Source organism: Cibotium barometz, chromosome 25 (assembly GCF_041138505.1).
Source record: "Cibotium barometz isolate CiBa-2024 chromosome 25, ASM4113850v1, whole genome shotgun sequence".
In the NCBI taxonomy this organism is placed as follows: domain Eukaryota; kingdom Viridiplantae; phylum Streptophyta; class Polypodiopsida; order Cyatheales; family Cibotiaceae; genus Cibotium; species Cibotium barometz.
The window spans coordinates 50,546,074-50,690,252 of NC_141070.1; the positions used below are offsets into that span (position 1 = coordinate 50,546,074).

A 144,179-nucleotide genomic window follows, 5' to 3' on the forward strand; every position below is an offset into this window, starting at 1 on the left:
GCTTGAACTTCCACCAATTTCTCCACATGTACTATCCTTTTCAACAGCTCTTTTATCGATAATTAGATACTAAACATAGGAATTGATTCAATGTAATGTTGAGCGTTATCTTCTATAAGTCCTCCCATAGATCATATTCGGATGATTCATCAGCTGTCTGTCCCTTGCTTCGAAATTAACTTAGCGAAATATCTACCTTTGTCTTGGCCAAGTACTGCTCCTAGATGTGCCACTATCTTTAACTAAGCTAACCTTTTGGTTTACTTCTTCCTTCTCAACTTCAACAGTATGCTTTGTTGTGTTAAATAGTTCCTCTATGACTTTGCTAGCTCAGTGGCCTAATTTTGGTGCTTCCGACACTTTCTAGGCATGCACTCTATAGCTATGCTGCTTGATCCCGATGCATCCAACACTTTTTGGCTCTAGACTATACCTATGCTACTTGAGCCGATGCATCCAATACTTCATGGCTTTACAATGCACCTTGGATCCTTTACAATGCACCTTGGATCCTTTCTTGTTCTTTCTTCAAACTAATTTCCATCTGTGATCGAATGGCCTCTAGACTATCTATACCACCGTCCTTGGCACATGAGCTCTCTAAGCAGTCCTCAGGACCTTTCCCTATGCTTCTACACCATCTTGCTACTCCTCCCAATTTTAGGGTTTTTCCTTTGTCCTTGGTCTATCCCAATTCTCTAAATCAATGCTATTGGGCTTGGCACCCCACCATGATAGCCTACATGCAGGCTCAGATGCCTCCAGATATGGTTTTTTACACGAGGTTGATCTCGCTAGAGGTTGGGCCAAAGATGATCCCTCCACTTGTGTTTTCTAGAGTTCCTACTAATGACACTACCACACCAAACACTTCATGTTACGATACTAATTACTTTGCACTAATAGCATTAGAAAGGAATACCTATCGTACCATGACCTTATCCATAAGGACAAGCCTACAATATATGTGGTTGTAATTAGTGCTATATGTTGGACTGGAACTACATCACTTGGGTTTGCTTTGCCTGATCATGCAAATGATACACTCCATTACATCAGCACAAGCGTTAAAACATGAGTGATGGTCTAACATATAGCACAATAGGGAGTAAGCTTACATTCCTCCTTGTGTGACCTTGATTTAAACACTTCATGCACTAGACATTTAATCGTAGTCCAGATCGAGCTCCCCCTGCACTTGCACCGTGAAACTTAGCCCATGCTGCCACTAGTTGTTCTTTGACCATCTTAGGCTTTTGGCTTTTCTTCTTCCAATTCTTGTGCCTAGATTCTAAATCTGACTTCGCATATGAGTCATCATCCAAAGTGTCATCATCTTGCTCATCCTTTAAGAAATCTACTTCTCGATTTTTCTTCCTCTTCTTTGAATTCAACCTTTCCCCTAAACTGTGTTCCGATCTTTGAGTAGGTTCCACCCACCAGCCCATCAAATCTGTTGATGTGGTGAGATCAACAAATCCTACAATAGGCTAAACTGTGTTCCGATCTTTGAGTAGGTTCCACCCACCAACCCATCAAATCTGTTGATGGTGAGATCAATAGATGCTACAATAGGCTTCAACTTCTTCCATAGAACTTGGACAAACCATTCTCCCATAATCACCTTAGTTGGTCGATCCCGTTGGGTCCGCTCGACTCTAGAGAATGCAAAATTTAGATGCGTAATCTTATATCGGCAAGGTCTTCTACTTAAAGTGACGTGGTTTCTCCAACACATGTGAGGATGTCTTATCTATATGCAAAAATGCATCGTGCAATTCCTCATATGTTAGAAATGCATTGGGGCCATATTGTCCATGCCAATTAGTTTCTTGCGTATCAAAAGTGCCACTGAATGTATTACGCTTTTTGAGTAGCTATAACTATAAGCAACATGCCATTGGCCAACCAAGTGGTCTCAAAATTTGTCAATGGAACTGTCCCAAGAGTAGTTGGAGTTGGAGCCTTTGGATCGACACTAATTGAGCAAGCAGTATTTCAGAAAGTAACTAGTTCTGCTGGGCCGCACTGGTGGGGGGGATAGGTACTGGGTGAGTCAATCGAGTTGTAATCTTCCATGTGGTGCTAGGCTGTTTGTTAACTATATCTTCCATAACCCCCCAACGTCTTTAGGCTCATCCTCCACTGTTGACTAATTATTTGGAGCAACCCTCGTGAATACACACAATCAACACTACGGTGATAGTAATGAAGTAGTCACATGAGATTGAATTAAGTGCAAAATTATAATGTATTAAGGAATATGTAAGTAGCACAATAAATGTGTGATAATAGCTTTGCGTTTCCTCACCAAATGTCACTGTATTATGGACATAATTCTTTGTTGATTCTTCACTTTGGATGCACACTACTAATACAAAGATAGTGACTTGTTTGTTAATCACAATGACATTTAGAGATAATGATGACAACAATGTTGCCCAAACTTGCTTTTTTTTCCATAGGGGATCCCTTGGACACTATGCAAAAAATAGTGGGTGGCAACATGTTGGATGGGGGTAAAACTTTACAAGTGAAGGGGTAGAAGCCCATGGACCCACTCACAAAGTCTCACCCCCATCGGACGCCGGATGGGCATGATGTTCCACACCCAAACCTGCTCTTTTTTGCATAGGGGACCCCTTGGGCACAATGCAAAAAGAGCGGATGGTAACACACCGTCCCGCCCATCTGGCATCCAATGGGGGTGAAACTTTGTGAGTGGAGGGGTAGCCGCTCCATGGACCCACTCACAAAGTTTCACCCCTATTGGATGGCAGACGAGCGTGATGTCCCACCCAAACCCGCTCTTTTTTACATAGGGGACCCCTTGGGCACTTTGCAAAAAATAGTGGGTGGCAACAAAGTGTCCTGCCTACCATTGTGCATGTCCGATTTGTGAGTGGGAGGGGATAGCAATCCCATGGACCTACGTGCAAAGTTTCACCCCCATCGAATGCTGAACGGGCGTCATGTCCTACCCAAACCAGCTCTTTTTTTGCATAGGTGACCCATCAAGCGTCTGATGGGGGTGAAACTTTGTGAGTGGAGGGGTTGAAGCCCATGAAACCACTCACAAAGTTCCCCCCCATTGGATAGACGGGTGCAATGACCAACCCAAACTCACTCTTTTTTGCATAGGGGACCCCTTGGGCACTATGCAAAAAATAGTGGGTGGCAACACATCATCCTACCCATCTGGTGTTTGATGGGGGTGAAAATTTGGGAGTAGAGAGGTAGTAATCCCATGGACCCACTTGCAAAATTTCACCCCCATCGAACACCGGACGGGTGTGATGTTCAACCCAAACCCCATTAGGAAAAATATGGACTCAAAAAGGGGCCGTGTAAGAGAGCCCATGTGGTGGGGACGTGTAAGCAAAAGGCGAATACTTTTGAATATAATATTTTCTTGTGGAGCCTTGGATCCCTCTGAAAGGCCCAATTTTTTATTCAAATGCCTGACATGTGGTGTATTAGTTTATTCTAAAGGCTGACATGGTGTAATAATTTATTCCAATGGCGGGAATCCTAGTTCTTTTGAGCGGGAAGCTCTTTGGGTTTATCTCTTTTCCACCCTTTCTTTCCATTTTTGAGCCAAAATAGCTTGCCTGTTTCTCATTTCCCCTTCCATTTCAATGAGTGTCTCTCCGCCTCCACCTTTGAATCTGTTGCACATTCAATGAAACATTGATTTAGTACACGTCGAGCTTTGATGAGATCTTTGGGCGGCATTTTTGAAAGAAGATGGAAGGGGTCTTGATCTTCAAGCTCTGGCCTCTAGGCGAGAGACCATTCGTGCGCTCCGGCAGATGAACATGGAATCTCTCGCCATCCTCGGACCACGATTCAATTTGGGAATACAAGTTTGAGGTGTAGAATGCTTATTCCCCATGCTGGACGAAGAAGTCCAGATTTTGAATGATCCTCACAAGGAGATGAACGACAAAATCTTGCGGTGTGTTTTGAGGTATGTGATAAAGCTCACCTTCTCCAACCCCTTTTTTTGTAACTTGCACTTTGTAACTTACACGATTCATGACAATGCGAGAAAGATAGTGTTTAATTTTACGTAAGGTTCAACTCGCGTTGTGATGAATCCAGAGATTTTTGGGCCTGTTCTTCAAGCAATGGTATTCTGATGCTGATTCCAATTGTTGTGCAGCTATCTTATTTCAATTTTGCCTCGCACGCCCTTGAAGGCACCGGTGCCACCCAGCATGGCGATCTCATTGGTGGCCTGATTGATGAGGCCCTGCAGGCTGATGGTGCCGTTGAGGGAGCCGTCGTCGTAGGAGAGTACCTCCACCTCCACCTCGTGGCTGGTGGACGTGTACTCAAGGCTTGAATAAGATCTTCACCTTCGTGAAGGTAGGCGAGGTCGTGTTTGTCGCGTTGGTTTCCACCAGTCGCGGCGGCATCAACGGCGGAGGGCAATATGAGCGCGCTGATGAGAAGAAGAAAGAAGGCGGTGCACCAGCTAGAACTCATCGAAAGCACGTGGGACCTGATTGATGAGGCCCTGTAGAGTGATGGTGCCGTTGAGGGAGCCGTCGTAGGAGAGTACCTCCACCTCCACCTCATGGCTGGTGGAGGTGTAGCTGGCCTGGACGGTATAGCCCCGGATGACGCCCAGCTGTGTGGAGGAAGGGTTGGCACCCTCCGTTACGTTGAGGGCGAACGCCTCAGTCTCACCGAAGCTGTAGGTGGCGTTGGTGTCAAGGGCGTGGATGAGGTAGCCAGTGTCATCCCCACCAACCTCCACCTGGACGTAGTACTCCAACGAGGCCTCATCGGACGAGTTCGAGTTGCTGACATCTACCCCTGGTTCCGGGATGCTCAAGTGGAACTCGTTGGAGTTGAGGCTTCTAAGACTAGCACTGAAGTTGTTGGCCAATGCAGTGTCATTGTAAGGAGGAAGGGACACCGCCTGAGTCTTCTTTTTTGCATACTTTGAAGAGTGAGTATTTTTTTTGGAAGATGGCGTATCTATGACATGTGATGTTTTATTCCTCCCGCCATATATCGAAATAAACTAAGATATCCCTACTCATGCAGTTCCCACTGGAGCCTAGTACTCGTTGGACGTGCAAACAGCAAGGGTGTACCTCACAAATTCAGTGGCGCGCGTCCATGCCAACGTCAAGCTGTAAGTACAACAAAAGTAATCTCAGACTTAGTTTGTGGATCTATGTAACGAATTCGTTAGATTGAGTGTGGTGAAAATACTTTTATATTGCTGAAGGTCTGACAAACAAAGCTAATAAACATTATTTTATAATATGAGGGGTAGATAGCAGGCGTGACAGAAGAATTTAAAATTATCATAGGACTGACACGCAGGTTTTGTTAATATTTTTTGAAGATTTGGAGTATCTCCACGTTTTGGGTGGGTTTGTACAGAGGACCCACCACCAATGAAGCCCATTAGGAGGATTTCCTGCCACCACTGAACCCATGTGGTTATTATTATATAGAAGTCTGAAACAGCCCCCTTTTGAGTCCAAATTTTTCCTAATGTTTCTTTTTCATAGGGGACCCCTCGGGTACAATGCAAAAAATACCAAGTGGCAACACACCATCCCGCCCATCCGCCGGTGTCCGATAGGGAGGATGAAACTTTATGAACGGAGGGGTATTAGCCCCATGGAACTAGCTGCAAAGTTTTAGTCCAATCAGATGCCGAACGGGCGTGATGTCCCACCCAAACTCGCTCTTTTTTACATAGGGGATCCCTTGGGCACTACGCAAAAAAGAGTGGGTGGCACACACCATCCCGCCCATATGGCATCCAAAGGGGGTGAAACTTAGTGAGTGAAGGGGTAGCAGCCTCACAGACTCACTCACAAAGTTTCACCTGGATCGGATGCCGAACGGGCATGATGTTCTACCCAAACTCGCTCTTTTAGCAAAAAAGAGGGTGGCAATGCACTGTCCCGTCCATCTTGCATCCGATGGGGGTGAAATTTTGTGAGTGGAGGGGTAGCAGCCCCATGGACCCACTCGCAAAGTTCTACCATGATCGGACGCAAGATTGGTGTGATGTCCCACCCACTTGCAAAGTTTCACCCCCAAAGAGAAAGATACAAAATATATGGGGACAAATGAAAAAGCAAACTCATAATATATATGGGTAGAATATACAAACTGTAAGGAAGATACGAAATGAAGGGCTGTAGATAAAATAAAAGAGAGGGATGAGAGGGATGAGACTCAAATATGAATCTGTAGACTCTATAGCTCTGAGGGTCTCCAAGATGCTCACATGCTCCTGCTAAGCTAAGGGCCACCATGGGAGCATTAGTTTCACAGTAACAAGAACTAGATGAGAGTATATAATCACCTCCTTGCTCCACTCATACTGCACAAACTTGATGCTACCCTTGCGCATACTAGAGTGACCACAACTATCATGCTATGGACATCAAATGAGAATCCATAATCATCAGTCACATCACACTCAAGGGTGCACTTGGGCCTAGTGCACCATATAATGTAATAGTCTATCTTCTCCTCATTTCCCTCCTTGTGAAATGACTACAAAAAAATCACCCACACTACCAAAATATATGTCAAACAATCATGATCTGCTCCCTCAGGTAGTGTGCGGGATCAAAAGTTGTGGGGGGTAATGCTCCTCACTCTAGCCTCAATATTTGCTCCAACCAAGGATCAGCCCAATATCCCATCTTGCATAGTGAGTAGTCATTATCGATGCATGGCCCACAAAAGCATGAAAGGCACCATCGTGTAAAGATGGTGGGGTCATCATAGGATGTGCTCCTGATGGACTGTAGCCTAAGTGTGACATCCACTATCGCACAGTCTAGACAAGCATCATCAAGAACACTATTGTCAACACACCAAAGGAACCTCCTAGCAATCCTGGCACCTCGTTGAGGAAAGGAAGAGGTAGCACCAGTGGTCAAATGCGCATTGCACCAATCCACTACCTGCTATGTAACTCAAAAGCTCTCACTGTTATGGCAGAGCTGGTGACGTTTGAGGGCGCGTTTGACACACACACCTGCACCATCGTGCTCCCCCTTTCCATGCCCTATCTCAAAGAAGCTCCAAATCACCTGGTAGCCTGTCATGTGATGCCAAGAGGATAGCCAATAAAACTGATGAGAACTCTTGAACTTTGCCCCACATCCATCTAACCATATCCACCGCCCTGTCCATGTGACCCCATGCTCTCTCAAAAATTCATCAAATGATGATGGAAGCAATGCTGTACAAAGTGGGCATTGTGAGAGCAATCATCACTAGTGTAAAAGTGATACTCTCTAATGAGATGACTTGCTCCTCTAGGGTGCTCGTTATGCCATCACTACTGCCAAAACTGCATATGCTGATAACTAATATGCACCATGATGACCACCTAGCCAAGCACACAAGAATGGGAAATGGTAGATTCAGAGACAACAACAATATAAAATATCTATAAGAACTTAAATTGAAAATGAGGTAATGTCTCAAAAAATACATACTCATGAAAGTAGTACTTTGATTGAATCTCTTGCTGTAGTGCGAATGTTTAATTATTTGGGAAGTCAACCACCACACAGAGACAACTACACTAATAGGAAACTGCAGGTTGGCATGCAACTGACGGTCCTGCCACTTGGCACCATGAGCATGATGTATGTAGACATAGACAAAAGATGTAAATATGCTCATGAACCTACCACGTGCCGAATGGTGCTCCACTAGCTGTAATCTCCTCGACTTCCCATGTGTCATATACTCATATTGTCGCCATGTCACCACCTCGACCACCTAGGAATCCTTCTCGCACGAGTGAAGCATGGCTAAGCTACCGCACGAGGTACATGTCCCCACCATGACACAAGTCATCCGATGGTAGACAACATCCTCTGCCCATGGGCATAATAGCGAGTGAATAAAGTCTCTTGGGCTATAAGGCACCAACCCTCGATGTCCACACAAACCACGAAAGACATCACAGAAAATTTGAAATCCAATGTGGTACCTACAAAGACATGCGTCATCAGGATGCCTCAAGTAGCGAACAAACTAAGGCTTGCAAGCATCGAATAAAAGCTGGCTAATGGTGATCTAAGTGTGTGTGAAGACCTGAACTCAAAGTACAACTCTGTGTGTGTCGTCTCAAGAAAGAAATCCCCATGCACTATGTACTCCCCACGACGATGAATCCTATGTCACAATGCCTTCTTGTACTCTATTGATGTACGACAATGCTCCTCCCAAAACATCTCTATCATCGCCCTCATCTCAGGATCCAATAAACGATCGCATCTAGGTGCATGACCACTACTAGCCCATAGATCACCCTCAATCCCATTGACCAAGATATGTCTCCTCACAAACCCTACATGAAGTGCTCGACGATGAATCTAAAGTATGCAAGAAGTTGTGCGATGCGTACCTGGTAGGACACTACTGGAAACAAATGCTGTAAGGGCTCATCTTCTTACAGCCAATCCATCTGAACGCATCCCTTGAGTGTGTTGTAGGACTGTCTTAGGCTCACTAGCACACCAACACCATCCGTTCTTGAATGTGGATTGAAAATTCAAAAGCGACAGTACGTTATGCCATGCGTGAGTGCCGTAGCAACGCATATCTGGCACACTAGATTGTGATGCCACATTTAGGTCGACAAAGTGAGGAGTGCCAGTGGGAAGAGCGTGTGCACCACTTTGAGAAGGAGTGGCATCAAGCTCATGGGTCATAATAGATGGAAGAGTGCCAAGCTCGTAGGTGTCGCCAAGACAGGCAAGGCAAACTCGTGGGGTGCACCCAAGGGTGGAGAGGCATCGGATAGAGGAGTGGCAAGCTCATGGGAGGTGCCCAAGAAAGGATTGGCAAGCTCGGATAGTGCACCCAAAGATGGAGAGGCGCCTAATGGAGGAGTGGCTAGCTTATGGTGGACGAAACCCAAGAGACAAGTGCCAAACTTGAAGGGCATGCCAAAAGGTGGAGAGACACCAAAGATAACAGTGTCCACCGCATGGGGAGAGGCACCAGATAGAGGAGTGGCAAGCTCATGGGAGGTGCTCGAGAAAGGATGGGCAAGCTCGGATGGTGCACCCAAAGATGGAGAGGCACCCCCGATGGAGGAGTGGCTAGCTTATGGTGGACGACACCCAAAGAGAGAGAAGTGCCAAACTTGAAGGGCATGCCAAAAGGTGGAGAGGCACCGAAGATAAGAGTGTCCACCCTATGGGCACAACGCCAGGAGGAGTGGCAAAGGGCTCAAAATAGTATGGAGAAAGAATTGTGGGAGAATGAGGAGGAGGATGTGGAGTAGGGTCATGGGAGAAGAGATGGAGGATGGGTGAGGGGAGGAGATGACGCCTCATTAATCAAACCCATCGTGTGTTGCAATGCTCGAGACCTTGCTTTACACACACGATCTCTTCTTCTTTGATCTTCCATGTGAACCCTTGCTTGCTCCTCATCACATGAATAAGGTGGATCGGGGGATCCCATTGCCTATTACTTTTTCTACTCCTACTACGGCTTTGTGAACCCATGCTAAGAGGTAGAAAAAAAGAGATTAAGCATAAAAGTGAAGATAATTAAGATTAAAGTAATACTAGAACAAGATTAACATATGCTTGGAATGGAGCTATTTCCAAAGTTGGTAAAGCTCTAAGAATGAGGATGACTCAAAAAATTGGGCTATATATACCAAGCTAGTTAGCCTTTCATTGGTTAAATTAGATTATGGTGGATAAAATCTAGATTTCTGTCAATTTATCTAATCTTTTTAAAGACAATGATAAATTTTTATAAATATTTAAAGATAATTATAATTTATAGAAATGATAAATTAATTAATTATTTTTAATAATAAATATTTTATTTATTTATTTAATAAATAATATTATAATTTATTTAGACCTATTTATACTACATATTTTAAGTTTTCTAAAAAAATAAAATATGTATTTTTTTATTTTAATAGTAAGTATTTGTTTTTTATATCATAATATTTACTTGATAAAAAATAAAAAATTATTTATTTTTAATAATATCTTTTATTTAAATTTTTATTACATAAGTTTATCTTTACATAAGTTCAAATTTTTTTTACATAAGTTTATTTTTTTCTTTTTTTTCTTGAGGAGAGCCTTAAAACTATATTATATAAATTTAATTTAATTTTTTTATTAAAAAAAGAAAAGTAATAATGAATATTTTTTAAAAATAAAAAAAATAATGATGAGGTCACTTTGCCACGTGGCAAGTTTTTGTTGACATGGAACCTCCACATGAACATTCCTTATGCTCAAAGGTGAGATGATGTGTCATCCCATGTAGACAAAGAAAGGCAACTAAGTTTAATGTGCTGAGGTGGCAAGATGACATGGACATTCTTGTGATTATGTGGAAATGATATGCATGCATGTGATGTGGCATGCCATGTAGGCTTTAGGGAGTCAACCTTGTTGACTAAGTTGAGGTGCAAGGCATGATGAGATGGCAAGATGCTTTTGTAAACTCACTCCCATATGATGTGGCATGTACATGTAGGACTAAGACTATGCAACCATAGCTCAATTGCTTGACAAATGGTATACTCTCTAGGTTTGGTGAAACGCCAAGGTTAATAAGCATCCTTTATTTCAGACTTTGGGTAGACAAATACGAAAGAAAAATGAACTTTCCTTACTCAAATTCACTCCCTTTTTTTTTGTTAAATTCATCATGATAACTACTTTGATCCACAAGAAATTGGAGTACAATGAGGATTGAATTAAATTTATATGATTAAATTATTAAACTTTTACAGGCCCTCTAATAGATTGTGATTTTTCTATAGAAGATCGAAAGAAATTCAATCGTTAAAATTACAATTTAACAATATGGACACATTATAGACACATTTGTCTAGCTTCTCACCGTTGGATCTTCAATGATGAGCTTCACATTTGCCAAGATCTTGAATAGAAAATCACATGATGCTTTACAATATAAAGCAGATAAAAAACAATTACAAAAAATAGTTAAACACCTAAAAAAATTAAGTTGTGCTCTATGCAATGTGTTCGTTTCATATACGAATTGGGATAATCATTAGACTTTAGAAGTACCAAGCATTTTGTGTGTGATATATACTACAATAAAGAAAGTTGGAAAGTGAAGATACCGAAACTTTCATGCAATGAAACAATCCCTAAAATAAATTAGATTTCTGATCATTGGGTGCCATCTCCCACTATATGTATAATACCCACTATATGTATAATGTGTCCCAAACCCCATGCCATTAAATTTTAAACATAATCACGAGAGATTGGACCTTTAAGTTGTGGAGATGCTTGTTTTCAAGATACCTTTAGAGCGCCCAACTGTCTAAAGTGGTGTCCCTTATCTTGCAACCACCCCACCCAAGAAACGGAGCATCCAACCACCCAAAGAAATCTCCCACAATAATCGTATCCGAGCGAAGAAATCTGACTATCTACCATGATCAACTCTCAACCGCCCGCAGTGATGTAGAAGCCCCAAGCCCAATTTGCAACTCCACTGTTGCCTCGATGCCGCTTAGTGTATCACCCCCCACACACACATGGAAACAATCCCTTGGCTGTTGCCCGCTCACTTGCCTACCATGTGAAAGGCCACTTTATGTCTAAAGCACATAGTCTTCAGCTTTCACAAAGAAACACAATTGCATCCTCAACTCCACACGGGCCACCGAGAGAAAACATAGCAATCCGAATAGTTGCCGTCGAGTCAACCTGTGCAGGGTGTGTCGCCACCCACAACCCTTCTCTACGATAAGGCTCATGCTTTCCTGGCCACCTTTAAATCCTTGCCAGCATAGGCGCCCTGTAGCCATGCTTCATGTTTCTCCTTGTGCAATAGCTCAAGGGTTGGGCCACACACACGTACGCATCCAAATCGCCACGTGTGAAAACTAGAGATAGACGGAAGCTTTATACAAGAAGTGTTCTGGTGCAAACGGACTTGGCACCTTGAGATTGTTGTAAAGGACTACTAAGGGTGGGTTCACAAAGGACGGCGGAAGAGGAGAGCAAAAACTCCTTCTGCCGAGCTTACGGTTCACACGAGGCGGAGGTAGACCAGCAAGGCAGAAAAGATCTACGGCTCACAGCTGACAATCGCCTATGTGGCACCTCTCTCTCGCGTCTTCCGAGTGGAAGCTTTTCATTTCCGAGGGAGGGGGGGGGGGGGCTTGCCCATGGTTCAGTGGGGCCGGCAGTGGAGAACCTTTTTGCTAGCCAATACATTTCAGCCACTAAGGATGAGCGCCCCTTTCTCTCTCTCTTCCATCGTCCGGTCTGAACCCAGCCTAAAGTCTAAAGGTTTATTCAACTAAACTAGAATGCTTGGGCAGCCTTATCCTCTTGATTGCTTGCACCTCTGCATTGTCAAGGTACTTTGAAAGAACGTGTGTTCTTCCATTCATGTATAAACATCTTGAAGCGCTTGAATGAAGATGGACACTACAATCCATACCATTTCTGCAGCACATCCTTTTCGTATGTGTGTCTTTCTCAAGTTTATATGAATAGCTTATAGAGCTCGAACGAGCATGACTATCAAGCCTATGAGGAAGCAATGGACATCGACAGAGATCTTAAAGTACATCACAAGGTAGATAATTCCTACTTCATTACCACATTTGAATCTGAGTTACATGTCATTCATGAAGTCATAGGATTTTCGTGCTCGTTTGTGTGAGTGAAGTAAAAAAACAAAACCATACATAAAGTATGGTGGGGAGTTGGCACAATCTTCCGCGAAATTTTATAAACATAGGACAACGTGTCCTTCCCCTGTTTCCCAAATAGCACTTTCGATATCAAAAGTGGACCAAAACACCTTCAGTGTTGAAGGCCGGCCATTAGTCCTACGGATTGATTCATGATACAAAACTCATTTTCAATTGTGGTAATGAATTTGTAATTTTCTAATTTGAGAGGTAATTTTGAATCCCCATCGAACATAAGAACAGGCTTCAAGCTCATCTCTACGGATGTCAGTCTAGCATTGCCACATTAGTGCGAATTTTGAGCCTGCACCGCTGCTGTAGAGCCCAAATTCGCACTGTTCTGGCATAGCTTCCCCAGCCCTCCAGGAGCAACTCTGATGCATTTTTACACATGATTAAAGGTATTTTTATTTTGTGAATTACTGTTTTTATAATTAATGTACTCAATTTCATTATAAATGCATTAGAAATGATCCTGAGTGGCTGCCAAAACAGTGCAAATTTTGAGCCTGCACCGCCGCTGCAGAGCCTAAATTCGCACTGTACCCCGAAACGTTTCTAGAGTGTATGCATACTTCCGTGAGTAACTTACTGCAATACGGGTTCAAATCAACTTGTTTTTTATGTCACAAAATATGCATTGCTTGAGTGATAGAAGTTCGATCGAAAGATGCCAAGAACCACGCTTGAACTGGTGACACGAGGATTTTTAGTCCCCCGGACACTTGCTTGTAAGGGAGGCAGGGCGCGCTCCTCTACTTCGATTTGAAAGGGATAACCAAAGGAGCGCGCTTCCTCGCTAGGCGGGGGAAGTGCATCCCCGGGGCCCTCTCTCTCCTGGTGCGGAGTGACGTCTGCCCCTGGAAGTTAGCCTGGTTTTTTATTCTTTCCAGATACTAGAACACTTCTCCCTCCTTTCGTTTACAGAGAGCGGATAACCTATCAAATATGCTCTACACTACATGAAGTATGCTACCCAAGCACGCACACAAAACACGATAAAAGAATTTTAAAAAAAATCTTATTTTGCAAGCTTCAGAGCATGGAGTGCACCCAGTTTTGATGATGAAGATGTGTGTGTGTGTGTGTGTGTGTGTGTGTGTGTGTGTGTGTGAGAGAGAGAGAGAGAGAGAGAGAGAACGAGCATGAACATCAAGCCTATGATTATATTTGATGCGAGGAATCGATGGACATCAACAGAGATCTCAGAGTACATCGCAAGGTAGATAATTCCAAATTCATTACCACATTTAAATCTGAGTTACACGTCATTCATCAAGTCATAGGATTTTTGTGCTCGTTTGTGTGAGTGAAGTTAAAAAAAACCCATACATAAAGTATGGTGGGGAGTTGGCACAGTCCTCCCCGAAATTTTATAAACATAGGAGAACGTGCCCTTCTCATGTTTCCCAAATAGCACTTTCGATATCAAAAGTGGACCAAAATACCTTCAGTGTTGAAGGTGGCCATTAGTCCTACGTATTGATTCATGATACAAAACTCATTTTCAATTGTGGTAATGAATTTGTAATTTTCTAATTTGAGAGGTAATTTTGAATCCCCATCGAACATAGGAATAGGCTTCAAGCTCATCGATTGTGGATGCCAAGTATACTTTTAAATTCATTTTCATTCGAGCATTTCAAATATGCTCTACAGTACACGAAGTATGCTACCCAAGCACTCACACAAAACAAGGTAAAAGAATTTTAAAAAAACAATCTTGTTTTGCAAGCTTCAAAGCATGGAGCGCACCTGGTTTTGATGAAGATGATGATGATGTGTGTGTGTGTGTGTGTGTGTGCGCGCGCGCGTGTGTGTGTGTGTGTGTGTGTGTGTGTGAGAGAGAGAGAGAGAGAGAGAGAGAGAGAGAGAGAGAGAGAGAACCTGCTTGCGTATATGCACCAAGATGGCTTGTGAGAGGCAAATCAATCACAGAATCCGCTTCATCAATGATGATCGTAATGGGGGTAAGCAAGTCCTCCTTCAAGAAGAGGGAGATGATCTGCACATCACTGGCCTGCGAGGTGAAGGTGGAGTGAGGTGAAGGTGGTCACACAAGCAGGCCCAAATCCTCTACTGATCCTAGCTTTCATCAGCATCATTCACACCAAAAGCTAAGTACACAGAGTGCTGCTATGACTCCTTCCATAGCCTATTTATGGTAGCCATAACATAGGTGCTCTTTGTGCTTTGCCGTGAACCGTAGAGGGTGCAATTTTTTACTGCCGTTAGATCCTTCAATAGAGCACCTACAATGAGAGGAGCGTATTAGTTAAGGTTGGGATCCATTGAGAGGTCAGCCGCTCGCGAAACGTCGTGCTCCTCTTTGCGGTGGCTACATCATCATCAACAACCAGACTTTGTACCTATGCCCTGCAACAACAAGAGTGGAAGGTCACGAGACTAGGACAGGAAGCTCCTCCTCCTGCGTGATAATCTCCATCACCAGTGTTTCCGCCTCCACAGATGATACACCAGGGTTTCTGCCTCCACAAATGATGTGATACCAATTTTAGCTTTATTCAGCTTGTTGTGAAAGGTCGCAAGACTAGGATAGGAAGCTCCTCCGTGATAATCTCCATCACCAGTGTGTCCGCCTCCACACACGATACATGATGGCTCCTCCTCCACAGACGATACACCAGTGTTTTCGCCTCCACAAACGATACACCAACGTTTCTACCTCCACAGATGATACACCAATGTTTTCGCCTCCACAGACGTTGTGATACCAATTTTAGCTTTATTCAGCTTGTTGCCTGCCCTGCCACACTTTTTTTACTGCGAGCGTTATAATCTTAGCTTTATTAAGGTTGGCTTTTATTGTTGTGGGCTTTGAGGAGGTTGTTTTTAGTGTGCCACGTGGGTTGCTCTCGATGCTTGCTTTCTTACAAGCATCTTAGGCTACCCAAGGTTAAAAAAACCTAACGTGAAAATAATAAAGTAAGTTTTATTTGTAAACCTAAGACTAAGGTCTAGCTTTAACACACCCGTGTGTTGAATGACTTTATTTTAATCCAATGTATTTGCAATTTTGCAGCAGGGCTTTATCTTTTCTAGGAAGGTCTCGCCAAAAGTTGCCCTTGGTAAAGATGGGCAATTTTTTCACTTTGCCTTTCACTATTAACCAGTCACCTATTTTTATGCCTAAAAATCCCAAGCATTCAAGAGAAGATTAAACACGTGGATATTCAATATCATTTCATATACAGGACCTTGTGGCAGATGGACAAATGCATCTTGGAGAAAAAAAAACTCCGCCTCACTCTAGCTCTAATACTATGTCAAACTAGACCACAATGTGCCTAGATTACTCTGGTGAGTGAATTATACAAGACCCTATTCCTAGAGACGAAATTGCTCCAATCCTTCACACACATGCAAGCACTTGTGTCCATGTGCCCACAAACCAACCCAACGTGAAGCAAACAACCATTTTTGAACTATTTCCTGAGGGAGCTCACAACATGGAGTTGTCTATCACATCAAGCACAGTACATCCAACATAGTTCTCCTTTGCAAGTTGTGAGACGACATCATTAAAGAAATGCTTCAAATTTTGGCCTTTGTTGCATATACATAATATTATCATGTAGTCACCTTTATCCAAGGAACCACACATGGAGCCACATATAATTACTTTGATGCAAAGGTATCTAGATAAATTTTGTAGAGATCAATGGAGCTTAGAGATTTGACTAGCATGATTTTGGTCCTTCACAAATTTATTGGTAGCCCTCTATGCATGAAGATCCAAGATAGTCATTACCTTTTAGGTCTCATCTCTCAAGTACAAAAATATCATCACAATACAAAAGGAGGATAATTTCAGGTCCAATACATGATCCAAATATGATTTCCTCTTAGTAGCTTCTAGTAACATCAATAAAGTCAAAAAAATAAGCAGGAGAGAAAGGGTATCCCTAAATCATCTTAATGTCATGACTTGTATGTGTGCATATGAAAAGGCCTAAAGAGACTTAGGAGTTCATTTGATGTGGTAATCAAAGGTTGTCCAAAGGTTATTTGGTTGGTGGAAATGTTAAAAGGTGAATAGGTAGGGGCGATTGAGAGAATTTAGTTGATTCGAAGAAATCTTGGGAGGTGGAGTATTTTTTGGTGATTTGATGGAGGTATTCAGGGAGATGATTGTGGATGTGTGGATGCTCTTTATGGAGCTATAAAATTGATGTAATGTCATACTCATTTAGTCTACTGGGTTGATTTGGAGTCTTCAAATTGATCACTGCACTCCCCCTACCTTCATTGCAATAGTGAAACTTTGTAAAACATCCTTCATCCTAGTCTGTCTAGATTGCCATCAAATCTCCTTACCCCTTGCAGCACACACAAGTGGGTGGATTTTGCATTGCTTAATTATTTTGTGCACCCTCACTGGTGCTAATTATCTTTCTTAATCAAGTATGGAGTAGATCACTCATTACGAACCCCCCCTAGCTCTTGTAATTTCTTAATTTACTGGTAGCCCTCTTTGCATACAAATCCAAGATCCAACTGCAACAATAACCACCACCTAGATATTGAAGAGGGTCATGTGGGATATGTAGGGATACCTCTGGAGAGGGACAAGTTCTTGGAAAAACTAGCTAAGAGACTCTAACTTAGGTTGTTATTATTGTGGGAAACAAGGTCACATAAAAAGGACTGCTGGAAGTAGCAAGGGTGCTTGAAGATAAGTCCATCACAACTTGTTTATGTTATTTTTACTAGCCTTAAAAGCATATATTTATCTGGTACATTATTTTTTAAAAATACTTCATCATAGTTAAATGCATGCTAACCAACAATTTTCAGAATTCCAATCTTTCCATTTCTTCAAAATTCATTAAGCACCCTTACACCACCTTTAAAAGAATTCAGGATGGAATCAAAGTGTCGTCTCTACTGCAATTTTGTCCTAGCGTGTCTAAATTTGGCATTCCCTCTAGTGTTAGAAATAAACTTTTTTCTGACCAGTGAAAAATCACCCGGTTTTTATTGAAAAAATGTGTAGGATAACCTATTTCAAAAATTTGAATCTTTAAATTCAAGGCTAACCAAAATTGCAACCGGTGTTCCTGAATTTGAGGCATAAAAATTACACAAAGGGACAATTTTTTTTTTTTTCCTGACTGACTACCTTCATACTCTAGAACAATACTTCCTTGGACTCCATGCCCTGCCAGTCTCCAAGTCTAGTTCACAAGTAAAGATGGACAACTTTTTGGCATTATCCCATCATGAATAATCTGGAAAAAAACACTGGATGCCTTATAAGAAGCGTTTGCATTAAAATTAAAAAAATTCCCTCTTACTTCAAAATCAGTTCAATGAGTAAGAGCCAAGGCTAAAAAATATATATAAGCACGTCCAACTGTCTTACACCATGTATTCTGAAGGCGATAACAAACACAGTTGTAAACATTACACACCTGTTTCGCCCAGTGTGTATATCATCATCTAGGCAATGCCTGTCCGCTTCTCAATAGCAGGAAACTGATCACAGATATGTTGCTCATACAGGATAATGCCTTTTAAACTTGTGTAATGAAGAAGAGTGAGCCTGCTGCACAGAACAGGCCATGTATGAGGGCACGTTGTGATGAGCTAACTGGGGTACTTTGTGCTGAGGTGACATTCATGTGTCACAGAGTGCTGTCACATGTGGTGCATAGAACAGAACAATGTTTTTGTTCTGAAATCCGTCCCTTCAACCTTTCATATCATCACACAGACAACACTAACACCCAAGTCTTTGGCAAATTAGCCTCCTCCATGTTGTGGAATGGAGAAGCATCACATCACAGTGCTCTCTTTTTAAATATTTACATTAGCAACCCTATCCAACAGCATGACTAAATTTTGCAATCTTTCTTTAAGTGAAAATACTGGAGTTTGTGTCAAGCTTCAACAAGCGAACAATTATTGTGTAGCCAGTATGGGGGATTCAGGTACTTGAATAGCAGAAGCCTCCACCAGCCCATGCTCATTAGGATCTTCAAGATTAAAAGAAGTGGTCCGGTTGATTACATCCCTGCTCTGTCGTTGTGATGACAAACAACCGCAGTCTTTGCATCTGCCCTCTGTTAAAGACTGAGATTGCAGAACAGATAAACTGTCCGTAAAAGTATTATTATTTTGCTGATCACAACTGCAAGGTATGAAAGAAGTTCCGTTTTTTGATTCTGTAGTGGTATCCACCCTTTCCAGCTCTGCTGCTTTGTCATGTGAACCACTTGAGAAAAAACCATGGTTTGTCCCTTCATTGTGCTGCTCAAGCTTTTCCTTCTCCCTGGGGGAGTCTGTTCTCACAAATATAGTTGCCCCTTCACTTTCGGATGAAGCTCGGACCATTATCCTAGTCAAAAAAGACACAAGTCAAGAATAGCATATGATAAGGTAGCCAACGATGACAAGCTTTAGGACTCGAAACACAAGGAAAATGACATCAACAGTACATTTCCAATACATGACATCAACTGCATACATATGGTCCCACTAGCATGGTATTAGCTTAACCAGATGGATGCCCTTGACATCTTAAGAAATATAGAACTCTCACAGATGAGTCATAGAACTAAAGATTGAACAGGAGCTCCCTCCTTGACCTCCCTGCACCTCTCCTACCCCCTGAAGTCATAGAGCTGTACACTGAATTGCAAAAGCTGGCATCCAAGTGCCCTATCTTCAGCCCACAAGCCACCTTCCACTGTGCTGCCTGGGTTTTCCAAGCCCATGTTATGAGCCTAATCTATAGAGGGACAAAAAAGCTGACTATGAATGCAATTAATGGAAAACCCAATTTGACACGAAGTAGCAAACTAGTTGGCCAGCTTCATTGGCCTACTTTTTCAATGAATAGCACACCTCTCTTCCTATTCAAAATTTCTCCTACGAATCCTTTGGAGCAGCCAGCCAAGGAAGAGAAGATGGAAGTTGTGAAGAGTAGTAGATTCAGCTCAAACAACAGCCATTAACGCAAACCATTCCAAGGCTTCTAGGGCCTACATGAGAATATCTTGCTCTCTCCATGGTTAGCTCAGTATGCAGCTTAATTTTCAGAAAATCTAGCAATATTCCAGCTTTCTTCAGTTCAATAATATGCAGCAGATTAGGTTAAGAGAATAAGCCTTCCAATGTCTTTCACTATCCTCTCTGTCTTCTAGTCTTCACTTCCTTGAGCAAGTCTGTCATTGGTGTTGTAAGGTTAGAAACCCGATCCATATGCGAGCTATATGCTTGGCACAAGCCTACGAAGAAATGTATGTCTTGGGCTGTCTTTGGAACGTCCCAATTGAGAATTGCCTTTATCTTTTCAGGATCAAGACGAATGCCATTGGAACCGATCACATAGCCCAAGTACTGGACTTCTTGAACTCCAAATATGCTCTTCTTAGCATTAATGTAGAGTTCATTGTCTCGCAAAAGCTGCAAGACCTTCTGGGTATCTTTCACGTGCTGCTTTGCAGTGGCAGAAAAAATAAGAATGTCATCCAAAAAATTGAAAAGACATATACCGATGGGTACAACGAAGACTCGTGACATCATCTTGTTGAATGTCGCCAGTGCATTGGTCAAACCAAAAGGCATGACCACAAACTCATAATGCCCTCGTTCTGTTCGAAAGGCAGTCTTTGGGATATCGGCCTCAAAAATTCTGACTTGATGATAGCCACTTTTAAGGTCGATCTTGGTGAAGTACTGAGCACCGTTGAGCCTTTCAAGGATGTACTCTATCCTTGGCATGGGGAACTTATTCTTGATTGTCAACTTGTTCAAGGCTCGGTAATCCACACAAAGACGTGCGGTCTTATCTTTCTTCTGCACAAACAGGATCGGTGCAGCAAATGGAGAGGATGAAGGCCTTGATGAAATCGGACCTCAACAACTGTACTAGTTACGTCTCCAACAACTCAGCTTCCAACGCCTTGGAAAGACGATACAGAAACTTACTAGGTGGCTCAGGTCCAAGTACCAATTCGATACGATGGTCTTCAGGACGAGAGGGTGGGGGTCTTGGTGGAAGATCATCCCCCAACATGATGTCCTGAAATTACTGGAGGAGGCTGGTCATCTGGGGTTCTAATGGAATCGCGGTGGATGTCGCTATCTGTCGTGGGCAAACATAGATCATCGCACACTCAGCTCCCTTTCTAATAGCTCTACTGGCTTGAAGGTGGGAAATAAGTGGAATACCTTAAATGCTCAGATCTGCGCGAATGATAGTAGGCTCAAGCAAACCTTCAACGATCGTGAAGATGTCCGCCTCCAATCAGGAATGGGCGCATAGTGGTGGAACCACTGAATTCCAAGGATCATGTCGCACCCGAGAAGGGGCGAGACAATGAAGTCCCTCTAAAACTAGGCCTTCTGAACTGTGAAGACAAACTGTTAAGCTTTCTTGGAAATATGAGTATGTAGGCCGGGAGTGAACCCGTCCACGTCCAAATGATACGGCACAAGGGCACACTTCATCTTGGTCGCCAACTGCGGAGAGATGGCATCTTCGGAACTGCCCATGTCAAAGAGGACAACAAACTGTTGCTCCTTTGCTATGCCATAAGCTCTGATAAGACCTTTCTGACGCTCCTCAACTCCGCCCTCCTGCTTATCATCGAATACCACTGTCGGTACCGCTTTCAAAGCAAGGGTGGAGGGGGTGGTGACAGCCACTATAGAGGCCAGTGGTTTGCTTTTTTCCGCTTGCCATTTGGTACAATCCTTCTTGGCATGTCCCGTGGGCCGTGTGGTGGCATAAAAAACAACTGTTCTCTTTTAAGTACCGTTCCTTCTCATCTAACTGTAAGAATCCTCCAGTAAGGCCTCTTTTCTTCGGGGCTCTTCTTAGGTCCATCTTGTCGCTCCTTCCCACTAAAAGAGCTATTCTGGCCCTTCTTCTTTTGATCCTTGTTGTTGGGAGCCCCTTACCTGCTTGCTGGTTAGATGCCACGTTCTGTTGGGTGGTCTGCGTCGTCTGCTCTTGCTGAGGTTTGGGGGTGATTGGAGCGGTCTTGGGCTTGCCTCCATTGTGCATCATCTCATGATTCTGCGCAAGAGTAAAAGCCATGTCATATGTCTGAGGTTCAAAATTTCGAACGGGGAGCCGAATGTTTGTATCCAATCCCCAATTGAACTGCTTGAGCTTCTCCTCCTCGTTCTGGGTGAGTTTGTAGAACTCATCTTCTAGATTTGTCATGTATTGCGGAGGTAGAAACCTGGTCTTCAAATCGGACACAAACGTGTCCCAATCACAGTCCGGTAAGCCAATGTAAGGATCTATGTGCAAACGGGACCAATGTTGCCACCAAGTGACTGCATCACCTGTGGTGTGGAGCCATCAAATGTCTTGGGTTTCTGTGATTTTGGAAAGAGGAAAGTGGATAACAAACTGGGTAACAAACTGAGTCACAACCGAATGGTCGCACTTACCATCATACTTGGTGAGGTTCGGTGAGGCACGGATAACTGTTGTCGAGGCTATGGCTGGGGTTGTGGAGGATTGAGAAGGGTGGAAAGAAGTTACCAGAGTCTGGAGTGTCTGTTGGAATTGGTCCCTCAAGTCGTCTTGGGCCTTCGCTAGTGGTTCGCCTTCGCTTCAAGCTCCCCTCTTTGGCCTTGCGTTTGGCATTCTTTGCCAGCCGTTCGGCCAATCTTGCTTCACAGTCTCGCTCTTCCTTTTTAGCCATCCATCGACACCATTGTTCCATTTAGGAACTTTGTTCTTTAGGTGTCTCCTCTACTAGACCAAGGTTGCCTGTAATTCTGCCATTTTTTTTTCCATCTGCACTCTTTCGAGTTGAATCTGGAGTTGCCTTATTTGTTCCTTTAGCTTTTGGTTGTCTTCGTCTTCTTTTTGCAGAAGCATTTCTTCAAATGGTTCTTCTTTAGTGATGTCTTCGGAGCTTGATGCCACTATGGATGGATGAGTGGTATTTCCCGATCACAGTTTTACCATCCACAGGATGCCCTCACCCTAGGTTGCCTAGTTGAATCATGTCCCAAGATCTGATACCAATGTAGCATGCGCCGAGCTAGAACCGTGAAACAACGAAGCCTTTCTTTAAACCTGAGTGTAGTGAGTCTTTAGCAATCCTTTAAAACAACATACATAAATTTGAAAGAGATGTAGTAGAGACGACACCAGATGGGGTCCCGAATTACCCACTGAAAGCAGCCCCCACCCCCCCCCCCACCCCTACAAGAAAGAGTATTTGCTTTATTTCTTCTTCTGGAGAACTGTATACAAGCTGAACTCTGTCCACAAGACTGAGTGGAACAAACTGGCTGACTGACTGCCAAACACGCGACCAAACGCTGGGCAGAATTGTGCATAAGCTTTAGGCAACTTTGAAGCGATCTTCAAGAGAATACACCAGCCCGAGACTGAGGGTAGGTGTATTGAATACTCCTGAAGAGACTGAGCTTCTTTGCCTTGGGCTAAGAGCACAAGTATGGCTATAGGTATGCACAAGCAAGAGCCTAGGCATACATGCTTTACTTCTGATGATAATCTCTCATTTATCACTGATGATTTATGGACTGAACTGGTCTTGCCCTTTTATATGGCCACATGATGCAAGTCGGATGCCCCTACAGCCTGTCAACCAACATAAAATGCCACGACTAGCAACAAATGCTTGGTCGGCTGCAGTAACTCAACAACTAGCATGAAATGCCTAGTCGACTGAGATAATAGGTCGGGCTGCTGCATCTTCTAGCCGACTGCCACCTGAGATGGCCGACAGCAGTCGACACTTTGCCGACTGCTGTCCAGGCCCACAATGACCTGGCCGACTGCACAATAGCCTCCACAAGACTGTCAGCTGACCTAAGTGTGTGGCTAGGGGGTTGGCTACCCCCTTGCAAGGCTAGCCCACCTTGGGGGCTGCCTTGGGACTGGCCCCTTCTACATGCGATGCACCTAAATGCCTATAATGCATGCTATTACTATGGCTGACCTCTAGATGCATCTAAATGATGAACACTTGCTGAATTCTCCACAGTGGGTTAATACATGATTCTTGCACTGTGATGACACTGTGTACCACAGTGCATGGGTGCACGTGACACTCCAGGACTATGGATAGAAGCCCAACAGCCCTAGCAACCACAGCTGTTGTTGGGTGTGGGTGGTTTTTCTATTTCTTTTTTTCTTTTTTGGGGGGGGTGGGTTGGTTGTGCTCTAGAACCTGGCCCAGGGAGCTGCCTATCACCAAAAGGGGGCATGATATTCCTTTGGGGGTCCGGGAAAGAAAACGGAGACCGAGAAACCTGTGACATTGATGAATGGGTCAAAGTCCAAGGAAAGCCGTGTCTCCACAGGGCGAGGTACACTTGGGAGCTCTGCACCGTTACTGGGCTCATCGCCAGGGCCTTCACAGCCAAGGAAGACGAGTTCTCGAGCCAAATGTAACCACTGCCGAAGAAGAGGATGTCCACAATATGCCCTTGCTTGTTGACGAGCACGGATTGCAAAACTTCCCGGATCTGTGCTTGGGCTGGTCTGCTGCCAACGAACTTGCAGAACATGGTGGTGGCCTTGAGGGAGGCTACTAAAGAAGTGAGGCATTGGAGGTATGCTTGGGAAAGTGACAGCAGATTCATGAGGGTATATGCAACCTTAGCCCTCCTTGTGAGACAGTGCTTTTAGACACACTTCCAAGAACCTAACACGACAAGATGGCTCTTTGACACTTTGGTAGCACAGGCGGTGATGTATAGGATCCCCTTTTGTGGGCCAGACCTTGGTGAGGAGGATTTGAGGAGGATTGTAAGGCCCCGTGCCATGATGTTCTCCTGCATGATCCGGACCAAACCATCAATACCACACCCTATCATAGTTTGCGGCCATCCCTCTGATGGTGGATGCACTTTTCCAGATAGTGATTTACATTACACCTCCGCCGCACCTTGGACACCCATAGATTACAGAGGCTTGCTTGGGAGTCCTCTCGACAGCTAGCAGATCAGGGACATGACCAGGTTTGGTATGCCAAAGTCTCCCGCTGTTTCCTTACACAGAGTCTTCATATGGACCACCTTCCGCCTTTCCAGTATAAGCTAGATGTTCCCTCCCTCCGTCTCACACATCCAGATATCAACCGCATCATCCAATTGGATCTCACCCACCTATGTACCCACACCACATGGCTCGGGCCCTCAAGCATAGACATATGTCACATGCCATGAGGATCATGATTGGACAAGTCCGGGACTCATTGTGGAGACGGGGAGAGCAGAGGGCACTACCTAGGAGGACAGGATCTGTAGACTCTACTCTAGGTCGAGTTGGAGGAGTATAATATCTGTAGGAATCCAGTATACTATGAGCGGACTTTACTTTATGGAGCTCACAATACCCAGGGACTCACTTCTGAGAGAGAGCACTGCCCAGCTGCCTCCTTGACCTCGGTGGATAAGAAAGTGGAGGCTTTTTGGGTTTCACTTGCACCTTTGCTTGCAAGCATGTGAGCACATTTAATGGAATCGTGGACAAGTGTCCATGCTGAACACTTTAGATATAGAGTGTCGGATATTGTGAGGTAGCTTGCAACAAGGCATCTCTCCTCAGGTAGTCTTTGAACATGTGATCAATGACACACTTGCACAAATCACGAGGCTTTGCGTTGGCTTCAGACGATGCCAAGCATGAATTGGAGTGACCATCAAAACCGCTAGAACCAGATTTGTGCTCTTGTAAGCAAGACATCCTCCGTCCAAACTGGCATCAAAGCTCCTTACCCTGGGTAGACACCATCAATTTGTAATCAAGTTTTGCAAGCAATAGTATTGTTTACTCTCCATTTCTTTCTGCAATTCAGTGCTTTGTATTGTGTTGATCCACTTCCACTATTGTGTATTCTTACACGATAAGAATCGAAAACATGCACTCACTAATTAAAATAGAAGTTAGAGGACAGATGCATTCCCAATACTGACAGCTACTGAGCAGTCAATAATATTGACCGGTTCATGTGCTGATCCTCTACTCATAAAATGTTGCAAACCATTAACTGTGGTGATTAAGAACCTGAGTGCACTATATTCCACACACACATACACACAGCATGTGTGCATCCCCAGCTCCCATTTTCTTTTAGAATCCATATATGATGAATAGATTGATAGTTTGGAAGGTTTTGGCCAGCTAGTATCTCAACAAGACAACAGGTGAACTATGCCTAGAAAATCACCAGACAGTCGGAATATTTTAGAGCCATGCATTATGCCATTAAAAGTAAGAAGAGGAGGATCTTCAACAGGTAGGATCTCAAGTCAATTTCAGCAACCACAATGCAAAGCATGCACCCTCAATTCTACACATTTGATATTTAGGGGAAAAGCCCATACCTTTTTGAATTTCTTTCCACCATATCCATGTTTTCTCTCGGAGTGTCACCAATAGAATGTGCACATTCAGAAGGACGCTTCCTACTGTCACGTTTGACATCGGGCTTGAGACTTTGAAAGGCCTGACTGTAAATTCTGTTCATCCGATCTTCTTCTGAAGGCTGGTAAAGACCTTGACCTGTTGATGTCTGGTCCACAACACCATTGGGAAGGTTTTCTGCTAAATGACCACAGCTACTGCCTTCTCTGCAATCAACCTGCCCTTGCTCATGGATTAACTCTAGTTTTGAGCGCCCTGCTGATGTCCCCATTTCTGCTTTCCCCGTAGGAAAACCTTTCTCACTGTCACTGTGAAGATGGTGTTTGTTTTCATGAGGATCCAATTTCCCCCCCATGTCTGCAGGCATTTTTCTGCTACTAGAATCCTGTTCTGCTCCCTCAAAATAATTATAATGAATAAACTCTTGCTTCTTGATGTCATCTCCAACAGTAGCCTGGGGTACCCCATCACAGCCATTGCCAGCTGAAGAAACCTTTGGCAGCCTTTCCTCAGAAGCAGATGACGACTGGTTGCGAACGTCTAGCTTAATATCAAGAGCACCAGCCAATGCCAGAGTTCCGGAAGGGATGCCCTGACTTGATCTTGCAGATAGATCTGAAGGCCATTCTTGGTAATCAAGCATCTTATTTGATACCGATACACCAATGTAACTTGTATTGGATGGAGGATGCATGTTGTCCCCTTGTGTAGCTACACATTTGGATGCAAAACTCTGAGAATCCGGAGACATCACATCTTTATCCTCACCGACGTTGTTCACACTTCTCTGTTGGCCTTCTGAGGATCCATCAGTAGTAACTTTTTCTGTTGGGCAAGAAGCATTAGTCATGTTGTCAAGACGACCCCTGTTCTGATTTGCTGCATCCATTGCCATGCTGACAGAGGCAGGCTTTCTGCTTAAATGGCATAGAAATTGCCTGATCGAACTGCACATAAAGCAAACAATCAATCATGTTGCATAATCTCCACATAAATGCAATAAAATGATCATGCCAACATAGAAGAACAGGAAGTGAGAGCCAGAAAAACAGACAAAAAGTCATGCTCTATTTTGCAAAAATAATAATGTGAAAGGAACCTGAGGTCACGCACGCTTTTATTATTGCCTATATGAGTAATTCTCCTTGAAAGCTCCCTCTCAACTTCAACCCTGGATTAGTCACAGAATCTTAAAGTTCGTGACTACTTTCTTAAGAGGTTAGCATATCATAAACGTAGCAAAATATGAACCACTTTGATGATAGCTTTATGTATCTTGTTGTCTTTTGAACACAGTTAAGATCCCAGACACATACAAAAGAAGCTTGTTGATTGCAAGTCTTTCTATTCCCTCCATGTGCAACTCCTGTGTTCACAGCAAGTTGAGAAATGGTGTGAACACTTCATGCAATCGATGACAGCTTCATATCATTGACTTCATAATGCATGTCATAGAACATATCAAAGTTTGGTAACCACAAATAAAATCCAGATCCCCATTGCCAAACACCACTGAATTGAAAGGGCAGCTTGGAAATTGCAGCCATGGGTGCATCTATGTTCGCTTTCTGGTAGATAATGAGCCTATTATTGTAGACAATCATAGATATCCACATGCACCAAAATGTGCGGATAATGCCCTAGTAATAAGCTGCTTGGACATTTAATTCAAGTGAATTGCATAAAGTATGCAGGACAACAGCTACTGGCATTTTTGGTCTCGGATAACAGCTCGCTGAAGCTTCCACTCCCCCCCCCCCCTCTCGCGCTGCAGCCTGCACGCACTCCCCCCTCCCCGCCCTCGCAACTTCCCCCCGCCTGCCCTGTTTTTTGCCGCCCTCGCGTTTGCCCCCCCCCCCCCCCCCCCCCCCCCCCCCCCCCCCCGCCTGGTCTTCTTGCGCCCCCCGCCCCAGCTCTGTAGCGCCCACCCTCTGCTCCTCTCCTTCGCGCCCCCCTGATTCTCCCCTTCTTCAGCGACCCACCCCCTCCGCCAGCCTCCGCCCTCTCTCCCCCCCACCCCCTTTCGCGTTGCCTCCACCCCCCCCCTGCTTTTTTGCCGCCGCCTTACGCCCCTCCCCTTCTTTCTGTTTTTTCTGCCCCCTCTGTTTTTCTCTGCCTTCCGCCTTTCCCCCTCCGCCTTTTGTGCAGCTAGGTTCTTGCAGGACTTTCCGCATTCGCTTCGCCTTCGACCCCTGGTACGCGATGAGAGGCGGAGAGTCGTGTCTCGGGCCGGTGCCCCGTTGTTGCCGGTGAGTTCCCGTTCGGGATGCGACGTGATCAAGGTAAACGGCGGCATCGCCCGTCGTGCGTAAGTGTGCGGCTTGTACCAATACAGAAGGTCATGAACTCGGTGTGCCAAGACGAGAAACGGGCGATGGCCGACTCAACGGGGTGATCTCCCGGCGGGGCGGCTCGTCGCCCTCGACGGGGCCGTGCTCGGGGTGAGACGTTGGGACCGCTTCGGCCGTCGCCTCCGCCCCTCGCCTCGGCTCGGTCTCGGAATGTTCTTGAGACACTAATGGAGGCTCCTCCCGCCCCACCTCAGAGGGACTCTTCCGCAGCCCCCTCGCCCGCCCCTGAGGATACCCCCATCAGGCTTTCTCTTTCGCCAGAAGAGGAAGCGAGCCTCGCCGCAGAGGTGGAACGCCTCCAGGCACATTCCACCATCTGCCGTATAGTCGGCACTCGCCCCAGCAGAGGGGAGATCCGGGATCTTCCCCAGGCCCGCCTTCTTGCAGATGTGGGCAAGATCCTAGACGTTCAGTTACTGGGCCGTGGACACTACCAGATTGAGTTCGAGACAGCCCAGAGGGTGGCCCAGGTCCTAGCCATGAGTCCCCTTGACATCAGGGGCGCTCGGGCATTCTTCAGACCTTGGCAGCATGGCTTTGACCCAGCAGCGGCCGAGCAGGGAGAGCGCCTATTCCATGTTACAGTTTGCTTCCCTGGACTCCGCCGCGAGTACCTTCCGCTCCTTTCTAGGCTAGGAGCATTGGTGGGCTCGGCAGTGGTGGCTAGAGCAGCTGGGCTACCTTCGGTCAGAGTTTTGGTTCCTGACATCTCCTCCCTTCCGAAGGTCATTCAGCTACCTAGGATAGAGGGGATGGATTGATCAGAGAGTGGAGTTTTCGGGGCTCCCGAACTAGTGTTTTATATGCAGGCAAGTCGGCCACATGGCCAAGGCCTGCCCTCGCAGGAGACCCCGACCTTCACCGCAGCAGCAGGCCCCCGATGGCCCGCCCACAGATGCGGCTCGGCAGGCAGCCTCGGGGACACTTGCTCAGCCCACAGAGACCTCGGAGTGGCAGCCTGGACAGGGGTGCCGTAGAGGGAGACAGCCACAGCAGCACGCCCAGAGACCGATGCAGCAGCAACCACAGTCTCAGCATCACTGGGTTCCCGTGAGGAACAGCTTTGCTCCCCTCCAGGAGGAGACCCTAGCGCCAACTGAGGACCAGGAGATGCCAGCACCCCCTCCTTCGCCCCCACCCCCCCTCCACCCCCGTCCCCCCCCTCCCGCCTACCTTCGCCTCCTCTCGTTCCCGCTCCGGTTTTGGCAGCGGCTCCTTCTCCACCCCCTTCTCCCCCCCCTCCTCCCCCTCCGCTCGCCTCAGCTTCCCAGGAGGCCCTGGCGGTTCCCTGGCGCTCACCTCCAGTCCAGCGGGCACTGAGCACCGACCTTGCTCGAGCACCGTAGAGGAGACTTACCATGCTGATTCGGGCTTCACGGATATCCTCTATCCGCAGTCGGCTGAGTCGTCTCGACACTAGACAGCGCTCGGAGGCTTTTGACTACTCCTTCACACGGCTTTTTGGAGCGGAGGGCCCCCATGAGCCAGCACCCATCCGAGTTCATGTAGTGATACCTCCGGCCCGAGGGGAGGAGGCACTTGATTCAGCGGTGGCCTTCTCCTTCCCTCTCTGCGGCCCTAGTGACCGGGAGTGGACTCTGGATCTCGCTCTTAGCATTTTGAAGACTCAGGTAGTTGAGTTTTCTCACCATGTGAGCGATCTGGAGGTGACAGACGTGATAGGCCGACTCTGGGAGTTGGCTCATTTTTTCTTTGATACCAGGAGTGTGGATGCCTCCAGGATTCGACATTTGGTGGTTCGCATAGTGGCAGACTTAGCACGCGACCCTGGTTATGTATGCCTACACGAGGTTGCTCTCTCTGAGCGGGAGGCAGTCGCCATGAGACACAGCCACACTGGCGCCTAATCCGAGATTCTTGCAGCACACCGGGTGGACAGATTCGTAGCCGCTCGGATGGGGACTATTCTCCATCCAAGCCGCTTGCGAAGGCCCGCCGTACGGTTGAGACAGCCTCCACCTCAGCAGGTCATCCATGAGGATCATCTCATGGAATGTACAGGGCCTTGGCGGCGCACACTATGTACGTTATCGTGGCTGCTTGAGGTAGGAGCTTCAGAGATGCCTGGTTGGGGGCAGTATTGATATTCTGATGATGCAGGAGCACCATTTGGGTGAGAGCAGGATCCGGAGATACGGTTCAGTGATGCCTGGTAGATGGGACACATTTTGGTCTGCAGGGTTTGGCCCCTTGGGTGGGCAGGGAGCACTATGTATGGTCATTGCGGATGTATGGCGGCAGGCCATTGTGGATCGTGGGGTCATTGTGCCTGGTAGAGCACAGTATGTCATTCTGAGGATGCATGATGAGCTCTTTGGCGTGCTCAATGTCTATGCGCCCAACCATGCTAGTGCCAGAGCAAAGTTCTGGACCCTTGTTACGGATGCATTGCCAGACGCCGCACATTGGTGTGTCGGGGGAGACTTCAACATGCTTGAGGACCCGCCCGATAGGGAGGGAGGCAGTCATGTTACAGTGCACGGCACGGAGCTTGCAGCTTGGGAGCGATTTTGCATGACACTGCGGATCACACTGATGCATGGCAGCATAAGGCTTTCTCCCGCTCTCAGGACAGTCTTAGTTTTTCTCGGTCGGATCGCCGGCGGCAGGAAGGGACTAATCTATCACGGATTGATCGCTTCTATGTGGGCGACAGGTTCAGGGAGCATGGGGGCTCCGTTGGCATTCTCGCTGGCACCTCTTTCTCAGACCATGCGCCAGTTATTTTGACACTTGAGGAGAGGACACGGGAGACCAGCTTGCAGTTGAGGATCCCAGAGAGGGTACTTACAGATCCTAGTCTTTCTGAGGACATTGAGAGGATATGGCATGATAGCCAGAGCTCTGACTAGGATACAAAGCAAGCTAGTGTGGGAGCGTCGGTTGAGACGTAGCCTTGCTTCGCTCCAGCGCCTTCAGGAGCAACAGCCTACATGTGAGTGGGTGGCGTCCCAGCTGAGCCAGGCACGCCATGAGGTTAGAGAGGCAGAGGAGCAAAGACATGAGTTCTACTATCGTCACCACACCTCTCAGTGGACGCAGCTTGGTGATAGAGTGACTGGGGAGTTTTTTGAGATTACTGGACCCCGCCACGAGCAGGAGTACGCCAGCTCAGGAGGCAGGACAACCGGTAGCCACTGAGCCCCGGGAGATCAGAGCCATTGCCACTGAGTTCTATAGAGACTTGCTTTCAGCGAAGCCAGCCCCACGGAGGCTCGGGATGCTTGCAGACAGACTGTGTGGGCCCATGTGCAGAGGAGGGTCACAGATCGTATGCGCATAGTTCTGGGTGAGCCTCTTTCAGAGGTTGAGCTTGCTCAGGCTTTGAGGGTCCTTCCGCACCATAGTTGCCCTGGGGAGGACGAATTGACGCCTGCCTTTTTTATGCGCTATTGGGACCTTTTGGGGCCAGGCCTCCGCAAGGGCTTTCAGTATGTTTTGGACACTGGGGTGATGCCCGCTTCTTTTGAGCATTCGGAAGAAGCTTTTGTATAGGAGTACAGCTCGGCTATCCTTGGCTCGGAGGGTGGTGGTGGCAAATCAGGTGCTTTTAGCGACCATGTGGTACATCACGTCTTGCTGGATCTTCTCGAGCTCTTGCATCAGCCAGGTACAGAGACTGATCAGGAACTTTCTTTGGTCTGGGCGGGATGGTCAGCCAGCCTGGGCTAAGGTTGCTTGGGAAGTTATTACTCTTCCGCTGGCCCAGGGGGGCTTGGGCATTATAGATCCAGTTGATCAGAGTAGAGCCTTATTGGGGAAGCTTATTGTTCGGGGGCTGCTTCCAGGCGGCGCTGAGCCTTGGAAAGAGCTTCTTTTTCAGCGACTACAAGTAGGGGGCACTTGGGCACCAGAGATACGATGGATCTTCATAGAGATGAGGAGGACAGGCCTCAGTAGAGGATGGCAGGACAGATTTGCCTTGAGCATCCTGCGAGCTTGGGAGTTGCTGAGATCGGGGCTCTCTCAGAGACCTCCTTCTTGTGATGAGGAGCGGGCCAGACAGCCGCTCATTTGGAGCCCAGCGGTACGCACAGAGCAGGGTCATATGCTGGGTTCTCGGCCTCGTCTAGCCTAGGGACCATTGGCGGCAGGCCCAGCACGTAGTTTTGGAGACTGGCAGGCCTTCTGCAGTCTCCCAGAGGAGATCCAGGTGGAGAGGCTGAGTCACTTCAGAGGGGGACTGATTATGAGGGATGACATTCAGGAGGCACGCACAGAGGAGTGGTTCACGCCTCTCGAGCCAGTGGCCCCACAGTGGATGGGAGCCTTTACACAGTTGGAGATCCTGATTGCTGTCAAAGCTTGCACTGAGGATGGTAGATGCCTCTACTATGAGATCCAAGATGAGAGCAGACTTCAGAGAGTGGAGGGGGAGTCGCCTTTGGTTGCAGAGTGCATCTTTCAGTGGATACGGGTAGTGGCCGCCGCTTCCCGGAAGTGGCATATTGATCCAGACCCTGCAGATGTGGACTCTGATTGGCGCATATGGGCATATGCTGCGCGCACCTTGGCCCGGCTCCAGTGGGACCCTGGCGAGTACGAGTGGCATAATCCTTATGCATCCCCCGAGGCCACAGAGATCACCTTTTTCCAGTACACTGTTCGGTTGGGGAGACATTTTTTGACTGCGAGGATGATGGTCTCTCTAGCTGCATCGGAGCATTGGCGGCTACAGGGACTCTCACAGGAGTTCCTAGAGGATTTTTGGACCAGGCTCTGGCCTAGTCGACAAGCACGCAGGATCTCGACTTTCCAATGGCTGGTCGCCCACCACAGGGGCTCTGCAATTGGCACCTGGCTTGTCTACAGTGGTCTTTCAACGGCCTGCGTCCAATGCGGCCACCCTTTGGAGACACAGAGACACTGCCTATGGAACTGTCCTCAGGCGCAGCAGATTTGGCTGCGGATGCTGCGCATTCTGGCCCCCCTCTCTCCAGAGGGCATGTATACGTGGGGTGCCGCTGCTTGGTCGACTTCGTGAGGGCTTGCTCTTGGATATGAGACGGAGCAGGACAGCCAGGCCATCAAATTCATTAGGGGCCAGCCTCGCCTTGTTCCTTCACCGGATTTCTCGTCCGCCGACTGGACACAGGAGAGGGATCTACGATGGGAGCTCCTCAGCAGCCTCACCATCTGGTTCACCTGGAGAGCCCGGTGTTTCAGGGCCTTTGAGAGGAGACTGGAGCCACCAGCAGAGACTGTTCGGGGGATTTGGTAGGAGTTGATCCACACCCTGCGAGGACAGTATGACCGCATCCGGGGCGACTCGGATGAGGCGATCTTGCGGCGCCAGCCTTTCACACCACTTGGCGCCCCTTCTATACCCTACACACGGGTTCCCCCCACTGGCACTACAGGCCACCTGTTTGGCTTTCCCCCCCTCCTATTGTATGATATAGCCCCTCAGTTCTTTGTACTGATATTTGTACTTGTTTGCACCTAGGGAGAGTCTCCCTAGCTACCTTGATTGGATCTCTACTCTGTTTTCTTATGAGCAGGAGAGGGTCTTTTGTAGCCCTACGAGGGTTTTTTATATAACTAATGAAAGGATCTTTTCTCGGAAAAAAAAAAAAAGTATGCAGGACAACAAATGACTTGACACCTCTATGACCTAGACCTAGCGACCTGTCCCTAGACAAGGGCTCACAACATGCTCAGTGCTCATCTGATGGTATACTAATGTCCATTATGTCGATGTGGCACCATAGGACAGTGTGTGCAGCACAAGACAAAATACATGCATGTATGCTATGTACACATGTATGCTATCATAAAAACTTGATTTTCATTGGATTCAAAATCATCTTGAGCTTGCTACTTAATTTTTGAGAAAGCCTATAACAGAGCGGATTGGGACTTCTCGAGGGTACTCTCGTACGCATGGGATTTTCTCAAGATTGGCTCAGAAGTGTAACTTGCCTTTGTCGGGAGGCTCACTACACTATGCTTGCTTGTGGAGGTCGAGGTGAGTGCTTCCAAATTGCATCTCACTATTGCAGAAAGTTTGAGCATTTTCCTTTAATCCAGTGATACTCTTTGCCGGATTATCTGGATTGAAATTGCCATTGTGTAGGGAGGAGCTTCTCGACTCTAAGTTGGTTGACGATTAGCTGACAATACAACGATGTTTTTGTTGGAAGTGCCATTCTCACATGGGTAGTGGGGATTGCAAGATGGGAAAAGGGATGCCAAGTAATCCCACATGCAAAGGCAGTATGGAAGATGAAAGGGTATGTATAGTCCAAAGAGACCCCTCCTATCTTTAACTCCCCCAAGCTTTTCGTTTGTGGAACATTGGAGGGCTGGTTAGGCAGAGTGGGAACCTGCCTTAGCATGCCAAAGCCTCCGCAGGCCCATGCGGATGTGTGTGCCTCCAGGGGTGCTAGTGGCCCTTGCGGCACGCTGGGCACATTTAATGGCCAACCGACGTATCCAAACTTCGTGTGTGAACCATGACACATCATGGGCGGTGTGGAAACTCTTGGTTTTCAAGATGGTATCAGAGCCTTGGTTCATGGTCCCGGGCCACTTCCCTCCCTATGCGATTGGAGGGGGGCGTTGGATGTGCAAATCTCGCATGAGTAGTCGGGATTGCAACATGGGAAAAGGGATGCCAAGTAATCCCACGTGCAAAGGCAGTGTGGAGGAAGAAAGGGTATATATAGTCCAAAGGGACCCCTCCTATCTTCAACTCCCCCACGCTTGTCTTTTGTGGAAGACTCGAGGGCTAGTTAGGCAGAGTGGGGACCTACCTTAGCATGCGGATGTATGTGCCTCAAGGGGAGCTAGCGGCCCTCGTCACAGCCCCCAAGCTCAATTGATGAGGCTAACAGGTAGCCCATTATGTGGAACAACGTTCTCAAGATGATCTTGGCAAAGCCCTAGGTATAGCGGGATCTATGTAGTAGTGAAGCTAGGAGAGATACGCAATGGCAATACTTGACTAGAAGAACTTTAAAAGTCTTCTAGATGATTAGAGAGAGGCATCTACCCAGCATCTCAGAGAGAGTCACTGACAGATTGCACAAATTTATGCATCTATACCTAACCAGTGGATCACTGGTACATTCTTAGATGAGTATCACCACTTGTGGTTGGGGGTTTTCTATGAGACAAGTGTGCCCCTTTAGGTGATTCCTGAAACCAGAGGAGGAAGAGGTTGTTGCCTTCTATTCCATTCAGTATGGATAGCAGATGGGAGGGGTGTGATGTGCAGGTGATCACACCTGGCTGATCCGTCCGGTGAAAGTAGTGAGTCCCTCTGGGAAGCGTTGGTATACTGACCCCTCCCCAATGATGGTTACTCATGCTTGGTGGTGCCTATGGCTATATGGTGGATGCCCTATCAGAAAGCTACATTGGGACCCAAGTGAGTGGGAATGGACTGATGTGACTAACCCCATGAGGAGCATACCCATAGTCACAAGGGATGGGGGATGGTAACGGGGAACGAAGACAGAAACAGGATGAGGGACGGGCCATAAGTAGGGAACGGGGACAAGGGAGGGAACGGCACTTAAAAAATACTTTTTTTTTTAAGTTTTTCTACTCTCCACTTATTTTACTTTGGAAGTATATCAAAATGAGGACAAATTTACACTAAAATGGTATGCTTTTAAGTTTTGAGTCATATTAACAAAATACGCCAATCAAAGAGTGAAGGCGTTGACGGTTGATTGTATTAAGTAGATACAAAATGAGTCATGACTCAAGAGTCAGGAATAAGCCTTAAGGAGGCACAATACATGGAAGGACGAAAAACTTAAAAAGGCTAAAGCATGGAAAGACTCAAAAGTGCTAAAACCTAGAGCTAAGTAGTAAGGCCCATGAATCATGATCCATGAATGATCATCCACGTGAAGTGCTTGCCTCATGGTCATGGATAGCTTGTGCCAATTGAACATCAAGCTCATCATCACTGGCATGCTGCTGCTGCACCTCCTCCTCTTGTTGCTCCTCTTGTTGACTCATCTCCCACTCGATGAAGGGATCTGCCTTCTTAGTCACGCTCTTGCAAAGCATTCGCAAGTTCGTGCTAACGAAGACAAGGTCATTGGCACGCTCTACCCGGAGTCGGTTCCTGTTCCTAGAGGCAATGTGGCTGTAGGTGCTCCAATGTTGCTCCAAGCAAGAGAAGATGACAGCCTGGCTAAGTATGCGAATGGCCAGCTGTTGTAGCTCCGGTCCATCCGAACCAAAGTCCTCCCACCATAGAGCGGCACCAACTTTGGAGCAGTTGATCTCTGCATCATGACAACCATAGGAGCCATGAAATGACCTATACATGGAAAACTGGTCCCTAATCTTGCGCCTAACCGATGCATCAAGCACAAGACAGTCCAAGATGATCCTTCACCCAGCGCTCACCTCTTGGTCGCTCTCCTGCTTATTGCCTTGGAATTCTGGGTCCACCACATAAGCTGCTGCATGCAATGGAGAGTAGTAGGAATTCCACCTTCCTAGACACAAGGCACAGATCTCCTCGTATTTGTCTTTGTCAGGCACGAAGTCTTTCAACTTCTCTAACATGCGATCCAAGGCCTCGAAGACCTTGCCTATGCATGGTTGCATAGCGTCTACAATCCTCAATAGGTGGACTATGGGCCTCACCATAGCATCCGTGGTCTTCACACTCTCCCACCAAGAGGCATCATCCGCCCGTAACCTACACTCTCGGCCCGGTGTTTGTACGGGACTCTTGCATGTCGACTAACTCATCGCTAAGGAAAAGCCCCCTCAAAGCACCACTACAATCCTTCAACCGGCCCAACAACATGAGGAAGTTGTAGACAAACCGGGTGTCGGAATATTTGAGGAGAGAGAGAGGACCTCTTGTTGAACTCATGCCGAAGTCGTCTGTGGTTGAGGACAAAGGAGACCATGGTGTTGGCCTCCTCAATGAGCGGGCTGATCCATGGCAATGTCCCTATGTCCTTGAGGAGGTTGTTTAGGCAATGAGCCATACAAAAGGACACCGTGACGTGTCCATACATACCTTGGAGGATAGCTCCCGCCGCCCTATTCGAAGGCTCCCCATCCTCAACAAAGCCCACTATATGCTCGGGGCCAATGATCTCCATGGTGGTAGCCCACTCTACTGCAAGCACATCCGTGCTCTTCCCGATGCCGGATGTGTCATGAGATGAGATGAAGTACATCTCTCCACGGGAATATGCAACCACGCCATGAATAGTCCTCTTACGGGTGTCGCTCCATCCATCCATAATGAGGGAGACTCCGTTCCTCTTCCATTGCCACTTTGTGTTGTCGGCCCCTTGCTCTACAATGTGCTTCTCCTTCTCGAGCAATGTAGTGCGCAAGCTCTTGGATGTAGGGAGCGTATAGGTTGAGCCATACTCCCCAATCTTCTTAACCATGGCATTGAAGTATTCCGACCTATTCAAGAAAGCAATTTACTAATGAGGAGGGGACTAGTATGATGAAAACATGAATGATGAATCGGCAATGATACCTAGCCGCTTGAAAGGCAATGTGGTCGTGGAAGAAGAAGCGGGCCACCATCATATCCACCTCCTCCTTCAACTTGGGGTTCCAATTCTCCCCAAGTGTAGATTGTCGCCATGGGCCGCGCAAGGGTTGAGAGGTCGTGGAGATGGAGGGTGCCGGCATGATGGATGGAGCACCATTCCGACTCGATGGTGAAGGTGATGGTGTGCATGATGCCGATCGGCCCGATCCACCACATGACTCCATTGTAGAGGCTTGAGTTCCTCTCCCCATCGTCGCGGGATCCACGGCCACTCGTGGTGTCCTTCTTGCCGCTTCGACCGCCTCGTAGACGACAAGCTTGTCGAGAAGTTCCCATCTCTTTTCGGGCGTGACATTCAGCAAAACTGCACCTCATGCCCACTCTCATGCAAGAGGTGGGCTCGCAATTTGTCGGCGCCACCCCTTCGCCGGTATGGAGACAAAGCTTGCATGCCCATGGCCAAGAACCTCCTCCATGAGCGGATGGGGTGTAGTTAACCTCCTCCCACCATGTCCATCCCGTCGTCCTTCTCTACGGGAAGCCCCAGTACGTGAGGAGGATGCCATGGTTGAAGATGGCTTGTCACTTGAAAGTTGATAGCTTGAAAGTTGAGAGAGGGAGAGAGAGGCTTGAGGGAGAGAGACTAGAGACTAGAGTGCTTGTGTGAGAGGCTTGAGGGAGAGAGGCTGGAGTGCTTGTGTGTAACACACGGAAGCTCTGGGGGTCTTCTTTCAGCCCTAAACACCACTGAGAGAACATGCTGATGCAAAAACGCAAACAGAAGCGAGAGTAGATAGAGAGAAATGCTGGAAATTCAGTATATTTCTGATGGTACAAAAAGGTACCTACATCTACAGCTCTAGGCTGCCTTCATGAAAAGGTGGTATACACCCAAAATCTGTCCTACTCTAAGGAACCAACTCATATGGAGTTGAATGATTGATACAATGAGCACCCACGCCTTTATATAGGCTTTTGAACAATAGAGAAGCTGGGCGACTGCTGGTCGGCCAGCCGACTAGGCATGGTTCTCCATAAATGCTGGTCGTGGCAGCCGACTAAGCTTGTTCTCCATAAACTGTGCTTGTGTGTGTGTGGCTTGCCGCTTGAAGCTTGACTCTTGAGCAATGAGCAATGAGCAATGAGACTTGAGGCTTGAGGCTTGAAGGCTTGAGCCTTGAAGGTGTGTGTGTGTGAGGAAGTGTGTATGTGTGCTTGTTCTTATATAGATAGGCAAGAGGGAGAGGCAAGAGTCTTGAAGACTCGAAGAGGCAAGGCAAGAGGGCCACTAAGGCCCTTGTGAGTATGGGCCAAAATGGCCCAAAAAGGCCCCCAAGACGGCGTCCCCAACAGTCATAAAAATGACCGTTAGACTGTGCAAGGGATCATCGTCGTCCCCCGCAAGCACCGTCCCTACCCAGTGCCGTCCCCATCCCCTCGTCCCTTGTGAGGGACGCCTCCAGGGGGGACGTCCAACCGTCCCCATCCGTTCCCGTTCCTGACGCATCCCGAAACAACGTCCCCACGTCCCATCCTCCCGTCCCCTACGTTGTGTGAAGTTTTTGGAGAACCTCAACTCAACTTGTACATGTGTACATGAGTGCTGTTTGTGTTGTGATGAAGTCATGGGGGCACCCATTGACTAAGTGTGGGCATCGAGGATGCGGCAGTCAGGCTTTTGGTTTTGATAGAAGTGTATGTGCAGGGACAATGTTGGGATTCTGGAAGCACAGGCTCGTTCGGAACATAGTTGCTGAAGGTAGTGTCAGTTGCTCGGATGTCTGAATATGTGAGGGCGCGTCAATAATACAATAGGCATTGGAAGGTTGTTATTTGAGGTATGAGGGCATGGGCAGAAAAAAGGTAATGAAGGGGCCAAAGATGTCTTGGCATTTGGTATGAAAGGAAAAATAGTGGCCATTATTGAAACTCTAAAAATATAATATATATATAATATAATACAAACATGGCCTACAAAAGAATGGCCACGTAGCAGCCAATTATGCCGCCAGCGAGGATTCTCCAGAAGGCTGGCGAAGGGGACTCTCCGAAGTTCTTCGAGGAGCGGTGTGCAGCCGCGGGTGTGGAGTAATGGTGAGAGGGGGCCTCATAGCTGCCTGGTGTGAGGCGCTGCAGAGAAGCGCAGAGGAGGGAGACAACCAGGAGCGCAGGGGGGCTACAAAGGATTGCAGAGACGGGGGGCAGGAGGCCACCGCTGTGAGTGTGTTTTTTCTGGAGGCTGGTGCTTTGTGTATGGAGGCTGGAGCAGCCACAGGTGATTCAGCTGAGAGGAGACGGGAAGAGGCGGCCGCGTGTGCTTTTGGCTAGCTGCAGCCAAAAGAGGTGAATCGTGTAGAGAGGTGGGGAACTCTCTGGAGTTCGCTGGCTGCAGCCACAAGCACAGAGAAGCTAAGAGAAGAGCAGCGGGGAAGAGGAGAGCAAGGTCGGGAGAGCCCGGCGGGTGTCGTGTGTGTGGTGGCTAGCTGTAGCCACAGGAGCCCAGAGACGCGAAGGGAGTTTGCCGTGTGGAGGCTGCAGGCGAAGTGCAGCTAGGCGTAGCTGAGGTTGGCTGAAGAGGACTGACGTGTGGAGCTAGGCGCAGGAAGGTGCAGCTGAGTGTGTGGATTCTGCTGAGAGCAGACGGGAAGAGAGGGCCGCTGGTGTGCAAAGGCCACTGGGGTATCTGCAGCGAATGAGGAGTGGCCGCCTTATGATAACGTGAAGGCAGCTCTGGTGTTTGAAGTAGATGCACAAAGGGGCTTCAAGGTTGGCGTCGGGCTGGCAAGTGTGGATATAGGTGTTCATGTGAAGGAGGGAGTAGAGCTTAGTGCTGGTTTTGTTGGGCTGGTGATACAGCAGAGGTTTTTGGTTGTTGGGTTTGTGACAAAGTCAGAAGTGTGACTGGGTTTTGCCTTGAGGACTGGCAGTGAGTTGGTGGTGTAGCAGAGGGACCTTCAGCCGAGGAGCAGAGCAGAGAACGAAGAGGACGGCTGCAGAGAAGCAAAGAGCGAAGGGATTTGGAGCGACCAGGAGCTGGAGAGGGCTGATTGCGAGCGGGTGCTTGGTGAAGCTGGTGTCTGGGATATTTTGGGATATCCACCTCTGTAAAGGTCAAGGTCTTTTCTGAAATATGAGTTTTGTTCATGCTCTTTGGTCTGGTGTTCTGGTGTGTTTGCATGCGTGTGTGGAAGTGTGGTGCTCTATAAAGGCGTAGACAGCTCTACCGCTTCCGTGCCATCACTTTTTGGTGCCTCCACAGAGGAGCAGATTTCCTCTGGTTTGTGAAAGAAGATAGGGGCTGTGTGGAAAAAGATTTAGAAAGATGGCTCAAGATTTTCCAGAGTATTGGGGATTGCCACAGGAAAGTGCAGTCAGGTTTCTGGAGAAGATGGAATTTACAGCCTTGATGAAAGACAGGGCAACCCCGGAGATCCTTTCTCGGATTTTGGCTTATTGCTTGCAGGGTGATGCAAAAGTATGGCTGCAGATGTTTGTGACTGCACACAGGAATGTTCATCGACAGGATCCTGAGTACCGTGCAGTTAGAGCTGCATTTTTGGCACAGTATGTTCGTGTGAAGAGTCCGAATGAAGTATGGAAGGAGTTGTGTAACATTCAGCAGAAGGATGGTCAGGATGTGGATCAGTATCTGATAGAGTTTGGTAGACTGTGGAGTCTATGGTGTGAGGCTCTGATTCCTGAAGTACCCCCGCAGATGATTAAGAGGGAGCGGTTTGTGGCCGGTCTGGAGCCAACGATCCGTCTGAAGGTGGAGTTGAAGAACCTGGATAGCTTTGAGGAGGCTGTCAGAGTTGCTCGTGAGAAGGAGTGGAAGGTGAAGCGTCTGAGGCAGATGGGAATGCGGGAAGAGCCGAAGAGGTTTGTGAAGATGCCAGGGATTGAGAGTATGCATCCTGGAAGAAGAGCTGCTGTTGTTCCTAAACAGGAGGACTCATTGAAGAGGGAGGTTCATGAAGCAGTGGAGCTCATGAAGTCTTTAAGCGTGAACTGGATAGAGTCCACAGGAAGAGGACGAGGCATAGGTGATATGGGAAGAAAGACTGATGCATCATCTGGTTCTGGAAAAAATTCAGCAGATATTGGAAGAGGGAGAGGATATCTGTGTGATGTGCAATGCCGGAATTGTGGTGAGTGGGGTCATATGAGTCCACAATGTGAGAGACCAGCCAAAGCTAATGGTGGAATATATCAATTGTCTTTGGGAATGAGTGATAAGGTGATGGGCCCTAATATGCAAGTGAAGGATGCAATTCAGCCCAATGTTTGTGAAGCCCATAAGGTCACATTTGCAGAGCAGGATATGGGACAGATTAGCCTGCTGGGAATGGAGAAGGGTGAGGTTTCTGGAATCAGCCCTGAAGAGCTTTCAGGAGGTGAGGAGGAGGAGGATGGGAGTATTGATGATGCTGTGGATTGTGAGCAGGTGCCAGTACTTCAGCCAGTCAAGGTAGAGAGTGATGATCAAGGTGTTACTAATGAAGATGCTGTGGATGAAGTGTTAGTGGATGATCCAGGTGATGAGTTGGATATTGCCGCCTGTGGTGAGAGTGTGGATGGTGAATTGGACTGTGTACTTGATAGTGCACTAGATAATCTATTGGAGTTGGCTTCCTTGGAGAAGAGTGCTTGCATGCCAGTTGTGCAGCAGGAAAGGAGTGATGGTGTGACTGATGGTGAGCTGGATGCTCCTTTGGATGATGGTGTGATAGATTTCGCAGGTGCGGTTGCTGAACATAAGGTGTGTGTTCCTTGTCATGCCCAAGAGAATGAGTTGGTGGTTGTGAGTGGTGAGTATGCATGTGAGGCTATTGTTGTTGGTCAGGGGGGCCAGGATGCTTTGCCTGGCAGTTTGGGGAGCTTAGACTTGGTAGGGATGCCTGTGCAAGATGTGGAGAATCTTGCAGGATCGCCAATGGTCTTGAAGCTGGAGAAACTGCAAGAAAGCGACAACGATGAGTCTACAGTGCATGAGGTTGCTGTGTGTGATGTTGATGGGCTGAAGGGAAGTGAGTGTATGATGGACACACCGCATGTGGATGCTCAGCATATGGATGAGCGGTTTGGTTATAGTTCAAGTCTGGCAGTTAGTCCAGAGGAAGGGTTGGAAGCCAGTGATGTGGGTTGGAAATTGGGTGACCGTGAGATGGAAGTTGACGATGAGATGTCTGTTATTTCGGTACATGACTATGAGTGGGAGTCAGATATGTCAGAGGAGAGTAGAGGTGAGGAGTGGTTGTCTCTATCGCAAGGTTATGTAAGCTGGTCTGGAGGAGGAAGTGTAGTGGAATATGGTGAGGATGCCATGTATAAAGAGCCCAGGGGGTTGCTGAAAATGGAAGGCTATGATAGGGTGTATCAATGGCTGTTTGATGGAGGAGAATGCTTGAGGAATTGGAAGGTAGATGCACCGAGGTTTTTGTTTGATCCAGGAGGATAAATGGTTTCTGTTAGTGGAGCTGCTGGACATAAATGTCTCAGCAGAAAAAAAAGGGGGTTGCTAAATATGTGTGAAGTTTTTGGAGAACCTCAACTCAACTTGTACATGTGTACATGAGTGCTGTTTGTGTTGTGATGAAGTCATGGGGGCACCCATTGACTGAGTGTGGGCATCGAGGATGCGGCAGTCAGGCTTTTGGTTTTGATAGAAGTGTATGTGCAGGGACAATGTTGGGATTCTGGAAGCACAGGCTCGTTCGGAACATAGTTGCTGAAGGTAGTGTCAGTTGCTCGGATGTCTGAATATGTGAGGGCGCGTCAATAATACAATAGGCATTGGAAGGTTGTTATTTGAGGTATGAGGGCATGGGCAGAAAAAAGGTAATGAAGGAGCCAAAGATGTCTTGGCATTTGGTATGAAAGGAAAAATAGTGGCCATTATTGAAACTCTAAAAATATAATATATATATAATATAATACAAACATGGCCTACAAAAGAATGGCCACGTAGCAGCCAATTATGCCGCCAGCGAGGATTCTCCAGAAGGCTGGCGAAGGGGACTCTCCGAAGTTCTTCGAGGAGCGGTGTGCAGCCGCGGGTGTGGAGTAATGGTGAGAGGGGGCCTCATAGCTGCCTGGTGTGAGGCGCTGCAGAGAAGCGCAGAGGAGGGAGACAACCAGGAGCGCAGGGGGGCTACAAAGGATTGCAGAGACGGGGGGCAGGAGGCCACCGCTGTGAGTGTGTTTTTTCTGGAGGCTGGTGCTTTGTGTATGGAGGCTGGAGCAGCCACAGGTGATTCAGCTGAGAGGAGACGGGAAGAGGCGGCCGCGTGTGCTTTTGGCTAGCTGCAGCCAAAAGAGGTGAATCGTGTAGAGAGGTGGGGAACTCTCTGGAGTTCGCTGGCTGCAGCCACAAGCACAGAGAAGCTAAGAGAAGAGCAGCGGGGAAGAGGAGAGCAAGGTCGGGAGAGCCCGGCGGGTGTCGTGTGTGTGGTGGCTAGCTGTAGCCACAGGAGCCCAGAGACGCGAAGGGAGTTTGCCGTGTGGAGGCTGCAGGCGAAGTGCAGCTAGGCGTAGCTGAGGTTGGCTGAAGAGGACTGACGTGTGGAGCTAGGCGCAGGAAGGTGCAGCTGAGTGTGTGGATTCTGCTGAGAGCAGACGGGAAGAGAGGGCCGCTGGTGTGCAAAGGCCACTGGGGTATCTGCAGCGAATGAGGAGTGGCCGCCTTATGATAACGTGAAGGCAGCTCTGGTGTTTGAAGTAGATGCACAAAGGGGCTTCAAGGTTGGCGTCGGGCTGGCAAGTGTGGATATAGGTGTTCATGTGAAGGAGGGAGTAGAGCTTAGTGCTGGTTTTGTTGGGCTGGTGATACAGCAGAGGTTTTTGGTTGTTGGGTTTGTGACAAAGTCAGAAGTGTGACTGGGTTTTGCCTTGAGGACTGGCAGTGAGCTGGTGGTGTAGCAGAGGGACCTTCAGCCGAGGAGCAGAGCAGAGAACGAAGAGGACGGCTGCAGAGAAGCAAAGAGCGAAGGGATTTGGAGCGACCAGGAGCTGGAGAGGGCTGATTGCGAGCGGGTGCTTGGTGAAGCTGGTGTCTGGGATATTTTGGGATATCCACCTCTGTAAAGGTCAAGGTCTTTTCTGAAATATGAGTTTTGTTCATGCTCTTTGGTCTGGTGTTCTGGTGTGTTTGCATATGTGTGTGGAAGTGTGGTGCTCTATAAAGGCGTAGACAGCTCTACCGCTTCCGTGCTATCAACGTCCCCTGTGACTATGAGCATACCTTTTCTTCAGCTACACTATGTGTGACGCCAGGTTGCTCATGCTTGGACAGACCCAAAGAGTTCCCACTCTTAGGCCTCATTTTGGGAGAGGCGTATGACATTACACCCCCCATTCAAAGGAGCTTCTAGCAAACTCTGACACTTGTACAAGAGGAGCCAGGTATCCTTCTTTTGGCTGTTTTCACACGGCGGGTTGCCCACCAACTAGTGGAGATCTATTTTTGGCGTCGACCCCTCTTGTCCTAGATGCCAGCTCCATCCAAGACAATCATTGCTTATGGGAGTGATCCTATCTATAGTCCAGCTCTTGGGAAAATTGAGGGATCCTATTTATATTACTTGGGGTTTTATTGCATGATTGACTCAGTCTGGCACATAGCTTCTATTTGAGGGCAAGGGAGAAGATCGTGTTTTACTTGTCCATACGGGCAAAGCTCAGAGATGCTTGCTTCAGGATATCCCCAATTACAACATACACCACCTTCGCTGAGTATTGACACCACCTTGGAGACTATTGCTAGTATCAGGGTGTGGCATATCTGGAAGATCTTGCCTGGATGATTTTCAGTTCGAGAACAATGAGGATGCTGGCATGATATTGCTCGACAGTGGACACGACCTGATCATGAGCTCGAGCAAGCGTCACCATTCCTGGGAGAGCAACAAGTAGAGGTACTCTGAGTGCATCCTGCTATCTAGAGATATCTCATCCAATGCCCGAACCAAGTGTCGAGCACAAGCTAGCCTAGGAAGATGCAGAGTATAGGAAGCTGAGTGAAGGGAAGGATGTCCCATACTGGGTCGGGACTGGAATTGGTGTGAACGGAGATGCACTCCGACGACGACCACAAGACAGGAATGATCCTAGAGAAAAAGGAGGGGAGGCGGGTTGAATGGAGAGAGTGGGAGAGAGGGGATGAACAAGATGAGGACTTGTAGCAGAGAGTTGAGAGGCCATAGTGCGCTGATGTCATAACTTGTAAGCGGGGTGTGTAAAGTCCTTCCCTGAATCTCCCTAAACATAGCTGAAAACCAAAGTTAGTCCTTGACCAAATTATAAGGTAACATGCTACTATAAAGTCCTTCCCTGAATCTCCCTAAACACAGTTGAAAACCCAGGTTAATCCTTAACCAAATCATGAGGTAACATGCTAGCTCAACATTCTCTTAGTGAACTCCCTCAGTGAATGCTGCCTATCATCATAAAACCGTGCGTGAGCTTGTTCACTTCTGATAGCCTCTCGTGCAGTGACTAGCATTTCCTACATATCTGCTAAGAAATCTCTAGCCGCATCAATCTGAATATCCTTAAGTCCAACTATTATTACTAGAGATTTACGTTGGTATCCATACATCAGCATAAATGGACTACCAATCTGATGGACTCTTGGAGACATATGCACGAAGCATATCCTCCGAAACCTAATTCACCCTCTCTGTTTTCCCATTAGACTGAGGATGATCAGAGGAACTCATACTCAGGGTAGTCTCCAATCTCTGGAAAACTAGCTGCTAGAAATGTCCAGAAAACTTCCAAACCCTATCATTGACTATATCAAAAGGAAGTCCATACAACCTGAAAAACTGCTCAACAAACTGTTGCCCCAATTCGGTTTCCTTCACTGTCACTTTTGTAGGTAAAGATCGTGCCATCTTCGTCAATCCACTACCAAATGTAAAGTCCTTACCTGAATCTAAACACAGCGGAAAACCAAGGTTAATCCTTAACCAAATCATGAGGTAATAGGCTCGCTCACCTCCCAACTGCGACCGAACCAAGGCTAGGGCTTCCTGCACAATCCCATAGGCATCTGTCTAACTCCGGCATCCCATACCACCGAAGCCTCACTGTAGGCCTTCGGCACGCCCACCTGCGTACTTGGCATGTGTATGGCATGAGCATGTCTGCTCTTCTGGTCCAAGCGAGACCGTTAGTGGTGTATCCGCACAACTATGTCTCTTAATAGCCCAAGCTCTCACTTAAATAGTGATAAGTACACCATAAATAGCTAACTTGCTATAAAAGGCTATTAAGCTTGTTTTCTCAATCGACGAACCCTAGCCAAGTATCAACTTGCTAATCCCTAATCCCATGGCCCCTTAACTCCACTCGATTAGTTCCCTAATCTTTAGATTAGTGTCCAGGTACATAACAAGGTGGCAGAGGGAGGAAATGACAGAGGCTCAAAGGTGAGGGTAGGTAGTGTGGTGGTAGGGTTGCGTGGGGGAGGGGTGGAAGATGTGGTGGATTGTGGTGGATTGTGGTGGGGGTGGAATGAAGGATGTAGAGGTAGAGCCGGCGGAAAGGTTGGAGGGCAACATCGGCGGCGGGCCAAAAAGCCAAGGAAAGGCAGTGGAGGTGGTGTAGGAAGCGGAGAATACACCAAAGGTGACTGGAGGAGTCCCCGCAACAGAAGGCAGGGCATGCGGGGGGTGATGTTCCGCAAGCTGTGGTGGATGGAGGACGGGATCGAGGAGGATAGGGGTTCCGGAGTACCCATAGACAGTGTCGATGCGGCATGGAGGGACCGTCATTAGATGCATGGGGAGTGTTGAGGAAGTGCCGGAGAAGGCAGGTGAGGAAGCCTGCGCTGGGCAAGCAAAACTTAGAACTGTTGGGATTTCAGTACCGTGCCTGGAAGCATCTGGACTTGGTGCGAATGGTGTCATGGAGAAGATGTGTAAAGGGATATGGGCAGATGGTGCAGAGAGAAAAAAGCTTCGATGGCGGGGGCAGATTGGAGAGGGCATGGTGACCTGCTTGTAGCTGATGGTGTGCAAGTGGCAGTCCTTCAAGGTAAGAGATGGACCTAGTAAATGCCATGGAGCGCACATAGCCGACAAAGAAGTAGGTAGGTACTTCCATCAATGGATCACCACCTTGGAGTGCCACTTGTCACTTGCCATGACACCTGCACAGCTTGCACTTGTCAACTGGTCGATCTGACAGGCTACACTCTTGCTGCCAAACTCTAATCCTAATGACCATCAAGAGATTGCTGAGAGTTGGTACAGATTCTCAAAATCTAGATGAGTCTTGTGCAGTATGACTTCTTCTTCTTCTTTTTTCTACTAGCCTCAGGCCCAAGATCCTTCCGTAGTTATGGTTTTCACTGCGCCACCAAGGAAGCACCTTGCGGAATTTTGAACCCAGGACCTCGTCCTAGGCAAACACCTTCACCACTTGGGCTATCACCTCATTGGCTGAATGGACTACTGACTTAATTGCAAGACTGCTACTGTGGAAGCTTTTCTTTGTCCATATTTTGCATTGGGATCATTTGTATGAATTATAAAAGGTTCATTCAAATGTGTTTTATAAAGTTGACAAACGTCAAAACCTCAACAAGGGAATAGTTCACATCAATGTAATGGCGTAGCTGCTTTCCCAGTTCCTGCACAAACCACGTTCCTTGTTAGTTGGAAATTGGTAGGGCAAGTGAGAACACTCATTTTTAAACACAGCAAAGACTTCTTTAACTGAAATTTTCTATATGAATATGGTGTTGAAACAGTGCCAATGAATTCCAATAAAAGATGAAGAAAAGAAAAACCACATGGAAAAATATTTTTTTTAAAGAAAATTTATATTAAAGTTTCCCTGATGCCTTAGCAAAGCATTACATACATGATGTGCCCATCATACACCTTTAGAAAGTAGGCAGAGGATACCTTTACAAGAAGTGAAGCATATACACTGTCACATCACCACATGCTTCAAAGAAAACATATACAATATAACAAGAACCAGAGGGGGAGAGCTGGGGTAACCAGTCCACAGCACCCAGTTTGAACAGCAGCAGCACAAGACCTAAATGTGACACATCCTATCCCAAACCACAAAATTATGGTATTAGGCCAAATTATACGAAGAGGCAGGGAGTGACAACACCATCAATCGCTCCAAAGCACAATAAGGAGAAAAAGGTCACCTGCGCTACAAGCATAGAATCTATGAAAACGAGAAGCCTGCAATTTACAAGCTTGCCCTCATGTTGAGCTCTAAGTATAAATACTTGAAGTCTCTAACAATTGCATCTAAGAAGCTTTTGAAAACTTTTCAAGAAGCACCAGTCATGGAGGCCGGCCTTCTCGCCATCATGGTCCATTCTAGCGGTCCATCCTCAGGGTGGTGTAACTGGCTCCCCATCTACACTCCTCGTTAGCTCTGTGGCAGTACTCGTTGACACGACCAGCCTCCTTGGCTACAAATCACTGCCAATCCCGGTCAGCCTCAAATTCCAATATCATGCGCTGGATCTGAAGCGTGCACTGATGCTAATGTTCCACTTGTTTTGTGGATCCTATGGACTTCTTCATCTGCATAAATATCTGCATCATTTGGGGTCCATCCTTGGTGGGGTAACTGGCATCCCACTAGTGTAGGTGATGATAGGTTCCCAAAGGTTGGAGGCCCAGCAAGATTCCTCTTGTGAAGCTTTCTCTTTTTGATAACTCAGTGGGGAGCTTCCACCTAGGGGTGTTTTTACTTCATTATAAAGTAGAGATGAATATAATGCAAATTTGATCCTTGGCCCCTCCTTGCTAGGCTGAGTGATAGTATGTGAATCCAGGCTGAATCGAAGCTAATCCAAGCAGGAATTGTACTGGATCAGGCTGACTTTTGACCGTTGGATTCCTGGATTTCTATTGCAGGCCTGATGCAGAATGCCGATGCCTATGCTCAATAGCTGAAGACAAAAACCAGATTTCTCTGGATGATTTTTCTCAATATGCAGGGACCTTAAATAGGCTGAAATGGATGGTCAAGAAAATCAATGGTCAAGGAAATCGTGGACTGGTCGGCCAGCTCCATCCAAGTCGTGGGCTGGTCGGCTGGCAAAAGTCAGCCTAATTAACCTTAAATCAAAAGTTAGCTTTACACGCATGTAGAAACATACACGTGGGCAGCCCAAATAAGGCTGCCCAGACCAAAAACAGTCCATTTTGAATGCATACAAACTGTCAGCCCTTTGCCAAGCCTGATCCACAATGATGTTCCTACATTTCTTGGCTGCCCACAGTGCTCCCACCCCTTACCTTGCAAGTTTTTTTCTGCATGACTCATCTACCTTGATGTCTAACACCTGGCACTTGGCCTCATGCATCCTGGACATCTGTACAACACTTCAACATCAAGTGGGTTACAGAACTGTGTAGCACTTCACACGGCTGACTGCATCAACTCACCCTAGTCTAGCCTGATGGCAACTAGCAACTCATCCCTTGACTAGGGCTCACAAGCATGCAAAATGCACATCATAATGGTCCAGATATGTTCATATGCCATCCAAGTGAAGTGAGTGCACCTGCCAAAGTTGCAAGCATTCCACATAATGGGTTTCTTGAAAAGCTTCACTTCAGTAGCAAACTCCCCTTGCCTTTACCAGTCTCTTCAATTAGATCTTTGGAGGTGGTAGAAAGTCAAATACTTGAGATGGTAACAGGCATGCCTCCAATACATTCACCTATTCAGTTGCACACATGAGTACAAAATTAGGTATGGCTGAGAAGGAAGCAACTGTCATGTGCATCCGTTCATCCCAATGCTCATAGACATGTATATTCTCATTAGCAAATATATGGGTAGATTTAGGGACAGATTTAGAGCAGATTTTGTAGCCCTACAAGCTCCCGAAAGTGCCCAAAACATAGCCCAATGGTTGGGACACCTTTTGGGCATAGTTTGGACACAAAATATGACTGTTTGGACAATGTTTTGTGGGAAAAATAGGCAAAACCGACTTGATTACAAATTCATTCCTTTTTCCTATAAATAGGATCATTAGGCATTCATTAGGATCATCATTCAAAGATCAAGAGGATCCATTTGTCAGAGTCTACAAGGCAGCAAGGACACAGTGGTGGATCAACAGGAGCTTCTCTTTTGTTCGATTGCAAGTAGAGGGTTGCAAGGATCTTTGGTATGCATCATGAAGCTGTAAATCAGCAAGATTATTGTATATATAGCATGTTTTGGCAATATACAGTAGATTAGGTCTCTCTCTCTCTCTCCCTCTCTTTTGTGTCTTTGCTAAACATAGGATTAGCGTTATCTTCTTTGCTTAGCGTTAATCATGAACACGCTTCTGCAACGCATATTACATTGGTATCAGAGCTTAGGTCATCCTAGGACAGTCCTTAGCTTATGTTTGGTGCATGCTGAATTAGGGTTTTTGAAATTAGGGTTTGTGTTTTAGGGTTTACGAGCAAGATTAGGGTTTGCGTTTTTGCGTTAAATCTGTTTTTTTGCATCAGCTTTTTACTCATTTTCAGCATAGTATAGTGCTAGAAAGTCTAGTTTTCAAACAGCAAAATAATATCATGGATTCAGAGGCAATGGACGATGACTTTCTCAAGGCTTTGCAGAGTCATCGGGGACGGGAAGATGAACGATACAAAAGGGAACAAGAACGCCATGCTCAGTATGAACAAATCATCGTTGGAGCCAGGTTTAGGCAACAACTCATAGAGGAGCTTCAAGAAGAGGCGCGTCAAGGCCCACTTCTATACGAGCAAAGATGGACACAGCTCAAGGAGACATGGGCACAATTCATGGCAGCATCAACAAAGGCCAAGAAGGAATCACCCAGGATTGTGAAGCAGCCCATGACCGAGAGCGTTTACCCAACGAAAAGAGAGCTTTTAAGACGAGTTCTCGAGAGACGTGATCACAGAAAGAGGTGTTTCCGAGGAGGTGCCATTACCCGGGATGCACATGCAAGAACCAGAACCAAAGCCAAAGCCAAAGCTAGAGCCAGAAGCCAAACCAGAACCAGAACCACAGATCGAGCAAGTGTATCTTTCCAAATCCTATTTGGAGGAGGATGAGGTCAACCCGATAGTTAACAAGGAGGTGCATCTCTCCAAATCCTATTTGGAGGAGGATGAGGTCATCTCGACAGTTTCAAAGGAGTTTTCAGAAGATCTAAAGACCAAGCCAGAGAACTTGAAGACCAAGTTAGAGAGCTTGGGGATTGAGCCGATGGATATGAAGTGCAATCTTCAATTGGACCAGAAGGAAAACGGAGCAAAGGTGTATGGATTACCCCAGTGCTCCAAGCTTAGCAAAAGGGGATGTCATGTGCATCCGTTCATCCCAATGCTCATAGACATGTATATTCTCATTAGCAAATATATGGGTAGATTTAGGGACAGATTTAGAGCAGATTTTGTAGCCCTACAAGCTCCCGAAAGTGCCCAAAACATAGCCCAATGGTTGGGACACCTTTTGGGCATAGTTTGGACACAAAATATGACTGTTTGGACAATGTTTTGTGGGAAAAATAGGCAAAACCGACTTGATTACGAATTCATTCCTTTTTCCTATAAATAGGATCATTAGGCATTCATTAGGATCATCATTCAAAGATCAAGAGGATCCATTTGTCAGAGTCTACAAGGCAGCAAGGACACAGTGGTGGATCAACAGGAGCTTCTCTTTTGTTCGATTGCAAGTAGAGGGTTGCAAGGATCTTTGGTATGCATCATGAAGCTGTAAATCAACAAGATCATTGTGTATATAGCATGTTTTGGCAATATACAGTAGATTAGGTCTCTCTCTCTCTCTCTCCCTCTCTTTTGTGTCTTTGCTAAACATAGGATTAGCGTTATCTTCTTTGCTTAGCGTTAATCATGAACATGCTTCCGCAACGCATGTTACAGCAACTCCCTTTTTCACAGATGTCTTCCTCCAAACATCCATCACCTATGATACACTGTATCACTTTTTAAGTAGATAACCTCCTACCCTTTCTACCTTGAGGAGCCAATTTTTTCTCAAATGTGAGCTTCACTATGCAAGAGTAGAAGGGAGAGTAATGGTTGCACATGCACAAAATAACTGCTCCAGGAGCCAATTGCAAGTTGCGCAAGGGACAGCTTTTAGGGCACATAAAAACTGCCCGCACCCATCTCCACACCCCTACTTTCTTCTAGGGCTCATCACAATCTCACACATCCACTATTGTAGTGTGGTGCCCATGCAAGCAACCTTACAATCCCCAAAAATGTTAAGCACTCGCCCTTTTAAAAACTATAGCATGCCAATGAGATGATAGCCCAAGCGGTGAAGGTGTTTGCCTAGGACCAGGAGATCGTGCGACGTGGGTTCAAACCCCCACAATGTGCTTCCTCGGTGGCATCGCCTATGGGCGGGGCCGCCTATGGGTGGTGAAAAACAGTAACTACGGGAGAATCTTGGGCCTAGGGCTAGTCACTATAGCATGAGAAGATAGAATAGCAGCCAATGAGGTGGTAGCCCATGTGGTGAAGGTCCAAGAGGTCCTGGGTTGAAAAAACCACAAGGTGCTTCCTCAGTGACATCGCCTACATGCAGGCGCCTACGGGCAGTGAAAAACAGTAACTACAGGAGGATCTTGGTCCTAAGGCTAGTAGGGGGGGAAAAAAGATAGAATAGCATTTTACTAAGCAAAGACTTGAATACCTAGATTCAAAAAGCAAAGCCATTACTTTGACTAATCCTATCCACTGTGATAAAACCTCCTTTATTGATGTAGTTCAACTAGACTAGCATGGAAGTCTAGCTTTCACTTTAAGCAAGTATATGCAAACGATCTGTCGCAGTGAAATTTGCAGTGCAATAGAAACAGCCCAAAAACTCGGAAATATGACAAGTCAAATGCAGCACGTAATTCAATAGGCTAGGGACAAGCCGTGTTTCTTATTATGGATGATCCCAAAGAATCGTGATGGGTGCTAATAAAAGGATTCCAAGGTATGGGACTTACTTCGTGTCAGCTTACTCTAACTTACATTGGACACAAGCACTCGGGGAACTCTCAAAGGAGCCAGTACTGTAAAATTGATGTGTGTTCATGCAAGAACAAAAGTAAGGTACAATGGGCCATAGTTATCCCAACAAAGAAAGCTAAAGTGTCTCAAAACAATTTCTTTGAGCTTTACTTGAGCCCTATTTGGCATTATTAGAGATCAAGGACACAGCTGCTTGAATATGATGTCAAACCTTAGTGTAAAGAAGTATGACATTATTTAACCCAAAGCCTTGTGTAAAGGACCCTCAAAAGAAAGGTAACATCTAAGCCAATGATGTAGTGGACCAGGCAATATGAGCATGATAATGTAGCCGATGCAGGCTGCAAGCACATCAAATCTTAGAAAATTTAGCAGGTTACTAATCTTACACTCCAAAGAGGTTTAGCCTCACCATGACCTGTCATATCAATCGATCCCTTAAAAAAATAAAACTCTTCATACTTGACACTTTATCAATTCTCAATTTCATTGTGCTCTCAATTTCAAAGTTTGAATACTAAGATGATAGTAGAACTAGGGTTTCTCAGCACATTAAGGCTTGGTGCCATGTCACTCTAACCTGGGCTTATTGTAAATTAGGCATAGTTACGGGAAATGGTCTGAAACGGTTGTTTTTGAGGGCCGAAACACATTTCAGGGTAGGTAGGAGGCTGATTTCAGTCACCGAAACGGCTGCCCGCCGAAACATTTCAGTGAAGAGGAAAAACGTTTCAGCTTGCCGTTTCCCACAACACCACACGTTTTGGAGATCTTTCCACCCAAAAGAAAATGTCGCACTACAACAACGAATATCCATTTTATTCCCCTTTTATTATTATAAACCATAAAATTCATGTCATAATGGGATCACGTGTGTGTACAAACAATCATGAACTTTCAACCCCCTTAGCCCTCCTTGCTGACATGGCATTTTCCTTTCCACTTCGGCTCTCCTTGAAATTTTCGTTTCCATATCCATATCATTTCCCCATTTCCCTCAACTATGCAATTAGGCCCAAATTCGGCTTAGGTTTAAGAATGTGTTATTCATCCCACCTGACCAATCCCTTTTGTCTATTCCTAAAGAATCTCTTGCACAATATGTATTTAAGGAAGTAAATTGCCTTTGCCTACAGCCATGCAACATGGGTGCAAAAGCTAATCTTGATTAAGACTAAGCAAACACATGTTAATGTTAATCACTTTGCAAATACACAATAGAGCAGACCAAATGAGACCTAACAACTACATATTGCTCAAATCATGATTATTGTTAGGGATGGGTTCCACACGCAGACAGGCACACAGAGAATCAACAACAAGCAGCAAGTAGATGGTGATTGATGCTCACACAAATGGATTGCATTGGAATGTGTGGAGCTAGGAAGTCAACTCCATAATATCAAAATACAATAAAAGTGGTGGTGTCCTTTCACACCAAATATCCGAGGGGAAAACCAAAGGGAGAAAAGTACCCTTGGTTAGCCCATGTTCACATGTGGCACTACTCATAGCATATATGCCAATAAATCCTCCCTGTAGTGGCAATGTGAACCTATACAAGGTCCACAGCAGATCACTCTCTTTAGGAGAGTAAGCCTAAAGCTTTGTGGAAAGCATTAAACTTCTCTCGAGGCAACGCCTTCATGAACAGATCTGCAACATTGTCCTGTGTAGAGCAGTAAGATAATGAGATCTCCCCTACATGAATCCTCTCCCTGACATAATGATATAGTACGTGCATGAAACACTGGGCTTCGTGCCACAGCTATAGCACTCTTGACTGTCAGTGAGTATGGTGGTGGGTGTCCACTGGCACTCACGAAGATCAGTCATCAATCTCCTCAACCATACACAATCTACTGTGACTGTAAAGGCCCTACAAGTAGATGTGGCAATAGTGGGTTGCTTTTTTCTCAACCATGATACGCATGAATTTCCCAAAAAGAAACCATTCCCGCTGGTGGATTGCCGTGTATCATAGTCATCAGCCCAATCGGAATCACTCTAAGCATGTCACTCTAAGCATGTAACTGCAAGCTGCCCCCCTTGGGATATACCAAAGCAAGATCCAAGGAGCCCTAAAGATAGCGGAAGATCCGCTTCACTGCTTACCAATGCTAGTACCTAGACTGTGCATAAATTTGCTACACTAGGAAACCCCAAACTGAATATCCAAGCGTGTGTTGCATAAGTATATGAGGAAGCCCACTATCAAAAGGCTCTCCAACATCATACATGCTCAATTTTAGCCCTAGCTCCATCAGAGTAGAGATGGGCTTACAATCTTGAAACCCAAATTTGTACAACAGCTTTTGAATGTACTTTGATTGTTGTACATAAATCCCATCATCTGTCTCCACAAATTGTATGCCCAAATAATAATGTAACAATCCCAAATCTGTCATCTCGAATGACGTTTGCAATTCAGCTTTGGATGCTAAAATTTTATCCATGTCATTCCCAGTTAGCTGCTCATCGGCACAAAGTGGGTATACAAGCTGAAAAGAAAGTCTGATGGTACCATTGATAGGTACAATGCCAGGCTAGTGGCCAAAGGATATGCCCAGAAAAAGGGCATTGATTATGATGAGACTTTCGCACCTACTTCTCGTATGGCCACAATTAGATGTGTTGTTGCATTGGCTGCCCATCATGGATGGAAAGTACATCAATTGGACATAAAATTAGCTTTTCTCAATGGGGATTAGCAAGAAGAACTTTATGTAAATCAGCCCATTGGTTTTGTAATGCAAGGTCATGAAGACAAAGTATGCAAGCTTTGAAAAGCACTTTATGGTCTCAAGCAAGCTTCCCAAGCTTGGTATGAGAAGATACATACTTATTTGACCACGCTGGGTTTTCGCAATAGTCCAACAGAGAGCACCCTCTATGTGAAAGAGGATCATGGCACTTTGATTATGCTCATTCTTTATGTGGATGACGCCTTTTAAGCTTTTGATTGATTCAGGCAGTTCTCTTTCATTCATTTCCCCTGGATGCTTGCGTAAGCTAGTCTTAGAATAGAAATCACGGAAACCTATGCAAGTTGAATTGGCCAGTGGGAAGACTCTTTTCACTCACCATGAGACAGATCTTATCCAGTTCAATCTAGATGGTAATGTAATCGGCTGTCAGTTCAAAGTCTTACCTCTGGGAGTTTTTGACGGGATCCTTCGAATGAATTGGCTCCACAAAAATCAAGCTAACATACACTGTCACAATGGAACCATTCCCTTCCATGACCTTCACGAGAACAAAGTTCATGGAACTGGAGTTTTCGGATCCCCAAACCTTCAGTTAGTAAAAGCGTCTAGGTTGCTGAAAGGACTTAGAAAGAAGCAACAAATTTACATTGTCAAAATGAACCTAGTAGACTTAAAGCTTAAGGCTAAAGAACCAGAATGGTTAAATGAATTTGATGATCTATTCCCAGCAGAGCTAACTGAAATGCCTCCAATCCGGGAAGTAGATCATGTAATTGAATTGACCCCCGGCCGAAGCTCAACCAGTAGCCCTGCGCATGTACAAAATGACAGTTCCTGAAGCCATTGAACTCAAGGAACAGCTTAGACAACTGTTAGAACAAGGGTTTGTTAGACCCCGTGTTTCACCTTGGGGTGCGCCAGTTCTCTTTCAGAAAAAGAAAGATGGAACGCTCTTAGACTCTGTGTGGACTACAGAGGTCTCAATCAGCTGACAGTTAAGAATGAATATCCTATCCTAAGAATTGATGAGCTTCTGGACAGGCTAAATGGAGCCCAGATCTTCACAAAGATAGATCTCAAATTCGGGTATTACCAGATCAGAATCAATGATCAAGATATACCGAAAACAGCCATCAATACTCGCTATGGGCATTATGAATTTACTGTCATGCCATCTCATTTTGCATGGCTTTTACCCAATGCTCATCCTCATGAGCCTCTTCAAATGAATCGGGCTCATTTGCATCACAAAGTGTACTCATGCAAGCAACATCTACATGTTCTCTTGCATTACGTGAACCAGTCCGTGTCTTGCTACCAAGTGAAGCTGAAAGTTTGCTCTCCTGTAAAGTACGGAGCAGCCAACAACTCTAGCCTCTTCCATTGCTGTCCGCTCTTGCTCCATTGCTTCCTTGACATTTTGAGGTGTAATGAGCTCATTTATGGGCTGCTTTTGAGCACCCAAATGTTGTCCATCAAGCAATGGTTGTTCTGTTGTGCCATCAATTCCCAATGGGTGAAGTTCTTCAAACATGTTAAGTGGGCCTGAAGGTGGATGGTCTAAATTTTCAGCAAACACATCATCTCTACTGTTCAAAATCCTTTGTGGAAGCATTAACGAGACGGAAGCCTTTACTGCACTGCTGTAACCCACAAATATGCACTTGGCTGCTTTGTCATCAAGCTTACCTCACAATTACTGAGGTACATGTGCATAAGCTATACATCCAAAAACTCTAAAGTGTTCAACTTTAGGTTCCCTTTCATGCCAGACTTCACATGGCGTTATGGTTTTCAATGCTTTGGACTGTTCCCAAAGATCCTAGATCTTCATAAGATGATCAACCATACTATCACCGTCATTCATGTCCAAGTTCTCAAGTTCTTTCTTGATATATGCAACTCTAGTCTCATTCTTTGCTTGATACATGGTTTCAAGTACATACCCAGCTCATCGTGAGGTCCTGCAAGACCGGATATGCGATATGATTAATCACTTTACTGACAAAGCAATCAAAGCCATCGCTTGGCATCACAATTATCCCATCTCTTCTGCTCCTGTGAGGGAGTAGTAGGTACTGCAACTCATTGAGTACCGCAGCCAAGCATATTAGGTGCTATGTCAACAGGGCGTACATCTTCACTTGGCACATAACCCCATAATCCTTTGGCCACAAGAAGGTTTCGGACCATGAAACTCTAGAGGGAGTAATTACTACCATCCAATTTGTCCTCTTGGGACAAAACTGCGAATATATCGCTCGTATTTGCTGAAATCTCTTTACCAAAAGGTATGTAAACACGTGCAACCAAATATGCTGTAAAAAAACACTTGCAGGCAAAATCCCAATGCACCGGAGTGCAATGCTAGGCAACCACAAGGTCCTGTGCAAATGTTTTGGCCCAAATACAAAGCTGCAGATAAGTTTGCAGGGTCCTGACAACACAATCACAGCATCAATTTGCAATGCAAAAAAAAATCCCAAATTTATGAGCACCATTGGACTGTTTTATGTGTCAATTGCACATAAATGACAAAAACCCCAAAAATATGTGTACCAATAAGCTTTAATTGTGCGATTAAGCACTAATTTTAGGAAAGCCCCAAATTTCTCTGTCATGTAACTGCAATTGTGCAATCAAGCACAAAATCCCCAAATATCTGTGAACTCTGCACCAAAATGTTGCCCTGCATTGTTGCCTATATCTGATTTTTGCAATGAAGCCAGCAATTCACAAAAGTCCCATGAAATGAACCCAAAAACAAGTACCTGAATGATCTGTGTCCAGATCTACTTTTGCAAAGATGTTTAGACGTTCAGAGATCTTGCAAGCTGTGCAAGCAAAGTAGATGAACAAAGGACGTAGCAGCTTCGGCTGGCTTTGGCGGGTTGCAGACGGGCAGCTATGGCTACAGTGAGAGCCGCAGACGGCGACGGCGAGCTGCAAACAACGGACGGAAGGAGATGGAAAATGCAAAATTCTGCGTAAGCCACAAGTGTGACTAAGCTCTGCCCAGAGGCGCCTGCTGTGGACTCATGGAGAAAGCGCTGCCGTTCGGCTTGGCGGCGGCGGTTCTCTAGACACTAGCACCACCCAGATTGGAGGTGGAAACAGGCAGCCGCAAGGCAGAAACGCCGAGGCGTGCGGCGGGCGGCGGGCGGTTCCGGAATATGTGCGAATGCGCCAGATGGAATGGTGGGCGCAGGCGGCCGACGGAACCACAGCTGGACGGAACTTTGAAAGGCCATGATGGCCTGCACAACAGGGAGAACCGGGCTCTGATACCACTGTTAGGGTTAGGGTTCCACACACACACACAGAGAATCAGCAGCAAGTAGCAAGTAGATGGTGATTGATGCTCACACAATGGATTGCATTGGAATGTGTGGAGCTAGGGAGTCAACTGCATAATATCAAAATACAATAAAAGCGGTGTTGTCCTTCACACCAGATATCCAAGGGGAAAAACCCAAAGGGAGAAAAGTGCCCTTGCTTAGCCCATGTTCACATGTGGCACTACTCATAGCATATATGCCAATAATTATGTACACTGATGTCCTCAGATCTGAATTGGATCTAGGCATTGAATGTTGTGCATGACGCTAAACTACTGATGAAACACTACTTTCCTCCACTGAAACACTGGTGGAAGAAGTGTTTTGCTGATGCCGATGTACTTGCAAGCCAGGGATCTATGGTGGCAGACCATTTCTCTTCATGCCCTAGAATGACCCTCAACTTGCCCTTAAATTAGGGATATCTAGGGCTGGTTGGCCTGTAGGCCTCTGGCAGCCAGTATGTCAGAACCGCGACCCAATTAAAATGCATAAATGTAATCGACACTATGCCCAGCCATGGGTAACACGTTCCCACCTATGCGGGTGCCCAAATCAGTCCAAACTCTCTAATCTTTCCCTTTAGGCGGCTGCAAGTGGGTAAAATGTCCACATGGCTATATCCCTCCTAAACTTGAAGCACTGGGGAAGATGCTTCGGTTCAATGCAAGAATTCCTTTGGAACTGTTTCATGGGCAACTCCTCTAGGACTGTTATCACACACACTTCTGGTGTTGGCTTTGCAGATTCAGATATTCGCACCTCTTGGTTGGCCTCAATCTGTGGATCCCAGGCTGTGCCTCGTGTGTCGTTGGTATCCCTTTGTCTTTGGTCATGCTCTTCTTCTGCTTTTCTTTATCAGGCTGCACATTATTCATCTCCCTGTCTGAACCGGGCTTCTCATTCTTCGTGTTCCCAACGATACCAAGCTTCACATTCTTCATCTTCCCAGGTGTATTGGGCTTGGCGCTCCTGGAATATTCTTTCCACGAAGCTTTTCATGCTGCTTCCCTTGCTTCTTGGTCTCAACAATGTTGCTCCCACAAGATAGCCTTCTTTTGTTGATAGTATTCCACCATGAAGTCCATGTTGTTGCTTGCCTACTAGACCTAGTCTTTATGCAGACTATGCTATGCTAGTTCATGCAAGACCTAGGGCTAATTGTGCAAGACTTCAGGCTGCAGAAAACCTAATGCAAACACCTGCAACTCTTGGCTGCCTGCAAACCCTAACACAGATATGCTTATGCAAAAACTGCATTAGGGTGACCCAAGGCAAGACCTAGCAGATAAGTTGACCTCATGTTCTGATACCAATGTAACATGGGTACAAATCTAATCTTGATTAACGCTACGTAAACAGAGATCAGAGTCACTTTGCAAACACACAATAGGGAAGAATGGGATCTAACTGCTGTATATTGCTCAAAACATGATTACGTACAGTGATGTCCTCGAACCTGAACCGACTCTGGATGCTGAATGCTGTGCATGACAGTTGCTATGCCCAAACTACTGATCAAACACTGCTTTCCTCCACTGAAGCGCTGATGGAAGAAGTGATTTGCTCATGCAAATGTTATACCTGCAAGCCTAGGATCTGTGGCTCCAAACCCTGTCTCTTCATGCCCTAGAGTGACCCTTGACCTGCCCTTAAATAGGGATATGTAGGGCTGGTTGGCCTGTAGGCCTGCTGGTCAGCCAGTAGGTCAGACCCATCGACTCAATAAAAATGCATAAATGCTATCCATACTGGGCCCAGCCATGGAGCCATGTTCCCACCTGTCTGTGGGCCCAAAACGCAGCAAAATCAGTCCATCAGCCTCTGATCTTTCCCTTTGGGCCGCTGCAAGTGGGAAACATGTCCATGTGGCTATCACATCAGTGATGCACCTCTCAAGCCATACAACTTTCAGTGTGTCTTATCTAGTTCTATGTCTCGCCTTTGCACTACAGCAATAAGGCTCTATTATGTTGGCGAACCTGCACTTCAAATCCTCCACCTTTACCGCCCTGCCCCAAGCACACCAAGGTTCAAACATTGCCAAGCTACAGCCCACAAGACCAAAAGGGTTCCTTTAATGCAAATAAGTGATAAATTGAATGGAGAGAGCAAAACTGGTCAAACACAATTCTCACAGACTCATTCAGCCTTAATGAAGCCTAGCATTAGAATGGAAAGTCAAATGCAACCCTGGACTTCAATGGCAGATATAACCAGACAACTTACTGGGCACACTAATCATAACTGCGTTTTGAACATTTTATAATACACCAATGTTCTACCTCTATGAAGGAAGAGCATATTTTCTGTGTTTCCATTTACTCCAACTGGAGTTCTAGTCTCTCATCCCTCAATGGAAGCATGGAAAGCATATTGTAGTTTACAAAGGATAAACAATGCAATCTAGCAAGGCCTACAATGTTGACCTTACCCTACAATTTCACAAGTGTTACACACAATAGTGGAGGCACAAAAGTACCATTTGACAATAAGCAACACTCCAGCACCATTGACCGCATCACTCAAGCACCATTTGACAATGAGCTACACTAATAGAGATTCCAGCGAGAAAGAGAGAGAGGGTGAATTTAAGACACTTTTCAAACTCATACAGAACACAAAAGCACAATACCTGCAAATTGTTTCTCTCTTTGTCCATCTTTTCGATCAGCATAGATCTTCCTCTATTCACTCCAGACATTTCAGTACCTATAAAGTGGCCTCTGCATTACTATTGATGGGACAGATATGACACTCTGCCCATATAAAGTTTATTGACCTTAAAATCTCCCACTTTATTTGCATAATTAGTTCTTCTATGGACCATGAGCTCGGAAGGCAAGGGAGGGGAAGGTTACACTAGATTACTGTCTATAAAGCAAGGTGGTGTGGACAAAAAAGGTTTGCATTCCTTATGAGCGTGCGAGACGGGTATCTAATGTCCCTTTCTCCAGGAAGAGGTTTCTGCCTGATTATGATATCAAAAGCAGCTGCAGCACTAACATCTTTGCTTACCAAGTAAAGGTATAGCAGGAATGACATATGGTTCTTGAGCAAGCCACAGCCCATCCCACGCTTCTTGAAGTTCCTGCCAAGCAGTCAAAACACATGAATCCCCACTCATCGCCCTTCAAATCTTGCCTTTTTTAGTAATACAACAAGAAGCAAAACACCACTTGTTCTTCTAAAATTTTCACAGGAAATGCCAAATACCTGAGCCCTAAAAGCAATCATCTCATAGTTCTTTGTAAGTAAATCAAGGCTTGCAGCCGACTTTGAGACTTTCAGCAGCAACTCAGCTTCCCGTCGGTTTCTAACACTGCAGAGATTTTGGAATATATCATTGCATTCTTCTTCTTTTTTTAATGACTAAATAAACACTGAGCAAACAGTGCTCCTAGTAAACATAAACCCTTGTTGATAAACTCCCAGATCCTATCATCCAATCAACCCACCTTAACAGCATTTTTTTTCTGGATGGAACTCCTGGTGAATAACATCCATTTTGAAATGATGAGACACTGAAAGCACCTTGGAATTAGAAACAATACACCGATCAAGGTGTTGCTACCATTGCACACTTAGCATTGTTTAAGGCTCACTTTAGACCTTTCAATCTCTCCCTATGTCTTCCTACTAAACTTCAAGCACTAAGGCAGATCATGCACCTTTGCTCCACTTCTAATCTAGTCCATCTGTAGTCTCTGCTCCATCTCCACCAGCTTTGTCTCCACTAGTGCCTTGGGAATTGCTACACCACTGGGAGAATCACATGTTCCTCCTTTTTGGATTTGGAGAGACTCATGAGAGTATCTTTGGAGTTTGGCTAGTCATCATGTTCCTCCTTTTTGGATTTGGAGAGACTCACGAGAGTATCTTCGGAGTTCAGCTAGTCATCAAGTTCCTGCTTCAACAACTCCTTCTCAGACCTAGTTCGGGCTTAGGCAATTGCCGGTCTTCATAGATTGATTCCTATCCTAGCTCTAAATCTACCGCCACCAAAATCAGCACTTCATCTTCAAGATCCTCGCCAGTCTACACTCCATACTTGAGGAAACGATCTCCCGTGCCACTTCCAGTCCTGGAAGCCCTCGGACATCCATGGAAGCTCCCTCCTCTTGAGCTTCAACCTCATGTGAACTCTCCACTTTCTTGCCTTTGGTCTATGGGCTTTGTGGTTGTCACTATTGGACCTTGTGCTTGGATCTCTCTCCACCAGCCAAAACCTAGCTGAACATGAGCTTGATAGCCTTCTCCTTGATTTGGACTTTGTGTTTCTGCTCTAGTCTCTACCAGGCTTCATGTTCTTCTTGTCCCGTTTACACCGGGCTACAAGCCCTTCATCCTTCTGAGTCCCGACGGTACCGCTCTTGCAACTCCTTGAGCTCCCACCCATACCTCTCATCAATGCTCTCCATCAATGTACTACTTGTCACCATTTGGCAACCCAACTGGTCCACCCGTACTTTCTCATTATGTGTATACATTGGATTGGAGTCCGTGGCTGTTATGCAAGGGATTGATTCCACTCATGTGATATTGTGGATTTGGCTTTCCGTTGGGACTTGTGCCTATGTGTACATGCCCAGAAATGCCTGGAGGATTGGTGTTCCATTGGGTCTAGTACTTCATGTACAAGCCTAGAACACATCTATTTTGGTATGGTCTCATGAAAGGGAATTGTCCATGTGAGGGAACAAGGACGAAAGGACCAGATGTATAAGAGATCAGAGCAAAACAACACAGCATGAAACGGGTGAATGTGTGAATGTATGATGGTGAATGAAAACATGTACAAGAGGCCCTCTGATATGAGGAGACTGTGAGTAGCAAACCAATGCAAAAGTATTCTTTGGAGAATGTTGTACAATGCTTGAGAAACAAGCGATCTGAATGCCCAACGCAAGGACAAGGAAGACTGTACATCCACCTAATCCGAGGCTCTGCTGACTCTTCTCGCCACTGATAGCTGTAGGACTGCACATATGCTAGCTGAATGTGAAGAGAAGCTTCCTAAATAGCCTAGAGTTGAGTTGAAATACTGAACTGCTCTTGTATGCTGCTGAATACCTGAATGACTTGTGTGGGACTGAGGCACATGCTTATAAATGGCCTCCTACTGCTGGTCAGCTGCCAGAGAGAGCTGTCGGCCTGCTGTAAAATCCCACGACTGAATTAAATGCTCAGTCGGCTGCCAGATACCATGGTCAGCTGCTGAAAATACTCTGTCAACTGTTGTCAAAGCCCATGACTGGCATAATGCCCAGTCAGCTACTTGTAGGGCTGGTCAGGTGCTAGCCGACTAGAGGCCTGGCCGACCCAATCACCTAAAGGGCTGGCCGACTGCATGGCCTTGTATGGCTAGAGGTTTGCTACCCCTTGCAAGACTAGCCCATGTTGGGCTGCCTTGGGGCTGGCCTTAGGGCTGGCCCCTTCTATGCAATGGTCCTAAACATGCCTGCACATGCAGCTATGGCTATGGCAGACACCTACTTGCTCGTGTATGATGATTTCTCCAAGTGGGTAAGAGGACTGACATTTGACTAACCTCTAAGGCTCAAAGACTGACCTACGTACCTCGTGCCTAACTGTCCCTGGGCTGAGGGCTCACAATGAGGTCACGGCGTACGACAAATATTCTTGAAAAAGGTGCTACTTCTGTACAAATGCTGCACTGATGATCGTGCCAGTGTATCACTGTGTACCCCAGTGCAAGGTGCACGTGACATTATTTGCTGTAATTTCTGGTCTTTTGGCGGAACCTAATTTCAACCTTCCTTTCTCAAGTTGAACCATAGGGGAAGCTTTCCCAGGGTTCTCTACGTCCACTTGAAGACTTTTGTCGTGAAGGATCACAACAAATTGAAGATTTCAACACTCTAGACGCTTCCATCGCGAAGACTTCCGCTGACATTGACTCTACTTGCAATTGGTAAGCTTTAATGCTCAATTATGAAAGCAAGTAGCAAGAGGGAGGAGCAAGACTCCATGTTCACATACCCTGTGAAGTATTCTCTTGTCCTACGTACTCTCTTGCAGATTATTTCTACCATGGGTAGAACAATAGAGAGAAAATGGTAGGGAACATGGGCACTTGAGAGGGTAGTGTGAGTTGAAGATCTTCACCGACAACCATATTGTTTGCAATACAATATTCATATGCACTCGTATGGAAATCTTGTCAAAAATTCCCATGACACTATGTACTTGATTCTCCTAAGCTTAATATACACTATTTAAGGAAGGGACCGACTGTTCAGCTCATTGTGCGTCTCTTGTCAATTCAGCAAATTACATCTTGTATTGTGCTTAATATCCATTAAATCTCACTATATTTAAGTGTATTGATTAGCATTGTGTTCAACCAAACATTCCACACCGACCGATGGAATTACATTGGTATCAGAGCATACGGTTCTCTTTCACTTCCATCGTGAAAGACGATCACGGCGAACACTAGCTATCTCTACACTTTGAACACTATGGACAGCCATACAATGAATGTTGAAGATGCCAATACAAGAGGCGGGGACAATGATATGCATGCTTCCAATGCTTTACAAGAAGAACAAACTCATGTGGTGCATATGGCCGCAGCCACTCAAAGGAAAAGAGAAGATCATCGTGCCACTCTCTAGCATAGAAGGTTTGGAGTGATGGAACACCACATATCCGAATGGGCGCTACTATCTCCTCAAAAAGATCTGCCCCTTCCACCAAGAGACATCGAAAGAAACTGTAATCCACAGGCAGCCTCAAGATCCTCGCGAGCCCACCTGGCGGGAGAGCCCTCACCGAAGAAGCAACGATGGTCATCTCTACTGGCTCTGAGAATCTATGGATCAAGCGGCGAACAAAACTCGTCGATTGCCTCCACTCCGTGTCGGGTGCTGCTAGAGGGTGGCGGGAGTGCTCTAGAGAGGCGGAGGGAGGGGGGGAGTGCGGGCTCAGAGGATGAAAACGGGGCAGAGGGGACCGTTGTGGGAAAAATCGGAGGCGAGGATGGGGGAGGAGGAGGAGGGGGGTGGGGGGTGGGGAGGTAGAGAGGAAGGAGAAGGGCTGAAAGAGATCCATCGGAGAGGGAGACTGCTGGGCCACCTGGCCTCACTGGAACCTAAGAACCGGAGGAGGAATCTCGGCCACCAAATCGGAGGGGCCAGAGGGACCCTCTCCATAGCTGGAGGGGGCCCATCACCGGCGGGTGGGTGCTATGATAAATGCTCGAAATGGTTCTCTGACAAAACTGAATCCTCCTGTACTCTGCCAGCCTAGCGCGAGGATGGCGGCGATGCTCAGCTCCGGTAGTCGGGTGGCAGCCCGAGTGTCGACCAACCGTCCACTCTCCGGCATAGCAGGATCATCCACAGCCGTATCCTGGTGCTCTGTACCCAAGAGCCTGCCTCTCTCTCTACCCCCTGGTGAGGATCTGAATGGGGATCGCCCGGGGGGGTGGGGGGGGGACCACTAGAGGCGGTCTTTTGGATTGGCGCCAAGGGCAAGCTCTAGTGAGGTGGCCCATCTGCCTGCAAATGAAACATTGGCCCAGGAGGCCCGAGTACTCCACTCGCTAAATGATGGGATCGCCCCGAAGGCATGGGATAAATATGACATGAGGCACTATCTCCGACGAGGCAATATAAATGCGAAGGGATGGAATCCCCGCCGCTCGTGCTAGAGACAAGGCAGCGTGGGGGGGATTCCATCCCTCTCCCTATGGCTCCACCGATCACTGGGAGAAGAGGAAGGTATTCCTTCCTAAAGCCTAGGACGCAGACTGTCACTGGGAAGCCCGACATGCCAGCCAGAGGGTCGGAGACGGGGTCGAAGTCGTGCTGCCACCGTGCAAAGAAGTCTTGGACTGTACGCAATGCAATGGGGCTCAATCTGACACCACTGATGAGTCGAACTCAATCTGATAAAAGCCACGCCCTAGAGGGTGAATGTCTATGATCTTTACAGGCCCACCGATGAGGCTCGCCTACAAAAGATCTCTGAGTTGTCCGTGCATTGGGCAGCTACCGACAATCTTGCATACCAGAGTGGAGGCCTCTAATGATGTAACAATCGTAGCAAGGAGCTGAAGGTCCGCTCCAGAAAAGGATAAATAACTAACGGCGGCCTCGGTCGGGATTGACGGAGCGGCTACCATGGAGTCTTCTCGAGGGTGAAGACCAAAAAAAGCCGAGACTTGCCGATAGGAGAAAGCCCCGAGAATTGAGGGAATTGCCTGAAGATGCCGAAGGAGGCGAAGGAAACAGAGGAGGGGCTACCGAGAAGGAAGGGGTAGACACAGGGAGGGGAGGGGGAGGGGGGGAGAGGGACACAGGCTGAGAAAAGGGCAAGAGGGAGGGGCTGAGGTAGGGTGGGAAGGGGAGGGGGGGGGGAGGGAGGGAGAGACGAAAACGGGAGGAAAGAGGGCTAAGCGAGGGTTGGGAGGGGGGATCGAAGGAAGGCAAAGCAAGAGGTGGGGGCACACGCGAAGGCAAGGATGGGCGCAAGTAGAATCGCAGGAGGGGAGAAGAGATCACGTTCGCATTACGAGCTTAAAAGTACATATAAACACTCTTAGTAATGATAGGCTGAAATTCTTCCAGAGTACAAAGATTGTTTTGTTGATGAGTTACCAAATGAGTTGTCATCCGTACGACCCGAAGATCATCGTATTGATCTTGTGCCGAGTAGCCCACCACCTAATAGGCTAGCCTATCGTGTAAGTGCATCCCAAAGAGAGGAGATCATGACGCAGATAAATGAACTTCTTGAGAAGAGTTTGGTTCAGCCAAGCTCTTCCCCATATTGTTCACCCATCCTCTTCGTTCAAAAGAAGAATGGATCTTTCGGTGTGGATTATAGAGCTTTGAATAATCTCACCATCAAGAATCGGTTTCCGATTCCATGCATAGGCGCCATTCTTCACAAGTTGGATGGTTTGGCATGTTTTAGCCAAATTGATCTCAAAAGTGGGTATCAACAAGTGCGTGTGGTACCTAAGGATGTACATAAAACTGCTTTCAGGACAGCATTTGGGCTTTATGAGTATCTTGTTATGTCTTTTGGTCTTACGAATGCCCCCGCTACAGGACATAGAGGCACATGTACGTGCATGTATCAACTGTCAAAAGGTGAAATTTGATATACAAAAGGCACCAGCATTACTTTAGCCATTGCCTATTCCCATGCAGCCGTATTATAATGGATTTCATTATGGACTTGCCACGGATTGCCACGGACTCAACAAGGTAATGATGCTATTTGGACAATTGTGGACAGGTTTAGCAAGCAAGCTCACTTCTTACCGGTCAAGAAGACCATCAAAGCTGAGCATATGGTTAAGGTATATCTTGCACAAGTTTTCAAGCATCATGGAATGCCAAAGTCCATTGTAGGGGATAGAGATCCCATGACTACAAGTCTCTTTTGGACAGACCTTGTTTGATAATATGGGCACCAAATTGGACTTCTCATCAACTTATCACCCTCAAACAGATGGGCAAAGCGAGGCTGCAAATTCAGCCATGTTGGACCTCTTGAAATGTTATGTAGCGGATCAAAAGTCTTATTGAGAGAAGTACTTACCGCTTGTGAAATTTACATACAGCAACACGGTGCATGCATCTATGGAAAAAGGATGAGATATTTGCAGTTAATGAGTATGTAAGAGACTTGGATATTGCCTTTGTTGAGGTGTGGACAATCGGACAGTCGTTTGCAAGGTCACAAAACAAACATAAAAAGGCTGCCGATAAGCATAGAAGGCAATTTGATGTCAAAGAGAATGATTGGGTGTTGCTGAAGCAAGACTTAGTAAGAGGCCTCGCAAAGAGGGTGCATACCCTAAACTTGCAACCAGGTACTATGGGCCTTTTCGAGTGATCAAGAAGATCAATGAAGTGGCTTTCAGGTTGGCATTTATAAAGTTGCACAATGCAGAAGCAAAACATAGGAGAGAGAGAGAGAGAGACATCAGACAATGAACATCATGTTATGTAGCAAGAGGCTTTTACAATGGCGATACGAGTCCGCAAATGGTGTAGAACATGTGCTTGTGAATAGGTTAGATGGATAACAAGTGAATATGGGAGGGCCCCTTTTATAGTGATGCTAGGAAGTTGGCCGACTGCCCCTAGGAGCTGGCCGACAGCCCACCGACCTACCAACCTGATTCCTCGAAACAAAATGCCACCACAAACAGCAAGAAACTTTGCTTGGCTTCGAATTCACACACAAGTGTGCAGTGAACTCCAAGAATAAAATGATGAGCTACTGGACACACTACACCCATTACCCCAACAATGGACTGTGAACACATCACGTCCCAAAAAACCTCGAACAATGAACTTGGAACTCATCCAGTCCATAATCTCTACTACACCAAGCAATAGACTTGGAACACATCCAATCCATAGCTCCAAAAAATGAACTTGTCTCGCTAAATATTTTACATGCTTGGAACACCGACTCATGGTTCCCATGCACTAGAAATGGAGCTCCTAATAGCCCCCTCTCCGGCCCAAAAGCCTCCTCTGGCTAGAAGCACATGGGGGAGAACTATCTGTATAACTATAGAAGCTCACCATCCAGGTCCTCCCTAGCTTGTGCAACCTTGGGGACACTAGAAGTATCAAAGCCATCCACCTGTATATGAAAGTGATGAGGAAAACACAGCCGCCTGGAAATTTGCACAAAACGCAGCCCTCTGCTGCATATCGCAAGCCCTTATTTTGCTCCCAAAAACGTTGAACGTCTTGCAATAAGGAAACTCGCTGCTTCCGCCTTGAAGTGCCAGTCACCTAAGCGACTAATACCATGATAAAGTTGCACAATGCGGAAGCAAAACATAGGAGAGAGGGAGAGGAAAGGAGAGAGAGACATCAGACAATGAACATCATGTTATGTAGCAAGAGGCTTTTACAATGGCGATACCAGCCAGCAGATGGTGTAGAACATGTGCCTGTGAATGGGTTAGATGGATAACAAGTGAATATGGGAGGGCCCCTTTTATAGTGATGCTGGGAAGTTGACCGATTGCCCCTAGGATCTGGTCGACAGCCCCCACGACCTACTAAATAGGAGATAAATGGATAAAACCTCTAAATAGGCATTCCCCAAATACAATGAGATGCACAATTTCTAACAGGCGTTGCCTAGTCATCGGCATATACACAATGCTTTTCATGTGAGTCTCCTTCGCAAGTATGTAGGGCCGGGGCCAGTGAACCGGTCATTGAGGATCCACTAGAAGTGGATGAGCTTGAGGAGATTTTGTAGCCAGAACAGATTGTGTATCACAAGGAACACAAGCTTGCTGGAGGCAAACTTGTCAGGCGTTACCTTGTGAAGTTCAAGAACTATCTTCCCATTGATGCTAAATGGGTACATGAAGAGTTCTTTGGAGATTGCCCGCACTTGCTTCAGACGTATTTGGATGCTTTTCTACCATTAGATTTACTTATTATAACCCTATGGGCCGCAAAAGGATGGGTAGTTTCAGCCTTCAACCAGCAGGTCGGCCCTCAAACGTAGTATTAAACTGAGAGAGCAGCTTACACAATACGGACTCTTGGCAAACTCTTTATAAGAGTTTGCATATTGTCGAATAAATCTCTCTAGCTTATGGTGCAATCGTTTTAGAATGATCTCCGAAATTGATAACCCTATACCTAGGTCAAGCAGAACCTTGAGTGGATGATCAGGGGAGATATTGGCCTGGTTACACCCAAGCTCCAGAACGTCCCCCCAGGCTTCTTTGTCTTAAGAAAGGCCAATGATGCTGTCTTTAATGCAAGCCTGACAAGCACAACTTTGGAAAGGAACCAGCAGGCCAACTCTAGGAAAATGCATGGCAACGAAGTGATAGGACAGAAGAGATCATATGTTTCAAGACCAGCAGCTAATGGAGCGATGGCTGATCATAGAATAATAAGTCTTTGGCTATAAATCAGCTCAACAATTAACTTCACAAGCTCAAGGAAAGACTCCTCATCACCGAAATGCACTTGCGCTTATTTTTGTTTTTTTAATCTAGCAGAATTTCAGGGTGATGGTGGTAGTCACAGTTATCGAACAGATGGCTAGTGTTGGTGCTACTACATCCACTTCAGACACCAACAGGGCTTGCACTCAGTAATTAGGTAGAAAGGCTTCTCTATGTGACATTGAGTGAGGAAGGGAGGGGAAAATTTATGGGGCACTTTGGAGTCCGTTCCAGCGGTTAACCTGCTCGACCAGACCCATGGCTGCTGCCAACCTGTATTTGCCAAGGCCATCCTGCCCCTGACCTGTCCGTACAGCTTTATGACCTGTCCGGCTGCCTCTCCACCTTGCCAGTCCACCTGCCCACCATGTCTCGTCTAGCTGTCGGCGCGCCCAATCTGTCCATGCAGTGTAGGGTGGGTCAGTGTGTGTTTTTGCCCACACACATGCAAGTGTGTGTGCATGCACACATGCAGAGGTCATGCTGGTTGTGATTGGGGTTTGCAAATGATCAGCACTGAGGAGATAAATCATAATGTCTGTGTGTGTCCATGTGTGTTTTCCCACACATGTGCATTGTGTGTCTGTGCGCACATTCTTGGGAGGGCATGCACGCTTGTGCAAGTGGGCTTGCACACATGCAGAGATCGTGCTGTTTGTGATTGGGTCAGCAAATGATCAGATCTGAGGACATAATGACACACTGCAGAGAGAGGTAAAATGAGAGCAGGTCGCACACGAAAATTATCAAAACAATGGCAACCTTTTTTTACCAGTTGCAATACAACAAAATGAAACGAGTGCAACCAAGAAGGCAGATAATTAAACCACAACCTTGGGAGGCTCGAACATGCTCGCCCAGTTGTGCAACCAAGAAGGCAGATAATTAAACAAGTGCAACCAAGAAGGCAGATTATTAAACCACAGCCTTGGGAGGTTCGAACATGCTCTCCCAGTTGTGTGCCTCTACACCACCAAAAGTGTCGCTTATGGACAGACAGGGGTATGGCTCTCCCACTCTATTCGAGATCTGCCCAAGCCTCACGGTGGTTGATAAGACACTAACAACATAACCCAATTGTCATTCTTAACCGGAGGATTATGATATATGAAGTGATTCTCAAGACATGTAGCTGCTTATCAGCCATGCCACTAAGCTTCTCCTGCATAGTGGACGATGATGTATTGGTAAAGAGAGGTTGTGCAATAGGAACTATAAATGTGAGGAGCGTGCCTATCTTTCCATATCATCATTAAACAGACATCTAATTATGGCAAGCGAAAACCCTAGTGTAATCAAGCACAGTCTTTAATTTAAAAGCCAAAAGCCATCTACAGTGATCTTCAACCTTTAGTTGGGATGTGTTTGAAAACTTACAAAGAGACTAGGAAGTCGACAGGCAAAGACAGGGCCTGGGATATGGAGAACTCGGCGTCGGGATCGGCTTCCTCAGGGCGACTCAATTTTCCCAAGATATCAGAGTACTCCTGCAGTGACCAAAGCAAAGCAAAGAAACAAGAGAGCTTGTGAGGGAAAGAACACAGTGAGAGAGGCATGGCTGGGGTTGTGAGGCGTGGGTACCATGATGATGGTGAGGTGATGACGATTAGGTGCCCATCATCCGTCCTCCCGTCCATCACTGCCAAGCAGTCTCGTGGTCGCAAGTGTGAGCGTGCTACTAGAGTGTACTCCTTGAGAGTTGAAGCTTGTTCAAGAAGCCTCTTCCCCCCTCCCTCCATTCAGCTGACATGAAATTGGTTATGACGTCCACGCCAATAATGCAACACACAACTTTTGCTATTAATTAATTAATGTCAAAAGTAGACATTGGGTGCTTTAGGTGCTTTATGTTCTTATTCTGTTAATTAGACGAGCCTAGAATTTCCAGAAAAATTCATCCCAAGGATCACCTTAGGCTAGATCGTGTGTTATTAAGAGTTATTCCATGTGGAAGCATTAAATGTCATGAGTTCCACCACTTACACTACACCACATTGGTGATTCTTGGTGTGAGTTTAATAATTATATTTTTACAATAAGAGATGTCCTATTTTTAGAAGCAAACTTGAATCTTATTTGGATGTGTTTTTTTAAAGAAGAAAGCGTATATAGCATACACCTTTAGTTTAGCATTCTGACCATTAAACTTAAGATTTTCAAATCATACCAAGAAAATTCCCTCCTTATTAATGATTAAAACATTAAATTCATTATACCACTTATAACGGAGTTCTAGGTCCGCAGTAATTAAAATGGTAATTTTTGTAATTTCTTTCTTTTCAAGCTTAGGAAAAGCTAAGATATTTGGAGCTTTGCCTCAAGCTGGCAAAAATGGAAACTCGTTGATTTCTAGGATTTGCCTTCCCACATGTCCATTTTCATAAAGTGAGCATTTTCCCATTCTTCTTAAATAATAGCATATGTCATCTCTCGGGGCATAGTAATGCAAGACGTGTATGGGCCTCTCTCTCTTGTAGAGACCTTCACATATAGGTTCTCTCTAAGGGGTATCTGTTACACCGCGGTCACACACCGCCATAGCCACGTGAGAGGTAGGGAGCTCATGGTCACCACCCAACCGTAGAAGAGTGTAGATAAGAATCCACACTGTCGGGCTTATATATTGGCCTACTTGCCCACACTTGCCCAGCCACTTGTGGTCCTTTGACCTCGACGCCTCACCCCTGAACCCTAGACACACTCGCCACACGTGCTCCGACATGTGGACTCCTTATTTGATCGAGCTCTACCCCGCTAACGGATGACTCACATTTGCCGTCAGGCTACGTGACATTAGCCCCCTTCTAAAGAGTTTTCATTCGCAAAAATAAAATGGGGAAAGCTTTTGGTAAGCGTATTGATTTCAGACCTTTTTTGACCTATTCTTCCACTTAATAAATGTCTATTGATACATAGCATACCTCATGTTCTAATCTTTGAACCTAAGAATCCTCCTTGGTTCATGTGGAAGTGCGGTAACTCCAAGGACTCAACTACAACTTTAAGACAAGCTATATTTTCTTGGTATTACATTGCTTTCACATGCCATTGACATGAAAAACTAGATGTACTTGAGAAAGAAAAGCTACACTTTCCCTTTTCAAAAAAATCGATCATTATTTTAAGACTAATTTAGATGTCTTGTGTTCTTCCAAGAATAATTTACACATTTTCAACAAGATGATGTCCACATAGACAATGTCTATGTGATATATAGTGTCTATGCACTAATAAAAAGTCAAGAGTAACATGCACCAACGAGAGTATCACTCCCCAAGCCCACAAGTTGTACATGCCTATCATGTCACTCTAAAAACCACTTCTAGTACTTGGCAATACATATGTATATTCCTACGGCCAACCATGTCTCTAGGAACATGTATATGGGCTATCTATGCTCATATCTAAACATTAGGAGCACCATCGAGACACACCTCTATAAGTGTGGGCTCATTGGACACCTTTACTAAGTCAAACAACAAACAAACCAGTCATAAATTAGTCTCAAGTACAGGAAACAAATTGTAAACCATCTTTAACATGAACAATGGTTTACTACAAAGCAACAAATGAGAAATTCTTTTTCATTTAGCAAATTTGTATATACATATGCTCCAATATGTGGTTTAGGCATGCCTCCAACACACCTCACATTGATAGACAAAAAACCAAATCTATGTACCTCAAGATTGCTATACATATGCTCCAATATATGGTTTAGGCATGCCTCCAACACACCTCACATTGATAGACAAACAACCAATCCATGTACCTCGAGATTGCTATGACATGAACATCACTCGTCCAATTTGTGTTTAGCACCAATATGAAATTTGACAACAACATTCCCTTGTTGCCTCTGTTGACAAGTGTGGTACCATAGAGCACATGTAGAGGCAAGGAGTGAGTAGGTGAGCATGAAGCCATATGGATTATCCCACATGCATGGAACAAGCAAAGATGTACTCTACCCATATAAAAGGGGGTCATTTTCAAGCAATGGAACTACACGCATATCTCAAGCTTCTCTATGAGTGCAAGTTAATCTATCTTACAACCTAATTAGCTTGTGATCATCACATTGTTTCACATACTCTCATCTCACGATCATGCTTAGGCATCATCCACCTTAGGATTAAGTTCATCATGTGTCATTAGTGTGCACTTAGTGTTTCATTAGTCTAATTAGCTTCTTGTAGGAGGTACCATAAATATTAACATGGTATCAGAGCCAACCCTTTCTCCATGAACTTCTCTAACCCTTTATTGCATTAATCTCTACTTATATTAGCACTGATATCTCATTAGCTTCACTAATCCTACCTTATCCCCTTCTCACCTCTTGTGGTAGCCATAATTTGGAGAGCTGATTGCTCGCTATCCACTTCATCATTGCCCAAGCCACTTTAGGGGCTTCATTATTGCACTATTGCTAACCGACAACTCAAGGGAATTAGCCAATTTCATCGCCAACAGCCCGTAGTTCGTGAAAGCGTGCCAATTGGGCTTTTTCTCCATTCATCATTTGTGTTCACAATTAGGGAAAGCCCCTTAGATAAAGTTTAGCAATGGTATGAAGACTCTACATATCAAGTTTCATGTCAAATGAGTTATAGAAAACAAAAAACCAGTCAGCTAATTTCTGTGAGATTTGGAAATTTTTTGATGTTTTGAGCTGGTTTTTGTGCCGGCCACTCAATCTCATCAAGAGCAAGAGGCCTATGTAAAAATCCCCATCAAACTGGCTTTCCACAAGCTCAATTTAACCCTCCACTTTCTTGATCGCTTAATTATTGTGATTAATACTAATCAAGATAATTAACAAGTAATTAGCATAAATTGGGTGAAATTGGGGATATAATTTAGCAATTAGGTTGCATTTAGTGTGTTTATACATCAAAAGCACTAACTTTGCATTAGGGCTATCCTTAGGAAGCTCTAGAAGCAAAAATAAAAAATTGGAAGCATACGCACTACTTGCATTTCATCTTGTTTAAAGCACCCACATCTACCAAGTTATACTAGAATAGACATTGCCAATTGAAGCATCATAAGCTCTTTGGTAAGACCTTCTCATTATGGCAACATCAACAAGCATCACTTCGCATGTAGAGAAGTTCAATGGGGAAGGGTTCCACCCTTCGCTCGGCTCACAGATGAAGTACCTCTTAATGCATAAGAAATTGTAGAAAATCATTAAGGAAAATTTATCGGATGAACCAAGTGAAGAGTGGGTTGAACAAGATTAGAAAGCATTGTTACTCATTGGCTTACATCTAGATACTAGTCTTATTCATCGCATTGACTCTAAGGAACATGCAAAGGATGCATGGGATACATTGAATCTTGTGTTTGGAGCTAAGGTAAAGGATGGGATACATTGAACATGCAAAGGATGCATGTGATACATTGAATCTCGTGTTTGGAGCTAAGGTAAAGAACCAGTAAATTCACTTACAGATTGAGTTATATGGTCTAGAAATGAACTTGAATGAATCTTTGGCTCAGCTCTCGTCAGTAAAATAAAAAGCATCATGACCCAATTAGATGGCATAGATGCTAAGATTAGTTGGAGATAAAGATGCATTTACAATAATCTTTAAAAGCATGCGAAAGGAATATAATGCACTTGTCACAACCTTGAAGAATGTACCAGAGCCAATATTTGATGGACGAGAAGGAGAGAGAATTAAAAGGAAGCAATCCCATCTCCGTTGAGCATGCATTGTTCAACAAAAGCGATTTGAAGTGTTGCAATTGTGGTAGGAAAGGACACTTTCAAAGAATGAATGTATGTTCAAGGACAAACTAAAGTGTAACTACTGCAACAAGTTCAGACACAAAGAAGAAGATTGCAGATTGAAGAAAAGTGAAGGTAACTTTATGGGGACTACTTCGATCACCAAGTACGAAGAGATCCCCATTTAATCAGCTCTTCTAAAGAGCAACGAGGCAAATACCACCACTACCCTAGCCATCTATTGTAAAAGAAGGGTCACCATATGAGTAGACACCCATCTTCTCATTTCATCTTGTTTGTTGTGTTGATTGTTATAACTCACATCCGACCACCTTGAGTAGCCCAGGGATATGGCACTAATGGGGGGTGTTGAGAAGTGTGGTGCCATTAAACACATGTAGAGGTAGGGAGTGAGTAGGTGAGCATGAAGCCAAAAGTGGATTATCCCACATGCATGGAACAAGAAAAGATGTACTCTAACCATATAAAAGGGGTCATTTTCAAGCAATGGAAGTACAAGTACATCTCAAGCTTCTCTATGAGTGCAAGTTAATCTATCTTGCTTGTAATTATCACTTTGTTTCATATACTCTCATTATGATCGTGCTTAGGCATCATCCACCTTAGGATTAAGTTAATCATGTGTCATTGGGTCAAAGCAATGGAGGAAGCACTAAAAAAGCATTATCTGGGACAACATGCTGAAAGCACCTCATTGCATAGTGATCTCTTTGAGCAATTAGGCAATTGCTTCTCTTCACTGTGAGCAGAGCTCTCTCTCTCACTCCCTCTCTCTCTCTCATTCACACACACACACACACACAAAGCAATTATGCCTAATCTCTGTCTTTCACTCTCTCTTCGTCTTTCACACACATGCACACAAATAAATTATGCCTAATCTATGTATCTGCCTAATCTTATTTGAGGACCTATTGTTCTCTCTCTCTCTCTCTCTCTCTCTCTCTCTCTCTCTCTCTCTCTCTCTCATATGGAGAGTGTTGAAGCAATAAGGCTGGAGCATATTAAAGCAAAACCGATTTCAGATTTACAAATGCAAGGGCAACCACACTCTCAAACTGATTTTCACGTCTCCACAGAAGAGCATAATTAGATCCTGGCAGGCTTTTCGAAGAAGAGAGCAAAGAGCCACGGCCAAACATAAGACCAAAACGATAATGGTATCAAATGAAGATCGAAGGAACATAGCAAAAGAGAGAATTTGTGTTTACTTGGTTAAGCAATTGTCATCTTTTGAGAAGAAGATGAGCTATGAAGTTATGGATGAGGTCTTACAGGACGCATGTATTGCAAAATACGTTGAGGGATGGCATGCCAACTCAAATATGGCTCGTACATTCAAAGAGTCTATGCACTTGATTAAGGCTCCAAAATCAAGTGATGAACTTTTCGTAAAGCAAGGTGCGTTGGCTTGTTTGACAAGTGCAATAAATTGTTATGAAGATATTACCATTAGACGCACTGCAAAGCTACTAGATATACATCCTAGAAATTTATTTGAAGCCCAAAAGAGGCTTTATTCCAATGAAGGTGAAAGTTCATTAATTATGACTAGATATGTGTAAGTGCCAACGCCCTTTAAGCAAGTTTAATGAGGTCAAAGATTTGGTTCGTGCCTTTTGGACCAAGAACACCCGTGTTTCTCCAAACAAGAAGGATGTATGTCATCAAAAGGGATTAGAAGATGCACCTATGAAAAACATCCAATCCACTTTCTTGATGAGACACAGGTAAGTTGCTTATGCAAACTATATAGATGCAAAAATGTTTGTTTTTTAGTATCAATTTTTTCTTATGTGAATATTTTCAACATCTGCATGAGTTATACTTCTCTAGACCTGAAAATTCAAAATGCCTTTGTGCTTATGTTACTCTTGAAAGCATAGAAGTATGCTTATGTAAAGCACTGCACATTCAATTTGAATGGTGTTGTTAAACCACTACATAGGTGCTTTGAAGCATTGTGCATGAGCTTGACTCAATCTACATGGTGCTTTGCAAAACTGCATATATGCTTGATTCAATGTGTGGTGCTTTGAAGCTTTGCACATGCAAGATGATGTGCTGAACTCAATATGCATGGTGCTTTGAATCACTACACCAATGCATGGTGCTTTGAAGTACTGCACATGAGCTCAATGTTGTGCTTGACTCAATCTATAGGCGCTTTAAAGCACTACACATATGCTTGATTCTTTTTGCATGGTGCTCACATGTGCTCATGAAAGAAGTTGAATATTTTAAAAGCTCAATGATGAGCTTGATTCAATCTGGATGGTACGTTGAAGCACTGTAGAAATGCTTAATTCCATGTGCATGGTGCTTTGAAGCATAACATAGGAGCTGAATATTGTGCTTGACTCAATCTACAGGGTGCTTTGCAACATTGCACATATGGTTGATTCATTTTGAATGGTGCTTTGAAGCACTCCAGATATGCTTTAAAGGACTACACATATGCTTCATTCATTCTGAATGGTGCTTTGAAGCACTGCACATGTGCTTGATTCATTCATGGTGCTTTGAAGCTTTGCATGTGTGGTTGATTCATTCTAAATGTGCATACATATTTCATGCTTTTTTTTATTATGATGCATTTCATATAAAAGTAATAAATTTGCTACTTCTTATGTATGTGCAGACAGATTTGTTTTTGAGATTCAAAGCTGCAAACCCACAGTTGGTTATTGGTCTCACAGCGTAGTTTTGAAAAGTTCAAGCCATTCTTTGTGCACAAGCTAAAAGGCAGAAACACTTGTTGTTGCATTAAGCAGATGATATGTCTTAAGGAGCCAGCTAATCGCATTCAGGCATCCTCGTATGGACACCATGGACCATCGTGTGGATGAAATTGTAGAATTTGCTTTAAAGTTGACATGGTTAGGAAGTGTGCTGCCAATGAGCATGTGTTTAGTGGGGTCACACAAATTTGGGAATCTTCTGTGTGTCCCAAACCCTCTGATTCTGCATTTCACACGCTAGGATGCCTAATGGGTGAGTGCAAATTGTGTGGACCAGAAAGGAAGCTAGATATTTGTCTAACTGAGCAAGAAAGTTTCATATGAAAGTATGCAATATAAAAATCTTTGAGGACATTATTGTGGGTGCTGAACGATGAGGGTAAAGCAAAAGTAAGAAAGGTCCTCTCTCAAAAGCACATGCTTGTTTTGCTGATGTATGGAAGATGTTGAAAGTTCACACTAAACAGTTCATTGCACACAATTTTGTGTACAGGTGGCAAGCCAAGCAATTTTGAGAGTGCATAAAGAACTTTCTGCAAGATGTAATTGTGTTAGTTGTGGATTTTGCAGAGAATTACTCGTTTAAGGAGCAAAATGAGATACAACCCATGCATTGGCACACTGATCAAGTCACACTGTTTGTACACATAACCTATCATCTCACAAGGCTCATCTCACAAGGCTGAAGATGACACACTTTTATGTCTCGGATGATAAAGCTCATGATACACTCTTTGTGTAACATTGCTTCATGATGCATTCACAGTGGTTACAGAAAGAAGGCTTGGAATTCAAGAAGCATTGGGTATGGTCTGACAGATGTGCTGCTCAATTCAAGGCTAAACGTCCATTTTATTTTGTGAGCAGGTACTATGTCATTACCAATATGGAGATGACATGGAACTTTTTTGAGTCTGGCCATGGTAAAGGTGAGCATGACGGAGTAGCTGCGGTAGTCAAAAGGGCACTTAATCATGAGTAACTCAAGACAGATGATGTGGATTTGAAGTGTGCGGCTGAGGTGGTGGCATTCTTGAAAGACACCATGAGCACTATAGCAAGTACTAGCTATATTAAGGAGAGTCTTGTGACAAGACTTTTTTGGAATGTACCGATTGGTGTTGGATAGGTCAAATCCACGGCATTGTGCAGCAATTACCGGCTCTCACTCACTCCATAGAATTTGTGGATACAGCAAGGTTGACTCAACCCAGCTCAAAATCAAGAAGTTATCTTGCTATTGTGATGCTTGCATGCACAATGCAACTAGGATGTGTGTGAACAAGGCCTATGTAAAGAAATGGAATCACATAATAGTCATTCCTAAAGAACATGATCCTATTGAAGATGCTGTTATAGATGAACCTATGTTTGAGGGACTAGATGAATTTATTAGAACTTACTTACAATTAGGGGACAATTTTGTTGTACCTGCAGAAAAGGATAATGAAGAGGGTGTGGACTTTTACATGCTGAGGTGATGCCGTGAGATGCAAGAAGCTACATGCAAAATGAGAGATGCATGGGGAAATGAGTGTTCTTGGGGCTTCCACTATGTTATTGGACATTATTACAAGGCTACAGATGCACAACACTATACTTTGTTGGATCAAGAGCCTGAAGCTATCATCTAATCCCATCTTGTTAGTAGGTGTGCCAAGTTTGAACTGCCCCTAAAAGATGAGACAAGTAATGTCTACTTCTTATCACATCGAGCGTGCATGAGGCTATATACTGTTCACTACCTTATGTAGATGAAAACACTATGCAGCTTTGAAGTTCCATGAACTCCCATTAACATTAATGTAGCTTTAAAGCACCTTTGTGTTTGACAAGCTGTGTGTGTGTGTGTGTGTGTGTGTAAGTGGATGTGTAATTCTATGTGTGTGTAACTATTTGTGAATATAACTCTGTGTGTGTAAGTGTGTATATAACTCTGTGTGTGTAAGTGTATCTAACTCTGTGTGTGTAAGTGTGTGTAAGTGTGTCTAACTTTGTGTTTGTAAATCTGCAGGTGTAACTCTGTGTGTGTGTGTGTCTAACTGTGTGTAACTATGAGTGAGTGAGTGTGTGTGTGTGTGTGTGTGTCCCTCTAACTTTGTGTCGAATTGTGTGTGTATGTGTAGCTCTGCAGGTGTAACTGTGTGTCTAACTGTCTGTAACTATGCGTGTGTGTGACTATGTAGCTATGTGTCTAAATCACCATATGCTGCCAAGTTTGAACTACCCCTAAAAGATGAGACAAGTAATATCTACTTCTTATCATCGAGCGTGCATGAGGCTATATACTGTTCACTACCTTATGTAGATGAAAACACTATGCAGCTTTGAAGTTCCATGAACTGCCATTAAAATTAATGCAGCTTTGAAGCACCTTTGTGTTTGACAAGCTTTTGTGTGTGTGTGTGTGTGTGTGTGTGTGTAAATGGATGTGTAATTCTATGTGTGTGTATAACTCTGTGTGTGTAACTGTGTCTAACTTTGTGTCTATAAATCTGCAGGTGTAACTATGTGTGTGTCTAACTGTGTGTAACTGTGAGTGAGTGAGTGAGTGTGTGTGTCTAACTATGTGTGTGTCTAACTATGTGTGTGTCCCTCTAACTTTGTGTCTAACTGTGTGTGTGTGTGTAGCTCTGCAAGTGTAACTGTGTGTCAAATTGTGTGTAACTATGCGTTTGTGTGACTGTGTAGCTATGTGTCTAAATCACCATATGCTGCCAAGTTTGAACTGCCCCTAGAAAATGAGACAAGTAATATCTACTTCTTATCATCGAGCGTGTATGAGGCTATATACTGTTCACTACCTTATGTAGATGAAAACACTATGCAGCTTTGAGTTCCAATGAACTGCCATTAAAATTAATGCAGCTTTAAAGCACCTTTGTATTTGACAAGCTTTGTGTGTGTGTGTGTGTGTGTGTAAATGGATGTGTAATTCTATGTGTGTGTATAACTCTGTATGTGTAACTGTGTGTCTAACTTTGTGTTTATAAATCTACAAGTGTAACTGTGTGTCTAACTGTGAGTGAGTGAGTGTGTGTGTGTCCCTCTAACTTTGTATCTAACTCTGTGTGTGTGTGTGTGTGTATAGCTCTACAGGTGTAACTCTGTGTTACTGTGTGTAACTATGCATGTGTGTAACTGTGTAGCTATATGTCTAAATCACCATATGCTGCCAAGTTTGAACTACCCCTAAAAGATGAGAAGTAATATCTACTTCTTGTCATCGATCGTGCATGAGGCTATATACTATTCACTACCTTATGTAGATGAAAACACTATGCAGCTTTGAAGTTCCATGAACTGCCATTAAAATTAACGCAGCTTTAAAGCACCTTTGTGTTTGACAAGCTTTTTATGTGTGTGTGTGTGTGTGTGTGTGTGTAAATGGATGTGTAATTCTATGTGTGTGTATAACTCTGTGTCTAACTTTGTATTTGTAAATCTGCAGGTGTAACTATGTATCTAACTATGTGTGAGTGTGTGTGTGTCTAACTTTGTGTAACTATGAGTGAGTGAGTGTGTGTGTGTCTAACTATGTGTAACTGTGAGTGAGTGAGTGTGTGTGTGTCCCTCTAACTGTGTGTGTGTGTAGCTCTATAGGTGTAATTGTGTGTGTGTGTAGCTCTGCAGGTGTAACTGTGTGTCAAATTGTGTGTGTCTATGCGTGTGTGTGATTGTGTAGCTATGTGTCTAAATCACCATATGCTGCCACTACATAGGCTGCAGCCCTTCAAAAAGAATGCACCTTGCTGTGCTTTGGTGCACCAAAACAAGTGCTTAAAAGCATCATGGTCAATATAAAGACATCAATATTAAAAAAAGATTTTGCACATATAAATATACATATCCTTTGCATTATCAAAAATTTTGCACATCCTCGCCATGAGAGTCACAATATCGATAATTTTTACATAATACTGTTTTTACAAAAAAATTGGACAAAAGGGGATTCATCGCAGCAACTAAGATTTGCTGGTTTTACTGTAGTCAATTACAAGTTGATTGATGTGATCTCAACGGTTCTGTATGGGGTTGAAAGAGAGCCACATCTTTGGGAACGACGATTGCGCCCATCTACTTAACCAAGGCAACAAGGTTTTGGTCAAGTACTATGGATCTTGTGCATCATCTTCGAGAGCAAACTCCTCTGGATAAACGTAGGTGTTGTTCGGATTCCATAGACTCTTGTATCTACTGTCATCCACCAATAGGGTGTTGTTGCTGTCATATTGCGGCAGCTTATTCCAAACAGTCTTCAAAAACACTGGCTTTTGCCAAAAGTTTTCAGGAGCACCAGTTGAAGTTCAGCAATAACATCTCACAATCCTCCTCCGACACTACCGCTATAGCAACACAATATAAAATTAGCCATTGACATTGCAAGACATAATTAAAAGGCTAAATTAAGTACAATCTACTAAAAATTTAGAGTCCATACCTGAAAAAAACCATTTTCATTCCATAATAAGCAGCAGGTCATAGCAGCAGATGTAATATTGTGGTATGGTGCAAGTGCTCCACAAAACAATATCCCCCAACTCTTTTAAGCCTTTTAGAAAACTCCCCGAGTCCACTCTTGATATACACCATAACTTGTTGTCCACCCTGTGTACTATGAATTCATTCAAATTCTGAAACTTTGAATGACATGGCCGTGTGCCCCACAAGCTTTTCATTAGTAGCCCATTCATGTCCACCACAAACAGTATCCTTTTCTTTGGAATCCCATCAACTATATCTTTCATAACATGACTGCTCACTTCAGGACCAATTGCGAGCTCTTCCCCATAGCACCAATTACTTCAGCACCAACTGATGAACTACACATATTGGTAGCACTAACATGCTCCTCAGGCTGCTCGAACCTCTGCAATCTTGGTTGAACCTACATATGAACATTGACACACTACTACGTAATTCACAAAATTAGGTCATTATCAAATACAAAAAAAGAGAGACGTGTTTCAAATACACAATAGAGGCATAAAGACACATGATTTTGCAAAAGATTAATACATTGAAGACAAATTGTCAGTACATGAGGTGGCAATGATTCCATGGTAGAGGATGCACGATTCCTACTAGAGGTTGCAACTAGAGATGATAAGAGGTGTCAACAATGCCAGCGCACACAACCCCACACACAAGCACAGACAATCACACACTAGGATACAGATTTCCTAGATGACTTGCATCTCTCGGCTGTAACCATAGATGACAAGTACACATCTTCTTCATCCTCATTACCACTAGTTTGGGGGGATCCTGATTCCTTTCACTTGGGACTTTTTTGGTCTTTGCAAGCCTTGATCTCTGAGTGTTGCACGACGATGTCCCATTTGTGGATTTGTGCTTAATAGGTGATCTAAAAGTGGACTTTGCAGGGACTTTGCATTTATACATCTGTGCTTTATAGGTGATCATATATGTGGTTGCAACTGTATATCCAATTCTGTCCACTCAGGATCATTGCATGTACCCCTTCATTTGGGTGTATCTGCAGAGGTATGTTCTTCTCAGCTTCAGCCGGTGTCCCACTAGAAGCACTTCCATCATCCTGAAAACCCAGATTAGACTTTGCAGGCTTCTTTGCTGGTTTAGGAGAAACCTCCTCAAGGACAATATCCCCCTCTCCTAGATCTGTGACCTCCTTGACTGCATACAACAATATTCATATCTAATATAAGCTAACAAACATGATAGGGAAAGCAACAAATGAGAAGACTGCCAATGTACAGAGCATGTCACCTAGTTCAGGGGTCTTCACATGCACAACCTTGTTGATAGACTGCCTCCTTGTGTCAGTTGTCTCCATCGTCTTACCATCTCCTATTACACTTCCATGAGAATATGTGACTGAAAAAAGTCAAGACAACAGATTAATCTTCAACTCCTTTAAAACAACAACATATCAAAAGGTATTAATTCACATACATTTGAATAGTGTGTGAGAGTTTCATCCAATTTATCACCAGAGTTGTCCTTGAAGTCCTTAGGCATATATTTTTTGCCTATAATGTGCAAGAGAAGAATAAACACATAAGCAAATATAAAAATTCAAGAATTCTAAATGTGCATCCGCACAAACAAGCATAAAAGAAATTATTCAATACCTAAAGCATTAGCGCACTCTTTACCCACAGCATCAAGACCTGACATCCTCAAGGTCCTGTCGAGAACAATCTGGTCGCACTCTAGAGCTACACATTTCTTTACCTCCACACACATTTCTTTACCTCCACACACATGTGCACAAAGCACATGAAATGATAAACATGTCAGCAAGGCAACAAAAACACCTCGAGTGCACATGCGTTGAAGGCATGACCACACCCACAGCACTCACTAAAGCCAGAAATGCTTATACCCTCCCACCATTCCACATGCGGAGCTGACAAAAGAGACCAAGCCAGGATACGAGCACTTCCATTAGCCTTATTCTGTTGTAGCTCCAATGCAAAGCTGAAATTCAATCTTGCTTTTTCTAGAGTTCTCTCTTTGGCTTCCAAAGTAGCCTGCCCCATAGAGTACACCATAATCAGAGAAACATGAAATCTGTATGCACATCAGTATTAGCACCATGTGATTGAATCAAGCATATGTGCAAAGCTTCAAACCACCATGCAGAAGTAGTGAAGAATAGCATTGAGCACCATGCAAATTAAATGAAGCATATGTGTAGTGCTTCAAAGAACCATGCAGTAGGGAAGCATATGTGCAAAGCACCCTACAAATTGAGTCAAGCATATCATTGAGCTCATGTGATGTGCTTTAAAGCAACATGCTCATTAAAACAAGCATGTGTGCAGTGCTTCAAGCACTATCCAGCACATTATCTTGCATGTGCTTCAAAGCACCATGCACATTGTCAAGCATATGTGCAGTAGTGCTTCAAAGCACAATGCATATTGAGTCAAGCACATCATCTTGCATGTACAGTGCTTCAAAGCACCATGTAGAAAGAAACAAACATATGTGTAGTGTTGCATAGCATCATGCAGATTGTATCAAGCACATCATTGAGCTCATGTGTTGTGCTTCAGAGCACCATGCACATAGAATCAGGCATTTGTCCAAGGCTTCAAAGCACCATCCAACAGATTGACTGAGGCATGCAGTGCTTCAAAGCACCATGCAGATTGAGTAAAGCACATCACTGAGGTCATGTGTTGTGCTTTAAAGCACATCACTGAGGTCATGTGCAGTGCTTCATAGCACCATGCAGATTGAGTAAAGCACATCACTGAGGTCATGTGTTGTGTTTTAAAGCACCATGCTCTATCCAGCATTGCTTCAAAGCACTATCCATCATCTTGCATGTGTAGTGCTTCAAAGCACCAAATCAAACATATGTGTAGCAATGCTTCAAAGCTCAATGCATATTGATCATCTTGCAAGTGCAGTCTAAACTGATATTTAAATACAACTAAGGAAAGATAGCTACACCAAAAAAAAGAGATAGATATGGTACCTTAGTAGCTGCAACCTTTGTTTCAAGCTCACGAATCTCATCCTCAAATGCTGGACCCTTGAGATTATATGAGAGACACCTTGCATTCGAGCAAGCAATGACTAGATCTCCTCAAAATTGGTCTTTTGGCTAGTGAACCTTTTGCCAAGTGTAAGGCATTGTTTGCCTCTTGTAGTGATCCTCTCGCTTCTTCGATCTTTAACACTAAATCTGATATCTTCTGGCCCATGGAGACCACCATTTCATTAAGGGGATCTTCTTCTTCCTTTGGTAAGGCACACTTTTGTAGAGCAACCACCATAACTTGCACTTGGTTGTGCTGTAGGTAGTTGGAGCGAGGAATTGACCCCATGGTAGAAGTACCATGCAATCTCTTCAGAACCCTGTTCTCCTTGAGCTGCCACTTGTGTCCATCTTGCCTTCTAACTGATTCTGCTTCTATAACCAATTCATTGCTTCCTCTGAAAAAGTGAGCCCAATTGATTTGTCCTGGTGCAACCTTTGATGACCGCTCAAGTGCAAACCCCTTTGCAAAGTAGACACCCAACTCACCATTCTTAGGAAGCTCCTGGTGGTAGACATTCCAATGGAGGAGCATTAAATCCTCGTGGTACTCTTCCCTGACTTCATCATGCTTGATTTTTTGTCCAGGGCCGGGCATTGGACATGCAAACACATTGGTCCAATCAGCTTGTGAAATCTCTCGAATATGCTGTGGGTCCTCCTTACTGACAGTTAACAGACCATGGATAGCTGCAAAATCTGCAGCTATCCTGCAAAATGTTCTCTGCAATGGCTCAGCAATGAGAATCCTCTTCTTGTGACCAGCCTGAGATAACTTAGTAGGCTTAGGCATCTTCTAAAAGAGGTATCCCCTGCTAAGTAACCCTTGTGGTGCCTCTCTCTCTAGCTTAAAAAATAGGGTGCATGTACGAGAAATGGCTTGAAATGTTTAGAGGGAGCTTGGAAGAAAGCATGCAGGGCGGGAAAAGCTTACCTCTACCTGTGAACAACAAAGCATGCAAACAACAAAGCATGCAGAACTGAGTGGCACCCTACTCCAGTCATGACAATTACAAAGGTTCAGAGGCGCTCACGTCTTCAAATGAATGCCCCATCACTTTTTCCTAAACCTAAAAGGCTTTTTTAAAATGTATCCTATAGTCTAGAAAAATGGCCTTTGTAAAAAAACAAATTTTATCAACCTTTTAAAAGGAAAAATAAAACCTTCAAAAGGTGCTAGATTTCCATGCTTGAAAGCCAAAATAGCATGACACTTTCCCATGCTTTGACCCCATTAGTGTGCACTTAGTGTGTCATTATTCTAATTAGCTTCTTGTAAGAGGTACCATAAATCTTAACAGCATCCTCATTACACTGGCACTACACTACCTACATCTGTGGGTTGTAATATTCTACCCAATTGTAACCGATGATAAACAAGGAATGCCAGGTCCTTGATGAACTTCATAAAAATATTACAAAACACAAATTTGTACAAGTATATCTCTTTGTGATGCATTTGTTTAGTAAAGTTAAGCTTTTCCACTTTACCACTATCTATAATTTGGCTGAGTAACTCCATACTCCTGGATATACTCTATCCGAGTTAGAATATCCACAAAGCCATCTTTTACAAGATGCTTCATGAAGTGCTCATCTAGATTGACTCAGGACCTTTGGCACTATGGCACAAAGCGTGGGGTATTCCAGGACCTAATCGTTGTTGATCTACAAACATTTACTCAATAACTATGTCAATCTTTTAACTCTATGGTTCAGCATTTAACTATGAGTCCTGCTAGGCCATGATAGTAGCCTTTGATTCAATTTTCAGTGTGAATATAAATGGAAAAGTACCTTAATAACTTGCCCAAAAACTTTGTGGAGCCATCTACCATGCCTAAGCATAGCGTGAAAACACTTTCACGCTTACCCAAATACACACTGAACACTCTTGCCAATTTGGCCACACCAAATTGACAAGTTTAGGGCTTTTATCTAGAATATCAAAAGCACCTAAGGTTATGACTTTCCATAAAATTTGAGCTCGTTGGAAGTCAACACCCTATATTGATTAAATGAATCTATCAATTTTCCCTCCGATAAATTTTATCACCCCCATTTGACACAAGGCCAACTGGGCATGAAGGGTCCACCCCTGAGTGCTCCGTCTCAATACATAACCAAGAGATTCATCTGGTCACTCCAAATCAGTGCTCACTCTCGCAGAAACCTCAACTATCTCTTTGGATCAACAGAGCTTTCTTATAAGCAAGCCATGACTGCTAGAAAGTGTGATCGCATATAGCAACCCATGTCTGACTCTATTAAGGATCAAGCTAACTACTATGCACTCCACACTAGCACCAAGATCAAGATTTTCATATAACCATTCCAGATTAACCTTAAATATAGTGCAGTTTACCTCTAATCCCTGTAGATCAGCTCCAAAGCTTGAGTTTACCTCTGAACCATCATGTTCAATCCTAAACTAACACTATATTCGTGAGTTTGGGAATTTTCCAACTCCCATTTTTTGAATGCTAAAAAGGTGGGACCTGGATGACATGCCTATAAGTTTTTCAAAACCATATCATGTGACCTATTGTTGAAAAGCGCTTGGAAAATAGAATCTAGTGAGCTATAGAGCGCTCAATTTGGAGTAACAGTGTTCAAGTTATGACTAATCCAAAGATTTGATCACATGTCCCAAACTTATGGGAAATTCCCATATTCCCCATTATGGTGTTAGTTACTCAACATTCATGTCAAAAGACTCATCTAATCACTCCAAATCAGTGCCCCATCTTGACACATTAGATTATGATTACAACCACAAATGGTTACCTAATCCTATGAAAATAACATAGATCGTGTAGACATAATCTACATAGCGACTATGCACTACATAATCAAAAGCCAAGAAAGTTAATTTATTGTGTTTGCCTTGGTTTTCCATACCACCAAGGTCATAAAAGTTTGCGTAGAATAGTTGATATCCCATACCACCAATGATTAGGAAAACTATTGAGATACAAAAAAATGAACTTTCTTGCTTTCAATGGATGATTCCACATCCTCAAAACCCAAGAGTGACAAAAAAACATTGCCATACTAATTATAAGAAACAATTTATTGTAAACCAAGGAGGTTTAAAATCGAGCCTCAAAATTCTATAATACTCACTACGCAGTATGCGTGTAGAATTAATTCGATAAAGCTAGGGCTATGTGTAACCCCAACCCCTTGGATTGCAATTTTTATAGAGTTACAATAGAAAAACAAGGAGACTTACAATTGATATTTTCCACGATGCATAACATGTCATATACACCCCCAATTTATTGACAAATGGAACCTAACCGTCAACAAAATTGGAGTAGCTACTACGTAATCAAACGTAAACATGCTAAATAACCAAAAATAAATGTCCTTAATATGTAATCAAAATGGATTCATTTTGAGTCTGGCATTTCTATGAATCCCATTAACCCGTAGCTTGGGATTACTATAAACCCCATAACTTAAGATTATTATGAATCTTTAAAGCTACCCAGCCCAAATATGATTGTAATGAAAGATGTCTGCTAGCACTGAGTCAACGTTCAAATCTAAACATAATTTCATAGATCTTGTGAAACATAATTTTCTAGTGTGTTAAAAATCCTAGGGGATTCACTCACAATAAAGGGGGACATCACCTACGTGCATGAACCTCAAGAAAATCCCCTATATATGATGCTCTAAGATGATAACACCCCCCTATTTAAGCTTATATAAGGACAACTTTAAAAATGACTATGTCAACCCCCTTCCTTATATCTATGTTTTTTCTCTTGCATTTACACCCTCTCTCCTTAGATTAAAGGATGTTACTTTGAACCTTATTGAGCAAACATAAGTACTTCATGAATGCTACCAAGAAATAGATGTTAAGTACTAGGAAATCATCATTGTAAGTCACCACCACAACCTACTTCTTGAATCATTAGTGAAGTACTTATAACATATCCTTAATGTTGCTATACCCCCCTTGAGGCCCCCTCCCCCTAACTTAAATTTAAGATTTAGTATTCACCTAAATACATGGCCTTACCCCTACCTTATAAGCTTATGCCTCATTTCAAAGAAGCCTCTCTTGTACACTCACGTGATATCATAAGTTTTCTAAGAGTGAATCCCCCAGGGTTAAAACCCATGCACAAGGACATGCACAAGGACATGCGTCTCTATAGACCATGCACAAGGGCATGCGTCTCTATAGACCATGCACAAGGGCTTGTGTCTCTACGGACCAAGTCAACAACACTCAGGTTGTTAAACAACACAACACTATAATTGCTATATGCCTAAAGATGATTTTGGTCTCGATCACTCTACGATGAATTACAAACGAATGCAAAGCAGGCTTAATTTGACCCATGCATAAGGACATGCGTCTCTATAGACCATGCACAAGGGCTTGTGTCTCTACGGACCAAGTCAACAACACTCAGGTTGTTAAACAACACAACACTATAATTGCTATATGCCTAAAGATGATTTTGGTCTCGATCACTCTACGATGAATTACAAACGAATGCAAAACAAGCTTAATTTGATCCATACAGGCACATTTCCTCGACCGAATAAACAATAGCCAAAAAATAAAGAGACCAAATGCACTAGGCTGATATCCATCATCCCAGCTAGCAAAAACTATCGTCCTTATGTCCCAACATAAAAGTAGAGTCCTACACCCCCCACAACTTATAAAAAATTAGAAAACTTTAAAATCACTAACTTGATAATTCCAAGTTAGCTTTTAAAGTAAATTGAACATCAAAGAGCAACGATAATTTTGCAATTGGTTCACCCAATCATGTGACACATGCTTGTGAGAACAACGTCCACACATATAACCATAGCAGATTGGTAATCACCACACTACCATGCATGAAATATACCACAATCCAAATAACATCACATACAGATGCATAGCCCACTATTGCCTCATTTTAGAGACTCTGCATACATCAATATCAAATTTTGACCACATGTCAAAAATAAGTTATCACTGCCTCTTGCTGTCAACACTGCAAAAGTTACACGTAGTGGACAACCACGATCTCTTAGTTCTTCTACCAAGATCATCCAGAGAGGCACTCACAACATCTGCCACTACTTGGCCATGACATTATGCTAGTAAAGAGAAGTAGATGAAATATATGTACTTGCAATAGTGACTACACCTATGTGGTTTTTGTTTCTCAAATGCATGTGTATAGGCAAACTTTTTTTTTTTGGTAATGCAAGATTTTTATTTGTACCAAGGAGTGTCCTTACGGATGAGAGTTGGAAGTAAGACTCAATCACGAGATGGTACCCCAAACACACAAATGCTTCACCAATTGCTCTACGGCACTGCTGGTATGCGTATAGGCAAACTTGCACGCTACTTTAGGCGTTGGGCGGGTGAGTGGGAGTTCCCTTGCACATCAACAAGTAGCACTACAGTTATTGAATTTGTAGGATTTTGTTTGGCAGTTTTTATTTTTAAAATAAGGTCTTAAAAACCCAAAACCCACTGCATAACTTGTGCTCTGCCCGCGAGGAACTACAAAGCTCCTCACACATGTCACTCTATTTTCCCCTCCAATCTGTTGTTGTGGTTGTTTATTCAATAAAGCGCACACTTGCGCTAATTGCGTGGCCTCGGCCCTTGCACCCATGCATTAGGTTTTGGTGTATACACACCACCTGCTACCCTCGCTGAGTTTGGCATCATATAGAGAGGTATGCAAAGAATGCTTGAAAAATGCATACGTATCTTAGGGGACATGTGAAACTGGCCTCTGGTAGAAACCAAAGTACGGTAGACTAGCAGGCACCCAGCAGACACGAATACATCATGGCCATTAATGGCTTATACATATGCATGTCCAAACTGCCAGTCCTCTTGCCCTCTTAGCATAGAGGTTTCACACAGCCCTGTGCCCCAAAACACCACACTATTGTTCATCTCTAATCAACTAAGATAGTATATCCACGAGACCTTGAATACGTATCTAACTGGCCCATGTACAAAGCCAAAAACATAGCCGTACATTAGTCCGTAATCTCTTCCAAAAACATGCTAAGTTTGCTCCTGTTTATGCCCTCTTAGGCTGCAAATCCCTCATCTCACAAGGGACCTGGAGAGACACTCCCAAACAGCCCACGAGCCGGAGGGAAGAGGAGTTTTAACCTGTGTGCGTCTAACATCGCCCACAAGCCTATAAAAAGAGATATATATATATATATAGAGAGAGAAGAATAGATGCCGGCTGTCTCTGTCCAGCAACACTTTCTCTTGCAACCTGCCACCCTCCACAACAGAGAAAAAGACGGTCCTGTCAGCCTGCTGTTCTGGCCACGTGCGGTCCAAAAACTACGCTTCTCTGTAGCCCAGCCAGTCGCCTAGAGAGAGAAGTAAAACGTGCAGCTGCAGCCCATGTACAGTGTTCAGTTCTGCATCTCTGTGGTTGCCTGCAGTCCTCAACCTATTCCAAACACGCCTGTAAGCTCTTTGCTGCAGCCGCCTATGTGCCAGCTTTCTATCCACGATAAGCTCTAGCACCTGCGTAACTCTAGTCCAGCTCACCTTTACTACAACCCAACATTCACCAAAGAGAGGGAGAAGAGAGTGCAGTCCATCCCTGCGTGTCGCTAGCCCTTCCAAAGAGAAAGAAAAGCACCCACGCATGCAGCTGTAGTCCAATTCTCTCCAAAAAGCCAGCCCCTCCTATAATACCATAGGCTCCCCTGAAAAGGCCACGATTCACTTTAAAAAGGGGTATTCTTTTAGTTAAAAGGTTTTTTAAAACCTTGTCACCTTGTCCCCTCCACACATGGGGTTTTATTAATTTTTAACCTTTTCCCCGTCCTAAGTGTGAACACTAAAAAAACATATGTCTTACTCACTGACCACCATGCTCACACTTCTGCTGCACAAATTGACAGGGTTGTGACATACCCCCCTCTTGAAAAATGGCAAGCGTCCTTGATTGCATTCTAGTGACACAACAAGACATCCAAAGCGCAACCACACTCATAAAATGAAGGCTGCCCAATACCATAAGATATCAGCCATGTGATCCAACTAAAAGTGAAAAGTAAAATATGGCAAGATCAGCATCCCAATCTCTTTGAGCCATGCAAATGTAGCAACATTCACTACAAGCCAATGGTGTAATAATAGTCCAAGTTGTATACCACTATGAACCATACATAACCACAACATCCAATGTGACTAGTACACATATATCATAGAAGTCCCATAAGCAGATGTATTGTCAACTGTCAGTACCTTCATGCGAAACAAAAGCTGCACCAAGCGACCTCCAGATGCCATCCGAGCTTGTCTGTATCAAGGGAGTGGAGGTGCTAACTCCTCTTGAGCATCAGGCAATGCTCCAGACCTATGCTCTGCTGAACCTGAATGAGCCGTAGCAAGAGTCGGCTCCAACTCAAAGGCATCAAGATAAAGTTGAAATACTTGAGGTGAATTTGCTAATAAGTCACGCTCCTCCATCCACTTTGCATCCATCGGTGAATAGTTCTTGAACTTCACAAGATAGCAAGATGGGAAACTTTACCTCATACCTTTCTTTCCTTATGTGCTAGTATCTGCTCGTCTCTGGAATAAGAACCTCATCAAGTTCCTCCACTTCTGGCTGAGCCTCATCTGATACATCCTCAGGCACATCCCCTTGGAAAGGTCTAAGTAGACTCACATGAAATGCATTGTGAATCCTCCAGTGATCTGGTAGCTTCAAATGATAAGCCACCTCACCGATCTTTTCCAGTACCTGAAAAGGTCCATAGTAGCGCATGCTCAACTTAGGGAATAAGCGCTTTACCCTTCATCTTCTTGAGCCTAGATTTCTCAAGTCACAAAAGAACCGATCACCCAATGCAAACTCTAATGCACGCCTATGACGGTCTACTACCTTCTTTTGCTTTTGTTGAGTTCTTTGGAGTGCCAACTTATTTCTCCTATAAGCTTCATCCATGTTCTCCACATACTGGTTAGCTTGAAAGATCTTATCCTTTGTGTGAAAAATGGGTGGTACCTCCTTCCCTCCTGTGACAATCTTAAAAGGCGCCTTGCCCGTCGAGGTATGGATGGTGTTGTTATAAGCAAACTCCAACAAAGGAAGATACTTTTCCCATTTTTGCTTGTGCTGTGAGACACATAGCGCTTGAGAAGATCTAACACTATGGAATTAGCCTCTTTCGACTGCCCATCTGTCAGTGGATGAAACGATGATGAAAACTTGAGAGTTGTACCCATGTTGTCAAATAACCCTCTCCAAAATAAACTCGTCATCCATGGATCGCGGTCACTAATGATAGACGAAGGCATGCCATGATACTTGAAGATGTTCGCCATGAACAACTTCACCATGTGATCAACTTTGATCTTCTTATGCACAGGAATGAAATGAGCTTGCTTACTGAACTTGCATATGATAGTCTAAATGCCATCATTCCCCATTTGTGTCCTTGGAAGATCAAATATAAAATCCATGGTAATGCTCTCCCATGGCTATCTGGAATAGGTAAAGGCTGAAGTAACCCCAGTGTCTTCTAGCAGTCAAACTTCACCCTCTGACATACGATGCATTGCCTAACAAATGCATCAACAACCCTTCTCAAGGTCGGCCAATAAAAGAAAGCCTCAACTACCTTTACCGTGGCCTCAATGCCCCTATGACCTGCATATGGTGGAGCATGACTTTCAATCATAACCTTGAGCTGTATGGTAACACACAGTCTACCATGCATCAACAAAAAGTCATCCCTGAGAGTATAATGATCATGCCGTTGACTCTCAGACAAAATCCTCATCCTGGGCATACTGCTTTTTCATCTCATCAAGCTCATGTGATGATAAGCAAGTGAAACTGGTGAGACTTGTGGTTTGACAACAAAGCATCTGCCACAACATTCTTTTTGCCTTCCACATGTACAATCTAGAAGTGGAACATAGACAAAAAGTTGGCCCATCTCATTGGCCCATCTCATATGCTTCTCAGAAAGCTTAGTTTGCGTGAGGAAATAACACAAGGTTTGATGATCTATTTGCATGAGGAAATAACGCAAGGTTTGATGATCTATCTGCGTGAGGAAATAACGCAAGGTTTGATGATCTATCTGCACAGTGATATCAGCCCCAAGGTTTGATGATCTATCTGCACAGTGATATCAGCCCCAAGCAAATAGTGTTCTGTAGAAAGAGCATGAATTACAGCCAACATCTCTTTCTCATAGACTTGTAAATGCTTCTCGGCATTCTGTAATATACGACTCTCATAGGCTATCACATGTCCTTCCTACATAAGAACTTCCCCAATGCTGTTCCCACATGCATCACATTGGACAAAAAAAGCCTTTCGAAGATCCGATAGTACCAATATGGGATCCGAAGTAAGGTTTTCTTTAAGCTTCTTAAAGGCTGAAATTTCCCGATCAGCCCATCAAAACAGAGTTCCCTTCTTTGTTAAAGCATGAAGGGGCGAAGAAATCTCAACAAAATACCGTATGTACCGCTTGTAATAGGAACATAATCCCAAAAAGCTATGTACATCATGCATGATTCTCAAATCTTGCCAATTGAGAATTGCTTCTACTTTCGAAGAAACCATACTACGGACTCCATCTTTAGACACGATGTGCCCTAAAAAGTGTATTTCTTCCAAGAAGAACTCAGTCTTCTTGCCATTTATGACCAACCTATGCTTTCGAAGTTCTTCAAACGAAGTTCTTCAAACACTGTGGCCAAATGCTCCCTATGCTCCTCCTCTGAGCATGAATGCACAATCGTGTCATCAAAGAATGTGCCCATAAACGCTCTACGAGGCCGAAAAATCCTGTCCATCATCCTGTTAAAGGTGGCGGGAGCATTTTTCAAGACAAAGGGCATGACCAAGAACTCATATAGCCCAAAGGTGGTCTGAAATGCTGTCTTATGCACATCCTCGGGTCTTGATGATACTCGCTTTTCAAGTCTATTCGACTAAAGACTGTGGAGCCCTGTAAAGCGGTCCAACATGTCATCGATCCTCGGAATAGGGAATCGATTCTTGATGGTATTCTTGTTTAGCGCCCTGTAATCTATACACATGCACCAAGAACCATCTTTCTTTTGCACTAAGAGCACATAAGAGCAAAAGGGTGATGAGCTTGGCTGAATCAACCCCTTTTTCATTAACTCCTATACTTGGCTCATAATTTCCTCTTGTTGGGTTGCGCTAACATGGTACAACAATCTATTTAGTGGGGTACTCCCCGGAATAAGATCAATAGCATGATCTGGCTTTTCCGGAGGAAGTTCTCCTGACAATGACTCGGAAAAGCAATCTTGGTACTCATGTAGGAAATCAGTCCTGTCTTTATCTAACATAGACAAATTAGATCAAGATGCATCATCTTTTGCATCCTTAACAAAAACCAAGTACGTAGAAAGATGCTTTTTCAATATTGATGAAATGGTCGAAGCCGATACAATAGGAACAGATTCCTCTTTAAGCTTTACATCCAAAATGTTCTCTTTCCCTCTATGAAAATCAAAGTAATCTTCCTGTTGTACGTATCCACCACTGTATGTACTCTATGGCACCATGGCATACCCAACAAAACATAACACCCATCAAGTGGCATGATATATAATTCCTCATTGTCCACATAACCCAACACATGAAGCCTAAGATTCCTAATAATAGGGGTAATGGGTTCTGCATACCCAGGACAAGACATATTAGCCTCATACAAAGACCCCATCTGCTTAGCACACGGATCCCCAATCTGCCAGCCAAATCTGGTGAGATAAAGTTGTCTCTAGCACCTGTGTCAAAGAAAATCAAAGAATTCTAATCTCTAACTTTGCCCCATGCATTGTACAACTCCGTCTCCTCACCACTTGGCTGTTCCCCAAGAAGATCAGGAACTAACCCTATAGAAGGCTTTGCTTTCTTAGACTTGGGCTCCCCTCCTTTAGTGTCAGATTCCTTGTTGGACTTACGCTTGGGACAACTGAAAGACATATGTCCCTCTTCGGTACAGAAAAAGCATTTCTTGGCATCCAACAAAGCTTGCTTCTCCTATGGTTTTCTCTTGGGCATTGGTAACATCTTACGCCGTTTCTTTACAGGCATTGTTGCATCCCGAGATGCATGCCCTGACTTCTCAATTTTCTTGCCAGTGCTTTTGTTGTCCTTAAATCCAGTTGAAACCCCAGTGAGTAACGCATTTGCCGTCATGGCATTCTCTATCATCTGCGACATATTTATTACTTGGGTCTTATGCAATAGTCACACACTTCCTTGGGCAACCCACAATAATACTTCTCAACCTACTCAGATAGAGGCACTGCACGATAAGAAGTAACTGGGAGTAGAGCTTCCCAAAACTTCTTGTTATAGTCTTCTAGATTTTCACACTTCGATGCATCCAACTTATGCCATGCTATCATTACATCCATCTCAAATGTAGATGTGAGCCACACGGAAGAGAACACATGTTTAAATTGTACCCAAGTAGATGGTGCTATGCCCTGCAAAAGAAGAGTGGACCACCACTGCAATGCATTACCCTTGAGAAAAGTCGCAACTTTTCTCACTTTCGAGGACTCCGTGTAATTTCCACAAGAAAAGCAGCATTAAACTACTCTAAAAAGGTAAGAGCCTTGAGCTTGTCTTTGGCCCCATGGAATGTGTCAAATTTCACCACAGCTCCCCCTTCCTTATAATCCTTCGCCTTACCCATAAGCGTTAGATTATCATAAGTGGCTTCAAAAGATTGCTACCCCCTGCATTTATGTCCATACTAGGGTCAACATTCCTTTTCTATCTATTGAGAAAAGGACTGGGCCACCAGAGCATTAAGAAAGCTTCTCGCCTCTTCCACGTGTGCGATCAGAGCCACCTTTCAACTTCCCCCACTATGTGGAGGGTATGAATGATGTTGAGACAAATACTCCTGATGGACTCCACAGGCAGAGTGTGGGTACCCTCGATGGCTTTGTTGCATCTAGCTCACCATATGTGCTAGGTTGCAATGCTACTACAAATCTCCCATCTCTGACATGAGCTCAATCTCCAGTGGTGTGTAGATGGGGTTGTGGCTGGTACTGTTTGAAATGCGAAGGTGAGAAACCTGAAGGACAAGCCCCCCACCATCCTTCTCATAATCTTTGACAACCTTAGCCTCTATGGCGGCCCAAGTGACAGTGCCCCAAGTAATTATCCAAGTTGAGGCCCTATCCATCGTGAAGATGCAGAGAATCCGACGCCAAACCTATTGAGCCTTTCACGTGCAATCCCAAAGGCAATGTTGCTGAGACTCTTGAGGGTGTCCTCACCTCGTGCAAGATATTAGGAGACCTCCAATGGCCAACCATGTGCCCAATACCAAGATCCTATGTGCCATCATCTAGAGAAAGAGGGTGATATTTTGAGGTTGAAAACTTTCCCAGAGCCTCTTCCAAAAATTTGAGAGGAAGCGCTGTGAAAGGCCTTGTGACTACCAATGTACTGTTGTTGCCGGGGTGCCATCAATCTCTGGCATATAAATCTACAGCCTAGCCACACTGTATACGCAAAGAAGGGGGCATCTAGAGTTTCCTCCTGATCAGCGATGGGATCATGCCAGGTCCACTCAACTGGGTCCCACTAGAGGCAGGTGAGAGGTCGGCTCTCCCATATCCATAGCCGCTAGGATCTCTCCCTGGCTACCTTGGCTGGTGGTTGGGTCTATGTGCCACTCCGGTGCCTAAAATCCAATCACCGTTGTCACCATTTGTAAGGTGCAACTCATTGAAATCCTCCATGGGGGCTTGGATCTCTCTAATTTGCCATGGGATCCAATAGAAAAAGTGAGCAAACCACTACCCTCATCTACTCCGTGGACTGCCACTAGAATATCATACCTGGTAAACATGTCTAACCACACGGGGGAGTCGAGTCTGGGATAGGAGTTAGCCAATCTTAAGGAATAGTAGAGTAAATGTCGATGCTGAGCCTATCTCTACAGTGGATCCATGTCTCTCCTGCTCCTTCGGGGGTAACTGCTTGTGTGCAATACAATCTCCAAGGGACGTGGTAGGTCCTATTCTCACAATGCACCCCATGATACATGAGGTCGGGCCCCCAACATGTGACCATTGGATAAATGGATCAGGGGGTTCCATACCAATGGCTACCAAAGCCACCTCTTTGAGGCTACGAGAGAAATTTGCCTAAGGACCTTGCCTAAGGGCCGCTGACCTGAGGTGATCTCAAGGTCGAAGTAAATTGGTTACAAATACGTCCTCAAAATTTGAGCTGAAATTGTGGGCCTACATCTCTGTGAAGACCCATCTGGTACTCTGCAGCCAAAGGCCACCACCTACATAGCCGAGATCTTTCAGTTTCCCACCACTCCCAAGCTTGCAAATGGGATGGGGTATTATGGGATTGCAGAGGATGATTGGGTCCTTAACCTCCAAGGGTCAATCCCTTGGATGATTCCTTCGGGAATCCCCTCATGACTCAGCATCCCCCATCATCTCCCTAGACGCCCGCATCTTGGTGTCTGCACACTCGCTTCACCCCCCACATGCGTTCATCTACTATCTCCTCACCTAGCTCGCCCCTTATCCCCAGCCAGGAGTACTTCACCTCCCCCTATTTTATGCATTTCTCTCTTTGCACACCACTCGTCCCTTTAATTAGGCTGCACTCATCTCCACAGTCCTCTACTTCGGCGTCCCTCGTCTCACGTCTACATGCACACCAGTCTTATGTTTTGTTGGTCCACTATTCACACACATTACACACTATTTTTACACTCACTCAGTGGCTCATCCTATGCGCCATCCCTCGTCGAGGACCTTGGTCTCTCTCTGTGTAAGTGAGGTGAGTGAGTGGTCAGTGGTGGGTGTGGTGTGAGTGAGAGGCCTGTAGGGACACTACGATGCTAGGTGCTGGTCGGAGAGCATGCTAGATAGTGTAGAACATAAGTCTTGCATGTCTAGCCAGTGAGGTCGACTCATCCTTGGCAGGTATACTTCCCTGAGAGGATCCATGCTCCCTTTTCCCCAACCCTAGGGTGTGGTGTGAGTGAGAGGCCTGTAGGGATACTACGATGCTAGGTGCTGGTCGGAGAGCATGGTAGATAGTGTAGAACATAAGTCTTGCATGTCTAGCCAGTGAGGTCGACTCATCCTTGGCAGGTATACTTCCCTGAGAGGATCCATGCTCCCTTTTCCCCAACCCTAGGGTTTGTGTCGGTAGTCCTCAGTATCTAAGCCATATCTTAATATTTTGAGAAGCTGAAAATAAGAGAGATAATTAGAAATAAATAAATAATGATGTTTAATAATTATGAAATTTTTTTTGTATGTTTCTTAAGTATTGAAGTTTAGTATAATGATTTAAAATTATAGAGAATGGTTTTTTTAAATATTATTGATTTTTCTTCATTTTGAGCATAATATTAAAAATAACTGAGAAAGAAAAATGAGTTTAAGGATATTTAAAAAAAACTATGTCTATTATGAAGAATCTTGGTGTAAAAGTATTTTCATAGAAAATAAATTTAACACCTACTTATAGTGCAAAATGTGGTTGTTTGTTTGTTTAGTGGAGGGTACTTAGTTAGAGATAGAGGGAGAATATGGGGATGGTGTGAAAAGAGAAAATATTTATTTTTATATGTTCTTTCCTTATTAGAAGCTTCAGATTAAATAGATTTGATTTAAGGGTAATTGCTTTGTAAAATAGATTTGATTTAAGGGTAATTGCTTTGATTTAAGGGTAATTGCTTTGTAAAATAATCATAACCAAGAAATGTTTAAGAAGTCATAATTGAATATTTGGTGGAAATTTAAGAATGGTTGAAAAAAGAGAAGTGTTAATTCTGTTATAAGGAATGTGTGAGTCAAATATATGTGTTAAATGATGTGTTTTTCATGTATGTGTTTCATAAAATGAAGATGATTCATTGCAAATATATGGGGTGTGTTGTTATTTGAGTGGTATGGAAATATTTCCAATGCTTGAATAATTGCATACTTGTTCTTATTAATGAAACATAAGCAATAGACCTCTATTAATATCCATTTAGGATAAAGTTTATGGAGAATAAGAGTGGTTATCCGCAAGTCAAATAGAAAGCCCTCGATCTTTCAAATGTCCTTACCTTTATATTTTAAAGGAGAGTTGCCTATGGCTTTAATAGTAGGGAGTGTATAGAAAGTCCTCAAAAGCTACAATGCGAAAGGGGCACTATCCACCGCGCTTATCTAAATGATATCCTAGAAAGAATTAGTAGAACCTTAACAAAGGAATAAGTGTTTATGAGATGTGTTTGAAGGTAATGTTTGGACTACATAAAAATGTGATGATCTGAATTTAAATGATAATAGAATTACCATTACATATCGTATAGCCTAACACTTGGCTGGCTAGATCCTTGTTTAAGAGCTATTTTTGAGAGTAGGGTTTTCATGGGTCACCAGTAGTTCCTCTTTTATCAATTTTACAAAGCTAGGTGAAGCCATGACCAATCAATGGATGCTCCACACATTATCCATTTGCCTCGCAAAGTTTCAATGAAGTAAAAAGCACCAGGGGGTGGCACAGACACCATAAAAGTGAAGTGCAACAATTAGCCTTCAACTTTGCCATTAGCCTGACTCTCAGGCATATCTACGGATATTATGAGCGAGTTTGCTATCTCCCATCTCATCATAAAGGATTTTTGAGAAATGATTTTTGACAGAGTTTTCTAGTGTAGCATGTCAAAAATTTGCCAACCTTTTTCTTTCAATCCTCTTCTTTGACATGATGTTATCCCCAACTTCTCGCTCACGTCGTTGCTCGATGTGAAAAATAGCCTAGGGTAGGGGTGTTACTCCTTTCCATGCACTCCTTATTGTAATCCCCACCCTAGCTTACATACTTCATACTATACATTGGCCAAAGGCCTACCATTGTAACAAAAGCTGGCCCATATAAGGCTTGAGTTTATAATGAGAACATGTTTTGGGCAGCCAAGCAGAGCCCACCTATGTATAAGTAACTTATGGGAGTGTGTAAGGACACTTTTGATAATACAATCTACATTTAAGCTCAAGCTTGGGAGCTCTTTCATTTTGATAATACAATCTACATTTAAGCTCAAGCATGGAAGCTCTTTCATTTTTACTTGTCTTAATCTCTTCTTAATTCTTGCATGCTTTTGATAATATAATCTGTATTTAAGCTTAAGCTTGGGAGTTCTTTCATTCTTACTAATCTTAATCTCTTCTTAATTCTTTCATGCTTTCATGTTTAAGTTGTCATTATCTATGAAGTCTTGAGGAGTTGCTTGTCATTATCTATGGAGTCTTGAGGAGTTGCTTGCTTACATGCTTTCATGTTTAAGTTATCACTAGCTATGGAATCTTGAGGAGTTTCTTGCATGTGGAATGCTTGAATGTGTGTGTGTGCTTGAGGAGTTTCTTGCATGTGGAGTGCTTGAATGTGTGTGTGCTTGAGGAGTTTCTTGCATGTGGAGTGCTTGAATGTGTGTGTGCTTGAGGTAATCTTACTTGATTCTTGCTTGAATTTGTGTGCTTGAGGTAAGCATGCTTGATTCTTTCTTGTGATAAACTAGGTGTGGAAAGTGATTGAGAGAGAGAGAAATGAAATGAAATGAAATGATATATTAACGTCTTCAGAAGGCCAAAATGACCTATGAGACCAAAAAGGTTACAACAATTGGTGGATCTGATACAATGTCTGTGTAAGAAAAGCTAAAAACAACTAAACAACTAACTGAAACTAAAACAACTGTGAGGAAAAGTACGGTACTAGGAGCTCCTAATGGATAACATCTGGGAGGAAAACTCCAGCAACAAAGGTAAGCATCATACACATCACTATCCGAAGATGTCTCTCATCGGTCGATGGTGGATATCCTCAATGTCCTCCATGGTTAGTGCTCTGACTGGACGTCTCCCATGCCGTGCTAGTAGTAGTAGTAGTAGTAGTAGAGAGAGAGAGAGAGAGAGAGAGAGAGAGAGAGAGAGAGAGAGAGAGAGAGAGAGAGAGAGAGAGAGAGAGAGAGAGAGAGAGAGAGAGGAAGCTTGCTAGCTTATCCCTCATGAGAGTAATTAGGTTACAAAGGTCCAAGCATTGGATTGGTAGAGCTTAAGGACTTGACCACCCTTGAGTTTTCCATTCCCATGTACTTTCACACTTTAGACAGGTTGTACTCCATGGTGAAGAAAACCTTGTTGTGAAGCTACAACTTTCTTAAACAGTCGTCTTTTCGGTTTATATGTATCTTTTATAGCTTGTGGAGATCAATACAGTTGTACCTATCCATTGGCTTGATCCGCATAATCATAAATACCGCCTTGCCAATAAGCTCATCTACTATTTCTTTGATATTGGTATACTCCACCTCATTGTTGTTGAAAAATTTCTCTTGGAGCATTATATGGAAGGGCGGTACGTCCCACCTTCTGTGTACGTGCGACTGGGGGTAACCGCATGGCCTGTTTGATATCAGCTTCCTTGATTATCACTCTCTTTGTGGTCCCACCTAGAAATGTTACGACACTTGTTTTTATCCTTTTATCATAGGACTTAATATATTTGGCACATAGATTTGATGACTTTTCGGAGCTACTATGTGTACTGGTCCAACCCTATGGATTCCAACTTGGTTTTGATCTCTAGGGTTTGAAGGAACATCAAGAACTCGGGAGAATGTTATTAGAAGGAAACCTTGCCTTTTATTGTTGGCACATCTTTGCTGATTATCTTCTCTACCACATTCCTGTAGGGCCCCAAATGAGTGAGCTTTTTGCCCTGGAGAGTTTCTTCTTCCCTTTCTCCTTTTCTAGGGTGGTTTTGACATCACCAAATGTCTTGAGCTCTGTGGACATATAGTCTAAGTCGTCATGCTTCTTCTTGTGTGGAGAGGCATCCTCTAAAATAATCAAATATGTCAGCCAAAAACTAGCTAGTAGTAAGACCCCTTAGTTGCTTTTTTATTTTGGAATTAATATATTCATGTTACAATCTACTATTAGTGAAGTTATCTGTATACTTGTGTAATATCTGGACATGTTTCCTTAGGTGTGAGTTTGGTTTTTCACAATCATGAATGCCTAGAGATATTCACATTAAAAAAAATGCCATCATTATGAAGCAAAAACATGTTAGAATGGATCACTAAGTGGTAAAAGGAAATAAGAGTGAGATCAATAGTTCCATTCTTTATAACGTCTTTTCACGTGAAAATTTGGTTTTTCACAACATGAATATTTTGAGATATTCATGTCAAAAATATGTTAGTATTTGAAGATGAAAAGATGTTAGAATGGTTTAGTAAGTCATCAAAAGATTCAGTTGGTGTGTAAAAAGTCTTCAGAAGATATAGTTAGTGTGTAAAAAGTCAATCTTAAACAATTTTTTTGACATGAAAAACTAGTCTACTTTTTCATGGCGGATGACTGTGAAGATTGGAGATGTTCATGTCAAAAATAATATCTTTATTTAATAAGTTTGATGTATATTAGTATTACAGCCTATGATGAAGTAAAGTTAGTAACTCGTGTAATTTTTGATATTTTTGTGCTATAAAAAACCAAGGTGGTTTATGCATGACTTTTTGAATCATGGTAGTTTTATGGTACAAAATGAGGTTAAAAGGATGAAGTGAGGTTAGTGGTGGAGATGAAAGATGAGATAAATGATGGCTTCCTAAGAACTTTATTTGGCATGTGAAACTAGTCTGGTATTTCATGGAAGTGAATATCTTGAGATATTCAAGTTAAAAAATTTATCTAGATAAGGCATAAAAGTACATGGATGTACTCAGGAAGGTGTGCACATGTAAGATTTGGTATTTTCCCCTTGATTGGTTCAAGTCATTCTGGCATGAAAAACCTACTCAGTTTTTCACACTAAACTAGTTTTTCATAGCCACTCAGATATTTCAAAATTTTTTACAATTTTAGGGAGTTTAGGAGAGTGTAAAACACAAGATGGGGGATCACAGCAGGACAATAAGTCTATGTTTGTGACATACATTTTTAGGGTCTCTCCCTTTTTGGGGTGTACAAAAAGGACATATTGGGTGCTAGGTTCAAAAATGGACACAAAAGATATACACATGTTCATACATTGCTAGGAAAATAACAAGTTCCATTGAGAGAGAGACATTGTGCTTTGGGCAATACCCAAAGAGTGTTTTAACCACAAGAATGATGATAACCACAAAAAGGCATGAGTGTCCCCTACCTCATGTTGTAGGCAAAGATGGATATTGTTGATTGAGATACTCTAAATCCTTTCTTGAGTGTTATGTTTCCTCTTCCAACCATTGAAACTGGTTGTTGGATACTCTAAATTCTTTCTTGAGTGTTATGTTTCCTCTTCCAACCATTGGATGAAACTGGTTGTTGGATCCATGGAAGGATCTATTCTAGGTTGTTCTTTACCTAGAGATTTCCTTGTTTCAAAGGACATCAAGTTGTGACTTGATCCTATGACAATTAGAGCTATGCTAGTGTTAAGGTTCACCATAGACACTTAAATATTAACCCTTATAGGCTAAATATCTACGTATTCATCCTCCATGGATTATAGCATAGCCATGCTAGTTTTGACACTGTCTTTCCCATCCACTATTTTTGTTTTTTTATCCTGGCCATAGCCTCTTCTTGGGCGACTCTTTTCATCCGGTATTGTTCTTTTTTCTCTTTTTATCTATTTGAGCAAGCATGACATGGGTCAAAGGTCCATAATAGTGTTTTAGCTTACTCCCAATAATATACCCATTAGTCTCGATGCCATCAAGGGTCTCAATTTTGACTAAACCTTGTGGGGTAATTTTGGTGATTTTGAAAGGTTCCATTCCTTGGAGCTTCAACTTTTTCCATTTGTTTCTCCCTCTTTCATACAACAACATGAAATTGCCCTCTTTAAGCTCCTTTCGCATTTTGGTCAAAACATTTTTTTCGTAAGAGCTTTTCTACCATTAGCTCATGCATGGCTAACACTCTAGCCTCTTCCAATTTTTCTAGGTCAATTAGTCTCTCAACCATAGCATTTTTAGTCAACCTCTCACAAACTGGGAACCACATATTCTTTGCATTACATCATCAACTCCATAGGTTAACTGAAACGGGCTTTCCCATGGAGTAGCTATGGAAGCTTATGTTCCCAATCTGTTCTACTATCTTGAAAGTCGTTAAAATTCCACATAGAATTCTCTTTGTACTCTCTACCTAGCCATTATCTTATGGGTAGTAATAAGGCAAAGATTTTCAGTGTCCTATCGTAAATCCTTTCATGAGGCAATTAATCACCTCATTGAAAAAATCTAATTGATCACTGACTATCTCCAATGGGCATCCAAACCTGGAAATGATATGCTCGTATAAAAATTTGGCAGTGGTATGAGCATCGGCCTTCTTGGTAGCCCTGGCTTCTACCCACTTCTGAAATAATCCATCCCTACTATGATGTAGCAATCTTGGGTTTTATATGCAATAGGACTAATGAGTCCTATAACGTCAATTTCCCATTTCTCAAAGGGCTACTAGAATATTACTGGAGTGAGGGACATCATGTCCCTCTGCTCTATGGCATAACAAATCAATGGCACTCATTGCACCCTTTGATAAATTCTACCCCATTGTCAAATAATGTTGTCCCCGTAGTTGTTGAAATTGGCAATGCCAAACTATCGGTGAGAGACAAGTTAGTCAAAATGGATTGTGAACACCTAATTTTACATTAAGGAGGGGTGTTAAAATGTGCAATGTAAAACGAACGGGTTATTTGGTTGATTGTGTGAACGCACCCTAGAGGTGCAAGATATTGTGGAAAGATAAGAATGCCACAGAAGATATTGGGTGAATGGCAAAAGCCAGATAAAAGAACGTGGAAAAGGTATTACCACATGGCATGATGATGTGTGAAGGAGATTGGGTCAATGGCTATCTATATTAGAGGCCTTTCATTGTATGTCTCAAAACATATGCTATAGAGCATTGTTGAGTGTGCTACTCTCTCTCTCTCTCTCTCTCTAACGATGGAGTTCTTGGTGTGGTTTCACCCACTATAGTTTATGCTTAATCTATGTTGCGCAACACCATGATCGATCCCATATTAGGATTTTTAACATGGTATCAAAGGCACCAAAGTACACTTCTTCTATGCACAACCTATGCACACCACTGGAAATACATTTTGAGACTCATGGCTTGGCCAAGGAACCCTCATAAAAGCATAACTCATTTTGGTCGTTAGCTGGGCAGAGTACAACAAGGTAACACCTCAACAAGAAGGCAATGGCAAGCCGAGAAGCTTGGTAACCTAAATTAACGTTCTGAGGAGGACCTGCTCTAAATTTGAAGAGCATGAAGGAATTGAAGGTCTCTACAATTGTGGTTGTTGTAATGCACAGGAGCCTCATGATCAAGATAAGGAAGCAATGCGGAGGAGCGTCACAATCAAGATAAGCATAATTTGATAAACCCTAGCCTTAAAGGTATTTTATATCACACCAAAACTCCCCACATAAAGGTTGTTTACATGGGTACTTTGCTCGGCTACTACAACCAAAATGAGTTGTACTTTTATGAGGGTTCCTTGCCCAAGCCATGGGTCTCAAAATGGATTTCCAGTGGTGTGCGTAGGTTGTGTATAGAAGAAGTGTACTTTGATGGGTTGGTTCCTTTTCCCAGACATGTGATGTTAAAAAAGCACTTGGGTGGTTCCATCTGAGTAAAATGGTGCTTGAAACAGACTTGAGGTGTCTAGGTTGGCTAGACACATGCACACACACTTGTTAAACACTCCAATTTGCATTGAAGGGGAATGTTAAAATTGGCAATGCCAAATTACTGCGAGTGAGAGATGAGTTAGGCAAAAATTGTTGAGATATCGAGCTCATCTAGTGAGGTGGTGGACACTAATGACTTGCATGGGGGATAAGCCCCACACTTACACCACTGGTGTGGTTGGTGAGATCATGGGTGATATGCGGCCAGTGGGATGATAGGCTGTGTGACAGCCATTCTAGAGACTGGCATAGTTATAGCGTCAGCTCATTTAGTTGGGTTCAAACTATAGAGAACCCTAGTATGTATTTGGTTGAGTACCTTTTCATATTGTGTGTACTCTTATCTTTGTATATGGTGTGTTGAGTGTTAAGTGAAGAAGAAGAAGATTTTCAGCCTCTCACCTTGTGTGTTCTCTTTTAGGGTTTTGTGAGTGTGTGTGTGCTTGTAAGAGCTCAAGCTCTCTTCTCCCCTTCATCTTTTCATGGTATCAGAGCCTGGTTCATGCTAAGGGCTGAGCTGCAACAAGCAAAGGAAGCACAAGAAGTGGTACGAGGGTAAAAGCTTCATCTACTCTTCCTTATTTGTGTTGGCGACTACACCCTTGTCTCGGGAGCTCTATGGGAGGCACTGGCAAACGATCTCTGATTGAGGAGCTTTCTTCACGGAGTAAAGCTATAGGGCAACAATACTATCCTATCGGACGAACATTTTTGGGCCAAAAACACATTTTAGGTGCATTAGAACCTCCGTTTTTCAGAAAGCAGGCGATTTCGAGCATTGCGGGTAAGTCATCGATTCTATGTAGAACTCTGTTTTAAGAACTGCAGGAAGACAGATTAGTTGTGCAAACATTGTGTGTGCTGCAAGGAGGTCAACAGTTGCCATTGGGTGTATGTATGCACATTGAGGTCAATGGTTGTGACATTTGAGTGTAGTACAATACCGCTGCAAAAAATACAGTAATTTTTGTTAGGAGGACAAACCAGAGTGCTATTTCTGGTAAATTTGTGTGTCTGGAAAGATGTCAAATCATGGCATAAACCAAATTGTTGCTGAGAAGCTTGACAAGAACAACTTCCATGCTTGGAGGTTCACGTTGACAAATTTCCTAATGGGAAAGGGTTACTGGGACTACATAAAAGGTGAGCAGAGGCACCGGAGATATCGAAGATCAATCCGACTGCTGCTGCTGCAGATGTGAAAGAGTTCAAGGATTAGAAACAAGGAGCCAGAAAAGTTATGTATTGGCTCTCTATCAGTATACAGGACACCATGATTAGGCACATACAGGATGCCAAGTCTCCCAAGGAGGCGTGGGACACCTTGGTAAAACTCTATGAAACGAATACCAAGGCACGAAAGATACAGTTGAAGAATGAACTTCATACTGTGGAGAAAAAGAGTATGTCTGTGAATGACTCTACATTGAAGATCAAGGGTATTGTGGAATCCCTTGCATCTATTGGTGTTTCAGTAGATGATGATGATAAGGTGGAAGTCTGTCTACGTGGTCTCGCGTGTATTCAGACTCGGGAAAACATTTCCAATTTCACAGGTCTATGTTGATTATAGAAGAGAAGAGCTTGGGTGAAGACCAACAGTCTACACAAAACAAAAACAATTCAGAGCAACAGGCCTTCTACACAAGTTCAAGAAGAGGATGAGGTAGAGGAGGCTGTGGACGCGACCAACAAGGAGGTGGCCGAACATGTAATCAAAATTATGGCCCAGTAGTAGCAACAACAACAGTCCCAGAATTCACAACAACAACACGTACATGGAAGAGGCCAATTCAGAGGCACGGGGAGTCAAAGAGGTCGTGGAAATTGGCAAAGGCAGTATAATGATACACATGGATGCTTTTATTGTGGTAAGCCTGGACATGTGCAGGCAGATTATAAGAAGCAGGCTGACATGCAAAATGGAAAATTGCAACAAAACAACTATGCATCCTTGAGCAAAAACAATGAGGATAATGAAAGGTTGTTTGTTATGCAGCATGTTGTTAATGCCATGTCTGAAAATATTGAAGCAGCACATAAAGATGATGTATGGTACGTTGATTCAAGTGCTTCAAACCACATGACAAGTCATGGGGAGTGGTTCAAAGAGATGAACAACCTTGAAAGACCAGGTTTTGTGGAAACAGAGGATGACACTCCTAATCCAATTGCCCATGTTGGAGATGTGCCATTGTCTATGCAGGATGGCAAAGTAAAGTGCCTTGCAACCAAGTGAAGTACCTTGCAGCAGATATACTTCATATTCTGAATATAACAAAGAATCTGGTTTCAGTTGGCCAGATGATTGAGTAGGGCTTGCAGGTTTGGTTTAACCCTGATGGTTGTTATGTTGAAGACTTTAAAGACAAGTACACGTTAGTTGCAAAGGGCAACAGAGTGGGTAGAATGTTTACATTGAATGTAAACATGCCTGAAGTGAGTGCTGCGATGTTTGCAAATGGTTCAGGAATTGTTGCAGACATAGACATTTGGCATAAAAGAATTGGACATGTGAATGTGCAAAGAATGAAGTCTATGCAGACTAAAGGAATTGTGATAGGGATGCCAAAGTTTAAAGTTGAAGGTATGCAGAAAATATGTGAAGCATGCCAATTTGGAAAGCAAACAAAGCATGTATTTCCGCGTGATAGAAATGTGAGCAGAAATGCACTAGATGTTATGTATTCATATGTATGGGGTCCTACAAAGACCATGTCTATGGGAGACTGTAGGTATTATGTGACATTTATTGATGTGTGGGTATACTTTTCATGAAGGAGAAGAGTGAGGTATTCACTCATTTTTTAAAATTTCAGAGTTATGGTTGAAAAGCAAATAGGGAAACATGTAAAGTGCCTAAGGTCAGATGGAAGGGGAGAGTACTTCTCCAATGAGTTCTCTGATTTTTTGAAGAAGAATGGTATTCAGAGACAGTTTACATACAGATACACTCCGCAGCAGCAAAATGGAGTTGTTGAGCAAAAAAACTGGCACATTGCTAAGATGATTGCACAAGCATTGATGGGAGAGAAGAATATGCCGCATAGCTATTGGGCTGAGGCTATTTTTACAGCAGTTTACATCATGAACAGGACTCCATGTGCAGCCATACATGATGTAACTCCAGAGGAGAGGTTTACTAGCAAAAAACCCGATTTGTCTCATCTGAAAGTCTTTGGATGCATTGCATATGTGCATGTGCAAGATGAGCTGAGAACAAAGCTAGATCCAAAAGCTGAAAAATGTGTGTTTATTGGGTATTCCCTTGAGCAAAAGGGATACAGGTGTTATAACTCTGCTACACGTGAGTTGAGGATAAGCAGGGATGTTGTTTTTTATGAGATGATCAGCTGATATGCTGCTAAAAAAGAAGCTATTGGGGCTTATATGAGTGGAAATGTGGTTGCACAGAATGCAAGTCAATAATCACAGTCTTTGAGTGGACCAAGAGAGTCCTCCTCTAGTGGTTCAGTTGATAGACCATGGAGTGGCAGGCTGCATCATAATACCAGTCTTGCAAATGTGATTAGTACATCACATAAAGGCAAAGAGAAAGTGGTTGAGCCCCTTAACATTTCTACAGGGCATTCTCAGTCTAGTGGCTCAGAGATGAGCCTTGATGAGGATCTTGGGATACCAGCTATGAGAACACCTGGTGTAAAGAAGGCTATGGAAGCCATGAATACAAAGCTGCGAAGATCTGGGAGAGTGAAGAATCCTGTTTTGCAGAGGTTTACCTGTGATGGTTATGTGGCACATCACTATGATACATGGCAAAAGTTGTACAGGTTGTAGAGCCCACATGCATTGATGAGGCTGTTGGAAATGTGTGTTGGGAGAAAGCTATGGATGAGGAGATGGATGCACTATATGGAAATGAGACTTGGGATTTAGTGCAATTTCCTGAAGGCAAGAAAGCCATTGGATGCAAGTGGGTGTACAAAGTAAAATATAACAGTGATGGAAGCATAAGCAGGTACAAGGCTAGATTGGTAGCCAAAGGATATGCGCAGACATATGGCATTGATTATGAGGAAACTTTCAGCCCAGTTGTTGCCAAGATGGCAACACTGAGAGTTGTGATAGCAATGGCTACATCAAAGCAATGGTCTTTGCATCAGATGGATGTAAAGAATGCATTCTTACATGGGGATTTGCAGGAAGAGGTGTATATGTTGCAGCAGCCACCTGGTTATGAGGATGTGAGTCACACCGAACATGTTTGCAGGTTGAAGAAAGCCTTATATGGATTAAAACAAGCACCAAGAGCATGGTCTGACAAGATTTCTGAATATCTTGTCACTATTGGCTTTCACGTAGCCAATGCAGATTTCTCGTTGTATGTGAGACACAGTGATAGAGGGGTTGTGCTTGTTGTCATCTACGTAGATGACCTGATCATTACGGGGGACCATGATGCAGAGATCTTGTATGTAAAGATCTTACTGCTTAGACAGAAGTTTGAGATCAAGGATCTAGGGAAGCTCAGATATTTCTTGGGCATTGAGGTGATTAGGTCACCACATGGTATTGGATTATTGCAGAGATAGTTTGGCTTGGACATGTTGTCCAAGTATGGTATGACAGGTTGTAAGCCTATCTCAGTGCCATTGGATCAGAATGGCAAGTTGAGTGCAGATTCAGGAGAGATTTTGGAGGATCCTACTATGTATAGGCGCATAGTAGGAAGATTGATCTACATGACGATCACCAGGCCAGATTTGAGCTATGCTGTTGGGTTGGTGAGTCAGTTTATGCAGGTTCCTCGGAAGCCGCATTTGGATGCATTGAGACGCATACTGAGGTATGTGAGGTCTACTTTGCATTATGGGGTTGGTGAGTCAGTTTATGCAGGTTCCTCGGAAGCCGCATTTGGATGCATTGAGATGCATACTGAAGTATGTGAGGTCTACTTTGCATTGTGGACTATTTCATGAAACTAAGACAGAGATATGTGTATATGGGTACACAGATGCTGATTGGGCTGGTAGTATCTCAGATAGAAGATCTACTAGTGGCTTCATGTTTTATTTGGGGAGTGCTGCTGTGACTTGGAGCAACAAGAAGCAGCCTACGGTTGCTCTATCCAGTACTACAGAGGCCGAGTACAGAGGTGCTGGTATGGCAGCATGTGAGGTGGCTTGGTTGAGAAAGCTACTTGCTGATTTGGGTCTATCAGAGACAAGTTGTCATTTTCTGTGACAACATTAGCAGTATAGAGTTGGCCAAGAACCCAGTTTTTCATGCTCGCACAAAGCATATAGAGGTCCACTACCATTTTGTCAGAGAGAAGGTTTTGGTAGGAAACGTTGACCTTGTTTATGTCAGTACATAGGATCAGGTCGTTGACATCTTCACCAAAGCATTGGGTACAGAGAAGCTCCACAGATTTAGGGCTTCGCTTGGTGTACATGAGATGGAGTTGAGCTCGAGGGGGAGTGTTGAGATATCGAGCTCATCTAGTGAGGCGGTGGACACTGATGACCCGCTTGGGAGATAAGCCCCACACTTACACCACTGGCGTGGTTGGTGAGATCATGGGTGATATGCGGCCAGTGGGATGAGATCATGGGTGATATGCGGCCAGTGGGATGAGAAGCTGTGTGAGCCATTCTAGAGACTGGCATAGTTATAGCGCCAGCTCATTTAGTTGGGTTCACACTATAGAGAACCCTAGTATGTATTTGGTTGAGTATCTTTTCATATTGTGTGTACTCTTATCTTTGTATATGGTGTGTTGAGTGTTGTGTGAAGAAGAAGAAGATTTTCAGCCTCTCACCTTGTGTGTTCTCTTTTAGGGTTTTGTGAGTGTGTGTGTGTGCTTGTAAGAGCTCAAGCTCTCTTCTCCCCTGCATCTTTTCAAAAATGGCTAGAGAGATTGTGAACACCCAATTTTACATTGAGGAGGGAGGGGTGTTGAAATGTGCAATGTAAAATGAATGGGTTATTTGGTTGAGTATGTGAGCGCACCTTAGAGGTGCAAGATATTGTGGAAAGATAAGAATGCCACGTAAGATATTAGGTGAATGATGATAGCCACATAAAAGAATGTGGAAAAGGGATTGCCACATGGCATGATGATGTGTAAAGGAGGTTGGGTCATGGCTATATATATTTGAAGCCTTTCATTATATGGCTTAAAACATATGCAAAAGAGTAACTCTCTCTTTCTCTCTAGCAATGGAGTTCTTGGTGTGGTTTAACCCACCATAGTTTATGCTTAATCTATGTTGCATAACTCCATGATCAATCCTATATTAGGATTTTTAACAATAGTTTGCCTGGAGGACCTTCCATGGTGTCACTTCCCCAACAAAGTGTCCTCTTGTAATCCTAGAGTGTGTATCCTCCAACATATGTATGAATTGATACTCTTAGACACATATTTAGAAACATCATCTTTACCTAGCTTATATAGTTTTCCCTCTATTGAGTTGATAAGGTGCAGCTAACCTAATAAAGTTGTTGCATCTTATCTTTGTTTAATAGCATAGATGAGGTATCAAGATATTTTGTTACTCCAATTCAGATTTAAGGAACATTGCGCGTATGAAGCCTCAAGAAATACACTTATATTAACTCAGACACACACACACACACACACACACACACACACACACACACACACACACACACACACACACCCACCCACCCACCCACTCACTCACACACACACACACACACACACACACACACACACACACACACACCCACCCACTCACTCACACACACACACACACACACACACAAAATTATGTAAGTGCCTAGAATGACAAAAAAAAGGCTAGTAGAGTGTCTGACTTTCTATGTCTTGCTTGCATTTTTTTAAACCTTCATGCAAACATCATTGTGTTTTTTTTTTGGGTGGGGTCACCATTAGGAATTTGTGACATATGATCACCATTTTTTTGTGGTTCACCATTAGGAATTCATGACATATGATCCACAAAAACATGTTGTGATCCTTTTCTACAGTAACTATGAAGTCAAACTCTATGAATAAAAGAAACCATTGTGCTTATAGCCATCAAGTTAAACTCTAAGAATAAAAGAAACCATCATGTAACACATTCCATCTTGTTGAAAAGATCTAGCAATGCCTAGTGGTCCACAAAGATTATAAATTTATTTTCCACCCTTTTGGTGGTTGTGTAATTCATTTCAACCTCATTAAGTTGCCCACTGGCAAAACAAACAAGATAATCCAATTTGTGTTCCCCTAGTTATGCTAGTATGCAAGCAATGGCAATATGCACATGGAAGATTGTGGGTCTCAAGATGGGTGCACTTGCCAAGGCCTTTAATTCATCATATGTCTACTTTATATTCCTTAGTCCATTCAAAGGCTACTAGTAGTCTATATAATGGCCTTGTAATTTCTACATAAAATTCAATGAACCTTCTATAGTAAACTGACATGTCTCATGAATCTTTGTACTCCCTTAAAATTAATAGGTGAAGGTAATTCCAAAATCAATTTGACTTTGCTTTCTTTCATCTGTGGAGATACAATTTTTGAACACAATGTGTCTTAGTATAACCTACGCTTTACCTAGAAAATTGGTATTTTTGGACACAATACGTCCTAGTATAACCGCATAAAGATATTTAATATAATTAGCATCTTTGAAATACTTTTCTTAAACAAGCAAGGTGGTCCTTCCACATGGAATGAGCACACAAATTGGTATTTTCGGACACAATACATCCTAGTATAAACCCATAAAGATATTTAATATAATTGTCACCTTTGAAATACTTTTCTTAAGCAAGCAGGCTGGTCCTTCCACGTGGAATGAGCACACAAATTGGTATTTTTGGACACAATACGTCCTAGTATAACCCCATAAAGATATTTAATATAATACTTTCCTTAAGCAAGCAGGGTGGTCCTTCCACGTGGAATGAGAAAACAAATCGTCAATGAAATCTTCCATCCCAAGACCAAAGATAATCCTTGGAAATTGTGCACATAAGTTGCTGAAATGTTGTGAGGGCATTGGTTAGTCCAAACAAATGTTCATTGGTGAGCCTCTCCTAAAGCTTACACCGAGAGCTCAAATGTTTAAGACAAGAGACATAATCTCTCATCGACTATGATAGAGCTTGACTACTAGAAGGCCTACATTCTTTTGTATAGTTTCCATTCTTTCCTATAGGAATTGCTCAACTCTTATTCTTCACTATATAAGTCATACACAAAAAAAGTGAGCCCAAACCACAGCCTAGAACCATTAATGAAAAAACCAATAATGTAAAGAGAATGTGGAGAAGAGGGAGAGCTTGAGTTCCCTGCAATAAAACACACACATGTAAGAAAGAGCAAGACACAAGAGAGATATGGATGGATGAATTTTCTTCTATCTTCTTCTCTAAATCTAGTATATCATAAAGATAAGAGTACATACTATAAGGGAAAATACTCTCCTACTAAACCATACAAGGTCGGTCCATATATTGTGAACTCGACTATATGAGCTGGCGCTCTACTCTAGTAATCCAAATATGGTTGTTACATAGCCTATCATCCCATTGGCGACACATCAACCATAATCTCACTAATCATGCTAGTGGCATAAGTGTAAAAGCTATCATCTAGGTGGGTTATTAATGTCTACAGCACTAGTTGAGCTCGATATTTAAACACTCCCCCTTGAGGTCAACTTCACACACTACACTCCAAGTAAGCTCCTAAACCTACAGAGCTTCTCTATACCCAATGCCTTTGTAAAGACATTAGCCACATGATCCTTTGTGCTAACATATACCAAATCCACATCACTTGCTAGAACCTTATCTCTCTCACAAAGTGATAATGCACCTCAATATGCTTTGTCCTAGCATGATAGACTACTGGGCTACTAGCCAATTGTATGCTACTCATACTATCACAATAAATGACAACTACCCTATCCATAGGCTCACCCATATCACCAAGTAGTTTTTGAAACCAAGCTACCTCACAAGTTGCCATAGAGTAGCACCCTTGTACTGTGCCATTATACTCGACAAGGTAATTGTTGGTTATTTCTTGCTACTCCAACTCATTGTAGCACCCCCAAAAGAAAAGACAAAGCTACTAGTAGATCTTCAAGGTAATTGTTGGTTATTTCTTGCTGCTCCAACCCATTGTAGCACCCCCAAAAGAAAAGACAAAGCTACTGGTAGATCTCCTATCTACAACACTACAAGCCCAATTTGCATATGTGTACCCATGTACGTGTATCTCTTTGCCAACCTCATAGAAAATTCCATAATCAAATGTGGACTTTATGTACTTGTGTTATCGGTATATATTTATTCATATTTTTTATGAATTGATAATCTTACAAAAATATGTTTAATTTAATTTGTGCAGGATTCAGTTTAGGTATATATTTATTCATATTTTTATGAATTGATAATCTTACAAAAATATATTTAATTTAATTTGTGCAGGATTCAATTTAATGGAATATGCAAGTGGACATGAGATTAATGTATAGGTGTAAATGTGCACATAGTCATTTTTTGTAACAAGGGCCACTAGCAATTTTATTTGGGCAAAAGTTTATATTTGTACAAATCTTAGGAGACTTCATATGGTTAAAAATGTGTAAAGCAATACCCCAAAAGTGGAAAAAGGAAGCCCAATTTGTACGCTCATCTATTCTTAGCTCCTTGGGCTAATTTTATGAAATAAAATTCTCTAAATACTCATGTCATGGAAGTGGAGCTACACTGCATGGGGGAGAGGAGATTGCACCCAATCTTGTCTTGGTGGTGATGGTATTCTTTCTCTCTTACTTTATTTTATGCTATGTGATTTGATTTCAATTTAATTCAAGTCTTTGTTTTAATTTTTGATGTATTTTATGAGTTTTTAATTATTTCTTCAAGAAGATTAAAGAGTCCCATCACAACCTGAGAATCTGTCTAGCCACATCCAAGTGTGGCTTCTTGGGGGCTTTTTCATAAACTGACTCATAATTCCAATAACATAGCTCAAGGTTGGCCTAGTAATGGTCATGTAGATCAAGCTACCCACTATGCACTTGCACTACATAGTGGGATCCTCCAACCAAAAGCTCACCTGTATCTACAAAAATCTTTATGTTCTACTCCAATGTCATTGAAATAGGCTTACAACCTGTCATACTATACTTGGAAAACATGTCCAAGCCATATTGCATGTATAACAACAAAATTCAATCAAGTGATCTCACCACCTATATATTGTGAAAATATCGTAGCTCACCTAAAGACCAACCCTTTGCTGCAACCATAGCAATGACATCTCTCATGCTTGTTGCCATTCTCGCAACCTAGTTGAATTTCTCCTCATAATACCATAGGTATGTGCATAACCCCAACCAATCTTGCCTTATACATGCTCACTAATCCATCCGAATTATGCTTGACCTTATACGTGCTCACTAATCCATCCGAATTATGCTTGACCTTATACATGCTCACTCATCCATCCGAATTATGCTTGACCTTATACACCTACTTACATCTAATTGCCATCTTTCCTAAGGCACTTAAACCCATGGAGCATTTACATCCAATGTTGCCATTGCCTCACTTATCCATCTAAATAATGCTTGAACTTATACACCTACTTATATCAAATTGCCTTTTTTTTCTAAGACACTCAAACAACCCATGGTGCATTACATCCAATGCTGCCATTGCCTCATCTATGGTATCTTTTCATTTTTTATTTCCAAGTGCATGCTCAAAATAAGTGGGTTCCAACTCCTATATTTCTTTAATCATGTAAGCATAATGAGGGCTGTATATCTATCATATTTTGATCTTAGGTGTTTGATCTACATACATTTTTCCTTCTCGACCAAGGCTTTAAATCTATGAAAGTGAGCAAACACCTCATTTTTATCCTTCATGAATTAAACCCGCACTTTCTTAGTGTGATTATGAATGAATGTAACATAATACTTGGACCCTGTAATTTTGGTCCGTCCCCATACATGAAAAATGTGGTTAGAAGCACCAAAATCCACATACCTCCTGATCCTAACATATAATACATGGAACCTGCAATTGTTGCAATTTTGGTTGGTCCCCATACATGAGAAATGTGGTTAGAAGCACCAAAATCCACATACCTCCTGATCCTGACATATTTCTTGGCGTGGAACTGAGTATGTGCTGCATCACAAATAGATGCTCACTTCATCACCCTATTTACTCGATGATTGTTGGAATTAGGGTTGCAGGTATGCACACACAACTTCAAGAAGATAAGGAAGCTTGAGCACAACACACTAGTGTATTATGAGTGCCAAAAATGAAAGATAACAAGCCCTAGAAGATAATGGGCGTATATACAATGCACGGGGGAAAAAACCTCCTAGTGAGGGAAAAAGTGCCCCGGCGGTCCTAAGTGTGTTCACACACATCACTACTATAATATGGTAACAAATCCCCCCTGGAGTGATGCGGTGAACAAGAGCTAGCACTCATGTATAGGGAAGTGTCTAGCTATGTGGACGAATCCACAAAAGGGAGTAAGCCCAAAGCTTTGCGAAAAGCTTCGAACTTCTCACGAGGCAGAGCCTTTGTGAAAAGGTCTGCAAGGTTATCCTGTGTTGGCACATAAGCCAAACTGATCTCTCCTGCAGAGAGTCTCTCCCTGACATAATGGTAGTGCACCTCAATGTGCTTCGTACGAGCATGGAACACTGGGTTCCGCGCAACTGCCAATGCGCTCTGACTGTCAGTGAAGATGGTGGTGGCAGATGGCTGCCCAACACCCAAATCAGCCATAAGGCGTCTGAGCCACACACACTCAACCGTAGCTGTGAAAGCTGCCCTGTACTCAGCTTCACAACTAGAAGTGGCCACAGTAGGCTGCTTCTTGCTCAACCATGATATGCATGAGCTTCCAAGCATGAAGCAAAAACCACTCGTGGACACGCGTGTGTCATAACAACCAGCCCAGTCAGAATCTGAAAAAGCATGTAAATCTGGCGGCAATGATCCCCCCTTGGGATAAAACAACCCAAGATGCCGAGTACCACTCAAATAGCGAAAGATACGCTTCACTGCCTGCCAATGCTTAATGCCTGGGCTATGCATAAATCTGCTCACCTGTGAGACTGCAAACTGAATGTCTGGCCTCGTAATGCATACATAAATGAGGCAACCAACAGCTGTCTGATAGAGTGTGACATCAAAGTGATCTCCAGCATCATGAAGACTCAACTTCAAACCTGTCTCCATTGGAGTAGCAATAGGCTTGCAGTCTTCAAGGCCAAATCTCCGCAACAATGTTTCAATATACTTTGTCTGACACAAAGCAATACCTCCATCACACTGCTTAAATTGTATCCCCAAATAATGATGCAAATGCCCCAAATCTGACATCTCAAAAGAGGCATTCAAATCAGCCTTAAAATCAGCAATATGATTCTCATTTGGTCCTGTGAGCAGCATGTCATCGACATAGAGAGCAATGATTAGATGTACACCATCCACACGTTTAGCATACAAAGTGCTTTCTGTTGGACTATTCTGAAACCCATGTGCAGTCAAATATGCATGTATTTTTTCATACCAAGCTCGTGGAGCTTGCTTTAAACCATATAAAGCCTTTTTTAACCTGCACACTTTGTTTTCCTGCCCTCTTTGAACAAAACCACGAGGCTGCGATACATACACCTCCTCATGCAAATCTCCATTTAAGAACGCAGTCTTTATGTCCAGCTGATGTACATTCCAACCATTATGAGCTGCTAATGCACAGATGCTACGAACAGTGGTCATACGACATGTGGGAGCAAAAGTCTCATCAAAATCAATGCCCTTCTCTTGAGCATAACCTTTTGCAACAAGCCTAGCCTTATGGCGATCCACTGTGCCATCAGGCTTACGCTTCAATTTGTATACCCACTTAGTGCCAATGGCCTTCTTGCCAGGGGGCAAGTCACATAAAGACCATGTACCATTCTTCATAATAGCATCGTATTCTGCTTGCATAGCAGCCATCCAATTTTCTGAACTTTGTGCCTCATCAAATGAAACAGGCTCACTTTCATCGCACATACTAGAAACAGCCAATGCATAACAATCTGACGCATAAGAGGCACCATGAGAGCCAGAACGAGTGCGACTAGACAAAGGGGCATCCAACTTGCTGTCACGCAAAGTCTGCACCAGCCATCTAGGCATGTTCCTAGAGCCCTCAATCTCTTGTCTCTCATCCTCAAGTGCATCATGCACATCTGCATCAGATATAGGCTGATCTGTGCCATCATTTAAAACCTGCATAGGCTGAAAAACTGCCTCATGAGGTATTGCACTTGACTGTGCACCACTGAAAAGAGGCAACAATGTATCATAGACATCACGTGAGCTGATATCTGTCTCCTTAGTACATGAAACCAAGGGCTGAACTGCATCTTCCACAAATACAACATCACGGCTAACCAAAATGCGCTTTGTCTGTGGATGATACAAACGATAGCCTTTGCTCTCAGCACTATATCCAACAAAAATACATTTGACAGCTTTGTCATCCAATTTTCTGCGATGTTGCACAGGCACTAATGCATATGCCAGGCAACCAAAAACACGTAAATGGCCAACAGATGGCTTGCGGCCATGCCAAGCCTCATATGGAGTGACAACCTGTAATGCTTTGGTGGGACACCTGTTTAGTACATAAGTGGCACACATGACAGCCTCAAGCCAAAAACCATGTGGTAGACTTTGACTCTTAACCATACATCTTGCCATTTCCATGAGAGACCTGTTTTTTCTCTCAGCCACACCATTTTGCTGTGGTGTATACGGCACTGTACACTGGTGTTTTATCCCACGCTCAGCCAGAAATGCATTAAATTCTGAAGACATATACTCCCCCCCTCGATCTGAACGGAGGGTGCCCATCTTACTTTCTGACACATTTTCAGCCATAACCAAAAACTGTTTGAAGCACAAAAACACTTCGGACTTTGCCTTCAAAGGATATACCCATGCATGCCTGGTAAAATCATCAATGAAAGTCACGAAGTAAAGGTAGTTTCCAAATGATGGAGTTTGCATGGGACCACAAACATCACTGTGAACAAGCTGCAATCTGCGTTCAGCTCTCACTGATCCATCTTTGGGAAAGGAAGCACGCTGCATTTTACCCAATATGCAGCCCTCACAAACATGCTTGACAGGTGCCTCAAGCTTAGGCAAAGAAGACACCATTTCAGATTTCTGCAGGCGCAGCAAACTTGCAAAATTCAGATGACCAAAACGTGCATGCCACAGTTTTGCATTTGAAATAGCCTACGTATCCATAATAGCACATGCTGAATCCTCTACACATTTGCCGTCCATATTGAGCTTATACAGCCCTCGACATAGTGAACCAGATGCTACAATGATGTCACCACAAGAGAGATCATGAACAGTACATCTGTCATCCACAAATTTTATAACCAAACCTGTTTTGGCAAATGCGGAGACTGACAGCAGATTCTTTTTGATCCCTGGCACATACAATGCATCAAAAAATGTAAAGGTGTTGCCATTTGCAACATTCAGCACAATCTGTCCAACTCCTTCAACGGGATAAGAGGAGTTATTGGCACAAGTGACAGTATTCCCTATGGGAGCAGACTCAAGGAAGGTGAATAAACTGCGCTGCGAGGTGATATGCTTAGTGGCACCACTGTCAAAGTACCATACATCTGAATCTACTGCAGACATACATGTGTCATGCAAAGATGGGTCATAACTGCACTGCGCATTGAATGCCCATTCTGTATCTAGCACAACATTAGCAGATTCATTGTTAGAAGGAGAGGCATCTGCAACAACAGCCATACTAGCCTCTTTCTTCTTAGCCTCTTTCGCAGCCAGCTTAGGACACGCTTTGATGACATGATCATTTCCCTTACAGTACTTGCAAAATGTCTTCTGTTTGTCACCCTTCTTCTCATCTTTGTCTTCCTTCTTTGGTTGCGCAGCATTTGCAGATTTCTGCTTACTAAAAGAAAAGCCAGCTTTACCTTTCCCGCTTCTCTGACTAGCAACAAAAGCTTGATCTGCGACACGCATAATATTCCTGTTTTGCCTTGACTGGTCTTCTTGCAGCAAAACAGAAACTAACTCCTCAAATGATAAGGCATTGGGATTGCCTTTCATCATCAAGCGAAGAGTGGAAGCAAAACCCTGATAAGAATCTGGTAGACCATTCAAAACAGTCTGCACAAGTGAACTGTCTGACAGGATTTCATCTGCAGAAATGAGTTGCTCTTTGAAATCCTTGATCTTTGTCAAAAAGCTATCCATAGAATCACCTTCGTTCATATGCTCACTCTCCAACTGTTTTCGGAGGTAAGCAACACGAGCCTCATTTCTTGCCTGATACAATGTGGCAAGTACATCCCAAGCATCCTTAGAAGTCCTGCAGGAGCGAATATGTGGGATAATGGTACGTTTGACAGACAGCGCAATCAAGGCATGAGCCTGCGCATCTCTACCATCCCAACGAATCTGCTCTGCTGAAAGTGGTGGTTCTCGAACAGCTGCTACAGCACTTGTGCCTGCACCATCATCAACAGTACCTGTTTCTGATGTGTTTGCAGCATTCCCAGCCACAATAGGACGTGCATCAATACCCTGCACAATGTTCCATAACCCCTTTGCTACCAATACATGTCGCATCATATATGCCCACAATGGATAGTTGGTGCCATCCAACTTATCCTCAGCAGCCAACATGCGGAATACATCATTGTTGTCAGCCATGGCCAATGACTGTACTACTAGATGTAAATGCTGTCTGTAAGAGGTAAACCTGTATAAAATTGACCTGTGCTATGTAGCACAGCCCAAAACAGACGAATGGGCACCTGTCCTGCAGATTTTAATCTTGACAGAAAATCTGCACAGTAGGACGATTTTGCCTGCGCAGTACTTGGAATGCAAAAAACGGAGGGCGAAATGACCCCAGATCAAAATTCTGAAATGACCAAGCCCTACGGGCTCTCCCACGGCATATACTAACCTGCAGTCGCTCGTGAAACCTCGTCGCAATCGGAGGAGATGAAGCGGCAGGTGCCGGTGATGCTGCCCGTGAGGAGGAAGCCTGCTCTGATACCAATTGTTGGAATTAGGGTTGCAGGTATGCACACACAACTTCAAGAAGATAAGGAAGCTTGAGCACAACACACTAGTGTATTATGAGTGCCAAAAATGAAAGATAACAAGCCCTAGAAGATAATGGGCGTATATACAATGCACGGGGGAAAAAACCTCCTAGTGAGGGAAAAAGTGCCCCGGCGGTCCTAAGTGTGTTCACACACATCACTACTATAATATGGTAACAATGATGCAATAGTTGCCTTGCTATAACTTTCCACTTTTAATATCATTTTGCTTTTTATAGCAATCCTTTGTAATGGGCTCTAGTTTGCCACTATAATAGCACTATATGCTATTTGCATTTTGATTTCTTTGCCTACCACCTCGGCCCCTCTAGCTCCCCCTACCTCTAGAGTGGTCTCTTTCACCTGTATGAGATTGATTTTCTTGTTATTATTGTTGTTGTTGCTATTGATTTTTATTTTCAAACCGACCACCACTTCATCCTCTCGATGGCAACCTACCTCTATCTCTACGTATATTTGAGTAGAAGGCATGTTCATGTGTATTTATAAAGGATGAACCTCCCCCAATATCCATCTCCTCCAAATGATGAGAGTAATCAGTTCTTGAAAATCATGAAAGCTCTCTTGAACTCCAATTTGCTTGTAGCTCTCACAGCTACCAAAGGTGTTTCTCCAAAATCAAAGAGATGAAAATACCCTTACCCGTGTACTTCTTGCTTGCCTTCCTTCCTTGGCCTCCTTAGCTCTTACACGAACTAGAGCTCTGATACCATAAATAGAATGTGAGGGAGAGAGAGAGAGAGCAAGCCACAAGAGAGGTGGATGGCTAATTTTTCTTCTATATTCTTCTTCTCTTAATCTAGTATATCATAAAGATAAGAGTATATACTATAAGGGAAATTACTCCCCTAATAAAACATACAAGGTCAACCCGTAGTGATGGGGACCTTGAATAATATACCTCATGCTCCTTTGAAAGGTGGCCATGCTTGAGGGTTTGGGTGGAGGGAAAGCAAGCTAACACGAGGAGGATCCTCCACCAGATACCTTACTTGTAAGGTTCCTCCTCAGCCCTAAAAGATGTATAAGCTCTCCTCTCAATCCCCTGTAATCATCCCCTATTTCAGAATACAAGAAAACATTGTTTTCCCTTGTTTTTGGCCTAGAGAGAGAAAATATTCTAGAGAGAGTTAATACAAAATTGAGATATTTTTAGATACAAAGTTTCTCTTAATATCTAAGATGAATTCCCCTAAAACAAAAGTTCAAAAAGAATTTTCCAATGTGCATTAGAACTTAATTGAATATGTGTATTAAAGACCTTAGCTTAAGGGTCCACATTTTCAGAAATTTTTGACTAAGGTCCAAATAAGGTTCTATAGGGCCAATAGGATTAATCCAAGTGTTGGGATGACAAAAATACAAAGAATAAAAGAAAATATCCCAAAAATGAGTAAATGCTCACATAAGATGAAGAGTTGACCAAGTACTCAGTTTACTAGTTAAAAATTAAGGTTTCTTAAAAAAAATCAATTTTTGACACCTCAGTAAGGAGGGAGAGGGCTTATGAAGGAGGCACCTTTTTTTCATCATTACCTTTAAAAAAGGAGATATTTTTATCTCTCCTCCTACAAACTGGATCAAAAAGTGAGCTAGACTAGTCCAAATCTTGTCCAAATTGGGTCAACTAAAGCTGGAAGCCTCTAGAACCCAGTTGGACTTGGTTAGTGGCCTCCGTCACTTATAAATAGCCTCATTCCTTTTTATTTTCATCTTTGTGTATTTACATGCCAGTATTATCTTCATTTTAGTGTAATTCTATTATCCCTCTACTTTGGGAAGCTTTGGAGCTTCACAAATCTCTATCATCTCTTGAAGATTACCCTCCCCATCTTGGTGGCCAAGCTTGCTTTGTGGGCTTCACTTATTTTTGAAAGAATCAAGCCAAAAATCTTTAATGTTTAATTGGTTTAATGATTCATAATGTTTAATTGGTTTAATGATTATAATATTTTTTTTTAGTAAATCTTTAATGTTTAATTGATTTAATGATTCATAATGTTTAATTGGTTTAATGATTATAATATTTTTTTTAGTAAATCTCTCCTTTTGAAATATTAATCATCTTTATGGTTAGATCCTTGTTAAAAGGATAGATCTTAATAATAATCTCATTATCTTAATCAAAACTCTACGCTTGATAAGCTAGAGAAGAAGATTAAATATTTTTATGATTTTAATCTAGTTAAAAATGATGATTAATTCTTTTAAGCTTGTTTATAATTTAAAAATAATGATTAATTCTTTTAAGCTTCTTTATAATTTAAAAAAATCATATTAATTCACTTTAAGTTGAAAAAAGAGTTATGCTAACATTTTTACAAGTATTTTCACATAGGAATGATGAATGGATATTTTAAAGATAAACTAAGAGATTTAATCGTAAATATGCTTATAATTATGATTATATTTCTATTATGTATGCATAAATAAATTTTTATTTTAAAAGAGAAATTTCTACCACATTTCATAGTTATGAGTATTTACTTAAAATTAGAAATTTGAACATTCTCAGAAATTGCAGCGGAGCTATGGCAAAAATTTTGAGAAAAAAGTTGAATCTTATTTTTATGCATAAATTTAATAAAGCAAAAAGAGGAATTCCCATCATATTCTAGGCATACACATTTTTATGCTAAAAGAATGATTTTTGTTATATTTATGAAAAATACTTTTATAGTATTTATGCATAATTATTTAAATAAAGAAAAGAGAAATTTTTGTTATATTTATTTTTATATATGTACATGCAAAAAAATTTAGATGCAAAAAGAGGAATTCCCACGATATTCTAGACATAAATATTTTAAATATTAAAAGAGGAATTTTTGGCATATTTCAAATATGGGTATTTTTATTTATTTAAAAGAGGAATATTCATTATACTTTAATTAGAAAATGCATAAATTAATTTCGGTGTTAAAAGAGAAAGTTTCATCATAATTTCATCTAAAAAATTATGGTATATTAATGTTGAGGATTAAAATGGAGAAAAGAATATTTTAAGATATTTCTATGTGAATAAATCAATAAAATGATGTATGCATATTCACAAATGGATTATTAGAAAAAGAGTTATAAAATTTCATTATTCTGCAATAGAACTATTTATGATTCTATTGTGACCAAGAAAAAATAAATTTTCATAATTTTGGATTTTTTCCTTACGATTGGAAATCACTGTTAATTTATCAGATAAATAGAAGAAAAATCCTTAGGAATCAAAGCTAGGATTAAATCTGAGTACTTTATGGTTAGACCACGACCACGTGAGAATGGTGGGCCAATAAGATGCTTACCTCCCTATCTCTCAAATCAAAAATTAAGCAAAACCTTGTGACTATTCTCATTTCTTTAGTACGAAGAATGGACTACCAAAACTGATTTAGAGAAGTTTTTCTTAAGACCCGAAATCGACGAAAAATAAGTTAAAAATTCATTGTAGCTGATGGGTAGATTACCAAGATACGAGATTCGTGATTTTCATTAAGAAAGTCTAGATTTTGAGAAAAAAGGTCTTGTGGAATCAAACTCAATAGGATATTCTTACTTGCATAGAAACTCTTTTTTTTTTAAGGACTGTGTTATGCCAGAATGCTGGAGGAAGCATTTGGCTTATGGGTTAAACTAAGGAGAGTTACATTGCAACAACAGCTCCTGGCGAGGAGTCATCAAAAGGACCTCGCTCCCAACAAAGCATGCCAAGGTCTTAACGAGCCTTGGTATGGTTAAAATGGTGCGCTTTCGGTACGATGGGCGAGGACCGACGAAGCAGCCCCCCTGAGTCAAGTGCTAGGACACCTAAGGAGGATCCTAAAGGGTTCTGACCAGGCGATGCACAGGCTCGCGGTTTGCTAGGACACCCATACGTATGCCGAGGAAGATATGGATGGATTGATATTATCTATGTGAATTGAAACTTGAAATTGGATCTCGTTGGTTGACTAGCTAGTCTTCAACAGAGAGTCTGGATGATATTTTAATTGTAAAACAATGGACTAGATATTTTAGAGGATTATAATCGAAATACTAAGGTTTCATTTCAATTCTACTTTACACAATTAAATCTTTAAAAGGTAATTTCATATTGGGTGCGTAAGTGGTGTCTCTAAATTGTATTTTGCATGAGTGCCGGCTAGGGAGCTTGGGAACTCTTTTTCCTGGTACCCGGGACAAAACTTAACCAAACTTTTATATAAAGGGATCCCACCAATACAGTGGTTGGGCAGTTGGCTAACCCATGGGCTGGTTGGGGTTAAACTGGATCGGTGGATTCCTATGATACAGTTAGATACATTCAAGTTACATTAGTTAGAATAAGTCCCGAGAAGATTCTTGTTCTATGGGAAAGAATCAGTGGGGCTATGCCTCGCTTAAGGGAAAAAAAAGCGATGATTTCTATGAGACAAGTACAAGTCCCTTCCTTGATTTGGCCATGTGACCTACGGGTTTGGTCGAAATAGAAAAGCTAGTTAAGGCCTTGACTTGTTAGATAAATCTTTCGTTAGATGATTTCCATGGCGGAATCGCCCATGCTCTTCGAGTGAGGGAAGTTTTTTCGGTCTCGATTTCGGAGGAACCACCGGATTAGTCTCTTGTCCAGACATTAATGGGCGAGGCCCCGAGTGGGAATCCCTGCCCTGTGTACGAGAGGCTGCTACTTCCACTGCCACCAGCACCCTGGAGAGAGGGCAGGGGTCTTAGCTGGTATGAGAGCTTTGTTGAAAGCTTAAGAAGGAAAAACGAATTTTATCAAAAATTTCTAATAAAAACTTAGAAAGATACATTTTCATGTTGTATTCTCAATGAGGTTAAGCTTTATTAATGAAGACTTTTAATCGATGAATTTCATTTTATAGATGGATGCTCCGTGTTTATCTAGTATTCCTGATCTTACTCAATCTCAGGATATGACTGCTTTCACTTTTGAGCATATCCTCTCCTCCGATACGACTCAAACAAGCAAAGAAAGACTCGCAAATCATTTCAAGGAATTATATTTTCCAGACCCACGGCTAAGAGATGTCAGCATAAGTGGCGCACGTAGGGCAATATGTCCATGCCTCTTGCAACTAGCGTTGCCAGATGCTGAGGGAGAACATCTCTTTAGCCATGGTCTTGTTGAGGCTAAAGGTGGTTCGCGGTGTTATCCTGTATCACCCCCCACACCTCGAGATTTTAGGCTTTCTTGTCGTATTTATAAACTTCTCTTAGATGTTTTATCTCAAGAAGTAAGATTGTAGCACCTTTAGGCCATAAGGGAACAATTGTATCGCGGCATGTCAGTAGCCCAGTATCGCCGTCTCATGCGTATACCACAGAGGTTTTGATTTTCTGGAGCCATGCTGCTCTATGTATATATTGCAAACCTTATGTAAATAAAGAATGTTTTGTAAAAAATTTCTAGTTATCTAAGTGATTTGACTATCAGATATGAAGTTTAAAGAAATAAGATATGTTTCCTCGGACGTATATCGTAGATCTTTAATAAGATCGATTATCTTGTTTAAAGTAATTATTTCCAAACTTCTTAAGTCTTAGGATCTCGAGACGAAATCAAATAGAAATTTAACAATGTATCGTTTTGGCAGAATCATGAGACGCACGAACCGTGGCAGACAGCTAGATCCTCTCACAGATGAGGAAGAGCTTGACCCCGATGTTCGCATTTCTTGGAAACTAAGATGAATGAATTCTTGGAGTAACCAAGGGAGTAGAACTATTGAAGAGTATCACCAAGCGTTTGCTCTCCTCCTCAAATACTTGCCACCGCTAGATGAAGAACAACTGATGGGCCAGGTTCATTCGAGGAATGAACGAACCTTTGGATACCCTGGTAAAGAATGCCAAGCTAGTTTCCACCATGGCTAAGCAGTACGAATGGCAAAGGACCTCGCCAAGGCCTTTGTTGTTAAGGTCTCGCGAAAGCCAGCTCCCTCGTCCTTCAAAAGGTTTCAAACACTAGGAAGTACTTCCAACCTTCTGCTTCCAAAAAGACACCAAGGTCCTAATCAGAACCAGGAAGTGGGAAGCTTCAGAATGGAAGGAAGGCCTTTTCCTCGAAGCTCTTTTCCAAAACTTTGGCTCTTTCCAGAATGTAGAAGGAAGAGCTTCGAAGTGAAAATAGGTGTTTCGGTTGTCAAGGTTTTGGGCACCATCTCAAGGATTGCCCAACTCCTTCTATGTCAATGGGCCAAGGAAGCCAAGGTCCCAGAATTCAAAGATTGACTCCTTCGTATCAGTCCACCAATCAGGGTCCCCCTCGCCAAAATCAAGGCAACCCCAAAAGAGTGCGAGCTCAGCCTGCAGCCTTAATACAAAGTAGTCTCAAAACTCCCTCCCAGAATTGGGGAAACCAAAGAGAGAGAGTTCCACCTCAAACTGCAGTACCTACAGCCACCACAATAGCTGAAGAAGTGGAGGAAGAAAGAGGACAAATTTATGCCGCCATTGAACATCAAGGGTAGAATCGTCAATTCTCAGTCCTCCAGACTCCAGCAGAGTAAAAAGGTAAGCATTTCAAGCTTTTGATTGATTTAGGTAGTACACATTCTTTTATTTCCCTAGGATGTCTGCGTAAGTTAGTCCTAAATAAAAAATCAGGAAACCTATGCAAGTGGAATTGGCTAGTGGAAAGATTCTTTTCACACACCTTGAGACATACCGTATTTAGTTTAATCTAGATGAGAACATAACAGACTGCCAATTCAGAGTCCTACCCTTGGGAATCTATGATGGAATCCTTGGAATGGATTGGCTCCATAAGAATCAAGCTGACATTCACTGTCAAGGGAACCATCTCTTTCCTCGACCTTCACGGAAATAAAGTTCAAGGAACTGGAATTTTCGGATCCCCAGTTCTACAATTAGTCAAAGCTTCTAAATTGCTAAAGGGACTCAGAAAGAGGCAAACTGTCTATGTCATTAAAATGAATCAAATAGACAGAAAATGCAAGGCTACAGAACCAGAATGGCTAAGTGAGTACGCTAATGTATTCCCAGAAGAGCTAACTGAGATGCCTCCGACTCGTGAAGTAGATCATGAGATAGAGCTAACCCACGGAGCTTAGCCAGTAGCCCAGGGTGCATACAAGATGCCAGTTCCTGAAGCCATAGAACTAAAGGAGCAGTTAAGACAACTTCTATAGAGCAAGGATTCATAAGACCCAGTGTTTCACCTTGGGGTGCACCCGTTCTCTTTCAGAAAAAGAAAGATGGAACGTTAAGACTCTGTATTGATTACAGAGGATTGAATCAGTTAACAATAAAAAATAAGTATCCTATCCCAAGGATTGATGAACTTCTGGATCAATTAAGTGGAACCCAAATGTTCACAAAGATAGATCTCAAATCCAGGTATTACCAGATCACAATCAAAGAGCAAGATATCCCAAAGATAGCTTTCAATACTCGTTATGGGCATTATGAATTCACAGTCATGCCATTCAGATTAACCAATGTCCCAACGACGTTTAATCGCCTCATACAGGACATTCTCAAAGAATACTTGGATGAATTTGTTCTATTCTTCTTTGATGACATCCTAGTATACTCCAAGAATGCAGTTGATCATGAAGATCATGTGCGCAAAGTCCTAGAGATCCTAAGGAAGCACCAACTCTTTGCAAAAAAGAGTAAGTGTACTTTCTGTGCTGACCATGTAGAATACTTGGGATTCATAGTATCTAAATATGGGATTTCTCCTAACCCCGCAAAAATCCAAGCAGTCGTAGATTGGCCAGAACCCAAGACAGTAAAAGAAGTTAAAGGATTCCTAGGATTAACCGAGTGGTATAGAATCTTTATACCCAGGTATGCTCAAATAGCATCCCCTTTGATAACCTTCTCAAGAAGAGTACTCTATTTCAGTGGACTCCTATGTGTCAAAGTGCTTTTGATATGCTGAAGACAGCTTTAGTAAAACCAACTCTATCCTAAAATTGTCCGATTTTTCCTTACCCTTTGAGATAGTGATAGATGCCAGTGGTTTTGCCCTAGGCGGTGCACTTATGTGCAGGAAGGTCATGCAGTAGCCTATGAATCCAAAAAACTCAAAACACATGACAGAAATTATGATATCCATGACTTGGAGTTATGATGTACATGACTTGGAGTTACTCTCAGTAGTTTATGCTCTAAAGTTGTGGAGACATTATCTCTTGGGACAGAGATTCACCTTCATGACAGATCATCAAAGTCTAAAGTGGATCTTCACCCAAAAGGATCTCAACATGCGTCAAAGAAGATGGGGATGCAGACCCTGCAGGAATTTGACTTTGAGATAAAGTACCGAGACCAGGGAAAGAAAATGTGATAGCCGATGCGCTCAGTAAAAAAACCTCCTTGCTTGCAACAACATTGGTGTCAAATCCATTGATCAGTGAAGCAAGAGAGAAAATCATACAGGTTAGATTATTTCCCCCCATTGCTACCCTACTGATGCAGGAAAGCAAGACTCCTCAGAAAATGAGTCGAGTTCTTGGATACAAAATGGACGAAGGATGCATGTATTACAATAATCGGCTAAGCATTCCTAATGATGAGGAAACAAAGGGAAAAATTCTGAGAGAAGCCCATGATAGCCCAATAGTTGGATATCCAGGGTTCATAAAGACCTACATGTTTGTAAAGAAGAGCTTCTTCTGGCCAGGACTCAAAAGGGATGTATTCAATCATGTCCGTCAGTGCTTAACATGTCAAAGAGTCAAGGCAGAAAGGGTTAAGATGCTAGGAAAGATGCATCCCTTAGACATTCCACAAATGAAGTGGGAATGTATCAGTATGGATTTTGTTACTGGATTACCGTCAGTGCAATCAAGTTACAACTCCATTTTTGTGGTAGTCGATAGATTAACCAAGGTTGCCCATCTGATTCTAGTAAAAGAAACCTACTCTGCAGTGGATGTTGCCAAAGTCTTTCTCAAGGAGATTTTCAGGCTACATGGCTTACCCATAAGAATAGTGAGCGACAGAGATTCTAAGTTCACATCAAGGTTCTAGACTACATTCTTTGAAGTAGTAGGAACTTAGATCTCAGTATAGCTTATCATCAAGAGACAGATGGTCAGACTAAAAGAGTAAATCAGGTAATAGAAGATTTTCAGGCTACATGGCTTACCCATAAGAATAGTGAGCGACAGAGATTCTAAGTTCACATCAAGGATCTAGACTAAATTCTTTGAAGTAGTAGGAACTTCCTTAGATCTCAGTATAGCTTATCATCAAGAGACAGATGGTCAGACTAAAAAAAAATCAGGTAATAGAAGATATCCTTCGGTCATGCTATGGCAGAGAATCCAAGAAGTGGTTAAGCTATTTGCACCTAGTTGAGTTTGCTTATAATGCCTTTTATCACCGAAGTATCGGGATGAGCCCTTTCAAAGCTCTGAAGTATGGACAAGATTGCCTTACACCATTAACTTGGTCTGACCCATTGATCAGGGTCAAGATGTCCAAACAGATGCTTGATGATATGGAGCAATAAATGTAAGAAAATCGCAAGGATATCACGGCTACCCAGGATAGACAAAAGCAGTATGCTGACAAGAAGAGATCGGAGAGAGTGTTTGAAGAAGCAGATATGGTTTTCATTCGTGTACGACCCAAGAGAAGTTCTTTTATTCTCTCTAGGGAAGTACAAAAAGCTATCTCAAAGATACTGTAGGCCGTACGCCATTACTAAGAAAATAGGAGATCTAGCTTATGAACTTCTTCTGCCTCCCCATCTCAAAGTACATAATGTATTCCATATCAGATTACTTAAAAAGTATGTACCTAGCCCTCGAGTCATGTGTTGGATGATGAACACTGACTTCTTTGACTCAAGGCCAGATGGTACTCCAACCTGAAGAAATCCTTGATGATCGGGAGAAGGTTCTCAAGAACAGAATCCTCAAAGAATTTTTGGTCAAGTGGAAGTTCTACACTTTAGAGGACGCCACTTGGGAGAAAGAAGAAGAGCAGGTAAAGGATTACCCCCACTTTGCGAGATGAGGACATCTCACGTTTTTCAAGTGGGAGAGGATGTAAGGTTCCTCCTCAGCCCTAAAAGATGTATAAGCTATCCTCTCAGTCCCCTGTAATCATCCCCTTTTTCAGAATACAAGAAAACATTATTTTCCCTTGTTTTTGGCCTAGAGAGAGAAAATATTCTAGAGAGAGATAATACAAAATTGAGATATTTTAAGATATAAAATTTCTCCTAATATCTAAGATGAATTCTCCTAAAACAAAAGTTCAAAAAGAATTTTCTAATCTGTATTAGAAATTAATTGAATATGTGTATTAAAGACCTTAGCCTAAGGATCCACATTTTCAAAAAAATTTGACTAAGGTCCAAATAAGGTTCTAAAGGGCCAATAGGATTTATCCAACTGTTGGGATGACAAAAATACAAAGAATAAAAGAAAATACCCCAAAAATGAGTAAATGCTCATATAAGATGAAGAGTTGACCAAGTACTGGGTTTATTAGTTAAAAATTAAGGTTTATTAGTAAAAAAATCAAATTTTGACACCTCAGTAAGGAGGGAGAGGGCTCATGAAGGAGGTGAATTTTTTTCATCATTACCTTGCATTTTTAATTCAAAAAATGAGATATTTTTATTTCTCCTCTCTCCTCCTGCAAACTGGATCAAAAAGTGAGCTAAACTGGTCCAAATCTTATCCAAATTGGGTCAAACTAAAGCTGGAAGCCTTTAGAACCTAATTGGACTTGCTAAGTGGCCACCCTCACCTATAAATAGACCCTTAATCCTTTGTATTTTCATCTTTGTGTATTTACATGCCAATATTATCTTTATTTTAGTGAACTTCTATTATCCCTCTACTTTGGGAAGCTTTGGAGCTTCACAAATCTCCATCCTCTCTTGGAGATTACCCTCCGCATCTTGGTGGACAAGCTTGCTTTGTGGGCTTCACTTCTTTTTTAAAGAATCAAGCCAAAAATCAAGGGTAATCTTTAATCCATGGTGTTTTTCTATCTTTCTCAATGGTTATCTTCTTTCCAACCCCTCTAATGCTTGGGAAGCTTTTTAATCGATGGTTTTTTCTTGAAATCAAGCTTTTTAATGATTCATAATGTTTAATTTGTTTAATGCTAATCTTTATGCTTAATTTTTAATGATTCATAATGTTTAATTTGTTTAATGCTAATCTTTATGCTTAATTTTTTTTTGTAAATCTCTCCTTTTGAAAGATTAATCATCTTTATGGTTAGATCCTTGTTAGAAGGATGGATCTTAATGATAATCTCATTATCTTAATCAAAACTCTATGCTTGATAAGCTAGAGAAGAAGATTAAATATTTTTATGATTTTAATCTAGTTAAAAATGATGATTAATTCTTTTAAGCTTGTTTATGATTTAAAAAAATCATATTAATTCACTTTAAGTTGAAAAAAGAGTTATGCTAACATTTTTACAAGTATTTTCACATAGGAATGATGAATGGATATTTTAAAGAATAACCAAGAGATTTAATCGTAAATATGCTTATAATTATGATTATAATTATATTATGTATGCATAAATAAATTTTTATTTTAAAAGAGAAATTTCCACCACATTTCATAGTTATGAGTATTTACTTAAAATTAGAAATTTGAACATTCTTAAAAATTGTAGCAGAGCTATGGCAAAAAGTTTCAAAAAAAAAGATGAATCTTATTTTTATGCATAAATTTAATAAAGCAAAAAGAGGAATTCCCATCATATTCTAGGCATAGACATTTTTATGCTAAAAGAATGATTTTTGTTATATTTATGAAAAATATTTTTATAGTATTTATGCATAATTATTTAAATAGAGAAAAGAGAAATTTTTGTTATATTTATTTTTATATATGTACATGCATAAAAATTTAGATGCAAAAAGAGGAATTCCCATGATATTCTAGATACAAATATTTTAAATATTAAAAGAGGAATTTTTGGCATATTTTAAATATGGATATTTTTATTTATTTAAAAGAGCAATTTTCATTGTACTTTAATTAGAAAATGCATAAATTAATTTCGGTGTTAAAAGAGAAGGTTTCACCATAATTTCATGTGGAAAATTATGGTATATTAGTGTTGAGGATCAAAATGGAGAAAAGAATATTTTAAGATATTTCTATGTGAATAAATCAATAAAATGATGTATGCATATTCACAAATGGATTATTAGAAAAAGAGTTATCTTTATAAAATTCCATTATTCTCCAATAGAACTATTTATAATTCTATTGTGACCAAGAAAGATTAAATTTTCATAATTTTGGATTTTTCCCTTACGATTGGAAATCACCATTAATTTATCAGATAAATAGAAGGAAAATCCTTAGGAATGAAAGCTAGGATTAAATCCGAGTAATTTATGGTTAGATCATGACCACGTGAGAATGGTGGGCCAGTAAGATGCTTACCTATCTATCGAATTTGAAATTAAGCAAAACCTTGTGACCATTCCCATTTCTTCAATATGAAGAATGGACTATCGGCGGGCTGATTTAGAGAAGTTTTTCTTAAGACCCGAAATCGACGAAAATTAAGTTAGAAATTCATTGTAATAACTGATGGGTAGATTACCAAGATATGAGATTCATGATTTTCATTAAGAAAGTCTGGATTTTGAGAAAAAGAGTCTTGTGGAATCAAACTCAACGGGATATTCTTACTTGCATAGAAACTCTGTTTTTTTTAAAGGACTGTCTTACACCAGAATGCTTGAGGAAGCATTTGGCTTATGGGTTAAACTAAGGAGAGTTACGTTGCCAACAGCGGGCAGTCATCAAAGGACGGCGCTCGCAAGACAAAGCGCCTGCTAAGGTCTTGCCCACCCTCGGTATGGTTAAAATGGTGCGCTTTCGGTACGATGGGCAAGGACCAACGAAGCGGTCCCTGAGTAAAGTGCTAGGACACCTAAGGAGGATCCTAGAGGGTTCTGACGACCAAGCGATACACGGGATAACAGTTGTTGCTAGGACGCTCATACGTATGTCGAGAAAGATATGGATGGACTGATAAGGAATTATCTATGTGAACTGGAACTTGAAATTGTTGCCATATATATAGGCAGTGATGTGTGTGAACACACTTTACATGTGTTTTCGTCACTGTGCAAAAATTTCGACAGTGTAGTTTTCTGCAAAACAGGCATACGTATTCTATGGTGGACCGTGCTACATAGCACGAGTTGTTTTCTGTTCAGTCTTTGCTTCATTACAGGTAGCTTTTGCATCAGTTTCAGTTAGTGGCCACCATGGCTGATAACAGCAATGATGTATTTCGCATGTTGTCTGCTAATGTGATAAATTGGATAGAGACAGCAACTACCCACTTTGGGCATACATGATGCAGCATGTTTTGGTTGCAAAAGGAGTGTGGAACATTGTGCAGGGTATGGATGTACGTCCAGGTTCTGTGGATGTAGGATGGATGTAGGATCTGTTGGATGTTGCAGGTTCTAGTAGCTCTACTATTGCTGATGTTTTACCCACTGCTGAACAAGCTCATTGGGATGGTAAAGATGTGCAGGCTCATGCCTTGATTGCACTTTCTATCAAATGTAACATCACTCCACATATTCGTTCAGCTAAAACAGCAAAACAGGCTTGGGATATTCTAGCTAGTTTGTATGCAGGTCGTAACAAGGCAAAAATCTCTTACCTGCATAAAGAGCTAGAATCGAAGATTATGCAGGAAGATGATGACATGAATGTTTTTCTTGCTGAGATTAAAGATCTCAAGGAATAGTTGATTTCTACAAGTGAGATTATTCCTGATCATTCTCTTGTGCAGACTGTTCTTGATGCTTTACCTGAGTCATATCAGACTTTTGCTTCCACGTGGAGACTTATTACTGAGGAGGACAGACCTGATGTTGTCAAGCAAAACAGGCAACGTGCAGTTGATTAGGCATTTGTTGCTGCCGAGCAGGCAGGCAGAGAAGAAGTGGTAAGGTATCCCCTTCCACTGTTTCTTCTCCTATTAGTAGGTCTGCAACTTCTTCTCCTTCCACAGGTAACAATAGGTCTAAGAAGGCTCTTGATAAAGGTAAAAAAAAAATCAAGTGCAACTATTGTAAGGCAACTGATCATGTGATTAAGAATTGCCCTAAGCTAAAGGCTAAATAAAGAGGCAAAGAAGAAAGAGTCAAATGCAGCCACAATAGCAGATGCTTCTACAAATGCAGATTCTATAAATGTTGTGCAAGATACAGAATGGGCGTTTAGCGTGTATTGCCAGTATGACCCATCTGTACATGATGTATGTTTGGCAGTTTCTGTTGACTCTGATGTATGGTATTTTGACAGTGGTGCTACAAAGCACATTGCCTCGCATCGTGATATGTTCACTTGTCTTGAGGCTGTCCCTAATGGGAATACTATCACATGTGCCAATAATGCTTCTTACCCAGTGAAAGACGTTGGTAAAATTATGCTTACTGCTGCAAATGGCAGCACTTTCACACTTTCAGATGCTTTGTATGTGCCAGGGATAAAGAAGAATCTATTGTCTGTCTCTGCGCTTGCTAGACTTGGACTTGTAGTCAAATTTGTGGATGACAGATGTAATGTTCATGATTTGTATGTGCCAGGGATAAAGAAGAATCTATTGTCTGTCTCTGCGCTTGCTAGACTTGGAATTGTAGTCAAATTTGTGGATGACAGATGTACTGTTCATGATTTGACTTCTGGTGATACGATTATTGTATCTGGTACCTTGTTTCGTGGGCTATATAGGCTCAATTCTTATGACAAGTGTGTGGAAGATTCAACAAGTGCAGTTTCTAATAAAAAGACAGTTTCAGATGCAAAACTATGGCATGCTCGTTTTGGTCATCTGAACTTTGCTAGTTTGCTGCGTTTGCAGAAATTTGATATGGATGCTTCATTGTCCCCTCTTGAGGCACCATTGAAACATGTTTGTGAAGGTTGTATTTTGGGCAAAATGCAGCGTTTTGCGTTTCCAAAGGATGGTTCTGTGCGGGCCACTCGCAAATTACAACTTGTACATAGTGATGTATGTGGGCCTATGCAAACTCCGTCATTTGGTGAACACTTGTACTTCGTGTGCGTAAGTGGTGTGTCTAAATTGTATTTTGCATGAGTACTGGCTTGGGAACTCTTTTCCCTAGTACCCGGGACAAAACTCAACCAAATTTTTATATAAAGGAATACCACCAATACAGTTGTTAGGCGGTTGGCTAACCCATGGGCCAATTGGGGTTAGGCTGGATCGATGGATTCCTATTGAGATACAGTTAGATATGTTCAAGTTACGTTAGTTAGAATAAGTCCCAGGAAGATTCTTGTTATGTGGGAAAGAATCAACGGTTGTGCGGCGCTTAAGGGGAGAAAAACGGTGATTTCTATGAACCAAGTGCAAGTCCCTTCCTTGATCTGGCCATGTGACTGGGTTCGATCGGAATAGAAAAGCTAGTTAAGGCCTTGACTCGTTAGATAAATTTTTCGTTAGATGATTTCCCTGGCGGAATCGTTTGTGCTTTCTGGGCGAGGGAAGTTTTTCCGGTCTCGGTTTCAGAGGAACCGTCAGATTAGTCTCTTGTCCGGACATTAGTGGTGGGCGAGGCCTCGAGCGGGAATCCCTGCCCCGCGCAAGAGGCTACTACTTTCGCTGCCAGTGGCCCGGGAGAAGGCCGCACGAAGAGGGCATGGGTCTCACATTATTCCATGAGCCCATCGGATTCCAATGAAGAGTAAGAAACGCTAGCTTCCTATGCCTCTGGAACCCTTTCTTCTGCAACTTGATGCAATGAATCCACCACAGAAGGTAAATGCATGAACTATTTAGGAGGGGACTCGCTCTGCCCTCATGCTTGAGGGGATCTCGAGGAGTTTCCACATGGGCTCAGCCATCTAGCAGTAGTATGTAGAAACCCTAATGTATTATGAATTATAATAATATAGATAATAGTAGGGATTGATAGTTTGAATACCACAGGGGCCATATAAAGGGGTTCGAGGTCAAAGATATACATATCTCAATTCCAAAATATAAGCAAATACATTGCAAAGTGGGGGCCCTTGAGTGGGTGGGTTGGGACTCAATAAGGTGCACTATCTCTCTCTTGTCTCTTTATCTTTCTCCTCTTATAGTTAATTGCATCTTTAGCACACCTAATCACAACAATCTTCCACTACAAGTGTAACTTTCACCATTCCCAAAATCATTGAGTCTCACTCCTTCCAACCACCATCCCATCCACAAACACATTTGCTCTTGACAAAATAGGCAGGGGACACTAATCAACATAAAGTAGGAATGCACAAAGGGGAAACTAAAGATACCGTTTGGCGACAAGCAACACACAGAGAAGACCTTAAGCTTGGAAGAAAATATTTGCATTCCTCTTGTATCCAACTATGTTGAATGAAAGGGATACATATGCCATAACCACACTTTGAATGTGACCCAAACGATCTTTATGGCTTTAGCAAGAACTACCACTGCTAAAAGAACAACCTTTTCCTTTTCAAATCACCTCTCCTACAATAAAAAATTAGGCTATCAAAGCCTTGCTACTACATCTTGAGATCTCAAGCCACAAGTCAAAAACATCCTTAAATGTCACTATCATTAGCCCATTGGGTAAAATAGGGTACGAGTGCACTAATGATCTATTTGAGAAGAGAGTAGCGTATATTACTGAAATGTTATAATAGAGGTCCACCATCCATGGCCTTCCACAGAGTGACATTATCGTTGTTGCCATCTACCACCACCAAGATGTTGCCTATGAGGGACTAACTGACTCTCCAAATGGCCGTTTTGAAATCATTCAAAAATTAATATTCCCACTTCTCTCCTTCTTTACCCTACGTCCAAATGATGACAATGCCATCTTGGGAAGCATTGGCTATAGAACTTTTAGGTAACCCTAGGTCCAGAGCCCATGCCACATCCTTGACCCAATCTGTATGAAGGGAAAGGGGAGGGAAACAATCCATCTTCCACTGTCCACATCTCCAAATTTCCATATAGGCGAAGCGAAACCCTAATTTGAAAGGGACAAAACACATGGAGTTCACAGAGGCCTCATGCTCAATGAAGAAGAAGGCCTAGGACCAAATATTATCCGGACCCTCTTCCCAAAGGATGACTTTGTCGTCATAGGAGCCGGATGTGAGGAGTCAAGAAACCTGCCAAATGGGGCCTTCTTGGCTGGACGAAGCGGTTAGGAGAGTTGAGGCCATGGTGTCGCCACTTGCATGTAGCCCAAAGATCTTTATGGTTGTTTCTGAGAAGCAAGTGGCCATACGCTTGCTGGTGCCGTGAATCCTTAACTTGCAAGGAGATTTGCTTCATCTTCATCGTCTTCTTCTTCTTCATCAGAAGTCTGCAAACCGTGCTATGCTATAGTCAGCGAGAGTCGGGTGTTGAGAGCATTAGGTGTGAAGAAGAAGCTGTGCACAATAACATGAAGAATAATTTGTGCACAATGGAGGAGCTTGAGGATCTGCCACATGACAGCCCCAACGAGGGGGGAGTTGACACATGGCAATGGGGAATACTGTTAGTAATAAAAAGTATAGATAAGAAAACACCTTAAGAAAATTATAAGATTTAGACAGAGAGAGGTTGAGTGCGACTGGATCCTTTATGTGTCGCGCATGCGAAAGGCGAGGGCGAGTGGGTTAGTGGTGAGTTTAACCCCCTCGTGTGGGTGCATGCCCATTGTACATTGAACATAAATAGCCCATATTCTTTCACCGTCTACTATAATCTCTACAATCAATATTATTCCCTCCGGATGATTAGCTATGATACTAGGGTTAAGATCCCTTTTAGCTAAAGTCATAACCCCACTATAACCTAAACTAATACCACCATAGAAAATTTCCCACCCCCTAAAACTATTTAACCAAGAGATTCTCCCAAAAAGGTTGTGTTCCTGCATAGCCAAAATAGACAAACCCCAAGACTTCACTAAATCCCAAAATATAGCATTTTTCTTCTTGTCTTTAATCCCTTTCACATTCCCCATGCACCCTTTGAACTCATTATTGTTCATCATGTTAATGCAGTTTTCGAGACCATTTCCACTTCCTCACCATCCTTCTGGACTACTCTGAACAAGATCAATCTCCTTTCTTGTTTCACTCAATACCCTCTCAGAAAACTATTCTACCAAC

At 43.2% G+C, this 144,179-nt stretch overlaps 1 protein-coding gene across 2 annotated transcripts; it reads right to left on the reverse strand.

The window, feature by feature from the left end:
- Window positions 1-18,335: 18,335 nt before the first annotated feature.
- On the reverse strand, window positions 18,336-73,805 carry LOC147624696 (uncharacterized). 2 transcript variants are annotated; one of them, XM_086819730.1, is made up of 10 exons: window positions 73,615-73,805; window positions 73,411-73,520; window positions 63,273-63,378; window positions 63,075-63,147; window positions 62,692-62,768; window positions 48,577-48,630; window positions 27,446-27,495; window positions 27,229-27,300; window positions 26,090-27,076; window positions 18,336-19,097 (listed from the first exon to the last, which is right to left on the reverse strand). In XM_086819730.1, exons 1-10 carry the CDS (start codon window positions 73,615-73,617, stop codon window positions 18,662-18,664), a joined length of 1,968 nt encoding a protein of 655 aa, XP_086675856.1. In that variant the 5' UTR covers window positions 73,618-73,805; the 3' UTR covers window positions 18,336-18,661. The 2 variants fall into 2 exon arrangements, with proteins under 2 accessions (XP_086675856.1, XP_086675857.1); XM_086819731.1 differs by lacking the exon at window positions 48,577-48,630.
- Between the last annotated feature and the right edge of the window lie 70,374 nt (window positions 73,806-144,179).

Bases quoted from the DNA above. Each gene is read 5' to 3' on its own strand.
- LOC147624696 (XM_086819730.1), bottom strand. The intron at 63,148-63,272 runs GTATTTGGCATT...ACTGCTTGGCAG, and splicing joins TGATTGCTTTTAGGGCTCAG to GAACTTCAAGAAGCGTGGGA. The intron at 27,301-27,445 runs GTATGTGTCTGG...TGACTAATCCAG, and splicing joins GCAATCAACAAGCTTCTTTT to GGTTGAAGTTGAGAGGGAGC.